This window comes from Melanostigma gelatinosum, assembly GCF_949748355.1.
Source record: "Melanostigma gelatinosum genome assembly, chromosome: 16".
Lineage (NCBI taxonomy): Eukaryota > Metazoa > Chordata > Actinopteri > Perciformes > Zoarcidae > Melanostigma > Melanostigma gelatinosum.
The window spans coordinates 22,073,206-22,211,744 of NC_136649.1; the positions used below are offsets into that span (position 1 = coordinate 22,073,206).

Here is a 138,539-nt window from a genome sequence, read left to right on the forward strand (position 1 = left end):
TGTGTGTGTGTGTGTGTGTGTGTGTGTGTGTGTGTGTGTGTGTGTGTGTGTGTGTGTGTGTGTGTGTGTGTGTGTGTGTGGAAACAGCATCAGGAGACAAACGCTGAATAATCTCTGGAGTTTATCCGGAGGCGTTAGAAAAAAAGTCTTTTGTTTTCCAGCTGTAATGAAGGAGGATTTACAACACGGCCTTTTCAAAGCTTTTTCTTCCAAATATGCATGAGATGAATATGTCATGTTTCACGATGAGGGCAGGCAGGGAGACAGGAGGCTTTGTGTGTCGCTGCAAATGGCTCAATGAGCTTTTTTCCTCTTCCTCCTCTGTCATCGTCTTGAACACGTCCACACCTTCGGCGCTGCTGTCACTTCACCAACACCTCGTCGTCAAATCACCGCGTCGCGCTCTTCTTAGCGTCACAGCCGGCTAGAAAGAGCCGGGAGAGGTCAAAGGTCTCTGTCCGAGATACTGCGTTACATTGAAGAGAGGCAGGAAACAGGAAGGGGATCCACGTCGCGGCGAGCTGAACTGTTCTGGTGTTTGCAGATAGACACGGAGGAAAAAGGAGAGCTGATGGGTTCAGTGTTGCTGATGCAGTTGTTTGCATCTTTTTGAAGTTGCGAGATGAGGTCGGAGGTCATGTCGACGTGAGCGGAGCAGTTTGTCCTTTTTATCTCTTAAGATGTTTTACTGTACAGAGCCAAGCGTCGTTTTCTGTAAAGAAGTCTGGCGTGAGACTCGAGTCTCACGCCAGAGTAAGGACATGAGTAAGGACGTCTCCCACATTCAGGACGTGTCTGAGAGCTGCTGTATGAAAGCCTTATTTTTGTGGATCACAGCACACGTGCACCTGCAGAAGGATTTCATCTATCAGGGGTTTCATTGTGTCACTTAAAGTCATCACAAGCCATAAATATCACGTTCTGAACATTGTCATGTCTGGGCGTTATCTTGCCAGTGTCGTACACTGAGAGCTGAACCTTGCTGATCTGTTCTGCTAATGATTTGAGGGACGAAGTTATTTTTGCTCCACTTAAAGTATCTTAGTGTGCGTCTGTGTCTCCACTATTTCCAACCAGAGCAAAGCAGCTCCCACAGCATCCGACAGTCTTCAACTGAAGTCACGATGCACGATTCAAAGCCCTCTAAAGTGGAGAGAAACATGTTCCGGGGGAAACTGCCGCAGTAAGGCAGCTTTCCTCACTCTTCTCTCACCCAGGAGGTTATCTCAGTCGAGCGGCTTAGAACAGAGCAAAGTCGAGCTCGGCACTGTGACGCTCCAGGGTTTCAAAACGCTGGATTTCCACTCCTCAATTCTGCCTTTTCTGCATCTGTGACACAGTTTGGATCTTTGAAATGTTGCCCAAACAAATGGAAAAAATCCGACTCCATGTGGGTTTCCATATTTAGTCTGCAGTGCCGGAGTACTGGGGCTAAAGTTAGACTTTAATGGCTGCTGCCTGATAAAGTGACTGCAAACGTTATCAGGTTGTTGGAGCAGCACAATTAATGATGTATTCTGGAAAGGTTTTTGTGATTGTACATGGTGTTTCACAATGCATGTTCGCATGAATAAATGCACATGTAGATACAGTTAACGACTGTAAGGAGCTTCTGGTGAACCTGCAGGATTTCATCTGGTTTTACAGATGACGAGCAGAAGAACTATAGAAATAGATAATTCTATCAGTTTGAAATCAAGTGAAAGAGAACATCGACAGCTTCAGATTTTGGGGATTATTCTGACTTCTCTGTGTCCTGCGTCACACAATGTACATATTTTGACCCCTTGGCTTACTGAAACACAAAGTGAGAGTTGTGGGTTGGGTCCTGCGGTGTGAATCCGCCTGCACGGGCTGTCGGCCCGGTGAGCCGCCGCGCTGTCAGAAATCAGCCCTAATTAGAGGAAAGGTAAATCCCCCCCCGTAGAAACGGCTTAAATCAATTAGCCCACACTCTGGACGGCTCAATCCTCGCCGCCTTTCTCACGATCCTGCAGAACTGTGGGAAGCACTGGATCTGAGCCAAGTCTCCCACCGATGGACTGTGTTCCCTCACAACAGCTACATGAAAAGACTTTGTAGAACCTGGAAGGGGAATTGACTTCATTGTGGATTTCCTTTGTTATTTAATCATTCTGTCTTTTGCCAAGTCATTATTACGTGATGAATCTGGGGAAGTTCATCTGGCTCGAGGAGCTGGAACTCTCTCTGAAATCAGAGTCCAGCTTTATGCTTTTTTTCACATATTCTTTGCTCGAAGATGATCAAATCTAAATCCTGTAAATATCCGTACTCATGATCTGTAAGTTGTCTCGTGATGTTATAACAATCTGGCGGTTGGTTTTCTGCAGTTGCCCTCCACTCGGCAGCGGAAACCTCTCCTGGCGCCGGCAACTTTTTCACTTCTTAAATTAGAGATTCAACTTTTCCGATTCCGTGTGGAGGAAGAAGATGTCGCAGCAGCAGAATAACAGGATTCAAGAGAGAAGAAAGTAGAATCTGTGCACACAAATAGAATGTAAAGTGAGCAGACGGAATACAGGCCGGCGGAGGCGTATGTAAGCACCGTCTGCTGAGACTGTCAATATGTTAAGCAGGCTACAGGAGGAATATGCACTGCTAATATTTATGGCTTTACCTGCAGCTACTCAGCTCTACCTGTGAACAATAGAGCCAAAGGGCACGTTGGCAGTTGGTGAGCTCCGTGTTGTCGGTTGTTAGTCGGCCTCTCTACCCTCACGCTGCCCTTGTTAGCACAGATTTTTTAAATGTAAGCCCTCGTTAACCCTTAATTGCGGGAGAGAAAATGAAAGAAACCCATCAACCCCTCCCCAAAAGCTGACTTTAAATAAGAGCAACGGTGACCAGTAAGAGACGAGGAAGCGTGGGAGAGGATAAAGCATGCTGGTTAAAAGAAACAGGAGAAAAAGAGCCGCTCCGAGAATCAATTCAGACTGTTTTTTAGTTTTTTTAAAGGTTTTAGATGAAGATGCATCTCCACTGCATAAAGACTGTAGCTGTGCTGGAGGAATTTAAATTTCGTTCATTGTCGTTCTGCTCGATGTCCAGCAACACGTGTCAATTCCCGCTCCTCCATGCACACAGACGTTTCAAAATAAAGGTCCGTCTACACAGGAAACAACTCGGTTAGATTCAGGCAACAAAACTATTCATTTAGGTTTCATAAAGGATCGCGGTCTGGGTTTAAATACCTCCGGTTCTGACGAGTGAAACCAACGCGGACATGTTTTTAAACTTTGTGGAAATGCTTCAGGGCTACCTTGTGGTCACTGCCTCTACCAGAGCCATATATACAGTGTGTGTATATATATATGTGTGTGTGTGTGTATATATATATATATGTATGTATGTATGTATGTATGTATGTATGTATGTATGTATGTATGTATGTATGTATGTATGTATGTATGTATGTATGTATGTATGTATGTATGTATGTATGTATGTATGTATGTATGTATGTATGTATGTATGTATGTATGTATGTATGTATGTATGTATGTATGTATGTATGTATGTATGTATGTATGTATGTATGTATGTATGTATGTATGTATGTATGTATGTATGTATGTATGTATGTATGTATGTATGTATGTATGTATGTATGTATGTATGTATGTATGTATGTATGTATGTATGTATGTATGTATGTATGTATGTATGTATGTATGTATGTATGTATGTATGTATGTATGTATGTATGTATGTATGTATGTATGTATGTATGTATGTATGTATGTATGTATGTATGTATGTATGTATGTATGTATGTATGTATGTATGTATGTATGTATGTATGTATGTATGTATGTATGTATGTATGTATGTATGTATGTATGTATGTATGTATGTATGTATGTATGTATGTATGTATGTATGTATGTATGTATGTATGTATGTATGTATGTATGTATGTATGTATGTATGTATGTATGTATGTATGTATGTATGTATGTATGTATGTATGTATGTATGTATGTATGTATGTATGTATGTATGTATGTATGTATGTATGTATGTATGTATGTATGTATGTATGTATGTATGTATGTATGTATGTATGTATGTATGTATGTATGTATGTATGTATGTATGTATGTATGTATGTATGTATGTATGTATGTATGTATGTATGTATGTATGTATGTATGTATGTATGTATGTATGTATGTATGTATGTATGTATGTATGTATGTATGTATGTATGTATGTATGTATGTATGTATGTATGTATGTATGTATGTATGTATGTATGTATGTATGTATGTATGTATGTATGTATGTATGTATGTATGTATGTATGTATGTATGTATGTATGTATGTATGTATGTATGTATGTATGTATGTATGTATGTATGTATGTATGTATGTATGTATGTATGTATGTATGTATGTATGTATGTATGTATGTATGTATGTATGTATGTATGTATGTATGTATGTATGTCCACCCACTCTACGTCACTCCTCCGCAGTCCAAAAACTGACTTTCGTTCACTGGTTGCAAAAAGCCAAGATGGCGACGGCTAAATCACCAAACTCGAGTCTTCAAAGCGGCAGTCGACAAACCAACGGGTGACGTCACGATGAATACGTCCTCTTATGGTCTGTGTACGTAACAAATAAATCAACGCTGGGGAGCGAATAGGGATCTGTTTTAACCCGGCAACCTGCCCCGCGACACGTAACATAAATACAAATCGTTTTTGTGGGATATCTACAAATTGCTGCGCTTTAATTTCCATTGGTACAGCTGCAAACGCTGTATGACGACAGCCCGATCAACCTGCGTCCACGGGACAGTGACCTCACTACTGTGGCACGAATACACCAACCGTTACGCAGCTGAGAGGAATACCTAATGTTTACCCTCAAAGAAATAAAATGTGTAGACTGAGAGCGATATGAGCATCAGCTTTCTGAGCATGACGCTCCCGCTGTCTGAGCACAGCCAAAGTGTTTGCTGAAGCGTTGTTGGGGTTGCAGAGTGGTTCCTTCCAGGCATGGCTGTCTGTGTGTGAACCCTCCTGCACTGGAGCTGCTGCTTCAAACACCAGACACACTTGGCACGGAGGATGTTTCCAGACATCCTGGCTGGAAGCTCATTTTCATCCATGGTTCATCATCAAAAAAAAAAGCAGACATGTTTCTGCTATTCTCGTATTTTATGCCACGTCTTGCCAATGTGTGTTTACAACCCCGGGGCAGAAGCACCGAAGCTTCCCTTTCGGCCACACAAACGTGGGGGGGAGCGGGGAGATGTGGGCGTTGGGTTACCAGTCTGGGGGTCCCGTCTGCAGGGAGATAAATAGTTTGCTATTTACTCCTCAGAGCCTCCGGCATGTTCTATCTATGGCAACACACTTGAGAAATCCAGGTTGATCCGCTCTCCTTGGAGGAGGAGGAGGAGGAGGAGGAGGAGGAGGAGGAGGAGGAGGAGGAGGAGGAGGAGGAGGAGGAGGAGGAGGAGGAGGAGGAGGAGGAGGAGGAGGAGGAGGAGGAGGAGGAGGAGGAGGAGGAGGAGGAGGAGGAGGAGGAGGAGGAGGAGGAGGAGGAGGAGGAGGAGGAGGAGGAGGAGGAGGAGGAGGAGGAGGAGGAGGAGGAGGAGGAGGAGGAGGAGGAGGAGGAGGAGGAGGAGGAGGAGGAGGAGGAGGAGGAGGAGGAGGAGGAGGAGGAGGAGGAGGAGGAGGAGGAGGAGGAGGAGGAGGAGGAGGACTGCGTCTCGGCTCTCCATAAATATCAAATATGTGGGCAGCTCGGAGGGATTCATCCAACCTCCAAATATGAAAATATGTATTTTTCTTGAACTCTTAGACCTTCCCACTCTATTGGTCGTCTCATTCAGCTTCTTGCGCTCACTTTACTGCATATCCAAAATATTCAACCCTGTTTTTGCACCATGACATGTTCTGACCAAACTCTCCAGCATCGTGTCGTCGCTGGTTCACTTGTCTGCTTTGACCTTTGACCTTTGGTTTCTGTAACCGGTTAAAAAGCAGGTTTGTCGGCCACATTGTGAACGGACTTGCAGCGGTGCCATTTCTGTTTCAAGGGTTCCGAATGTTGTGGATTATTTACTGAGAAATACAAATATACAGGCCCTTGAGACTCCAGTGAGCTGCCGGTCTCTGCAGCCTGAGCAGCTGTGCACACAGAGAATAACCGGCCAAATCCATCCTGCTCCAGTTAATGAGACTCCAGCTCAGTACCTGTTTGCAGGGATGGACTGCAAACAGCTCAACTGAAGTAATAATAGAATATTCTATGTTTTCATAATACATGCCAATACTGTGCAGCCTACACATTTGATAATAAATTTGAAATTTCTCTGTATGATTTACTAAATTCATAGCAACCCCTTCCTACTGAGAGTATATGAGTTTACATTCTATGCACACGTAAAGCATGCTAATGTCAACACGCTAACACGCTCTCATTGAGGTAAATTATAGCGTAGTTTATGACGGCGTGATGAAACGTGTCGTCATACAACGGTCCTCATGATATCTTACAGAAAATTACTCGTCATTGTTTCTGCGTTTTCCCACTAAATCCAGCAACACGTGTACATTTCCGCTCGTTACATGTTTATCGTCTTTTCAGAATAAACTTCCGTTTAAAGAGTTTCTCAAAGCTCCTCAAAGTTGTCAAGCTGTGTCCTGTTTCATCAGATGTTCTCATTACTGGCTCCAGCTCACTGCTTAACTCTGACTTTAACATATCGCAAGAATAGATATTTTAAAATCTAATACTGTGTGTGGACTCATCTGCGTAGTGAGCTGTGTGTGAGTCGTGCATCGAGCTCCTCTGTAGTCACCGTACGGATAGTGGGAGAGGAAAACACGTGACTGTGATTGTGAACATGTGACAGACTGAGTGACGGATGGAGAGACAGAATAAGGTCGGGGCGGATATAGAGCCGGCGTCGTTCAGAGCACAACAGCAGCTCAAAGGATAAGCGGGTACGCAGGCAGGGTGATGGAGTGAGTTCGTAGAGACTTGAAGAGAACGACGACGATGAGGTGAAGAAGACTTGAAACTAGAGATTGAGACATAAACTCATGTTTACAATGTTTACTGAGGGAATAAATCAAGAAAGAAGTAGAGTCATTTTCTCATAGACTTCTATACAACCAGAGGAGTCGCCCCCTGGTGGACAGCAGAGAGAATGCTTCTCTCGTTAGAACCAGAGGTTGAGGCCTGGTTATGCAAAAAGACGCATTAGCATTTACGCTACAAAAGATGCAGCGTGTGGTCTCGGTCAGTGGTTTGAGTGTTCGGATCACTTGGTGGTCATTTGCGCTCGTCTTTAGCGCCGTCCTCTTGTGATCGGTCGCTCGTGTTGATGCCCGGTGTAACCCTCGTGTGACCAACAGTCAGTTCTTCTCCTGTAACTGGCCGCCAGCAGGTTGATTCTCTTTAACTGTCTCGGTGGGAGAACTCTCGACCTTGTTGGAAAGAAACTGATACATTTTACGACTTGATTAATTCATTCTCGTGTCATTGGGGTTGATGAACGTCCCTATAATGCAGACATATATTCTTATCATTTGGTTTTATCAGGCAGTAAACTTTTATTTTCATTTCCCTGTTTCATGTTTTGTTTATCCGCCGCACACATTTCTCCCTGCAGTCATTTGGTTGTTGGAAGCCGTTTGGTTTTGCCATAATTCAGTGTTGGCGCTCGTGTTCGTATGTTGTTTGATTGTTGCAGGACACTTTTAATTGTATATTACATAAAAATCTAATTGGAAAAAACAAAACAAACCGATTTGATCACAAAATGTCCTGTGTTTGTAATCTCTACAAGCTCAGAAGTCGCGGTTCTCCCTCCCTCTCTCCTCCCGGTCCCTAGTTTCCGTTCATCTCATGTCCTCCCTTTCTTCCCTCCTCTCTCGCTGCCTTCCTCTCGATCTCTTCCAGCCAAGACTGCCAACTCTCCTGCAGATCTGAGCTCGGACAGATGGCAGCCAGCAAAAAGTGTTTACTTGCACACGGCTCCGAACAAAACGAGCAGATGCCGGCGATCGCCGTGATACGGAAACACGGCCGTCAGGAGGAGGCGAGGCGGTTTAGTGCTGAAGAGAGGAACAGTTTCAGCTTTTCAGTCGGTACCAAACTTGACTTCATTTGGTTTCTGCTGCCTTCTCCCCTGAGTCTGTTTGTCATCTTGATTTTCTATCCTCTGAGATGTTTTTATGCCTTTGGGGGTTTTCTGGTTTTCACAATAGTTTCTTTCCTTTTCTCAACTGTCTCACTGTTTTGTTATTTGTTTTCGTCATTATTTGCATGTGCAGAAATACAAAACCAAACCCAGACTTTAGAGAAAAAAAACATCTTTTTTTGTGGATAATCTACATTCAGAGCTCAATTTAAATCTCTGCTCATCAACAAACTCATGAATCACTCAGACATTCACACTGGCCTCCCAGTAGATCAAAAGACGTCTCGATCTCTCGGTTACACTCATTACAACAGAAGATGAAGCCTGGTTCTAATAACTCGGTGTCACAAGAACCCTCATTGGTTACAGCAGCAGCGCAGTTGGATACTACAAGTCAGTCATGTTGGCTCTTTATTTTACTGTTTTACTGCGTAAAATGATGATCAGCAGATGTCGCGAGTGAGCGTTGTTAAGTGAAGTCTGGAGTAATTCGGTTCTTGGTGATACGTGTGTAAAGCGTCGTCTGTTTCCTCTCAGTGTAACATATGAATGTGTGGCAGGTTAGCGTGTCAACATTTAGACACTATCTCAAAGTGCAGCTGAGGCTGATGGAAATGCTGCTGTTAGTGCAACGTTTGACCTTTTGGTGGGATCAGGCGGCGGCGTTCTGCCAAGTGAAGTCAGTGCTTCATGTGTTAAAGCTGCATTCTCTCTAGTGTCCACCAGGGGGCGACTCCTCTGGTTGTATAGAAGTCTATGAGAAAATGACTCTACTTCTCTCTTGATTTATTATCTCAGTAAACATTGTAAACATGAGTTTATGTCTCAATCTCTAGTTTCAAGTCTTCTTCAATACAGCATGATGTTCATTTAGTACATTATGGTCCATTTAGAGTCAATGGCGACGGCCGAATTGTCGAACTCGAGGCTTAAAAAGTCCACAAACCAATGGGTGACATCACGATGACTACGTCCATTTCTCATATACAGTCTATGGGCCGAACTTTATGTTGAAGACGTTACATTTTATGTTCAGTTCTTGTAATGTTCACGTGCTGAGGGGCTCACACAGACACTGCTGTTAAAAGGATGCAGCTTTCGATACAATAGACTCTTAAAGTCTGATAACATTACATCGATGTACAGTGAGAATCGTGGTGAATCACAATCGCATGGTGAAGATTCACACCTCCACACGCTGACGCGCTCTCATGTGGCCGGCTCCCAGCATCCTCTGCTGCGGTGATCCCAACCAGTTCCTTTCTGTAATCATGTTGATTGGCACCCACAGGCAGCGCCTTTGATTGACACTGCACATCCTCATTAGTGGTACAGGAGTTGCATGTTCAAGACGGCAACATTCAAATTCAATCAAGCCCCCCCCCCCCCTCCCCCCCAATTACTCCACTCTGAACGATGGTGTGGTACTTTAATGAACCGCTAAAAATAGATTAATTTTTTGGTTGGCGTGCGGGGATTCATCTGCTCCTGAGAGCAGTGAGGAGGAGTCTTGATCCGGTTTCGTCCTTGAGGAAACGTCCTCAGCCGCAGGTTGATGAAAATGCTTGCGGGGTGAATCGTGCTTGCGGGGTGAATCGAGCTTTATGGATTATTGCGTCTGCTCGTTGCACTGCTGCTGTTACTTTCCCGAGAAGCTTCATCGTGAACGTGAGATCTGTTCGGCATCGACTGACGTGGATTTAGGGATTCTGTCCACGTTTTCTAAGCGTCCGCCAGATGTTTCACTGTGAACTGATCCAGTTTCTCCGTGCAGCTCATTCCTTCATTATGTTATCTGGGGCTGTCGGCATATCAACTCCAGTAAAAACTGTCTTTTACAAAAGCAGAGTTGGTAGATTTGCCCCTCTGGTGCCCTGAGAGAAGCACGCAGTGGCTGTCCGATCCCCTCCGCTCGCTCATTTGCGAAGCAGACTAATGTGCAGAATATTCATTGGCGTCCATAAACATCTTCTTTCTGAATATTCATGATTGCGGGGAAAACAAAGGAAAAACAGACGAGACAAAACACGGCAGACCGAAGTAAACTGTCGAATTCTCCACTGGAACAATAAAGGCTCAGTATGATGCACATGACACACACACACACACACACACACACACACACACACTGACTAATGTTGTGGAGTAAAGCAGAATAACTTTCAATCAACAGAGATGGTACGTAGTGTTTAGGAGACCTCAGACGTAAAAGAAATCAGTTCCCACAGATGTTAGAATTCGGAGAGATAATGTTGATTATGTGGAGTTGGATATTTTCTACATTCACGGTCATTTTATTGTCCGTTTTGCTTCTCTATAGAACCGTTTCCCTTCCTTTTAACTGTAGTTTAATGGAAACTCGATTTTTAGGGAATCTGGATAAACTACGTCTAGTATCTGATGATGATGATGATGATGATATGCAGGATTAATCCATTAGTCGTTGTTTTGTCTTTTAAAACATCTGAAAACAATAAAACATTCATCGTGTAATTTCCCTGGGCCTGAGAATAGTTTTTTTTGTCCAATCAGCAGTGACGACATGAGTCAATCATCAGTTCTGTTTTCTGCCAATGGATTAATCGAGTAAGTTTCATATTATTTATAGAGCAACTTAACACCCGAAGTAGCCGACTGTGACTTCCTGAGTCTCCACCGTCACTGACCGCCTGAACAAACATGAATACATCTGTGATTCATCGTTACAGGAGGAAGAACGATTCTATAGATCCTACGTTTGCTGTGTTTAACCTCCATGTTTGATTTGATTTCTCCGCGTTGCTTCCTGACTAAGCAGAGGCAGCTCTCCTTTAGTGTGATCTGTAAATGTACAGTCAGCAGCAGACTGATGTCTCTGTATCGTTTCTCCACGAGCTGCCGTTGTCAATTAAGCGAGCAGGAAAGTGCTGAGCGCAGGTCTGGAGGAGGGAGATATCAAAACAACAAGCCTGTAATGAGAACCCTCTCCACGGGACCGCCGGCCAATCGGAGAGCTCCCCAGGTGCACATGGAAATGATGTCGACCCGGCCTCGTGTCCACCGAAGGGGGCTGAGCCGCAACCTGATAACGTACCGGTTTCCTGTGACGCAGCGGATCCAGCTGCCTGCATCAGGCCCGTTTCATCACCAACGAGCAGGAACGGAGCGATAGGAAGTCCACGACCAGTGACGAACAATGACTAACAATGACGAACAATGACTGATAGTACACGACACGCTCAGAATGTGTGTGTGTGTGTGTATAAGTGTATGTTGAACTGCTTTTCATGGCAGTGCGTGTCTGTTTTGTGCTGATTGGTAAATGTTGGCACGCTAACAGGCTAAACAAAGGGGATGCCCATGATAAACATCATACCTGCTGAATCAGCTTGTTAGCAATGTCCCTGTTAGCATGACGGTGTTAGCATTTATCTCATAGCACCATGTGGATGTTCAACCTTTTACAGAAAGATGAATTTCGTGCATCGTTCATAAAAATGTCACGTACATCAGCTTTAAAGAAAACAAAAGGCAACAGCGAGTGAATATCCTTCTTCTCGGCTCTGTTTTCTGGATAACGGGACTGTTTTGTCACATCGCCTGTAAGCTGCTGCGGCTTCGTGACTCAACTGTAAACTCCGGTCACCGTGTGCCGTGGAGTGAATGTAGAAACGGTGTTTTCGGGGGATCCTCTGTGTAAGCGAGGGGGGAGTTGCTCTGTCACTTTGTACAATCGTACTGCACTCAAAGCTTGTGCTTCATGACTCATTGCTCGGTAAACAACGTGAATCCAAACGGAGGCAGCTGGGAGTCGAGTGGGCTCATTAGGATGAGCGGCGTCGCCGAACGAGGCGAACAAACACAACCTGTGATTCCTCAAATCAGAAGGCCGGCGCTCCAATCAGAACGGAACCGGACTTCATTTACAGTTTGATGTTTTTAACACGTTTAGTCTCTATATCTATAGATATAGAGCAGAGAGCGCTGTAGCAACCAAACATATGACTGAATTTAAAACGTTAACGTCCATGACCTCTTCAATGAGATCAGCTTTCACGGTTGCAGACCGGTGAGCGGTGGTGAGCGTTCGCCGCTCACCACCGCTCACCACCGCTCACCACTCTAAACTGGAATAGGTTGTCACCATGGAAACAGCTGACACCGTTGATGCTTCCGATTGCTCAGCGATCACGTCTGATGAGCTATTTCCCAGCATGCACGGCGTTCATCGTATTTTTTGCAACAAAGTGTTTTGTCTTTATCGTTTAAATGTGACTGTTGTGGCAACATTAGATGCTGGAATGAAGCACAGTCTGAGAAATGATTTGAGATTGTTGTCATGACGTCTTGGCAACATTGTAAATGCAAAATGTCAGAATTGGGAGAAGCACAAGTAATCGCAGCATCACCGCCTAACAACAAAAACAAAACACCTTGTGTCTGTTCTCAGTCTTCACCGCTGGATTCTACAATACGTACAAACAGCCTGAGAAGGAAAATGACTGTTTTTACTCAATTCTCTCAGCTTGTACAGAACACACACACACACACACACACACACACTCTCTGTAACTCAATGATAACAGCAGTTAACTGCAGCGTACCTTCACTCGTCCAACCTGCTGCGCACTTCAAGCAGAACTCTGAATGGAGATATTCAGGTCATTTGCACATTGAAGGAAAAAAGCATTTACTTTCGCGTCTTTCCACCACATTTGTTCCTCCAACGGTCAAACTCAAATGTGTAATTGCAGTAAAGTGTTTTAAGGGCAACCAAGAATTTCAGTTTTTATAGAACGGTAAGTTTTTGCTTTCATGCCAGCCAACATATTCCAAGTGTAGGCGTCACTGTGGCGCGAGACGCTACAATCCTCCAAAATACAACTGCTCAGCGGAGAGCTGCTGCGCTCCAGTGCACAAAAAACATCATGAAATGTTTCATAGAAAGGGTGAAAATAGCAGTTTGGATTTCAACTCATCTTCCCTTTCAACGCCGCTGCAGTTCTTCGGAGGAGCGTCGACTTGCTAAATTCCCATTGAATTTATGCAAATCCCCCCACAACGGCTGCTGCTGCGAACATGTTGCACAGTGTAACGCAGCGCTCCCTTCAGGTTCCACAGCGCTGCAGCTGCACGGGGTCGCGCGACACCAGGGAGGCGGGAGGGATGAATAATGCAGGAAGGGGGGGGGGGGGGCAGGGACGCACAGAGATGACCGAGCTCGATGCGCCGCTGTACGCTGGCTGGTTTCGTCTGAAAAATACAGACTCGCATGTGGCGTGACGATGCATCAGGCCACGTCCACGATACACACTCACCGCAGGGACACGATGTACACACTCAACTACACGTGTAGCCACCGGCCAGGAATACAATGCACTCGCATGTCCGTTGGCGAGGCCTGGATTAAACAAGACAGATGTAGTGTTTCTGGGTTGTCAGCAGATTCGATGTCCAGTATCATTTGGAGTCTCCCTGCAGAGGGTGCTTGTCAGGCCAAAGAGGTTTTCAGGCGGTTTAGGACTTTGCTGTTGTGACTGCTGACTCCTGCAGTGACGCCGCTCCATTTAAAAGTGCAATGTGTGCGATGTGGCCATGTTTAAATCATCCATCCATAGTGTGGTCACTGTCACCGCTGAAACATATTCCTGTATTAAGGATTTAAGGATGTGTTCAGGGTGCTCACAGATGCTCACTGGTGCATGAGGGTTGTTTGACGAATTAAAAACAAAAACGCTAATATCTTCCATCGCCGCTCTCATTACTGGCTGCTGGGGGAGGTTGGATCCAGAGAATGATGGGAGTTTGACCTGGTGTTTGGATGTAATTCGGCTGGAGGAATGCCAGCACGCAGCAGTGAACCTCGGTGTTTTCTGCTGCTGTTGTCGCTGTGATTCGCTCCGCTGGCTGTTTTCTCTGCGAGTTGTTTTTGTTGTGACTCATCCGTCTTCTGTCAGCAGTGACGGGGAGAGAAATTTCATCTCCGTAAGAAAAAGCCATCCTTCAAAGCTGTCAGCAGAACCGCTCATCAGCACATCTCGTCTTACACTTTGTCCCTGTCCTTCTTCGTGTCCTTTCCTTTTCCTCTTTTCTGTACTTTTCCTTTCCTTTCCATCACGCTTTTTGATTTGTTTCCTTTCTTATTATCTTTACATTCCTTTATTTATTTTCCTACATTTCCTTTTCGTCTCCTGTCCTTATCATATCATTTCCTTTTTCTTTTTAATCACTATTTCCTTTCCTTTCGAACATCACCTTAGTTTCCCCTTTCCTCATTTAATTCCTAATCATTTCCTTTCCTTCGCTTCTATCTTTAAATTCCTTTCCTAGATTTCCTTTACTTTCATTCATTTCTAATCCTTGTATCCGTCCTCTCCTTTAGCTTCATCTTTCTTTCCTTTCCATTAAATTACATAGTTTACTTTACTTTCCTCATCATCTTTCCATTTCCTTTCCTATTTTTCCTTTCCTTTGTCGTTTCCTTTCTTTCACTTCCTTTTGTGTCGGCTTCATCTCCCTTTCATTCCTTTTCTTTCCATGAGTTCACTCGCATTTCTTTTCAAAATGAGATGCATTAATTACAGCATTTCACTCAATTAAGTGAATAATCGCCATGAATGAATGACACAGCGATGGATCACGTCGGCCACTATTTCATGCTCTTTTTTTCAGTTTTTCCCAAAGAGCACAAACATGGGATGTGATTGTTTTGTTCCATCTTTCCTTTCACTCTAAAGCATCAATTGTTGCCAGCAACCTTGGACGGAGCCTTGATGCAGGTTGTTTACAGTATAATCATGACCCTTGTGTGGCGTTTTATTTATTTCTTTAATCAGGCAGTCTCATTGAGATTAAGATGTCTTTTCCAGAGATACCTGAGAACAAACGGAAACAACACGCACACACACACACACACACACACACACACACACACACACACACACACACACACACACACAACAAACAGAAATTAAAAACAGCTACAAAAAACCATGGGATATTGAAGCTGTAAGGTCTCCAAGAGGAACTCTAGTTGAAGGACAGTTTGCAGTTCTGTTCATTTAAAAGGCTCCATTGTACGCAGTAATTCTACGTGCTTCATGATGTAAAGACTATTTTGGCGACGTTCCTTGACAGACAGATGCTAAAATGATATTTATTTACATAAAAGTGTCACAAATTAGGACGGAAATGACACCGAGTGACATGTTTATTTGCCTATCGCAGTGTTGTTCGTGTCATTTTTACAAATGATACATCATACAAACAGAAATAACACATTGAAAGCTCCTCTTCCTGACACGCTGACAGCTGGATGTGCTTCTGATCCTCTTTCCTCCCAGCGTTCTCTTGTCGTCTCAGGTTTCTCCTCGCTGGCTCCTTAATTAGCCGTTCTCCTTTTGAACTCCAGTTAAAGCGAGTCAGTGGCTCTGGGTCAGGGCTTCTCTCAGCTAATTACCACTTAGCTCCAAGTGCCACTCTGTGTTGTGTTTGGCCGGATTTGGGGGGGGGGGGGATAAGTGAGCGTGTGTGTGAGGGTGTGAGTGTGTGTGCTGGTTCTCTAAAAAGTCAAAGTATTTTTCTTTTATGTGTGTTTTCTTTTCTTTGTTCTTCAAATGTGTCATTCACAAAGGCTCGCGATCACACATACGAAGACTTCTCTTTGGGCAGATGAAGGAAAGTGTGTGTGTGTGTGTGTGTGTGTGTGTGTGTGTCGTTGGAAGACCATCAAACGATTAACAAAAACAACAAAGAGACGCAAAATGACAAGGACACACGAAACAACCACAAAGAGATAAAGAAAGACGAAAAAGAGAGAAAAAAACTCCGACAAATAAAAGCAAACCTACGACAAAGACACACAAAACGACCACAAAGTGATATTAAATTACCATCAAAGATCGGCAATAACCACAAAAAGACCACAACACACAGAACTGCAACCAAGACACGCAAAATAGAAACAAAGAAAACAAAGCGGCGACAAAGTGATGCAAACTTTCCACCAGACGACTCGTGTTCAACACCAGGTTGTGGTTTCATTGTAGTGGTTTTGTTGCCTCAACATAAGTTGTTATGTGCGGCACGAAAAAAACACACAATTCGTGTCCCTGTACACGAAACCGATAGATCGCATTTTGTGACTATTTCACTGAAAAAAAACAGAAAACGAAGGAGCTATTCTGCCATTTAGCCAGTTGCTTCTCTTATATTCTGGCCCCTTCTTTTAATATTCACACACACACACACACACACACACACACACACACACACACACAGTGACATTCACTGAGGCACACGTCACACTGTCTTTACAGTAAGTCGTTAGTGAGTTTGCATCACACACGGTTATCATGTGAGAATCCTCCCATCTGCTCCCACTCTGCCTCGTTACCTCCCGTTGATAACAGACTCCTCCTTCTTTTCTCTTTTAAAAAAGACTCCTTCAATTATTCAGTAATTAAGAGGTTTGTGCAGTTGGCTTTATTCTGGAAACCTGCCCCTCCTCCTCCTCCTCCTCCTCCTCCTCCTCCTCCTGTACTGACTGCTGACGGCTCAGCAGGAGGAGACTAGAGTAGCAGAGGAAAGTCCTCACGGAGCAGGAGAGAACCTTTCTTCTTCTCCCTCTTGATCTCTGAGATGGTAATGAGCCGAGAGTTATTGACCTTTTCACTTGCGGAATTTTGTCGACTACAACGGGGGAAATCTCGATTCATATATTGGGAGGTGAACGCGGATATATTGCCCGGGACGTTTTGTCCGTGTAATGATATTACTTCTGCCACAGAAGGTCGTGTTTTTACTCAGCGGAATATATTTAAAAAAGAACTTGTCAACAGATTCTAATGAACTTTGGGAGGTTTGAGCCACGGGCCGAAAATACAAAGTGTTACATTTGTATCGAGGATCCTGATGCGAATGCTACATTCTAGAAGAGTTTCTCGTCTTTCATTACACATCACGAGGAAACTTAAACAGTTCTAGATTCATTCATAGATCAGCCTGATGTTCCTCGTGAGTTCATGTTGGTTGTTTCCAACTTCACGATTCACTTCTAATGTGTAAATGTGTAGCGAAGAAGGCAACTATTTTAAAGTGTTGGTGTTGCACCTAAAACGATCGGTTTCATTGTTTTGTCCAATGTCCATGTTCGTGTCAGACAGTCGAACAGTTTGAATATATCCTCCTTTCTTTCCCTCCCTTGTATTCTCTTTTTCATTTCCCGCTTCTCCTCCTCTCTCCTTTTCTTCTGCTGTGTTCACACCAACTGTGAAGCGGAGTTTTGTACATGTGGTGGAAGTCCCATCGCCGCGGGGAACTAGACGACGACTTCCTGTCTGCGTCCATGACATCATCTGGAGGTGTATTCACTGTCTAGCAAGCCGCACGTTTACTACAGCTGTATGAACCCCAAATAAACAATATTTCTGTCATTTAATTGCAATAAAAAGGAAGCCGAAATAACTACATTATGATGCCGATTTGAAGAAAGTCTGAATTAATGTTTAGTTCGTTCTCTCCGCAATATGACAAGCAAACAACTTTTAAAATACTTGTTTTCTGAATGGAGCTCGAATAGGTCGGTGCTATGCTAAGCTAACATTGTAGCTGCTCCATCAACACTCAACATAACGTCATCTAGGCGTAAATACAGCAGCGTCGTCATCGTTTGTACCGTATGATTCATGCACAAACATTCATGGACGTAGTTCTGTCTGGTCTCTCTGTACGAGGTATCGTAGAACTCTGGGTGAACATCCACGGACACGATGTTGATCCAGCGTTCCTGATCAGGAGGAGAATCTCAACCCCGATGAGCTTCAGCGACACACCGTCACGCTAATTTCTCGCTCATTTGCCGTGCGGTGCCATTTCATATCTTGAGATTATGATTAAATTATCTTAAAGAGCAGAGAGTTCATTTTGCTCCCGATTGATGCCTTAAACCTCTATGCGGCTTTTCAGCGTTTCAGTATTCTTGATTATTTTTGTCATAATCCGGCAGCTCTACATGTATCCAGTTGTGTCCGTCCGCTCAATGTGAAACACTCTCCTCTTACTTGTAGTTTGCTGTGTGCGTGATCCGGCCTCGAGTGTAAATGAATTGCTACTTCCCTCTTCCTCATCCCTCCATCCTTTTCATTTTCTCCCCCCCCCCCCCTGCAGCTGATGATCAGTGTTGACAGTGATATTGTAGTTGGGTTGTGAGGTCTGCGCCCTCATGCTTGGCTGTGTGTGTGTGTGTGTGTGTGTGTGTGTGTTGAGAGTTTAACCCCCGGCGGTGCTGTGTTATTGTAGGTCAGAGTGGGGGCGACCGATACCTCCACTCCCTCTCCACCTCCACCTCTCCATCTTTTAATTTTTTTCCTGCGTTTCCATGTTTCTCCTCTCTCTCTGTTTATCTCCCTCCCTCCCCTTTTCTCTCTCTTCTCTTTTTTCTTATCTTCTCATCTGTTTATTATCTCTCTCTTGCTGTCCATCCTTCTCTTCCATGTCGTTGCTTCCACTCTTCTTTTATTCAACATTCCTATCATCCAACTTTCTTTCCATTCCTTCTCTCTCCACATTTTTATCTTCATGTCTTCTCTTTCTTGCTCTTATTTCCCCCTCACTTCCTTGTCTCCTTTCTTTCTTCTTCTATTCACCATCCTTTACTTTGCTGACCCATTATTCTCCATCTCCCTCTTTCTTGTTTCTCGGTCTCCTCCTTTTACCTGCTAGGTCTTGTGTTCCATCAATGTTTTCAGTTCCTTTCTCTCTCTCCACCTCTTTGTCGTTCTGTCTCCCTCTTGATTCATTATTTTCCTTTCCACTGCTTTATACCTTCCTCCCTTCTCTCTCCATTACTTTCTTCAAATCTCCTCGTTCACTGCCTCCCTCCCTCCATTGCGTCCTTCTCTGTCCTCTCTCTGGTCTAGGTCATCTTTTAGTTGATGATGTGACAGTGATCTGGTGTCTCCTACATCAATAAAAGGAATTTGACAACCAAAAAAACCTTCTGTCCTCTCCTGTTCCCTTTGCATCCTCCATCCTCTCCTTTTCATTTCCTCTCTCTGGTCTAGGTCATGGATGCAGAGCTCCCCAGGGTGCTGTTATGTAAGAGCTTAGTGTGCTGATGTGATGCAAGGGGAAGTGTTTAGGCGGCCGAGCTGCTCAGACCCCCACCGCCACACACACACACACACACACACACACACACACACACACACACTCCTGCAAGCAAGAGCTGCATGCAAGCTGGCATTTCAGCGTGAGCATCTTCTGCTCAGACGTCTTGTGATCTGTGATGTGGAAGCAGAATATCAGAGCAAACTCTCACGCATTACATGAACTATAATACATTAATATCAAAAATCGAATTTATTACCATCATGATGGTTGATTCTAATCCATATTTTGTCAGCCACGTCCACTGCCCAGCACCACATCTCATGACTGCACCTCATATCACACTTCCACTATTACGTGTATCTACTGTATGTGGACAGATGTATGTGGACACCACAACATCTCACCATATGTGGTTCCTGCTGCAGGTGCAGCGTTAGGTGCAGGTGTGTTTTTAAGTCCCAGAGATCCTAACAGGAAATGTCTTCGTCTTTAGTCTTTGCAGTGACAAAGTAACCGTTTCCTCTCAACAGCAGATGCATTTATTTAAATGGCAATATTACAGGTTATTGCTTTCAGTATAGTTATGAATTGAATGATTATAATAGCTTCCACCATAAATTCACCCGCTCTTCAGCTCCGTGGATCCACTGCACTGGTCAAACCGTGCCACACACTCCCTTTTTAAATCACACAAACGAGACACTCCAGCATGTGTGGACGGAAGGAAGCGAAATACTGGAAACCACGGCGGAGGCTGCCTGGTGACCGTACGGCCTCCATCCCTCTCTAATGGACCAATTAGTCACAGAAACAGACTGAGAGTGATTATGAGCAATCAGGCTGTACAGAGAAGGACCACTGAGGGGAGGGAAGGGGGGAGGGCAGGAAAGGGAGACTGGGGGATGAAGAAAGGGGGAGGGAGAGAAAAAGAACAGGAGAGACAGAGGGACGAGTAAAAGAGAGAAATAAGATGTAGAAGACGAGAGGAGGAAGAGCTGAGGGTCCTTTAGCTGCTATTGTCACGCTGCACAAAAAAGTGAATTCAGTCATTCAATTATGAGTTTTTGTTTTTGAACATCGACCAGGATGGACGTTCTTCAGCCTCCCAGCATGCATCAGACAAATCAGATGAAACGGGCAGGATGCTCTCATTCAAAGGAGGACAATAGGTCGCACAGCTAAAGACCCTCATTTGTCAACATCAGCATGGCAGGTCAATATAGATCCATCTTTGACGTGTGTGTGTGTGTGTGTGTTTAACCCACCGCCGCAGATGCAATATGGCGGTGGTCTCCATGGCTACGGCGAACGCAGCTCTGGGGTTGGTTCTAATTGAGGACTTAATTACCTGCTGGGGAAATATTTATCACCTTCGGCTGACGAGGTCGTCGCCGGGAGACGGCTGAGCGGCTGTTCTCACCGTCAAAGAGCGAGACAATATTTAATAAGATCACCTGAATACAATGGCAAAGTGTTCCGGAGGTTCAGAACCACGTGTGATGTGAGAGAGTGATTTTCATGAGCATAAAATGTCAACAACTTTGTATAACATATTTATAGATTAATGTATTGGTTATATATTGAGATTTTTGAAATGTTTACTTGCATTTACAGTGCGTGTTTATTAACACACATTTCTTAATGCATCCGTTCATCCGGGTTCACCAGAATCCGACCCGGTGGCCCCGATGATGAGCATCAAGAATAGCTCTATAGAAACAGACCATCTTCTCTCTGATGGTCTCTTTACTGATGGAGGTCTGATAGAGGACCAGGACTACACTGAGACTGGTTCCTCACAGGAACTTTAACATGCAGACTCATGGAGATCAGATGTGTAATTCTCCTGAACAAACAAGCTGGAACAACAATCACGTTCAGCCCGGTCAGAGTGGGAACACACCGCTGGAACGTGATTCTGTCTTTGTCCTTTCACCTTCCCGGTGCTTCCTGTTGCTAACAGCTCGGTGTTTATTGTGTTGCTCTAACTTTACAGCGCCTCCCTCCCGAGTTGTGCTGCATCGCGGTGAGGCAGCGAACAATCACTGTAAACATGATGACAATAATAATGATAGTAATTGACTCCGCTAGCGCTGCCAGCAGCTCTCCAAAGCCCTGTTTGTCTTCTGATCCCTCTTCACAGGAGTCATTTTGGTCTAATGGTCCGTTTAATCTCCCTCTTTCTCTCTTTCTCCCCCTCCCTCTCTGTCCATCTCTGTTCCCTCCTTCTCTTTGTCTGAACCGGAGCGTGCAACACATTAAATGGAGATAATAGAGGCTCCATTTTGCAGCTAAGAGGGTAATTTGCTAACTCTTTGAAAACATAATTCTCATAACAGCCGATTGTTCCTTTTGTCGTAAGTCTAATTCAGTCTGCCTTTGCTGTTGATTTGACTATTTTAAGGGTTGTTTGCAGTTTAAAAAAGTTCCTCAGTGTGTCTCAAAGCATCTTGAACCATGAACACCTCAAAAGAGTGATGAATTGTGACGTATTTTAGCTTCAGTACACGAGGCTCAGGTGAGCTCCTGATAAATCCTCCTCTGTAATGAACAGGGGAGGTGGTGAAAGATTTGAAAGCCCTGATGATGTTCGTGAATTAAGACTCTCATTCGACGGACGCTTAATTACCTGTGAAGAGCGATGCTGTTTGTTTTACCGTGCTGCTCCACGTAATGCGTCTGATTAGATAATTGATGATCTGCCATTAACAGCAGAGGTGTGACTGACATGTGAACTGACCTTTCATTTATAAATCATAGCTAGAATTAATCCACCAATAACAACCAGGCTCAATATGAATCAGATTCAGACTAAACTAAAGCCGCAGCAGCAGCCCTGTGAGGCCGTAACGATCTTCATCCACCACGAAACAAAACCCTTCGATTGGATTTTAAATGAAAGGACGAGCGTTCCAAAGGTTGATCCGTGAGTAAATGATGTCGAGCGCTTCTTGAGTCTGACTCAAAGTAAACACACATTAGCCTCTGGATTAGCATTTGTTGCTAACGGTGTGGAGTTCTTCTTCTGGGGCAGCTTGTTAGCTCACAAAATAAGATGTATACTGTTTCTATGTGCTTTGTGACACACGGCCTCTTTCCTGTTTACGAGCAGCTCTGTGCGTTGAACACAAAACAACAAACAGCTGGAGTAGAGATGCATGTCCAGAAGAAGACTGTTAAACATCATGAAGGACTTGGATATCAACAGCTTTTTGGATATGAACAAATATCTCAACGCCGACCTTTTAGAGAAGGTGTTTGAAGGAATGAAAGAGGGAGGCGGAGTCCACACGGTCCATCAAGTCCTCCATCGCTGAAACACTTTGAAAGAAACACATTTTGACACAAAGAAGCAAAATGGCACCTTTCCCATATTATCATGTGTTAAACGACATGTTAGGACGTCGACCCGTCAGACGAGATGAGGGATTCACTGCCCCGGTGATGAGGCACGGGGTCGTTTTACGTTCATCTGAATATGCACAGCTGCATGTTAACGGGAATATGAATTGTCATCAGCCATGACAACAACTTATTAGGAATATTATCTTTTTTTGGAATAAGGGGAAAAAGCAGAATATTTGGTGCATGTAAAGATCGTCATTGGTGTAATGAAGCATTTAGACTGGATTTTGTGGAGGTTTGAGTCTGTTCCACAGCGAGGAGGCCAGAGCACGCGTCCGGCTGCTTTGTACAGTCGACACGCTGCAACAATAAATCTACCAAAACTGGTTTACAATTAACAGGAATTTAACTGATGCAAGTACGATTACAGTTACACAATGGAGTAAATTACTCCAAAGAAATATTACAATATTAACCCACTTTGGAAAAAACTACCTCTGGTCCCAGGACACAGTCGTCCCAGGCAACCACACGCTAAAAAGAGGCAGAAAAACACTTTCTATCTCCCGCCCTCATATCCGTTCGCAACTCCTCCCCTTCCGTCTGTCTCAGCTTCTATTGGCTAACTTCCCTGTGCACTTCTGTAAACGCCTGTCTTCATGACTCTCTTTCCCTGAGCTCCTAACACATTCAAAGACTGTCAGTTATTGCTTAATCCCTTCTATGATAATCCTTCAGTATAAACGTTGTCTTTTAGTCTTTTAGCTACTAATCCTAAAACACTTTGTTTATCTTAATGATGCATTCCCAATACACTTATGATTATGACTAATTATGAATTATTAAACACTTTTATTATATCGACTAAACACAGTTCTATGCTCAAATTTCTTACAATTTCAGGAAACATGATTGAACCGCTGAACAAAAGGAAACCACCAAATATGCAAGATCAGTTTGTTTTTAAGTGTCTTTATTGGTCTGTCATCGACCTCCATCACACTGCTCACCCTTTCAGGCCATCCACACACTGACTCTACGTTAACGGAACCGAGACAGCAACTTTGAGGTCGAGGCCCAGTTCTTTTGTAGTCTGCAGACGCACCGCATCATCTCAGAGGCGTTGGAGCGGAGCTACAGGGCGACTGGCAGACTGGCAGGCTGGTTTCTGTTTTTTTCCCCCTCAGGAGGAGACTTGTCCCGAAGTCAAATTAGATCCGCTGACATCCCCTCAGCCCCCCCCCCCCCCCCCCCCCCTCCTCTCGCTGAGGCCTCAGAAGACGAGTCGTGGGAACGGCAGAGCCGAGGAAAGCGTGCCGCGCTCCGTCACAGATGCATCTGAGAGCATCATGCTCTGCTGGGGAAGCGTCAAATTGAATTTGTTGGAGGAAAACAGGTGTGCCGAGTTCGATGCTGTCGTTTTAATGTGGCTTTCTGTCTCTCTCTCTCTCTCACACACACACGCTATCTTATACTCATGTGAGCCTTTTCAATATTTCGTGGCAGTACCACTTGGCATAGGTTTATTGAACCCAAAATCTTCCAAAGCCGATGTTAGCATGCTAACATTACTAGCATTAATATGCTCCAGGCTCAGCTAATGCTTAATTTTTCGCCTCTTAGCTTTTGTCCCCCCGACATCTGAAGAAGACATCGTGATGCATTTGAAAGCAAAGAAAAAAGATGGATTTTTCCCCATCAAACTGCTGTTCTTTTGTTCTGGATCCTCTGCTGCTGCTGACCATGTGCTTTGGTAGAAAGATCTTGTTGTAGCTTGAAAGGAGGCATTGAGCTGGGAAGGTTTTGTCAAACTACTGTTTCTTAATAGCTCACATTTAGGAAAATAATTATAAATACTTTTGCAGCGCCGTCAGTTCGAAGCATAGAAACCAAAGCGGTTCTTCCATTTGAGCCTCGGATGCATCTGTACAGACGAACGTACTCAACCAATTAGGAAAAAGAAACTCATGCAGTGTATCATATGAGAACCTCAAACCTTGTTGGTATTCAGGAGCTCCAGCAGCGGTTCAATACGTGTCAAGATTAGCACGCTCCCGTGAGTCGGCCAATCACAGTTCACGGTACACGGCCTTGCCAAACTGAATCACCCAATCCTGAACGAGAGACGAGCCGGAATGATGAAGGAGTTGGTGCCTCACGTTTGTGTGTGTGTGTGTGTGTGTGTGTGTGTGTGTTTTGCTTCCTGATGTTTTACTTCGCTTAAAATTTGCATTTATTTCCGTTCATTTCTTGTATGCGTTTGAATATTTTGTGTATTCTAGTGTGTATTTCCTGCTTTATTTTTTTGTACATGTGTGTTAACGTGTGACCGCTGTGTGTGTGTGTGTGTGTGTGTGTGTGTGCGCAGCCTTTATCTGTCCCGCTGCCTGCCTACAGATGGGATGTGTCACATGCTGAGCTGACAGGCGTAGTGAGACGGGGGAGGGGATGGTGTGTGTGTGTGTGTGTGTGTGTGTGTGTGTGTGTGTGTGTGTGTGTGTGTGTGTGTGTGTGTGTGTGTGTGTGTGTGTGTGTGTGTGTGTGTGTGTGTGTGTGTGTGTGTGTGTGTGTGTGTGTGTGTGTGTGTGTGTGTGTGTGTGTGTGTGTGTGTGTGTGTGTGTGTGTGTGTGTGTGTGTGTGTGTGTGTGTGTGTACCATACGACTGATGTCCGATGGAGCCGGAGGAGGTCCGCTTCAAAAGGCGTTATGAATATTCAACGTTTCCTCCAACAGGCGATCCAGCGTTCATAAACATACCTTCACAGCCGGGTGGAGTCGTGTGCGACTCTTCTCTCTGTGTGCGTTTCCTGTTTTTGCCAAATGTTCTCATCCTCAGTCAGTGTGAAACATTCCCTGGCAGGGTTAGTGAAGTATTAGGTCATTTACTTCAAGGATAATTCTGGTTTTATGCAAGTTGTGTCGTCTTTTTGTTGTGCTAACCGCTGAGGTCTCATTTGGAGGAAATATTATATAGAAATATTGATTCGTGGCTTTAATGCCTCGGACTTTCGGGGAAAGTACGACTTGGCCGAAAGTATGATTATTGATGCATCTTTTCAAGGATTGAAGGATTATTTATTGTCATCATGCAACACAGCGATGCACAACAAACAAAACAAAAAGAGTTGTACATTCTTCTGCATTTTGAAGTTGCTTCATAAGGAATTCAAACAGCAGCAAACTAAAATACTTCTCCGGCCAGATAATATGGCCGACATCTTCACATTCAAAATTCATCACGAGGGAAACATTGTCCCTCAACTGTGACTGTGTTTGAGCAGCAAGCATCACGATCCACGCATCCACAGTGTAGGCACTTTACTTTTTGTGCACTGTGGTATACAGTGTGCACCCGTTTAAAGTCGCAGGAACGTTTTTTTTTGTAGATAACAGAGAACACTTACTGAATGCTGACACTAATTGTTTCTTCCACTTGTTCTTCTACAATCTACAGGAAGCCAAAGATAAAACATCCCAGCAAGGAGTCTGACTGCAGGGAATGTGCATTAAATATCTTATTACGCTGCCTAAGTCTAAAACTCTGGTAAAATAAGTGAACAGGAGTAAAATATAAGTGTGCGAACTGTCTGCAGGGGTTTATTTGTCTGCAGAATAAGTACATGTGCTTCCAAAAGTACCTGTGTGTGCTGTATTTGCATTCTGTCTGGATGCACCAAGCGCTGCTGCAGCTGATATATTAGCTCAGTAAATCTTTGTTCACACACTGACTAAAAGGAACAGCGGCGCTCTCATCAGTAAACAGCGCAGCAGGAGGTGGAACATGCAGCTGCTGCTATCTTTGGTTGTCCAAGATGAAATAATAACCCCAATTCAAACACAATAATACCTCTCTGTACTCTGAGATAAACAGCCACTGGTTCCCCCTCACCTTTATTTCCAGCCGCACTTCACACCGTACATGCCGGCTGATGAAGGTACATTTCTGCCATTTCTACCAATTCTCAGCCAGTATTTACCTCCAGGCACAGGTAATAGTTCACGCTGTGCTTTTACGTCTCTACATTGAAGACAATTTGTGCAGTGCATCTTGGCGGATGCTTTCAGACGTGTACTCTTCCTCTTATGCGCTGTTCTTCAAGAAGGAGAGCAGATGTGATGTTCAGTCAGTAAAGCCTCGTGTTTTCTCGCCCGAGTGAAACCGGCGAGTGGCGCACGCGCCAGAAAATGACATAATCGCGGCCTGAACGGCCGCATTGGGGATGCGGCGCTTGGCTGTCGTGGCTCTGCGTGAAGCCAATGCTGAAGTGTGTAGAAGTCTGGGGTTCAGAGGGTTAAAGGACTTATAAACAGTTTTTCAGTATGAATTATTTAATAATCAACACACACACACACACAGCGACAGTGAAGCGTCTTTACTTTGATTTCAAATTAAACAGAATTGAGCGTGGAGGCAGCTTTAGTGGACAAACAGGGAGGGAGAAGAATCTGAGTCATGTTCCTGGTCCTGTGTGACGAGAGCTGACGCGACTCTCGGGGCTCATCTGTGTTACACTTTAGGAGGGTGGGTGGTGTGCTGTTTTATTTTTTTCTGCATGCACACATGTGGTCTGAAAGAGTCTGTACAGAGTGTGTGTTTGTAGTGTGTGTGTGTGTGACAGGAGATGAGTGTGTTTCTGTGATGTTTATGTGTCTGTAAATGTGACATGGAAATGAGTCCGTGTCTGAGAATGTGCTTTTTATTACAATGTCTGTGCATCTGTTTTTGTGGCGTGTGTTTTCTTTTTTTTTTTTGTGTGTGTGTGTGTGTGTGTGTGTGTGTGTGTGTGTGTGTGTGTGTGTGTGTGTGTGTGTGTGTGTGTGTGTGTGTGTGTGTGTGAGAGAGACACAGATATGTCCTGACAGCATGCAGAGAGCTGGCACACGGCTGTCCTCTCCTCCACCCACAGTCCTGTCGGACACGGTAAACGTATCCTCACTTTATGTCTGTATTCCCCAATGAGAATCAGGACGAGTGCTCACACACACACACACACACACACACACACACACAGTTCAGATGGTGCAGAGCCAAACGGGGACCCTGCAACGAAGCGACAGAGTGTGGAGTGTAGACTGTCCTGTTCATTTCCCACATCACATCACAGTGAGGGCATTGCTTTAATGGAGACCGGCATCTCTGGTGCAAAAACAAACCCAAATACACAACTCCCAACAGTCCACAAAAGTTCTTCTTGATGTTGGATGGGAGAGAGACGGGTGAGCAGTGTGAATGACAGGCAACCAGTTCCGTTTGAGCTTTCAGGTCACACTGAAGGGCAGTTGGGCTGCTGCGCCGCGTCACAGGTGTCGCGTGCCTGCTGTTGTGAAACGGGTTGATAACCGACTGAAAGACGCCGTGGACTTGAAGTGAAAGGCCGATCTGCAGAGCGCGGTTATGAGCTCTGCTCGCTGCAGCTGCAGCTGCTCGTGTTCGTTTTCCATTTCTTCACAGAAGTGCTGTTCCACTCATGAAGACCGAAGGCCGCTGTGGAATCTATTAAATCCCCTCAATGTATTTTCTGCAGAAACCAGAATGACAAGTCGTAAAAGAAACAGCCCGGTGAATGTTATTCGTGGGGTTTGACTGGATGTGTATTAGGCGATGTATTCCGGTCTGTAAATCCCATTCATTGGTTTATTTGGGGAGCGAAGTCTCACGTGCTTCAAGTCCATTTCTATATCGTGTTAATATTTCCTGGACTGTCCTGCAGCACGTTTTGTCTGCGCTAGCAGAGAACATTGGGATGTGTCGAGTGTGTGTTGGGTAACTGTCTTGTAACGTGTCGGCAATGATTAGCCGAGCGTGTTTCTGCGCGCTGCCTTTGTACTCGCTGATTAAAGCGATTCTTCTGCTGATCAAAGAGGAGAACGATCAGGCAGGAAGAGGTCCTTCCTTTGATCTCCTAAACTTTCACTCTTCAAACTTCCCGTGACATCTGTGGATGCTGAACGATGTGAACGATTATAAAGCTCTTCTGGCTGCAACCACGACACAAATCAACACTTTTGATGAAACAGCATTTGATTAAAACTTTGCTGAGCTGTTGACTGGATTACTCGGATGACGGATGTTATTAGTATCGGCTTAAACGCGAAACGTTGCACATGATTGTGGTTCCCAAAGACTTTATTCCCAAAATGATGAGTTCTATTTCTTGTATTCAACATTCAGCACCTTGTAACTTTAAGGAAATGATCTGAAAAGTATTTATTTCACAATTAGTGCCAATATGCCAAAACTGTCTCCTGCTTTATTGCAACCGCAAATGTCTTGTGAATGAAACCCAGATTGTGTTTTACTTTAATATTGAAATGATAAGGAAACACATTAAGGAGTTTAATTCTCGTAAAGTAACCAATCAGAACTGCAGTTGTGTTTAATTTGCGTTCCTACATTATTCACTCATTTAATCAACTCAAAGCAAATGGTTGAGTTTAAGAATCCCGCTGTTGGTTAAACATCAAACAATAATCAGTGACAAGTTTTCAAGTTTTAAATTGAACCAAAATCATACCTAAAAGTCTTTAAATGGCAGCATATGTTTTTATATGTGCCCTCCAGAAAGACACACAGATGTGTTTTCTGATCTGATGGTTGAGGTTTGGTTAAGTTAAGGGGAAGAGTAAGGCGTGAATTGGATCAATGACTCGGTTCATGTTGTAACGTTGGTCAGGTGAGGGGACCGGTGCTCAGTGTCGTGCATGAAGAAGCTCGTGGTTTAGGCGAACGGAGCGTATCCGCTTGAAGCTAATCAACACAAACGATTTTGTCGTAAACGTGTTTAACGGCACCTTGCATGCCGGCGTAACTCTAAACTGAAACTAATTAAACGCCATAACATCCAAACAGTAAAAAAACAAAAAAACCTGAAGAAATAACACAATGTAGTCCATATTTTGGGACTTTGCACTTTGATAAAAATTGCAAACTCTGAACATGAAATATTTAATTTCAATCTGTGTGAACTGCTCTTGTGAAGTCTGAAATACATCGTGCTGCTGTATAATTACCAAATACCAAATCAAAGAGAGCTGATAAGGGAAAACCAAACACTCTCATCTTTGCTGACAGAGGTAAGAAAGTGTTTATTGTACTTATTTTCATCTTCCGTCAATCACTCCCAGGGATTCCCCGGAGAGAGGCGGGAAATTAACATACCAGCACTGCAGCAGGGAAAGGGAGATGAAGAGTAAAAATGGAGATGAAAGGTTTCTTTAGGACGAGGCGACGTTGAGCGATGAAACATCGCTTGTGTGGTTTCGGCTCACATGACGTTTGCCGACTGAACGTTTTGACAGGCTGCCTGGAAACATCCGCAGAGAAATGGTTTATGGTTATTTCTGACTTCAGATGTGGTTACAGCACTGATGCTCTGCACAGCTGCTGATTAGCTACCGGGAGCTTTGACGGCCCCGGAGTTTACAGCGGAATCAGACCTGCCCGAGGATGACGAGGCTCATTAAAGCAGACCTGGGTTCAGAGGAAGACGTGCACATACAGAGAGAGACGTCACGAACACGCAGATTCACTTTTTGGATCACAAGCCAAAAGGAGCGGCTAGATTATTTTAGTTTTAATAACCCAGATTAGGAGTCATTTAAATATGTGTCCTGATCCAAAGACAAGGCAAACAGAATACATTTCAGGCCTCAGAGTGTCCTCAGGAGTATGTTTGTCTGATAAGGAGAGAGTCACCGTGTGAAAGTCAGTCCTTGTTTATTTTGTCTTTAAACACACACACACACACACACACACACAAACTCATCCTCGACACCCCTCAGACATAACACAATCACCTCAGCACTTGCCTCATCGAGGGAGGGAGAGGAGAAAATGAGAAAGATAAAACAAGTCAGACATTTGAGGACAGAGTCATCAGAGAGGTGTGTGTGCGTGTGTGTGTGTGCGTGTGTGTGTGTGCAGGTCCTCGTCCCTGGTTACTTGCATGATAATCACCTGAGCAGCTCTGTGATTAGACTCACATCAGAGCAGAGCCAATGCCGAGCGACTGGGACTCGTAAAAGCACCAACTCCACACTCTCAAACTGAAATGCACAGATTAGCACACAGTGGACTTTGTATCCTACTCGGCTTCCGTCAGCAAGAACAAACAAGCAGCCACTTTATAGCTATCGAGCTTACTAGCTAGCTTGTGGTGCTGCCTATAATCCGAACAACAAGCCTTCACACCCTTTTTCTCTTGTATTTATTTTTATACAGAACGCAAATATTGCGTCGCAAAAAACATGCTCTCGCACAGCGAATTAAGGCGTCAACATTGTCTGAAACGGATTGCGGCGCACCTTTTATCTATAAAACACACAAAGGTACAGTAGTCGGAACCAAGATGGAGAACTTTATAGCTCTTTTCCACCTTGACTCAGTAGTTCTGGAGTCTGGTATTCGCTGTGTTTTTGCTCTGTTTTTGGTCTCCACCACCTCCCGAGAGGAGCGTATGTCCCTGTAGCTGCTGAATGCTCCACTGTGCTCACCAGCTGGTTGCTCACTTTGTCTCTCGCTTGCGTGACTGCAACGGAGGTTTCTTTCTTCGGTGTTGATGTGCTTGAAAACGTGACATAAAATGCGTTGAAAAGTTATTCGGAATGCACAAACCTCAGGAGACACAGTTGGAGATCATTTCCATCGTCTGTTTTTGCAAAATATTGATCCCATGTCCTCCCGTTTGTTACAAAAACAAACATTTTTACCCCAAAGATATGAATCCAAAGCTGGTTCCCACGAGAACAGAAGCACAAGGCAACACACGCATGGGGAGCAGCTTCTAATGTGCAGTTTAATGAGAAGGGGACGTCCTCTGTGTCCTATTGTGCCTCCGCCCGGTGAAGTTAAACAGAGTCAGAGCCCACAGCATCTGTCTCCTGTGTTTATGGTAAACAAAGGTTACAATGAGCACACACACACACACACACACACACTCTCCCACCTACAGACAGATGTGCTCCGGATGAGTCACACTGAGAGCTAATTCTCTCCTACATTTCCCAGAACTGCTGTGTGTTGTATATTGAAGACACATATCACATTACACTGCTGCTGAGGGGGGGGGGGAGGAACCTCCGTCATCACAGGTGGTTTCCATGAATCATCTGATTTTAAATGATTGACTCATTGACTCAACCTAACGCACTCAGAGGTTGAGAAGGTCGATGTGTTGTGTGTTGCTGTGGTTGTAAAAGAGGTCGAGGAAAACCCGGTGCAGCGCACAGAGAAGTAGAAACACACACTTCAAATATTTAGGATGTGCCGCTCGTTGTCAGAGTAAAATGAGCTTTTACAGCGCGAGTGTCTGTCTTTGATGATGGGAAAATGCTAAACAGATAACTGTGGATGTGATATATTTTTAACGCTAACAAGCATCAAGAGACCGCTAGCTTGTTAGCTGCAGGCCTGAAGCAGCCGCTGGGGGTACCGTGTGTGTGTGTGTGTGTGTGTGTGTGCGTGTGTGTGTGTGTGTGTGTGTGTGTGGTAAAATAAGATGCAATGAGACATGATTAACTTTATTGATCCCTGAAGGAATATTCAGTCGTAGCAGCAGCAGACAGTAGACGAGTAGATTGGACTACTGAGACCAAGAAGGTAATAAGGACTGAAATATAAAACTTAAAATCCCCAAGAATCATGTTCACAATGATGGTGTCTCTGTGATATTATAATACGAATATTAAGCTCCTCCCTAATGAGGAAAATGTGATTTTTTTTATGATTGCAATCAACAGATATTGATCGTCAGGTTGTTCTGGTATCAAACGTCTCTGATAAATCCTACGATGGAAGCTGAACGCTTTGAAGAGTTTTCTCAGGATCAGAAATTGTGCTTTTATGTTGCACACATTTACATTTGAGGTCTTTTCTTCCTTTATTATTTTTTTAAACGATGACTGTGATTTAACTAATCTCAGATCCCTAATGTGACTTCAGATTTGTGGTCATAACTAACAGTGATATCACATTATACTCTCTTAACCTTCCTGCATTATTTAGACAGCGTGGTGTCTTCGGGGATGCCTGAAGTGAAGCGTAATGACAGTGAAACCGATATGGACTGTGATTGTTCTGAGAACATTTCATTGGCGGTCAGGAGAAACAATGTTTCGTCCAATAACTGAATTGATTGACGATCTGAACCAGTGGTGCGTGCTGCTTCGCGGGGGGCAGTTTGTGTGTCTGGGATCGACCGCCGATCTTCTGATTGGAAGACGACCCGCTCTTCCTCTGAGCCACAGCCGCCCCTCATCAGCTGATCGCCGCAGCGCCTTCTGCACGAAGCGGCCGTCTTCAGCGTCTCACGCACTGAATCGGTCCGTCGGCAACCAAACGGGAACGTGTGCACGTCGTCAGCTGTGCGACGTGCGTGGCTATTTTAAAATGGGGTGTTTGTGCGGGATGTCCCGTGTCGTGCTGTTGATAGTTCTTTCTGATCAATCGGTGGTCTGCAGGGTAGCGGTAGTGGTAGTGGTGGTGGTAGTACCAGGTACCATATCCACAGCTTTTGCTGATGAAAACCCCCAAAACAGCGAGTTGACTTGAGTAGGCCCGTGTGTACCATGCAGTGTGAATGTGACATTAATACATTTGTTTTTAAATTTGTCGGGCTGACTGATAGAATTGTGTTTTGTAATCATTTCTACATTTGAAAACGTGACCCGGGTTTTGTAAAAGTCTTCGGCATCAGAAGTCAATTCACCGAAATAGAAATTACATTAAATATTGACGCCGTCCAAATCAGATACTTTGGTTCCGTTCACACTGCACCTCATGTTTCTTTAATACATCGCTGTTGACAGTTTGACCCTCTAATGCTGAGCCCTGTTCCTCGGGGAACATCAGGAGCAGCTCTCTGATTGGCTCAAGGTGACATCAGTGACATAGTCGGGGTGTTTCCATTGAGCCCGCATAAGAAGTGTGTGTGTCTATAGCTGAGGTCAGAGGTCAGGAAGTGACTCTGTCCCCTCCTCCCGCCTCCTTTTTGTCTCCTCGGCCTCTGGTGTTAAACTGACACATCTGTCGTCGCCCCCCCCCCCCCCCCGAGCCGCCTCTTTACTGGAGCAGAAGGCGGGAGAGGAGGAGGAGGAGGAGGAGGAGCAGGAGGAAGAATGGAGCTCGTGCCTTCACACACGACTCCTGACACACACTCCATCTGGCCCGTGCCTCAACAGATGCTTCTGACACAGACCTCTTACGCACACACACACACACACACACACTTTATAGAGACCTCTTACAAACACAAATCAACAGATCCTCATACGACGGTTCGTATGATATCCTACTGTCACTCTATTTTTTCAATTTAGTCTCGTTACATGCTTATGGCCTTTTCAAAATAAACTTCCGTCGTCACAGGATTATTAGAAACTGACAAAAAGGTCGCTGGGCAAAGCCAGCACCTCTTTGCTTTGTCTAGTTTCCTCCACATTCCTGAACACTGTGAATTTTCTCTGACTTTAAACTGACATTTAAAAACAAGATCCAGACGTCTGAACCCTTAAATTCAAATATCTCTTTGCAGATATGAGTTGGATAATTTCACTACAAACTGGACATTTGTTTGGCTTATTTCTCTCTCGCCTCAACTGACATGAATGCTTCTCGTTGTGAGGAGAAAAGATCCCATACAGTGGTGACAGGCCTCTTCTGCAAGATGAATGGACCGCCATCTTTGGAGTTTATTATAAAAAAGTCATTAAACATTTTTTGGATTTTTTCGATGGAGGGTAAAAGTTAAAAGCTGCAAAAAAGGACACTTGTCGAGAGGTATCTATTTTGATTCACGGTGATGATGTGAGGTGTTTTTTTTCCTCAGGGCTTTTACAAATGCATGTTGGAAAAGAATGAAGTGCTTTACACCCGGCGAGTTCACGCAGCCACAGAAATTGCAGTTGAAAGCAGCAATAATGAAACTACGTGTTTTTCTGGCTTGTTGCTGCGGATCATAAAAATGTTGATTGCTCCACTTGTTCCTGCCTTTTACGAAATGTGAGAACACAGAGACATGCATCACGTCACCCGGCAGACATTTATCACCTCGTCAAAGACGTCGCCAACATAGCAGCCACTCCGAGCTCTATTTCAGCCTGATATCGTGAAGCCGCTCAGCTTGTGAAACAGAGGACGGTGACAATGATTTACCGTGCTGATTTGGAGTGCAAACAGGCAACGAAATGTGAATATCGGGCATACAAGCCATTTCAAAATGATCCCGAAGAGTGAGGTCCTGTGTGGTTGTCACCTTAAGAGTTCGACTCCCTCTGTAGCGCTGAGTTCTGTGTTTATGTTGCAAGCATTCGTGCCCCACTTCACTAAAACACATGCGCTGACACCAGGGAAGAGTTGATGTTGTTCAATGTCAGCGTGGGAGAGAAAATGTAACAAAGAAAAGCCCGATTTATAGCAAGAGAGTATCACCGCTGTGGGTTTTATTCTCTCTCCACGTCCAGGCTCAATCAGCATGCTGCAGCAGGGTCAGGGGGAGGCTGCTACACGCTGAGCATCTAAATGTAGGAAACGGAAGCTTTAGAAGTTTTAATGGAGTGAGTGTGTTTGTGAGAGGGAGCTTAGGGAAAGAGGGGGGGGGGGGGCTTGGAGAGATGAGCGATAATGCTGAGTCATATTGTACCGAGTCGCTCTGACCCAGTTCTCACTCGCATCCTATTTGCCATCACAATTTATTCATTCGACACAGCGCCGGTACTTTCTCAGAGATGCGGCTCTCAATAATGCATGTCGACCCAAAGTGGAATTGGGAAAACGGAGCCCACAAAAAGGCTGAGAGGTATTGAAAACGCATCCATTTCCGTATTGTCCTACACTCAATGTGCACTTTTAATGAAATCGCAGAACAGTGCGTCAACCTGGGGAAATGTTTTATTCTGCCACTTAAAATTGGTCACGCTCGCACAGTGGCCGGTGGCATTATGTTTTCAATCGGTCCGTCCGTCCATACAAAGCGGCAACCTCCAGGGCCTAAAGTGGAGGCGCATGCAGTTCATCAAATGTCCACTTGAGCCTCCAACAGTCAGTCAATCCCAAGCGTCTTAAAGTGTCTTAAACCTGCATTCTCTCTAGTGTCCACCAGGGGGCGACTCCTCTGGTTGTATAGAAGTCTATGAGAAAATGACTCTACTTCTCTCTTGATTTATTACCTCAGTAAACATTGTAAACATGAGTTTATGGTCTCAATCTCTAGTTTCACTCTTCTTCAACACAGCATGATGTTCATTTAGTACATTATGGTCCATTTAGAGTCACACAGACCATAAAGCAGGGGATGCTTTAGGGCGGGGCTACACAGTGATTGACAGGCCTCTACCAGAGACGTATACACTGGAGAGAGTGCAGCTTTAACACATGAAGCTTTGACTTCATTTTTCAGAACCGGATGTTGTCGCCTGTATAATACCTGCGAAACTAATTCCCATCAGCCTCAGCTGTATGTTATGTTTGGTGCTAATTAGCAAATGTTAGCATGCTAACATGTATGAAATAGTCGTCGTAATCATTCTACCTAAAATAAAAAGCAAAGGAAATCATCTCTCTGTGTTCTTTGCACAGAAAACAGTCTACCTGAACTTTTGACTTCCAACAATCTTTTTAAACTGCTGAATATTTTGTGATGAAACGGCGAACATTTTCGATCAGTGTCTGCGCTCGAACATCAAAACAATCTGTGGCGGACATGAAGAACATGCTTGAAGTTAAAAGGCTCTGATCTCTACACTTGTCTCTTTGTGTGCATCCATCAGCAGCTCTCCTCAGCTTCACAAAGGCCCTGAAGCAACACTTTGAGTCCCTCACCTGCCTACTTTGGATAACGGCATCAACCAAATGCTTAAAATCTAAATGTGGCTCCAAATTCTTTTTCCTACTCCCACCAGTGTATTTTATATTCATCACCTTCCAGCTGTCTCCTCCAGGCAGGAGGGACGCCTCAGAGGAATCGGCCAAGCACCTCATAGTTTTGGGGCCTTTGGGAACAAGTGATTTGGTTATGACGAAAGGCCTACTGGAGCTTAGATCAATAACATATTCTGCCATCTTAACTTAGTAATGTAGAAGGCGTGCTGTCTACCCACACAACTACGTGTTACAGATATTTTCAAACCGTGAGAAAGCTGTTTAAAGAAGCTCTGGCAGGATTCAGCGGAGTCAAAAATTCCACATTCGTTATATTTAGAGAGTGAGACCAAGAGTCTCAAGTGGGAGTTAACCACAGATAGTGTGTATTTATAAATTCTATCTCTTACAGTGAAAAACAAGACCACAGAGAGAAAAGTGTGACGGCTTGGTGTTCGGAGGGTTAATACCAGGTGTGAATGGGGTCGTAGTGACAATCTGTGAAGCCGTAAATGTTGATTCTGATCCAGGTATTGCTTGAACATTGCTGCTATGCAGATAAGTGTTTTTTAAAAACCTGTACAGCTCTACCTGCCTCTTCTTTAAATAGGTTTTTATGGATTTATTTTTCAGCGCTGCTTTAAGCTCGGTGTGTTATTGTTTTGTGAAGCTCATAACTTCGCCAACCTTTGCAATCAATGTCTGAGTTGAACATTAATCTCCTTCTTTCTTCTTTCCTGGATGACTGTGGGTTTAACCTCTGAAAATCAATGGCGAGTCAGTGGGATTCCCCGGGCAAGAGGCAGGTGTTCTTTGTGTTTTCTGTTCTTAAAGCCGACGCCTTTTATCTGCTCTGCAGCTTTAACGCCTCATCAGACGCCACCTACTTTTTGACTTAATGTCTGTTTTATTTTGGGGTTTTTCTTGTGTTGCAAAACAAATCACAGGACAAAACCTGCCACACAAATACAGTTTGACTGATCGATCATCAAAAGTTGTGGCAGGCGCTCCCCCCCCCCCCCCCCCCCCCCCACCCTTTGGGTTTCAGCCAATTGGCATTCAGCTCTGGATCTGACCTGTCTGCACGCGCTCAGTAGAGGCGTCGGACATTTGATCTGCCTACACGGCCACTGAACATTCAGGCATATTGAAGCGTGTTGGGTGGGTTTGGGATCCTCCTGTGTGCTTTTGTTTGTGTTTGTGTGTGTGTGTGTGTGGGAGTAAGTGCACTGTTGTCCTTCTCACAATGGGTCATAAATTCAGGAGACTCCCCCTCAGGCCCAGCTCATGATGGCACACTTGGTATACACACACACACCAGATGACCTCAGAAAGAAAGAGTTCAGGCTGCAGATGTCTGTTTGCCGGAGGTGGTGAATATGTGTGTTTGTATGTGTGTGTGTGTGTGTGTGTTGCCCCCTGACCCCAGCACACACCCTGCAAACACACACACTTTCGCCTCCCGTAACCCCGACTAACCTCACCGACACACACTCCTCACCCCGGCAAAGCTGCGAGGGCTTTGTGTGCTCGTCTAAGTCCTGTTGGGGTCAGCGGATCCCAACAGGACTGTAGCTGAAGGTTGAACTGTTTTGATTTCACAGCGATGAGTTTAAGTCATTTATTTTTAGACCTCATTTGCCAGTTGCTAATTGAGCATCTGTGATTTTCTTTTTTTACAGTACTATTCGATTTAGTCAAACATTTAGTCAGAATTAGTTTAGGTGCCAAAATTTCCATCATGCGCCAAAATAAAATGCCAGCCTTCCTGTTGAATATAAATTGGCGATATGGTTGCAACAAGTGGTTGGTTCACCACTTTGGTGCAGACTGAAATTTGGTTCAGATATTCATGTTCTCCACAGAACGCATTGTTGTAACTTTGGTGATATTTCGACTTTTCATGTAGCGCCAATCAGGTCAAAGCTTGTTCAATACCTGCAAAACTGAAGACACCGTCCTCAGCTGTACTTTGTGTTCAGTGCTAGTAAGCTAATGTTTGCATGCTAACAGGCTAAACTAAGATGATGTTACATGGTAAAAATGACACCCTCTGAACATGGGCCTGTTAGCAATGTCATCGTGAGCATGTTGGTGACGTTAGCGTTTAGCTTAAAGTGCCTAAACACAGCCTCACAGAGCTGCTAGCATGGCAGTGGACCAGAGACTGTATATAAGAAGTCATGACGTCACCCATTGGTTTGTGGACTGATGTTTTGAAGCTTCGAGTTTGGCTGTCGCCATCTTGGATTTTCTAAAGCATCCCCTGCTTTATGGTCTGTGTGACTCTAAATGGACCATAATGTACTAAATGAACATCATGCTGTATTGAAGAAGACTTGAAACTGGAGATTGAGACATAAACTCATGTTTACAATGTTTACTGAGGTAATAAATCAAGAGAGAAGTAGAGTCATTTTCTCATAGACTTCTATACAACCAGAGGAGTCGCCCCCTGCTGGACATTAGAGAGAATGCAAGTTAAAGACTTCAGCATTGGCTTCACTCATCAGAACAAGATGTTGCCGCCTGCTGCAAGCGCTGTCCATAAATGTTTGATCAGAAGGGAAACATAAATAAATGTATGATATCCAATGTGATGGATTATTGCTTTAAACACGGAATAAAACTACTTCAAGTAAATTCCTCAGGTGAACATTTCAGATATGCAGAGAGGATCTATTTCTCCTGCATGCATGCATACATAACACACTGTATGCTGCACATGTGCATGCCTTTCTTTCTTCTCTCATTATTCTTTTTGTCTCACACACACACACACATGTGAAGAGGTACTCACCTCACACCGAAGAGTACTCATAAATACTACATCAGGAATACCCACGTACACGTGTGGCCTATAAATATGCAGAGCATCGCTGGGGGGGGAATACGCAGGGTCACAGTGCAAGTGATGGTGTGGGTTAGATAAGAGAGAGAGAGAGTGTGTGTGTGTGTGTGTGTGTGTGTGTGTAGTGATACTCATCTTGTGGGATTACCACAAGGCAAAACATCTCTACCACTGTAATCATGACATAAAAACTGCAGATCAGGATCATTGTTTTATTTTCTTGAAATAAACTTCCTGTAAGTGAAACGACAGACAAACATTCTTTTGTAAGAATTAAAAAACAAACTGGTTCACACATACAATGAATTATGTTTTAGATTTCACACACATTAGATGATACAGTAACACTATTTGTAGAACAACGATTCCTCCTTCAGGTTCCCCATCGTTGGTCCATTTAGGGTCAAATAGATCATAAAGCAGGGTATGGTTTAGGGCGGGGCTACTGTGAGTGATTGACAGGTCTCTATCAGAGACGTATCCGGCATCACCACGTCACTCCTCCGCATTCCAAATTTGGTCACTTCCGTTCATCGGTTGCAATAAACCCCAAAATAGGGATGGTCGTAATCCAAGACGGCGACGACGAAATCACTGAACTCGAGGCTTCAAAACATCGGTCCACAAACGTGTGTGATGTCACGATGACCACGTCCACTTCTTACATACAGTCTGTGATATGGAGCGACAACGCCTCTTTGGAACGGCGGTCAGGAGCGATGGATGGGTCAAACAAACAGGGCTTCATGGAGACCGCTGTTCAAGTCCCGCGTGACAACAAAAGTCAACGTTGACTGATTTACTTGTACACTTATTTTAGCCCCAAACGACGATCTTATCCTAAACCTTCATGTGTTAAAGGGACCTGCTGCTGTGTGCCTTCTGTAGTTGTCAAACATGGCGTTGCCGCGTTCATTAGCTTGGTTGCTCGCTGCATACTTCTACACGCTCTGGACGACCGGTCTCGACTGATTATGCGGTTGTGTTCTGAACCGGCGGCGGGTCTGCCTTTGTTAGCCGCCGGCCCTCCGGGGGTTAATGACCTAGAAGCCGTCATCTCCTTATCCTGCTGAGATGAAAAGAGACATTGTTTACACACATCTGCCTTCAAAGGGGACGGCGCCCAAATTAGAAGCAGCAAGTCAAACAGTATGCAGATGAGGCAGCTGAATGGGGTGAATAGACGCCTCCCGACTGGAGGCACGCACGCCTTCACCCTCCTTCGCCACTCGCCTCCTGTGGGTGAAGATAGAGGAGGGAGGGAGCAGAGGCAGGTGCTGTCTCCCCCCTGCAGAGCTCCTCCATTGTGGTTCCTCTTAAAAAAGGACAGCTGTTGTGTCTTGCTCCCCCTCCAGTGTTGGCTGTGTGTGTGTGTGTGTGTGTGTGTGGGTGCTGAGGTGCAGATGTGTTTCTTTCTCAGCTGCTGGTCTGGTTCTCTCACGTGGAATGATTCTAACATTTTCTGTCCGTCTTTAAATGTGTTTTAAGTTGTAAATTCGGTTCATTTAAAACTGTTTCTCAGAGGCAGCGCTGCTTTGGAGCCAGAAGTAATCTCAATGCAGGAGTTGAGCTGCAGTTTTACCATCAGTAATCCTGTGTGACCTAAGTTCGGGCTGGGCAACATGAAGATATCGTATCGGAAACGTGACATGAGACGAGATATCATCTTAGGTTTTTATGTCGTAATTTGACACGAGTCTTTTCATAACAGGTTTGTCACAATAAGCAAGCCATTCTCGCGTTACACATTCTTTTGATCCATTGCTTTTTTTAAAACATATTGACTCGTGTTGCTTAAATAGTCATTGGCTTTGCACAATCTGTGTCTTCCGTCTCGCTCCGCTCTACCCCCCAAAACCACATTCTACTTTCCTCTGTCTGCTTGATTCCATCGCTCCCTCTCTCTTCTCTCATCTCCTCTTTATAAAGCTTTCGGGGTAACAAGCGTGTCCGGGGTTAAGATGAGTCCCCGGTGGGCTGACGGTCCACTTTGCCTCCTCCCAGATCCCATGCCTCCATTCGCCCCTCCGGTGTGTTGGAATGACCACATCGGCATCAGTGGAATGGCACCAGGAATTCTTTTGTGTTTGCCCTGCTTAGCATCCCCCCCCTGCTGGCAGCCACCGTCCTCACCCCTCCACCCCGCTAATTTAATCAGCTCAGGCTGGGAAAACACACGGTATCGGTAAGAACGTCATTGTTTGTCCCAAATGTGAGCAGGCAGCTGATGGGGTGATGGTTGCATGTCTGTGGGAATGTGTCCGGGCTCTGTTTGAGTGACACAAACATTTAGGCTTTGTTTGACTAGAGATCTTTTGAAATGTAATTTTGTTAATTTATTGTATCTGATCAGGCGGCAACCTCCAGTTCTGAAAAATGAAGCCGATACTGAAGTGTGTTAAAGCTGCATTCTCTCTAGTGTCCACCAGGGGGCGACTCCTCTGGTTGTATAGAAGTCTATGAGAAAATGACTCTACTTCTCTCTTGATTTATTACCTCAGTAAACATTGTAAACATGAGTTTATGTCTCAATCTCTAGTTTCAAGTCTTCTTCAATACAGCATGATGTTCATTTAGTACATTATGGTCCATTTAGAGTCACACAGACCATAAAGCAGGGGATGCTTTAGGGGCGGGGCTACACAGTGATTGACAGGTCTCTACCACCTCTGTGTAGTTCTGTAAACTATCAGTAAAAACACAAACTAAAAGAATTGTATTCGGTTTCTGTTTTATTATTAAGCGGGTGCATAACTGTATCGTATCTTAATGACTCAAAATATCGGATGACTAACAATGGCAGCCACATTTTCAGTTTCGGCAAACAAAAGCCGATGCCTGGTTGTCGAGCAGAGAGTCTGAGAATCAGACCTCGCTGTGGTTTTCCTATCGCTTCATTCTGTTAAGATTGAGCTTTCCAAAATAAGCTCCAGTAGATTCACACTGAATGCCGCTGCAACATACTTTATTGAATGAATATTCAACAATGGGGATTTAAAAGCCTTAGTCTTGGTGTACCATGGGGGGGATTTATTACATTAAGTTAATTAAGACAGTAATGGATGTCAATTGCCATTACCGTCATGGTTCATTACATTATTATGACTTTATTACATTAACAGCTGTAACAAAGCTTTACAGTCACTCTGCATGAGAGTGTGAGGCTCTGATGTAGAAGTGCTCACACATGCAGGCAATCATTACATCATATTGTGACACAAGAAACGCTCACATTTACATCTAAATTACAGCATGAAATACCCTGGCAGCACAGCGTCATTGTGTTCAGCGTTGTGTCATTTTGAGGAGTTCATTCTTCATTTGTCAAAAAAAACCATCCGCCTTCCAGCCACGCGACCACGCCAGCCTCCATCCGCCGCCGTCCCTCGCCATCGTCTCTGACAGCCTGGCGGCTGATGCGTCAGCGAGCTTAAAGCCCAACGATGGCTTTAAAACGGCCTCACGTGCAGCCAGACAACAGAACAAACTGAGTAGTGTGTGTCAGGGAGCCAATGGGCTTTTTCTTTTGTTTCTCTCTGTGAATTGATTTTTTTCGCCAGACGTCAGCCGTCACCATGCGAAGTGATGAATGGGTGATTAATGTGGCCGGTGTACGGCGCAAATCAATTTCTGGTGACCCGCCTTGTAGCGGAGACCCAGAAGGCAAAGCGCGTGGGAGTCGTGCACGTGAGGGGGGGGGGAGGCCAGGCACCCACCGGGAGCTGCACCTGCATTATAGCACCATTTACATTTCGTTAACATGTATTGTTTTTATTGATTGGACAGGAGGAGGAGGTTCTGTGTCTGTTATGGTCCCCAAAACACGTCTCTTCTTACACAGTGCAAGGTACGGGATGAGCCATGGAAGCCGTGTTCATTTCCTCCCTCCCACTCTCTCTGGATCGACCTGCCTCTGCCATCGCTGTGTGAAAGTGCACGAATGTTTAGCTCCTGACGTGCAGCCTCTGCCTCTGTATGGATGTGTGTGGGAATTTGTCAGAACACTGAAAAGAGGCAAATACGAACGCAGGTCCATTTACCGCTTGCCTCTGTGCTGTGTTGAGAGGATTGGCTTTTGTGCAGGGCAACACTGAGTTAACTCTTTCATTTGCTTTTCCTCTGAGTCAGCATCCAAACTGCACCAACACGGAGCTTTCTATCCTCGATACTCTTCATGTTTTCTACATTCAGCTTCCCTTTCTTTTCCTTTTTCCCCCGTTTCTTCCGTATTGTTGTTGACTTCCCTGCACAGCTTTGTTTCAGCTGGATAGTAGATCAAGGTCACATGTCACATTGAACAGCATCGATCAATTATGTGTTTTTTCAGGTTGGAAAAGCAGAATTTTAAAGGTTTTCTGTCTGAAAATGCAGACTGAGTCCCACAAAGGGACGCTGGAGCATTTACCTCTCCCCCCCCTTCATTAGCTAGCATCAAGGTGCCCTTCAGCCCCCCCCCCCCCCCCCCCACTGCTGCAGTGCATCTGCTCAGTACTGCACTGTACTGAAGCAGCTTTTAGTCGATGCTTACAGACATTTTACTCTTTGTCTCGTTGGGAGTTTTGTATCAATACGCGAGTTGTTTTCCTCTTTCACCCTCTCTCTCTCTGATTTACCATCTTTCTCATACCTGCATATTTCCACATGTAAATACTTGTTGTTCAACGTATCCTCAGACAACTGCTCTCCTGATATCTTGAGGAAAGTTACTCCTTTTTCTTGCGTTTTCCTACAAAAGCCAGCAACACGTGTCATCTTCCGCTTGTTACGTGCATACATTCTTTTCAAAAGAAACTTCCGTCTTCGCAAAAAACATCTCTGTTCAGGCAACAAAGCTGCTAAGTTAGGGTTGGTACAATATCGTGAAATGCTAAGTTAGGTTTAGGCAAGAAAACTACTGATTAGGCTCAAGAAAGCATTGTTGTTTGGGTAGAACTAGAAGAACTAGAACTAGAAGTGCTGTTACTGAAGTACTGATCTTGTGGGATATCTACGAATCATTTTTTCGTAGGTATAGCTAAAGATGCTGCATGGAACCAGCCCGCGCTGTAGTACTCTGCCTGTCTCCCGTCAAGCCCTGGATTCAACCCTCCTCAGTGTGTCCTCTCTTTCCACTCTGCTGCTCCTGCCGACACAAACCAAGAGGAATCTGCGCCGCGGGAGACGATTAATGGGGTTCAGGTGCCGTTGTCTCCCCTCTTGACTCGCGACCAGAACTCCGCCCTGCCCGATCACCACCACGAGGGAACAACGCGGACACGAGCTGCTTCATCAGCATCACTTTACTTTAGGGTCAGGAAAGGTGAAGCGCATCTCTGCTGCAGCACAAGCCTGTGAATCAAATCACTCCGGCAACTGAAATGAAAATAACATAATGTGAAGTGAGCAGAAATATCTCTGGAACCGCAGAACAGGACGAGTTACCTGGGGACCTCCAGTGATTCTAATCATTGTGGATGTCACCTGTGATCTTAATCCCGTGTGAATCTGCCGTGTCCGTAATTTGTCAGGTAAAAATTCCACTTTTTCTATGCTTTGAAAAAGATGAAAGTTTATTTGTGCTGAAAATAATATCTACATTTCAACGAATTGTGTCTAACATTTTAAGAAAAGTAAATTATAAAATTTGCAGCGGAAAGACCTTCTCTCTTTCCTACTCCTCTTCTTTCCTCTTCTCCTTCCTCCTTGACCTCTACCCCCTAATGCCTTGTTTTAATATCTCTCTATTCACCAGCCAATCTCTCTCCTCCTCCTCCTCCTCCTCCTCCTCCTCCTCCCCCACCCGCTGTCCTCCATCATCAATTCAAGAAGATTAATATTTCATCTGCCACTTCTCTGGCAGCTTTGGGGAGGAAGGGGAGGAAGTGATGTGGGGTACCTCATTGGTCACATGGTGTCCTGTGCAGATCCAATCATCACTCAAGTCTTATGCTTTCAACCAAAGAGACATTCTGACATTTTATTATGCTCCTGAGGATTTTAGAGAGTACACTCTGTATGAAAGGGTTTACTCAATTATTTATTTACACTAGAAATGGACTGATTGTGTTTTCCATTTTCCAATTTGTTGGTTAGAAAGAAAAAGAACATTTAAAATGACCAAAAAAAAAGAGTTGTTTCAATAAAGTTTATTGAATGACACAAACTCTTGCAGCCCTTCTGACTACTGTGGATAAACATGAAGGTAAAACACATACGGCTGAGAAATTAAAGGCGGAATCTGATTAAATGAGTGGAAAATCAAGTGCAGATACTTCAAAGTGTCGTGCATGATACTGTGGCTTGTATAAAGATGCTAAGAAGGCCCAGATGGGAGCCCTGCTGAACACCTTTTGGAGACTTTGGACCGATGATGTTAGGAAAAGAGGCCCCTTTTCCTGTGACGTGTCCCAGTAGGAAAAGCACAGGTGTGAATAAAAACACCCGGTATTGTACACGCTGACTCAAGGGTCAAGTTTCCATCCAAGTTTAGCGCAAATTTGGCAAACAAACAAAATGCACCAACCTCTACTGTTCTGTGAATATTGTGGGTCGTATTAAGAAAAACAGCGGCTGGCGCTAATTCTCCAGTCGGATACAGAACGTAGTCACTGTGACATCACCCATTGGTTTGGTGTTTGGGATTTTACCCCTCGCCAACAACGCCGTGGTAGAGACCTGTCAATCAAAGTAAGCCCCGCCCTAAAGCATACATCTATTTGACTCTAAATGGACCATAATATACTAAATGAACATCATGCTGTGTTGAAGAAGACTTGAAACTAGAGATTGAGACCATAAACTCATGTTTACAATGTTTACTGAGGTAATAAATCAAGAGAGAAGTAGAGTCATTTTCTCATAGACTTCTATACAACCAGAGGAGTCGCCCCCTGGTGGACACTAGAGAGAATGCAAGTTTAAAGCGCTTCAGCATTGACTTCATTTTTCAGATATGTAGCCTGGTCGGACACCATAAATCAACAAAATTACATCTCAAGAGATCTCCAGTCGAACCTCAAATGAAAGAAAACGACGTGGAGAACATATTTGATGTTAATCTGTATCAGTCTGTTAAATAAGCCGTCCTCCGCTTTGGTTCCAGAAATACCTGAACAACTATTGTACAAACATTCATGGTCACCAGAGGATGGATCCTAATAACTTTGGTTGGCACTTGACATTTGTGGTTTTAAGAAACATGCCTCAATAACTGTTTGATGATTGAACCAAAAGAGCCTGAGAAGCTCCCCTGTGGAGCTGTAAGTCATTCAATTAGTTGTTATACTAAAAATATTGACCGGTGGAGCATCGAGAACCCTTCAGTTCATAGAAACACAGCAGGTTACAGAGTGGACTTCCAGTACTTTCTTTTTATTACGGCAGTGGTTTCAGAAGCGCTGCTCACATGTGCGGAGCCGGGAAGCGGCGGATTATTCTGTGTAATTGAGTTAACCTGGAACATGAGAGGGAGGTGCTGAGGTGGAGAGACCAGGAGGAGGAGGAGGAGGAGGAGGAGGAGGGTGTGAAGGGCTACATTCAGGCTTTCTGTATCCCAGAGAATGAATCTCTCCTTTGAGACAACAACAAAGGAGGAAAGAGTCACTTATTTCTTCATTGTGAAGCCGGCGTGTTTCTGACGGAGCGCCCTGCGACGGGCCAAGAGTCAACTCCACTCTGATATTATTTCTCATGATAATGTCGGCCTGTAATTAAATTCTTCGCCCGTCCCGACGTTAAAATCGCATTATGTTTTGGTACCTGTGGAAAGACAGATTCCAGGAGGTGCATTAACTGTTACAGCACAGTATTCATCATTTCTATTCTTTAATGTCTCGTAATTAGCAAGCAGTGATGAACAGCTCACTTCACGGGGTTATGTTTTTATATTTCAGAGGAAGGAACAACAGATTCATTGGAAAAGCATATGTATACATATATATGTGTGTGTATGATTGGATAACAGATTATGGATGGACATAACCTGTTTGAGGAGTATCACTGCAAGGTTTAACTCCTGCTTTAGTATTATAACTATCACAGTACAGCGGTTGTGGTAGTATTCGTAGTACTGGCAGTAGTTGCAGTATAGAGAACTAGGAGGCTGCTCAGTCCCCACAGAACCCTCAAACAAAAGTATAATTACACATTTGACCTCTTTTTGATTTCCTCCGGTCATTATTTAGTCTCAATCCTCTGTTTTTCTACTGGAATCAGCCTGTAAAATACCCACGTGTGCATGTTTTTAATTGTAGAGGACAATTTAACTCGTCTTTTTTTGTTTGTTTGTTTTTTAAATTGACGTTTGAATTACCAGTTTTGGCGAATTCAATCAGCAGAAGCTGAAATGAGCTTGTTACTGGAGACATTTACACAGTTAGGGGTCGTTAGATGAGGGCCGCTGAGGGCCCTAAAGACGCTTTGGATGGGCCTGCAGTAAAAGCAGAAGCAGCAGAGGGAGTAGTAATAGCAGCTGTAGTTGTGTACTTTTGGCAGTGGTACCTGTAGCAGATGTAGCAGTATAAAGGCAGAGGGCTGTCCTGGGTCATTTCTGTCCATGATGCCCTCTTTCACATTCATGAGCCTTTTATAGAATTCAGTTCATGAGACCAACCCCTGAAGACTTGAGGTTTTATGATATGATGTGCAATGGAAACTTTGAATTTCACTGAAACTAAACATCAACACAAAATATTTTCTATTATCAGAACGAACTGTTCAAAGCCGAGCCACACGGAACGATTTTAAACCACTTTGTCCTTCAATAACTGATACACTGGGACAAATTGCTCTGCGATCTAATTCATGATTGATGAACGATAAGTCCTCTGTGCCTCGTGAGTAGATGTGAGGAGCAGCAGGGAGACCGGTGACCTGAGTGACCCTGCTGTCACAGAACAGGGACGCTCATATAGCGCCATCCAGTGGTGGAGATGCAACACGGCACCCTCAGTCAACGTAAACTCATCAGTGCTGTTGATTCAGAGTTTAGATCATCTTTGTCTTTACTTCACCCTCTAACCAATCATTCACCTTACATGACAACAACGTGGTTAACGTGGGAAATATATCACACAATGTATGTTTAAAAACAAGTAGCTGTATCTCATCACTCCAGGTTTGTGTCTCCCGCTTTCCTTCCCCTTTCTTTCCTCACCCCCTCATCTCCTTTTCTTTCTTTATTCTCTTTGTCCCTCACTCCTATTCTTCAGGCTCTTCCTGTTTGTTCCTCTCTGTCCTTACACCCGCCTCCATTTCTGTCCTTTTCCTACTTGACCTTCCCAGCCTCCTCCTTGTCTTTTTCCTCCCCTCTGTGTATATATATATATATATATATATATATATATATATATATATATATATATATATATACACATATATATATATATATAATCTCAAAAGCACTCAAGCACCTCCTCGGGCTAAAGAAAGACCAATTAATTAAAAACACTAATAACCCTTTCTCTACTCTACCCTTTCTCATACATTATTAATATGGCTCTTTATCATCATTTGCAGGTAGAGAGTGTGTGTGTGTGTGTTCCTAGCTTAACAAGCGCTACTTTGAAAGCTGTGTGTGTGTGTGTGTGTGTGTGTGTGTGTGTGTGTGTGTGTGTGTGTGTGTGTGTGTGTGATTTTCACTCCAAGGTGCTCATTAAGAGCTGACCAGCTGAGAGTGAGTGAGACGGTCAATTTGCAACCAGTGCACGGAGTTAGCTTGAGTTAGCATGCTGCGTAGAAATGTAGCTAGAATTTAAAGTTTTGTAGGGAAATCTGAAAATCACTCGACATAAGTGCAGTAAGAATTTGTCGTTCTTGAATAAATAAGTATAAAGAGAAAAGAAACCTGAAGCTAAATGTTAAAATAGGACACACACACAGGTGTTGAAAATACAATAAATGATGACTGAATTATGTTTGACGGCTTGCAGCTCTATTGTTTATATTCTCATAGCTCACTGAGACACATGACGAAAGCGGAGCTCAATACGAAATTCTGAGCAAATCTAAAAGCTCTGATACACACACACACACACACACACACACACAAATACACACACACACACACACACACACACACACACACACACACACACACACACACACACACACACAGGGAGATTGACTCCATGCTCTGCTCAGGTAGATATTACTCCACTATACCTTTACATATCTTGGACGAAATGTATGTTCTATTTAATGCTATAGACCCTCATTTAAAAACAAAGAAGACATAAAAAAGTGAAAAGTCTCCTTAGTGACTACAGGGTGGCTGTACACTTTACTTCCTGTTCGGTGTATTGTATGCCAGAGGTGTGTGGCAATAACCGAGCTGCAGAGGGCAAAAACACGAGTCACCAGTGGAGCTGAAACAAGAGGCGGAGCAACAGCAAGACATTTGAGCTTCAACGTCAGACTCCTGAAAGAAAACTAAAAGTTAGAAAGAGGCGACTGCAGGACTGCAGCTGACGTCTTATTTCTTTTTTAAGAAATATCACAATCAACAAAGTTGACGGGATCCTTTCTAAACTACACAGCCGAGTCTCTGCACGCCGGTGAGTACAGCTGATGATCTCGACTGTGTTCAAACCGCCAACATCAAGACTGAGCTCGAGCTGAGCTCAGAGACGGGGTGTGGCACTTTTGTCTTTTCAGAACAAATCTTCTCAAATGAAACGTTGACGTCTGTGCAAAGCAGCTATAAAACAGAATTGCGTGTTAACTTTGTAATAATCATAGTTTCATATTTTTTAACGAATCAGGAATCTTGTAATTCTAGTTTATCTTTTTCACACTGTCACTTTTGTTTTTATTGTGTAGAGATGTCTGCTGCCGGCAGGTCGCTCTCTGAAGACCAGTTTCTGTGCTCCATCTGTCTGGATGTGTTCACTGATGCAGTCAGCACACCATGTGGACACAACTTCTGCAAAACCTGCATCACTAGACACTGGGATAGTGATGCGCTCTACAAGTGTCCCAACTGTAATAAGATGTTCTACACCAGACCTGAGCTGCAGGTGAATACTTTTGTCTCTGAGATGGTTGCTCACTTTAGACAGTCGGCTCAACAGACAGCCAGCAGCAGCAGCTCAGAGCAACAAGCTGCTGAACCAGGAGACGTTCCCTGTGACGTCTGCACTGGAGCCAAACTGAAGGCCCTGAAGTCCTGCCTGGTGTGTCTGGAATCCTACTGTGAGACTCACCTGGAACCTCACCTGAAAAGATCAGGTCTGAGAAAACATCAGCTGATCGACCCCGCGGAGGATCTGGAAGGCAGGATGTGTACGAAGCACGATAAACCGCTGGAGCTGTTCTGTGAGACCGACCAGATGTGTGTCTGCATGCTCTGCACTGTTTTAGACCACAAGTCACATGATGTTGTTCCTCTGGAAGAAGAATATACAAGAAAGAAGGCCGAGGTTGAGAAGACAGAAGCTGAAATTCAGCAGACGATCCAGGAGAGACGACTTAAGATCCAAGAGTTCAATCGTTCAGTCAAGGTCAGCAGGGAAAATGCAAACAGGGACAAAGAAGACAGAAATTCTGTCTTCTCTAAACTGAAGGAGGCTGTTGAGAGAAACCAGGCCAGAGTCATCAAGAAGATTGAAGAGAACCACAAAGCGACAGAGAAACGGGCTGAAGGCTTCATCAAAGAGCTGAAACAGGAAATCACTGAGCTGAACAAGAGGAGTGCTGAGCTGCAGCAGCTCTCACACTCAGGAGACCACCTTCAGCTCGTCCAGAACTTCAAGACCCCGGGTGCTGCTCCACCCACAAAGAACTGGACTGAAGTCCGAGTCGGTCCACCTCCATATGAGGGGAACGAGAGGAGGACAACTGTAGCTCAGGTACTGGAGATGTTCAAAAATGAGATGAATGCGGTGTTCAGAGAGACCGAGCTGAAGAGGATCCAGCAGTTTGCAGTGGACGTCACATTCGATCCTGATACAGCACATCCCTTGCTCATCCTGTCTGAAGATGGGAAACAAGTACATCGCGGTCTTGTACAGAAGAATCCACCAGATAACACAAAGAGATTTTCACGTCATATCTTTGTTTTAGGAAAGCAGTCTGTTTCTACAGGAAGATCTTACTTTGAGGTTCAGGTTAAAGGGAAGACTAGTTGGGCTGTAGGAGTTGCCAGAGAGTCGGTCAATAGAAAGGGACGAATCAATTTGAGCTCTAAGAGCGGTTACTGGACACTAGGGTTGAGTAATGACAATGTCTACATTGCTCTTACTGAGACCCATGCCCCTCTCTCTGTGGAGTCGAAGCCTGAGAAGGTCGGAGTGTTTGTAGATTATGAGAAGGGTCTGGTCTCATTTTATGACGTTGATGCTGGAAAACTCATCTACGCCTTTACTGGCTGCTCCTTCACTGAAAAACTCCTCCCATTCTTCTGCCCCTTACATAATGAGGATGGTGAAAACTCTGCCCCTCTCATCATCTGTCCTGTTAACCACGCTGAGTAGAATAAATGTTGAATTTGGTTTAGGTGAAGACAGGAATGGCTGTTTTCAAATGTGAAAAGTTGAATTTGATAGTTGAATTTGATAACTGTATCTGATCTTTATTTTGATTTTATGATCACTGTATCCATCACGAGTGGACACGCAGGTTCATAGATACAAGGACGGATGTATTTTGGTAAAACCACTGAAGAAAAGTTCATCTTTCTAAGTGTAGGTCTCATCGTCACAGTTCATTTTTATCCAGCTGAGTTATGTTGTTTGATTAATTTGGTATACAAGTTGATTTGTTGTTGTTTTTTTCATTTTCCTATAAAAGTGTGTATAGGAATTAAAGGAATTAAATAAGAGTTTTGCTTCGTTTATTCTCCATGAGACTGGAGAGTGAAATTATAAAGTAGCAGAAAATATTGCAATTTACCTGAATGTTGTACTCCAGCACATCAAGTTTATTTAATGTTTGTCGTCCTGTGATCTCTCTTTGTGCCGACAGGTGGCACTGGTGTTCAAGCAAACCTCCTCAGGTCACACGGAGCTACTTTATTCAGCCACACACACACACACACATACACACACACACACACACACACACACACACACACACACACACCCCTAGCTTGTTGTCAGGTGTCGGGTGTCAAACTACCAACCACACACACTTGAGGGAGTGTCGCCAAAACACCTGAGCAGCTGAGAAAGCCCCTCAGAGCTCAGAGAGGAGAGCAGGACGGACAATAATTCTGTTTATTTATCAATAAATATTATAATAATGATAATAATGTTGAACCAGAATAAGTAATTATACCAGAGGAGGAGAATCAACAAGGAGACCTTTTAATTTGACCTGATTCAGCTGTTGTTGTCGTTCCTGATTCTTCTTCTGTTGATTGTTTTCTGATCGCTGAACACTTTTTTATAACCTCCCGAAATGCAACGTGACATATTAAATTTGCTTGTTTTGTCCGACAATCCAAATCTATTCCCTTTACTTTAATAGAAGAAACAAAGATTCACACTTTAGTAGCTGAACCAGTTCATTTTGTGGTATTTTAGTTTTTAAAAAATGGTTTAAATCACATACAGATTTTCAGAATTGTTGCCAAATAGTTTCCTGACGATCGAATGATGAATCGTTTCAGCTCTGGTGTTACGACTCTTTGTTCTGTTGTCTTTTTCTTTCTTCTTTTTTTTACTAGAAACCACAAAATTTGCTGCTGTTAAAACAGAGATATTGGAAAGTTGGTTTCCCTCGAATGAAACACGAAGTCAGTTCCAGGAACTATCAAGACAACAATTTAAATGTTTACCTGAAGGTCTGTAGAAGTATGTCAAATGTTTAGGATTTTTCCTGAATGACGTGGAACCAACTCTCTCTAGTTTCCTGTACGTTATTTTGATATTCGTCTGTTATTGATCTGTGTGTGTGTGTGTGTGTGTGTGTGTGTGTGTGTGTGTGTGGGGGGGTGTAGTACACACAGGTGCATGAGAATCCCCGTTGGTATAAATTCCCCTCTGACCAGCACATAAAAAGCTGAATTTCCGTTCCCGTGTGATAAAAGAACAGAAGTTAATCTCAGGCCTACCTGCTGTCGCCGGGCGAACGCCACAGCGAACGTACTGATTGGCTGTCGGCCTCCAGCCCCATTGTTGCAGCCGCGCTTCTGTTGTCTCATACCTCAACAGCTGTAATGAGAGAGGGGAGGCAGGGAGGTGGATGGGGGGAGGCCTCCCCCCCGCCTGTAGGGAAGCTGTTGAGCTTAATGTTTAATAAGCCACTGGACACAGAAGGAAACCTGATCCTCTCTGGAGAGACGGGCGTGTGTGTGTGTGTGTGTGTGTGTGTGTGCGTGTGTGTGTGCGTGCGTGTCCTCTCAGTGCATTTGTTGTGCAAGTATCCAAGCGTGCTGCATTCTTCTCTGGGCGATGTGTGAATCGGATGCTCTGTTGTAATGGACTCTGTGTTCAGCTCCAGGCCGGCTCGTGTTTCTCCTCAGAACACAAGACTCATTTTTCTTTTCAGTGTTTGTATCGACATATAACATCAAATGACAACATGTGAGTTACAGAAGCAGGAAATGATCACCAGCTGAGCTTTTTCTTACAGCTTCCTGAGCTTGTTGTTTTGGTGTTACTGCCCATGTCGACCACCTTCACCTGGTTTTAACACGCAGACTTTATCTGGATTAGAAAAAATGCAAAACATGCGATGAGATCTGTGAATGCAGAAACCGACTCGGGAGGTGAGGCGGGCTGACTCGCGTTGTGATTGGATCTCAGCCCGGTGTAAATGACACGTGTACAGTTTGAGCCGTACACTGTAGTGGACGTAGTCATCGTGACGTCTCGCTTTGGTTTGTGGACTGATGTTATGAAGCCGTCGCCATCTTGGATTACAGCCGTCGCCATGTTGACTTTTTACAACCAGTGAACAGGAAGTGACCATATCTGGACTGAGGAGTGACGTAGAGACGCCGTATACGTCTCTGTTAGAGACCTGTCAATCACCGTGTAGCCCCGCCCCTAAAGCATCCCCTGCTTCGTGGTCTGTGTGACTCTAAATGGACCATAATGTACTAAATGAACATCATGCTGTGTTGAAGAAGACTTGAAACTAGAGATTGAGACATAAACTCATGTTTACAATGTTTACTGAGGGAATAAATCAAGAGAGAAGTATTTTCTCTCTTGTCATTTTCTCATAGACTTCTATACAACCAGACCTGCTTTGACCGCATCCAACGAGTTGAAAGGTTACCCGACTGCTCCTCATTTACACTTCAAGTCATGTCATGCGTCTCGTATGCGGATGAGATTCAATGCTCTTTCATTCACATTTCGTAAATTCACTGATAAAAGCATTTTTAACATCTCTGAGGATTTTACAAAGACGGTCAATTCGTTTTTAAATGCTTTTGAAACAGGAGGTCTGAAAAATCTACATTCGAGTAAACATTCTGCAGCCAAACCAAATAGTTTACAGGATATTCAACCTTCATTCCTTCATCATGCTTTTAATACTTACAGGGTTTGTTCAAAGGCAATGAAGTAGTCCATGAATATGAGACATAAGTTTACAGATAATTACAATCCCTCATCTTCATTGTGGAGGTTTGTGGCATTTTGCCGGTTGCACCTACAGTCGATGAGTTACCCTCGTTATGTAATAGTATACATGAGGCTGTAGTTCCCCTGCGCCCCCTACTGGCCAGAAATGCCTAATTGCAGCTTTAAGGTGACATGTCTTTATATGCAAGAGTCACATTGCTGCTGGCTTGTTTGTAGTAGAACCATCTGTCTTCTAATATTAACATGATTTAATGTTTTGATCAAAATCAGGGATCCTCAGATGTCCAATAGAAACACGTTTATTGTTATCCGCCTGTTATTTCTGTAACAACAGGAAATAAAACAGGAACACAGGACGTCACTCTGCTTAGCGCTGATCTTGTTTATTGGGACTTTATGACTTTTATCCTGTTATGGAATAAGTAGGAAGCACCGCTGCACCTTTTTACTTCACACTTCATTGAAACCTTTTTCAGTGTTTCTTCTTCAACCCTCTGACTCCAGTTGAAAGACATTTCTCCCAAAGGATGAAACCTAATTGTCGTCCTTCTCATATCCCATGAATCATAACCTTTCCATCCTTCCATGCCTATTTGACGTTCATGAGTTTGTTTTGGGTCCAAATATTTGTGTTTCTTATCGATGGTGAACGACAGAAGGCGAGGAGCATGAAGTTCATTCTTGTCCTTTCAGGCTTTCAGTCGCATCTCATGGTCTCCATCAGCGGATTGATTTTGCTCAATTGTCATCACGTGACCTTAATATGGATCTTTAGTCACGTGACAGGCGGCGTCTCTGTTCAAAGTGTCTTTGGTGTCCAGTCTTTGTCCCCATCTGTGGTTGAAACAGCTCCGAACAGAAGCTAGTAAGAGGATCTTGGACGTCACTGACAACAGACACGTCACATTCAGTCTGAACTCGTAGCTCTGAACTCAGCCAGCAGACCTCACACACACACACACACGGCGCTCTGCCTCCACAGCTGTGTGCAGCAGAGCAGCTGGATGCACAACGAGGCTTCGGCCAGTTAAGCGTTTCACATCAACCACATGCTGTTTGACTGGCGGCAACAGTGACGGCTTTTTACTCTTCAGCGGTCGCACTGAATGGCCGCTCTGCTGCCGTCACGTGTCCCCCCGCCGGCCTGCCTCCTGTCCTGGGACTCGGGTAGAGTTACAGGGCGGCTAAAGCCTCTGATGTATTATTCATCTACTCATGTCAGATATTACAGGGCAACGGGGGGACCTGGGGAGGGGAGGGGGGCATGCACTGCTGCACCACGGGGTCAGGAAGTGGACACAAACAGACCGACAAGCAGGCGGTCCAGGCAGGGAGTGTAAGGGTCCCTTACAATGCATCGTCGTCCCTCTTCTACTAACGTCCCATCTGTTACCTCAGTTCAAACTTAAACTAGAGCCCAAATAACCAGAACCTAAACACATCAAATATAGTTGCATTAAACCAAGCTCTTTAAAAGAATGTCGTGTGTAATTACATTTTCAACAGCAGCCCTCCAATAGATAGTTGTTGCTCAAGTCTGTGGCCAAGCCTTTGTTTGCGCCATGTTTTGTGTTAATACACATCATTGGGAGACGACTCCCACAGTAGACCTGAGGAGAGACGGACATCATCACGGTACTGGTGGGTTGGTCACCAACCAGACGTCGTCCCGTGTTCCCAGTGAGACGTGGAGTGAGCAGAGCGCAGGTTGAGATCCGTTACTCTGTACGCGCAACATGTGGTAGAGGGGGAGCAAAAGAAAAAAGACCACCAAAAAAAGAAAACAAAGTTAAAACCTGACCCTGTCCCTGCACACAAAGCCTCGGGGTATGTGGGGGGGGGGGGGGGGGGGGGTGGGGGGGGCAATAATAGCCCTGCCTAAAAATAAAAGGGTCAAAATGACAGTGGAGGATACCGTTACAAAGAGCTCCAGTGGACAAATAGGAGGGCCAGCGCTTTGAAGAGGTTCTCACAAAAGACGGACCACACACTCCCCCCACACACACACACACACACACACCTCCACCGCCCGCTCTGCTCTCCCTCCGATCGGGTTCCCATTATCGGCGAGGAGACGGCAGGAGGGGTTTGAAATGCCCGTCAGAAGCCGCTCGCCCGTGTCCGGCCTCCGTGGCTCATGTGAGGCAGCCGAACCAGCAGCATGGTTAACACCAGCAGCATGGTTAACACCAGCAGCATGGTTAATACCAGCAGCATGGTTAATACCAGCAGCATGGTTAATACCAGCAGCATGGTTAATGCCAGCAGCATGGTTAATGCCAGCAGCATGGTTAATACCAACAGCAGCATGGTTAATACCAACAGCAGCATGGTTAATACCAGCAGCATGGTTAATACCAACAGCAGCATGGTTAATACCAACAGCAGCATGGTTAATACCAGCAGCAGCATGGTTAGTACCAGCAGCAGCATGGTTAATACCAGCAGCAGCATGGTTAATACCAACAGCAGCATGGTTAATACCAGCAGCATGGTTAATACCAGCAGCATGGTTAATACCAGCAGCATGGTTAATACCAGCAGCATGGTTAATACCAGCAGCATGGTTAATACCAGCAGCATGGTTAATACCAGCAGCATGGTTAATACCAGCAGCATGGTTAATACCAGCAGCATGGTTAATACCAGCAGCATGGTTAATACCAACAGCAGCATGGTTAATGCCAACAGCAGCATTGTTAATACCAGCAGCATGGTTAATACCAGCAGCATGGTTAATACCAACAGCAGCATGGTTAATACCAACAGCAGCATTGTTAATACCAGCAGCATGGTTAATACCAGCAGCATGGTTAATACCAACAGCAGCATGGTTAATACCAACAGCAGCATTGTTAATACCAGCAGCATGGTTAATACCAGCAGCATGGTTAATGCCAGCAGCAGCATGGTTAATGCCAGCAGCATGGTTAATACCAACAGCAGCATGGTTAATACCAACAGCAGCATGGTTAATACCAGCAGCATGGTTAATACCAACAGCATGGTTAATGCCAGCAGCAATGGTTAATACCAGCAGCATGGTTAATACCAACAGCAGCATGGTTAATGCCAGCAGCATGGTTAATACCAGCAGCAATGGTTAATACCAGCAGCATGGTTAATACCAGCAGCATGGTTAATGCCAGCAGCATGGTTAATGCCAGCAGCATGGTTAATACCAGCAGCAGCATGGTTAATGCCAGCAGCATGGTTAATGCCAGCAGCATGGTTAATACCAGCAGCATGGTTAATACCAGCAGCATGGTTAATACCAGCAGCAGCATGGTTAATACCAGCAGCATGGTTAATACCAGCAGCATGGTTAATACCAACAGCAGCATGGTTAATGCCAGCAGCATGGTTAATACCAGCAGCAATGGTTAATACCAGCAGCATGGTTAATACCAGCAGCATGGTTAATACCAACAGCAGCATGGTTAATGCCAGCAGCATGGTTAATACCAGCAGCAATGGTTAATACCAGCAGCATGGTTAATACCAACAGCAGCATGGTTAATGCCAGCAGCATGGTTAATGCCAGCAGCATGGTTAATACCAACAGCAGCATGGTTAATGCCAGCAGCATGGTTAATACCAACAGCAGCATGGTTAATACCAGCAGCATGGTTAATACCAACAGCAATGGTTGATGCCAGCAGCGTGGTTAATACCAGCAGCATGGTTAATGCCAGCAGCATGGTTAATGCCAGCAGCATGGTTAATACCAGCAGCAATGGTTGATGCCAGCAGCATGGTTGATACCAGCAGCATGGTTAATGCCAGCAGCATGGTTAATACCAGCAGCATGGTTAATACCAGCAGCATGGTTAATACCAGCAGCAATGGTTGATACCAGCAGCATGGTTAATGCCAGCAGCATGGTTAATACCAGCAGCATGGTTAATACCAGCAGCATGGTTAATGCCAGCAGCATGGTTAATGCCAGCAGCATGGTTAATACCAGCAGCATGGTTAATACCAGCAGCATGGTTAATACCAGCAGCATGGTTAATGCCAGCAGCATGGTTAATGCCAGCAGCATGGTTAATACCAGCAGCATGGTTAATACCAGCAGCATGGTTAATGCCAGCAGCATGGTTAATGCCAGCAGCATGGTTAATGCCAGCAGCATGGTTAATGCCAGCAGCATGGTTAATACCAGCAGCATGGTTAATGCCAGCAGCATGGTTAATACCAGCAGCATGGTTAATACCAGCAGCATGGTTAATGCCAGCAGCATGGTTAATACCAGCAGCAATGGTTGATGCCAGCAGCATGGTTAATACCAGCAGCATGGTTAATACCAGCAGCATGGTTAATACCAGCAGCATGGTTAATGCCAGCAGCATGGTTAATGCCAGCAGCATGGTTAATGCCAGCAGCATGGTTAATGCCAGCAGCATGGTTAATACCAGCAGCATGGTTAATACCAGCAGCATGGTTAATACCAGCAGCAGCATGGTTAATGCCAGCAGCATGGTTAATACCAGCAGCATGGTTAATACCAGCAGCATGGTTAATGCCAGCAGCATGGTTAATGCCAGCAGCATGGTTAATGCCAGCAGCATGGTTAATGCCAGCAGCATGGTTAATACCAGCAGCATGGTTAATGCCAGCAGCATGGTTAATGCCAGCAGCATGGTTAATGCCAGCAGCATGGTTAATGCCAGCAGCATGGTTAATACCAGCAGCATGGTTAATACCAGCAGCATGGTTAATACCAGCAGCATGGTTAATACCAACAGCATGGTTAATACCAGCAGCATGGTTAATACCAGCAGCATGGTTAATACCAGCAGCATGGTTAATACCAGCAGCATGGTTAATACCAGCAGCATGGTTAATACCAGCAGCATGGTTAATACCAGCAGCATGGTTAATACCAGCAGCATGGTTAATACCAGCAGCATGGTTAATACCAGCAGCATGGTTAATGCCAGCAGCATGGTTAATACCAGCAGCATGGTTAATACCAGCAGCATGGTTAATACCAGCAGCATGGTTAATACCAGCAGCATGGTTAATACCAGCAGCAGCATTGTTAATACCAGCAGCATGGTTAATACCAGCAGCATGGTTAATACCAGCAGCATGGTTAATGGATGGCAATGTCCGTTTGATCACTTTGATTGAGACTGAAACAACTGTTGGATGGATTGACACAATTCTGCAGATATTGTCGCTCGCTAGAGTCACAGTTTGTCATCTCAACTGGCCATCTTTGTTGCTGTTTCTGGAGCACGCTCATTACACAAAGCAATGGGCACACGCGAATTGGGGAGATGACGTCATCGCTTTATTGTCTTTTAAAAACCTACACCGTAGAGAACCTCTTCTGAAAATATCTGTTTGCGTGTGGACGAGAGGTCAGAACCCAGAGGAAAATATCTGAGTGTTTCAGGCGAGTTGTCATCTCAGGAAGGTGAACTGAACGAACTGAAACAATATTTTCCTGTGATTGAACACTTCACTGCTCATTGTATTCTGTCATGTGGTAAACCACACCCATGTAGCGACTCTGAAGGATTAAATAAACCATGGAGTGTTTTTCATGCTCGAAGACGGAGCGACCGACTAACTGCAGTGACTGAGGCTCAGTTACAGGTGTGTGTGTGTGTGTGTGTGTGTGTGTGTGTGTGTGTGTGTGTGTCCCGAAAGGGGCCCAAGTGTTAGGCTGGGGCCACATGTCCAGACATGTCTGCCTCTCTCTGTGCCCCACGGTTGGCCTCTGTAATTAGGATCTGAGAGCGTAATGGCCCTGAGCTCCACCGTCCAACACTCACATAACTTCACATGAACAAATAAACATCACAGAAGCATTGTCGATCAGCCTTCAATGTGTTCGAGAAAGGATGCAGTGAGAGTTACAGCTTGTCTCTTTTGTTTTCTGATCTCCTCTTTTCCTCCCTGTTGTCTTCCTCCTGATCTTCAGAGTAACTTCTCACGCACTGCACCTTAAAATGAATCACCCCTGGATCATTTGGCGGTGGGTGACATCATGCTCGCGTCACTCTGGGTGTTAATCAGAGCCGCGGTCGCTCCCTCCTCTCCTCACGGCCTCGTGGCAGGTGCTTATCGGGCCCGCCAGCCGGGCCGCTCCCTCAGCTCGGAACCGGGCCGGCCCGGGGAGAGGATAACGCGGCTCGCTCCCAATTTTCAACGCGGCATTGTTGTGCCTGGCAGATTGATATCTCGCGGGAGAAAGTATCATTTCCTCGAGCTAAACCCACCCGGGAGCGGCGCGCTGCCACCTCCCTAAGAAAGCCCGGGAACGGACATTTCCAGCCCGTCTGTCACTCGGTGCAGCACAAAATGACCGCGTGTTAACAATCGCTGCTGCACCCTCTTGAGATCCTGACCAGCGATAACACACATCCACACACCCATGAACACTTGCAGTCGCATAGCTTTGGCTTTTTGACCTTTTTTGAGCGCCCACGTTTTCTTAAATCCTGACTGCTGCGTCTGTGTTGTGCTGCAGTTGTTCGTTGTTTTGGGGAGTTTCCTGTTGGAGTGTAAGAGACCTGAACACAGGTGGAAGAGAACCAGGTAGATTGTAGAAATAATGTAGAAGAAGAAGAAATGGAGTCAAGCTGAGTGTCGGACATAGAGTGCATTGGTTTGTGTGATTCTTTAAGCCTCAAATTTTGGCATTTTGTTGAGGTTTTGAGGGCGTGAACTCGACTAAAGTTAGTAAAAGTTAGTGAACTTTTACGATTGGAGTGGGAACTTTGCAATATCCGATCTGCACCGTCGCTGTGATCCCAAACAAACTATGCATCCTTTAACACGTTAAAATATCATTTTTTACATGTGAAACACACGACGGGAGGAATAAGAGGAACTTAACAAAACATCAATGCTCAATCAAATTGAAGGTCCTCTTAGTTTCCAGAGTCACAATAGGTTGATAAAGACCTTCATGTGGGGGTCTCCTCCCTCTGAAGAGACATATTAACAGCCTTCTGTGACTAATGGATGTACTGGGATCTCATTTAAAGCAGGCAGGGTATCAAATCCACGCGTGCACAAAGACATTAAAGGAAGTCCTCCGGGAGGCCGCAGTGTTTTGATCCCCGCCGCCCCTCGTGGGACGTCTAGCCGCTCATTATGTTGGTTAAAAAAAGAAGAAAATACAGTATCCTGTGCCTCTAATGTCCCTGTAATTTATCGAACGATACCCAGCGTTTCTAGTCTAGATGGTCATCTCGTATCATGTCGCAGAGGAGAAGTGAAGAGTGTTGTTTCAGAGAGAGGAGAGCTTAATACAAATCCTGTTTCACATAATGGTTTCAGCTTCTTTTCTGGGCACTTATTCATTGTTGCTGGTAATGTGAGAGATTTCCAGCATGTTCTACAGCAGCATCTAAATAACTGTGTACAAGTGTTAGCTCGGGGGCTAATTTCACAAAAACAAGCACTATCCTGCATTGATAGGATATGAACAGATGAAACATAAATATGATTTACCTTTGTTTCAGAAAGCTTCTCAGATGAAAGGCGTTTATCTCGATGCATCTCTCAATACAGAGTATGGCAGACTTTGGGTCCCCGAACTCTGAAAGTTGAAATTGTTTCAACAACCTTTTGCATCTAGTATGAGATTACAGTGATTTGCAGTTACAGTGATACATATTGTGATGAACTCCTGCGGTAACAGCATTCTGGTGCATGCGTTTCTTTGCACGCGAGGGCCTTTTGTTTGGTGATCGGCCGCGCGGTACAGTTAAGACTTTATGGTTTAATTGCTCCTCTGCTGCCACTGTGGACACGCCCAGCTCTTCCCTCTGCAGGAGGATATTGTCACAGGAGGTGGGCACCTGCCTCAGCTTCCTCGCTGATTGTTTCCAGGACGGGGGGCCTCCATGGTCCTGACATTTTTTGCACTGAGGTAACGTTTCCTTGCATTATGGTCGCAGAATAGCTCCCCTTGTCTATTGTGCTGCATGTTAAAGCTCCTCATGGATTCAAGAACAGTGATGGGGGGGGGGGGGGGGTATTCCGGGGAATTCCAGCAGCATTCCTATCAGATTGCCTTCCTTCTTTTTCTTTTTTTCTTTCAGCATAATCAGTGCAACTGTGTGGTGTCAAGGCCGTGTCAGAGCTCCGGGCTTGACTCGTGATATTAACAAGAACTTTTGCAGCTTGATTGGCGTCTAAATAATCTGTGATTGGAAATGAATATGTGAGAAAAATCTTTAACAATTAAGCAAAAATGATTCAAGAACATTTCTAACCTAGTTAAATAAAAAAAAAAGAAGGAAATTATCTCATCAAAGTGGAACATCTTCTTGAATTGGTTTCAAATTAAATCTCATTATTCAGTTAAAGTACCGCCACAGGCACGGCAGGACTGAGAGAACTCCTCAAGGATATCCCAAACACCAAACACTTTCCCTCTCTTTGAGAGAACGGCTGTGAGAGGACCTGCTGCATCGAGTTTCAGAGCGATTAAACCAGGAATCCTCAAACAAAGTGCTCTCAGATAACGCCGCTTCTCTCCGCTGGAGATCCTATCGGCCGAAGAGAACAAAAGGAAAAAGACAAATAAACAAAATCAGCGTTTGAAGCGGCGTCTTATCCGTGTTGACGGTAAACGGAACAGAGAGCGTGCGGTAAGAGAGCAGCAGAGGCGGGAGCTCAGTCCGAGGGCCTGTGATGATGTGTGATGATGGAGCCGCTCTGAGCGGGTCGCTGTGTTTGACCCCAGAGCTGCTTGGTTTCACTCAAAAGCCTCAAAGCCAAATCCTCGTCCCGGTCACTGCTTTCTGAGCAGCCAACCATCCACCGGTTTACCAATTCATCCATCACCACCAGAATGGTGTTCAGTGATAATACCGCAGTTTAACTTCAAGCTTTCAGTCAAAGTATAAGCAGCTAATTGTACGTGTGTCAAAGTTAAGGTACTCATTATCCAGTCTGAGAAGTATGGGTTCCAAATATTTTGCTTCAAAACTATTCACACTCAGGAACGGCGGATTTGTGACAGTTGCAACAGTTTTTCAACAAAAGGTTTGAATAGATTCAGGTAGAGGACCAACTACCAGGATCCTATCGACCCAGAGGCTATGAGTCTATGAGACTATGAGTCTATGAGACTATGAGTCTATGAGTCTATGAGACTATGAGTCTATGAGTCTATGAGACTATGAGTCTATGAGACTATGAGACTATGAGTCTATGAGACTATGAGTCTATGAGTCTATGAGTCTATGAGACTGAGTCTATGAGACTATGAGTCTATGGGACTATGAGTCTATGAGACTATGAGTCTATGAGTCTATGAGACTATGAGTCTATGAGACTATGAGTCTATGAGACTATGAGTCTATGAGACTATGAGTCTATGAGACTATGAGACTATGAGTCTATGAGACTATGAGTCTATGAGACTATGAGACTATGAGTCTATGAGTCTATGAGACTATGAGTCTATGAGTCTATGAGACTATGAGTCTATGAGACTATGATACTATGAGTCTATGAGACTGAGTCTATGAGACTGAGTCTATGAGTCTCTGAGATACCGTCTGAGTCTGAGACTATGAGATACCGTCTATGAGTCTATGAGTCTATGAGATACCGTCTATGAGTCTATGAGTCTCTGAGATACCGTCTATGAGTCTATGAGACTATGAGTCTATGAGACTATGAGTCTATGAGACTATGAGTCTATGAGACTATGAGACTATGAGTCTATGAGTCTATGAGTCTATGAGACTGAGTCTATGAGACTATGAGTCTATGGGACTATGAGTCTATGAGTCTATGAGTCTATGAGACTATGAGTCTATGAGACTATGAGTCTATGATACTGAGTCTATGAGACTATGAGTCTATGAAACTATGAGTCTATGAGACTATGAGTCTATGAGTCTATGAGACTATGAGACTATGAGTCTATGAGACTATGAGTCTATGAGACTATGAGTCTATGAGACTATGAGTCTATGAGACTATGAGTCTATGAGTCTATGAGACTATGAGTCTATGAGACTATGAGTCTATGAGACTATGAGTCTATGAGACTATGAGACTATGAGTCTATGAGACTATGAGACTATGAGTCTATGAGTCTATGAGACTATGAGACTATGAGTCTATGAGACTATGAGTCTATGAGACTATGAGACTATGAGTCTATGAGACTATGAGTCTATGAGACTATGAGTCTATGAGTCTATGAGACTATGAGTCTATGAGTCTATGAGACTATGAGTCTATGAGTCTGAGTCTATGAGACGATGAGATACCGTCTATGAGTCAACAAGAAGTTCACGTGTTGAAATGATTTTCCAAGTTAACTTTCATCGTCTTCAGTCAGTACAGGAAGCGTAAAGCGTCTCTTCATCAGGCCGGATTCATGGAGTTTTAAGCTGTTGAGACATTTCTTGAAGAATCAGCCGAGACTAAGTTTCAACTGAAAGTTCTGGCGTTCTATTGTTAACAACCCGACCTGTCCTGCATGCACAATCACAGATGACATCAGATACCTCCGAGTAAACAACGCAGCCTCCTACACTACCACCTGTCTGCTGGTGGCAGCCTCTGCAGCCTTGCTCTGTGATGTCTTGCTGTACAGTACCCCCCCCCCCTGCACATCTGTATTGTGTGCGTTTGTGTATTTTACGTGTCGACCTGTTTTTCCCACTGCTCCGTGGAGCCGCCGCTCTGTTGTCGCCAGCCCGCAGCCGCGCTGCTCATTGTATTTGTGTCCTGTGTGTCACTTCCTGCGTCAGATTGTGGATTGTTAGCCGAAACAATGGTGTGTTTCGCCTTGAAAGGACACCTCAATCATCTACCACTAGGCAGTAAACGCAGACGTACACGGCGCTGTTGCTCTGGGACAATATGTATTTACCCCCCTGTGCTGTCACTTGAATGCAGCCTGAGCCGACAGTCAACGCAATGAATCATCATTTAGATATGTTGTTTTTTTTCTACAACAGCTAAACACAATGCAACAAACTGGTGTTCCCTATCGAGAAACAGGGCGCCACGTTTCTAAACCCACCCTTCTGTTGATAATAGAAAGCAGAAAGCTGAGAGAGAGAGATCTTCTCAGAGATAACGCACCAAACAATCCACGTCTCCAGTGAAAGGAGAAGATTTACGTCTTCTTCTGATGTTGCAGAAGTTACAAACCGGCCTTATTTCCTGTGAATTCTCCTACTGTACTAAACCAAAGTTATTCATGTGAGGCAAGGCAAACATTCCCACACCTCCACAAATATGCAGTCAAGCACACACTTGTTGTGCTCGTGGTGATGCTGGTGAGAGTGAAGCCTCTCCCGCATCCCCAGCTCGCCTCCCACCGAGGATGGTGTGCAAAGCAAAAAAAAGAAAGGAAATGAATCAACAGCAAAATGGGGAAAACTAACGTGTTTGGACCGCATGGCATTCTTCAGGTCAGGAAGTCTTTCTTTATTGGGTTCCAACATGTTGCTGCACTTCAGCGATGGAAAGTACAGTACACAAGTATTTGTGTTTGAGTGGAGTTTTTTAATGTCAAGGCTGCGTTTAAGGTCACTTTGTAGATTCTGATTTGCACATTTAACATCAATAAAGCTCATAAATGATTGGTATTTTCTTGGCTAGCCTAGGCTATTTGTCATTCTGCTCTGAGGTGGGATCCTGAATTTTGGCATCGAACCCAGATCTCTGCCTGAAGTTTGAAATACCCAAATGCAGCATTTGGTGTGGATTAAACGTAGGATTAGCAAATCTGAATCTTCAGGATCAGGATTCTCTGTATATGCTTTGATTCTGGTGAAAATCTGATTTAAAACAACACCACTAGTGTTGCAATATAAACCATATAATAGGGATTCAATGGAGGACCGTGGTTCGGACCTGGTCTGGACCTGGTCTGGACCTGGTCTGGACCTGGTCTGGACCTGGTCTGGACCTGGTCTGTTCTATCCAGACATCTGATCACGTGTGCAGCTCGTCCATAAAATTCCGAGGTGCACGACTAAACACTGCGACAACTTGTGGAGCCTTCAGGAGCGACGTGATTACGGAGAGTTTAAACCAATGAAGAGCCCGCTTGAGTCTTCTGCCCACTTCTCTCTTCATGTTCCACCTCAGCTCTTTCTGACCTCTGCTCTTCAGAAAACATCCTTTTTTTTACCTTCAAGCTGCAGTGACCAGTGCTGTGGGGACATTAAATCCGTGTGAAAACAACGGGCAATAAAAAACCTGTCGAGTTTATTTAACATCATCAGTTTTCAATAAGACGATTCTTCCTCTCCTTGTGAGGTCACCCACATCCACGCCGACAGCTCCATCGTTTCATCAAAGAATGCAATGCCGTCATTCACACTCGCGCTCCGTCGCAGCGGCTGATATAACACCCAGAGAAAGTGCTGGTTTCTTCCACCGCGATCTGCCGCCACAGCAGCAACACAAAGGCCGTGAGCAGATAAGAGGGAGACACGGACGCGACGAAGACTCGACACCTTCACGCTCCAGACTCGGGTCTTTGTGTTCGGTGCCGCGTCTCCTGACCTGTGGACCCTTTGACCCCCTCACGACACCTCAACCCCTCTTTGAAAAGAGACGCTTCTTTTCCCTCTCTGCTCTTGTTTGTGCTTCTCTTTGTCCTCGGAGTGCTCACGCGGTTATATTCTCATTACGAAGTGCTTGTGAACACAAACATTTGATCCACGCGCTCGCTGCTGTGAATCCTCGGGTGTGCAGGATCTGCACCTTTTAAAAAAGAAAAGAAAAGCTTTCACAGAGTTCACAGAAAACCCCTCGAGCCCACGCAGGTATTCATTTGCAGCGATTACCTGCAGCTTCACAGGACCTGCAGCAGTCTCCTCTTTTGTCCCTTCCTTTTATGGCGGAGGGCTGCCCTCCCTTCAGAGCTTAATGAGATGTTTACACGGAGCTTTCTGTGGGAACCCGGGGTCCATATGCTGCTGTGTGAGATGACAGGGACCTGCTTTGTGTTTGTGGCCTTGTTAAGAGGTTTTAGTGCTGAAATCAGAGCCTCCGGGCCGCCATCGACCTGCAGCGAGGTGAGAGACGCCGGCACATCTGCTGTCAGTCAAAGTGCTAAAGCAGAGTGGAAGTTTGGATCCGGCTTCAAGAAAGTCTCTCTCTTATTTCTTCCTTTTTGAGCTGCAGGTTCTCCTTGAGTTTTTCGATTCCGATATCAAACTGACACTTTTATCAATACTTTGAGCGAAGAAAGCCCTCGTACAATGGAGCCACTCTTCAGTGAGGCATCCTCATCAGATTAGATTCTGATTATTGTACAGGTACTGAGACAACGGACATGTTGTGTAGCACCTAACCAGAAGAGCATCACGGCGTTCATACGCTCTGCGCTGTGCGTTTCAGACAGACAGACTCACAGACAGACAGACAGACAGACTCACAGACAGACTCACAGACAGACTCACAGACAGACTCACAGACAGACTCACAGACAGACAGACAGACAGACAGACTCACAGACCGACAGACTCACAGACAGACAGACAAACTCACAGACAGACAGACTCACAGACAGACTCACAGACAGACAGACAGACAGACAGACAGACAGACTCACAGACAGACTCACAGACAGACAGACTCACAGACAGACAGACTCACAGACAGACAGACTCACAGACAGACAGACAGACAGACAGACAGACAGACAGACAGACAGACAGACAGACAGACTCACAGACAGACAGACAGACAGACAGACAGACAGACAGACTCACAGACAGACAGACAGACAGACAGACAGACAGACGTGTCTAAATGTGTCCCTGCTGCTGATAAAGGCAGTAAAGCGTTCTGACTCCACAGCGTTATCAGACACACTCCTTTGGTTTAGAGCCGCTGCACCTGCTGCTGCTGCTGCTCCGCTCAGAGGGGATGCACACACACCTGTCCCACCTGCCCCTCCCCCCCCCCCCCCGCCCTGCATGGCCGCTTCCCTTTGAGTTTAAATATTTGTGTTTGTCCAGAATTCTGCATAGTGATGTTGTTAACCTGGAAAATCCCCAAAAGCACACTCCACATGTCACACAGACCTGCATTGATTTACGTCCTCACGTTTCTCATTCAAACTTCTCACATTTCAAACCAAACCACGGTTTGGGCAAAAAACCAACTGGGTTCAAAAACGTGTTTAAAACCGCTGATAAAATGTCTCCTGAACTTAATGTAAACTCCTCGAGGCCGAACCGCAACGGGTTCCTGCACAGGTTCTCCGTGGAGAACGTTCCTGCGATCAATAGATTTGCGTTTCATTGGACGTAGCGTCACAGCTGCTCCGACATGCTCCACATGTTCTCTGTTGTCCTGCATTCACATGTTTATCTCGAGATGACAGACTTTGTCTCTTTATCCACTTTAACCTGCGGTCTGAATGTCACCTGATACCAAACTGTGGATCAAAAAACTCAAACAAAGACACATAATCCTGATATATTGCAATGTGAGGAATGTTTCCACAGGCTGCATAAATATGTGTGTGGGTGTGTGTGTGTGACTCAAACACACACACGAGAGGAAGGTTAAGGCGGTGAATAATGCTGCACGAGGAACGCTCCAGCAGTCCACTCATACGGTGGAGGTCAGTGCGTGGTCGGTATGTTCCCGCCTGTCAGCGAGCCGTCAGGTGATCAAGCGGCGTTTCCTCTGAAGGTGTGAGCCGTTAGCAGAGCAGAGAGGAGGTCGAATGAAACCTCTTTACCTTTGTCTACCTGCAGGAGGTCACGTCACTCTGAGCTCCAGCCGTCCGTAACCGAGGAAAGTGATGACGTCGTCACCTCGTGCTCAGCGCTTCCTCCTTCTTTCACCGCTGACCTTTCAAAGCACGTCTTGACTTTGGATCTTAATTAAACGCCGTGTATCTATGTTACAATCATATTACGGACATGTCATGTGGATAACAGAGGCTTCCTTTACACAGAAAGTGAGTAATTACCAGCAGGTGTATTTGTTATCATAAATAGTTCACTGTTAAAAGCACTTTTTACATTTCTAGGGATTAAACATAGAAGGCCAATTCACCTTTAGATGCTTTAGAAACAGGAGGTCTTAAAAATCGATGAATAACTGTAATAAATAATATCGTCCGCCGTTTGTCTCGAGCCCCGATCGCCGGAAAAACTCATATTTCCAGGATTTTGGCATCGACTTGGAGCCGAAGTATCGCGTTTTGTGACTTCCCTACATTTCAGCAGGCACACGCGTACGTAACATTCTCTAAAGCATCAACAGAATATACTTTGTTTTATCAAATAGGGCCTCGTGCTCCGTCAAATGCTGCTGAAGACTCAGCGTCACAGTGGATGCACGTTTTCCCTCGTGCATCTTTTAAACCAGTGGACTCACAAACACTTTACGTTGTCATGTCAAGCTGCTCGTTTGCTGTCCTAGTTGTCCTAGATGACTGGAGCTTTGCTTCCAGACGCTGATCCACATCAGAGTGTGACGTCTCAGACCGCCTGATAGCTCACCTGATAGCTCGCCTGACACAACCTGAGCCGCTACGTCTCTGCAGACCTTCACCCCCGGTGAGCAACGGGGATCCGGGAATGAAAGCATCACGCGTTTGAATCCCTGCTGGGAAGCGGAGAGTGAGTCAGAAGCGACAGCACTGAGCGTGTTAGTCCTCCCCGAGCTGCTCACCTAAACAAGAATGCATTTCCATCCAAGCTGCTGGGTTATTCAAGGATCAGAAAACTAAGACGATGTGAGAAGGCGATCGTCCGATGTTGTCGTCAAAAGACCACCCAGGCAAGCCGCGACAGGACTGTCTAAAGTCGACTCTTCTGTCAGATAAGAGCTCTGCGCAGGTCTGTTTGCATTCTTCAGGACGGGACACGTAAACGTCTCCATGGCAGCTCGCTCAGCCCTCGGCCTCTTTGTGAGCCGTTGTGAAGCACACAGAAGCTCTGGGTGGAGGTGAAAGCCATTGTGCTTTTTGGGGCATATTTCATCCTGAAAACACATAAATCCTCAGATGAGAGTAGCTCCTGAGTCCTAACGGAAGAAAGAGATGGAAGTCAGAAAAGGGAAGTCAGGGACGCCAAATAAGAAAAGCTAAATATCGCCGCTTCACATGCAGACGGTGTACGTTTGGAGAAGACGGCTGTAGTTCGAGCAGAGTGAATCGGTGCTTCGTGAGCTGAAATCGGATCAACTGAACGGTGGAACACAAAGTGAAAGGGAGGGCAGGTAGGCACACGTTGCCCTCACCGGCGGAGCTGACTCAGGACTTCTAACGATGACACAGCGAGTCTGAATATTTCATGTCCGCTCGGATTGTGACACACAGTCACCAGAGGCTCGCTTACTTTAATCACCGGCGTGGGATTAATGTGCAGGTATTTGTATCAGTGGGGTGGGTGCAGAGACAGACCTGAGCTTGTAAAGTAGAGCAGGACACACGCGTCATGGAAAGAAATCAGTTCACAGAGCATCTGACCCTATAAAGACAACAAACTGTGGCTGCATTATAATAACATGTTGCACATCTAAAGTCCTCGACTGGCACATTTACAGTCTGGGACCTTCTTCTCCATCATGAATGCACCTCAAACACTTTACCTTCTCATGTTTTGGGTGGTGCAGTGTGTGAAGCATCGTATCTGCAGCATCTCCACTCATCCATCAACTCATCCATCAACTCATCCATCAACTCATCCATCAACTCATCCATCTCCAAAGAAAGAGTCAACATGTACAGAAGACCTACACAAACTCTACTTTACAGTTTGATCATTCGAAAGCCAATTTTTGTTTGATGTTTTGGTCCAGACTGAAATATCTCAGTGACTGTGTGTACGGCCATTCATGGTCCCCAGAGGATACATCAAGTGATCATTTGACTTTTCCTCCAGAGCCACCACAACGTTGACATTTGTGTTTTGTTCGTGAAATATCTCAACATTTACTGCATTGGTTGAACATTTGGTCCAGACATTCATGATCCCCAGAGGATGAAACCCTCTTCATTTGCTAACTATTCCAAAAGTGTCACCATGAGTTTGATTTTTGTGGTTTTGAGTGAAATACCTCAACTTTGACTGAAGTTAGCGTTTAGTACATTTAGTCCGACCCGATAGGCGATAGCATGACAGTGGACAATCTGTCTAGTTTAGATTTACACTTGTTGATACATTTAATATCATTATGAAATCTGTTTTCCTTCATCTTAAGCTTCCAAATACCCTCGGCTGCTGTTTAATGCAGCTAATTCAACGTATTACTTCCCCAGTTCATCTGTCCGAGGATTGTTTCCCATGCTTCCTTATCGCTGCTGATAAGAGCCGTCATAAAGAGATGAACACAAGAAGTGTGTGTGTCTGTTTGCAGGCGTGTGAATGAGTCATATGTACACAAGTATGTGCAAAGTGTGTGTGTGTGTGTGTGTGTGTCGGTCTGCACCTGCTTCCCTGGGAGGAAACATCTGCTGCAGGGTGTCAGAGGCCACCTGTCTGCCTCCGTCCTGACTGACCAGCCTGCAGAACTGATCTCTTGTCTGTGCAGGCTGAAGCTGCAGCCGGATGATGTGTGTGGAGAGAAACAGCTGTCTCGTTGGACCGTCCACGTGGCCCGCCATCCGAGACGTCCACTCAATGTGGAAGCAACAGGACATCTTGTCTGCGTGCTGGAAGTAACAGACTGAGGGCTTTTAAAGCATGTTGGAATTCTTAAATGTAACTTTCCGATCAGGAAATGGTCTGAAACGAGACAGGATTACCCCAAAAATATCCCCAAAAGCACAACTGACTTTACATTCATATTAACAGCAGCTCATTTGAACGTTCATCTCTTTTTTTAGTGGCTACCACTACTTTGGTCCAGACTGAAACATCTCAACATCCTCCAGATGTTTTGGAACCAAATCGTTCACACGTGTTCATGGCTCCCAGAGGATGGACCCGACTGACTCTTGTGATGCCCTCACTTTTCCTCCAGCGCCACCATCTGGTTAACATTTGTGGTTTTGAGTGAAATGGTCTCGATGTGAATTGTAATAACTTTGTCCGGCTGGTTACCTGCTGAAGGAATGACATCATCATCAGCCTCTGCTGTATGTTCATTAGCATGCTAACGGCAGCTGCCTTACGATGTGGCGAAATACATCACGTTAAATACGACTAAATGTGAGTTAGGTTTGGTGTTTTTTACATGTTCTAGTCCGACGAGGAGTACCGACCATAAGAAATGGTGCCCAGCTGGTCGACGGGATTAACGGCCAGCACTTTAAGAGCTGAGGCCATCAAGACGCCTCAGGCAGTTTGGTACTTTTAAATTTGCTGCAAAACAATTACAGTGAACCGGCTGTAACTGAAGCCGACCTCCAGAGAGATTTCTTTTCAGAGGCCGGCTTTCAAGCCTGCAGGTGTTTGATAGTAAACACGGGATTTGGGGGAACTAGTCCTTTAAGTTTAGAGAGAGGTGGTCATTGCTGATTTGAGAAGAGGCACACATTGTGTGAAGCATCAGATAGTTGACCAACACGTCGCCATCTTCCTACGTAACGCCACATTTATTGGTGCTGACTGCTGGGCTTGTGTCCAAATCATCTTTTCATCATTTGGACATGGATCCTTGGGAGATTTGGCAGGATAGTTATGATTGTGACTTTGTTGTAAAATGTTACAACCTTTAAACATATTACAACAGAACCCCAAAGTATGGGCCAACAGGGCGCCATCGCTGCGAGCAGCTTTTCCTGATTTTCATCCGGAATTTCCAGGAAGCTGTCGTACTTCATGTTTCCCAATGCGGCACCGATTCCAAAAATATAACTTCATGGACGAGCGAAAGAGTTCAGGCTCTTATTTCAACAGGGATTCACAAACGTTTGCTCTCAGCTCGTCTGTTCAAAAACAAAGAATGGAAATACACAAGTTCACCTGAAAACCTGCAGTGTGTGATTAAATGCAGTGGACCGCTTCACAGTGTGTGTGTGTGTGTGTGTGTGTGTGTGTGCGTGTGTAGCTGAGTGGTCGGTAGAGGGCGCTAACAACCGTGTTTCCTCTGCTCACAGCTCAGTTGTGTGTGTGTGTGTCTTCACGCTTTGTTCGTGGGTCTCTTTCACATTCATATTCAGTTGATTTGAATCCTCTGAATTACAATTCTGCTTAAAAACCTGCAACAGAAACATATTTTATAACTTGGATTTATTGTTTCTTTCCCGAATAAGTCCAAGTTATAACATATTTATTTAATATATTCCACTTATTGCAGCACACAGAGAAATACGGTGTGAGTGTAATAGAAACACAAATACAAGCTCCTGTGTGAGACACAGTCCTCCCCTTCTCCCAGCCCCTCCTCTCGATTGGCTCTCAGCGGACAAACGGTCCACCCAGACGGCCTGTGATTGGCCCACGCTGCTGTCCCTCATAATTGGGGGGGCGCGCCCCTTCTTTGGCTTTTTGGCAACAGAGACGCGCCGCTGCTCTCCTTCTCTGCTGTTTAGTGCGTCGAGCGTTGGAGGGAAGTGGAGTTCGCGCGTCTCGTAGTGCGTCCGTGCGTCTCGTAGTGCGTCCGTGGACCAAAGAGCAGCAGCGGTGCGCTCTTCCTCTTCCAGAGCCGCAGGCATCCCGGGGAGCAGCCCGCACCGTGCACGCCTCGGACACCGGGAGGAGGGATACTGCTCTTCTTCTGCATTCTTATTTTCTAACGGATTTGAAACATACATGTTCTTTTCATTTCCCCGATGGTAACCAAGCCCGCGCAGCCGGAGACATGTGGAATAATCCGGGGACAGTGCGCCGCGGCTCTCTAGTGTGTCTGCTCCTGACGCTGTGGGCTGAGGTGAGAACTTTAATCTCAGAGGGGCTGAGGAGGTTATCGATGGTGCGTTCACGTATCAATCGACTGCAAGTTTTTCCGCGTTTTTTTTGGAGGGGGTTTAAATTCCAGCTTTAATTGCATTGCCTGCTCGGGTCGTTGAATGATGTTATCTCAGATTTCTAAAGCGCTTCCTTCTGGGAGACGAATGAAGTAGAAAGCATCTGCTGCGTGATGCAGTGTCGGTGTTACAGACATCAGCTGCTGCTCAGCGATGCAAACCGTGGAGTTCTGAAGACACGGCTGGTGAAAGTTCTGTGTTTTTAAAGTTACATCTCCAAAATGAAGTGCGTTTCACGCAGATTGTAAACAGCCTGAAGACGCAAATGATTTGAAGGAAACAGTGTTTGCAGCGCAGCTTCACCTGCATGTTCATGTTCTAACAGGCTGCAGAAGTCGGGTCCTAAATAGTTCAGCTCTTTGGCGGATGTGTTTGTCTCTCTGTCACAAGTCTCCACTGAGACTCGGGCTGCAGCGGGTCTCGTTAAGGTGCTCGGCCTGATATGCAGAGTGAGCTAAATTGGAGTGTATGTCTCGTTACGCAGCCCCTGAAGTTCCGCTGTGCCAGAATGTACAGTAGCGCGGGGCTGCAGAGTGACTGCTCGCCCCATTTCCCCTTCCATCTTAATCAAGTGGCATTTTGCTTGAACATTTAACCCAAAGCCGTCAAGTCCCTTAAAAAGCAGCGTGAGACTCTAACAGAAAGGAATAACTTCTAGGTGGAAGAACATGTCACTTTAGAAGAACATCTGAATGGACACCGCAGTGTAAACACCCTTTCAGTGCGTCTCACTTATCCTGTCTTCCCCACAGGTGTCTCGGTCCACCGGCTACTTTGAGCTGCAGCTGATTTCGGTGGGGAACCCTGAAGGGCAGCTCCTGAACGGCGACTGCTGCGACGCGGAGAGGAGCGCGGCGGAGGGCCACTGCGGCGCGGACGAGTGCGACACCTACTTCAAAGTGTGTTTAAAGGAATACCAAACGGAGGTCACGACCAACGGACCGTGCACCTACGGCTCGGAAACTACGAAGGTTATCGGTGGGAATACTTTTCAGTTCAAGGGTGGCCAGAAAACCGGCCAGAACCGGAACAATGACGCTGGGAAGATCACCATCCCCTTCCAGTTCGCTTGGCCGGTAAGTGGATCTTAGTGGCGCGTGAACAGGTGGAGTTTCACCAGTTTCATGTAAAATATGTTTTCATGTTCATCATCTTCCACGATGCGTTTTAAAATGTCGAATTATCTGACGGAGTGTGGTTGTTAGTATTTTGGCACATTTTTGGCACCTTTTGGCGCAGTTGTCAGTCTGAGTCTCTGCGTGCTACTCATTCTTCCTTCCGCGTGGCAGCTTCTTTTTTGGCGTCTCTACGTGATCAAACGCCGCGCGAGGGATATCGCATTCCTCTCATGGAGCTTTTTTGAGTGAATGTCTGTGTGTTTCTGAGCAAAAGCCCATGAGCGCGCGTGACGCATGGCTTTTACGCACAGCAGCAGCGCAGTTTGATGAGTTACTAAACAAGCTGCTGTTTGTTACAGTGTGTGTGAGAGGGGGGGGGGGGGGGGGGGGGGGGGTGTGGATTAAGCAGTGGCAGGTAATTTATTATCTAATCCAAACAAACAGCGGAGCCAATCAGAAGCTGCGCCAGCGTGGGAAACGGGAACAGTCGTGACAGTCAGAGCTTTATGAGAGCTGCTGTTCCTCTCAGAGATCTGTATCAGCGAGCTGTAATGGTGGGGGTGACGTGCTAACGGAGGAAACGTCACAGGTTTGATTCCCACAACAGCTGAGCGAGCTGTCAAAATAAGAGTCCTGCTGGAAAAGAGCAGCAGAGATGAAGATGATGTGGTTATTACAGCTCATCAATCAAGAGAAACGTTTATGACTCTTTAGATAATCATTTACTAAAGCTTGTTACACTGCAACAGTTTCCATCTCACGAGTCATTCTGTAGCGTTTACTGAGTTAAAGTCATATTTTCTTCAAACATGTGAGATCTGAATATTTTACAGAAGCTTGTTTGAAGTATTTTCTTGAATGATGTGAAGCAATCTGTCTAAACGTGTTGTTTCCACATACTGACTCGTTCTTATTGGAAAAAGGTTGAAATAAGAACAAACTAAGGCGCCTTTCGGCCTCAATGTCAGTCAAACATGACATTGGAGACTTTCTGAGTGAAGAACAAACACTGAATAACTCCTGCTAGCGTCTCCAGTTTAAGGATCGGCTCGTTTTATCTGCTTCACATGAATGTGAATAGAATATTCCAAGTTTTTTCGATCAGATGAAATCAGCAGTTTGAAGACTTGAACTTCTGGGAATGGATGTTTGTTTCCTGCAGCAGCAAAGCAGGCGACTGCTTGTGACTGAAGATCAGTGCACTTACAGATATGGAATCATTCACCGCTGATAACGGACGGTGTCGGCGTGGAGACGTCGTATCGGCTGCTTTGTGCTCGGCTGGCTGGCCTGACCCCTCCATTCATCACTCCTCATGGTCAGCTGTCAGCGGAGGGGAAGATGGAAGTCGTAAGTCGGGGCCCTGCGGGCGGATTGGGTTACCACTAAGTTGTGTGTGACACAGGCGGCGGGCATCGGTGTCACCAACTACTCAAACAAGTGAAGATCCTCGGTCAACCTGGGCCGGGGGGTGCCTTTACCTCTCAGGTTCACGCTCTATCCGTTATTGGGTCATTGTCTCGCTCGGCGTGTGTGGGGGTCAGGACGTGCACTATGTGTGTGTGTGTGTGTGTGTGTGTGTGTGTGTGTGTGTGTGTGTGTGTGTGTGTGTGTGTGTGTGTGTGTGTGTGTGTGTGTGTGTGTGTGTGTGTGTGTGTGTGTGTGTGTGTGTGTGTGTGTGGGGCACAAAGGAAGGAGCGTATCGGTGTTCAGCTTCTCCTGATGAGGTTGAAGCAGCTGAAGAAATGTCATCACACCTCGCGCTTTTAAATCAGTTCTCTAGACGCCTGGTAAGGTTTTCACTGCTGGTTAAATATCTGGTGTGTGACCCTCTCTGTGCACCGCCACCACTGCATTATTATTATAATAATTCACTTCATCAGTGCAGCACAAAGGGCAGTGAGGGAAGATGGACGTAGAACGAACACAAAAACAACCCTCAGTGACTTATTGAAGGTAAACTCTGAAAGTTTGACGTCTTGTGCACATTTTATCTTCAGTACCTAGAAGCAGTCCTCTGTTCACACAGCAGGTCCTCTACATAGAGGGACGTCTCGTCCTCTGGTCACACAGCAGGTCCTCTACATAGAGGGACGTCTCGTCCTCTGGTCACACAGCAGGTCCTCTACATAGAGGGACGTCTCGTCCTCTGGTCACACAGCAGGTCCTCTACATAGAGGGACGTCTCGTCCTCTGGTCACACAGCAGGGCCTCTACATAGAGGGACGTCTCGTCCTCTGTTCACACAGCAGGGCCTCTACATAGAGGGACGTCTCGTCCTCTGGTCACACAGCAGGTCCTCTACATAGAGGGACGTCTCGTCCTCTGGTCACACAGCAGGTCCTCTACATAGAGGGACGTCTCGTCCTCTGGTCACACAGCAGGTCCTTTACATAGAGGGACGTCTCGTCCTCTGGTCACACAGCAGGTCCTCTACATAGAGGAACGTCTCGTCCTCTGGTCACACAGCAGGTCCTCTACATAGAGGGACGTCTCGTCCTCTGGTCACACAGCAGGTCCTCTACATAGAGGGACGTCTCGTCCTCTGGTCACACAGCAGGTCCTCTACATAGAGGGACGTCTCGTCCTCTGGTCACACATCGATCAGACGGTTGTGAAAGAAGACGGACGTCTCACTCTCCTCATACATTACGAGGCCAAACCCAGACCTCCTCCTGCCACAGACAGCGCTGACAGTCACTAACAAAGTGTGTGTGTGTGTGTGTGAGTGTGTGTGTGTGTGTGTGTGTGTGAGTGTGTGTGTGTGAGTGTGTGGCCTGTAGCCTCTGGTGCTGCCATAGTAGACTCCTTCGGTCGGCCCCAGTAATCTGGGCCACTGGTCCTGACATGAATTAGCTGCATAGAAGGCGGCCATTGTTCCGCCCTCTGCTCCGCCGATCATTTCCCTTCATGTTCAGCCCTCTGGCTGTTTGGGTCTGCAGCGACATCTTTTTTTTTTTCATTGGAGGGGGGGGGGGGGGGGGGGGGGGTTGACCGATGGAGCGAGGGATGATGGGGAGGAGAGAGAGAAATCAGCCCCCTTTCCAAAATAAAAAAACCTCCACCCGGCTTCCTTGTGAGGGTTCTGTCACGAAGGAAGAGTATTTTGGGACGCAGGAGTTTTTTTTTTTGACAGCAAAAAAACAATCATTTACTTCTTCTCCTCTTCCTCCCCCCCCCCCCCCCATCTCACCCAAACCTTACCCTCTCCCCCTCTCTCCTTAAGGGGTATTTTTAGAGCTGCTGTCCTCTCCTCACCCCTCTTGTAAGTAAATCAAGGATCAAGGGAGTGCACTCCTTCAGTTTCATGGCCCGTTTCTTTACTAACCCTCTGCCAGCATTCCCCCTCGGCCTGGCAGATCTGAGAGGACAGAGGTGGAACAGCTGTTGTATGGCTGTATGACCCCCTCCTCCTCCCCCTCCTCCCCCTCCTCCCCCTCCTCCTCCTCCTCCTCCTGTAATAAATGTTTTAGTGAAACAACATTAGGAGAACAGGCTATGATTACAGCGTTGACGAAGCAAAAGATCAGCTCACCCGGAGGAGTATCGGTGAGCAATCACAAAGTGCAATGTTGGATGTCTCCGTCTCCTTCCGTTGTTTCCTCCATGCCGTCACTGCCGGTCGGCTCATTTGCCGAGTGCGTCTTTGGCGCTCGCTCCTCCATCAGGAGCTCCTCTCGGTTTGGCGACTGATTTTAATGGTCGATTAGTTTTGGGGGGGAAGAGGACGAGAGCGTTGGGCTGTGTGTTGGGTGATGATGTGGTATGTTCGAGTCCAGTGATGACGCTGCAAAATGAAGAAAGACCCCAAAAATGTCCTGTTTTTAAGGCCGACACATGTCAACCAGTTGTGCAACAACAGAACCAGATGCTGCAACTAAGTGAGACCATGATATCCAGTTCAATGAAGACCGCTCAGCATTGTGTCCTCCCCATCGGCCTGATGTGTGCAGACGTTAGCGACGTGGCTACATGGCGGGTAGACGCGGACTGAATGAAGTAGAATCAGTCGACTCCCCTTTCTCGTGATCAGGAATAATATCTCATCAGACTGGGAGTGCAAATTAAAGTGAAGATATGATCTCTACTGTAACAGCTACCTTCTGACTGTTTTGTGTGCGCGTTGCAGTGACTTATCCTCGAGTCTGAACAGACTTTATTGGCAGAGCTTCAAAGCTTTGCTCTCATGAAGCAGGTCGGTTGACCTGGAACACGTGTCTCTCGGCAAAACAACAGATTCACTCCTGTCTCTCTGCTCCGTGTGTCTTCATTAAGCCTGAGAAGCCTGCAGCAGGCCTCAGCAGGGCGCTGTGTGTGTGTGTGTGTGTGTGTGTGTGTGTGTGGCGGTTAACTGCGGTCGGGACGAGTCTGCTCGTCTTTCCCACGCTGTCGCTGGATTCCGCGTCAGCTGACCTGGTTCTGAGGCGTGTACAATGTGCGATTAGCTCCTCGTCTGTGCGAGCTGATCGATTGCTGAGGCTGGTGGTGGTTTTGTGTGTGTGTGTGTGTGTGTGTGTGTGTGTGTGAGGTCAGCTTTTTATCCTCGTGTCGGGACATAAATATGTTCTCACAGTTACATTATGAGGCACAAAAAGCAGGTCCACACAAGATAAACCACACGAGTTAAAGCTTCAGGTTTAAGTTTCCAGATAATGAATGTGAGTCAGTGTCCTCACATTAAAAAGAGTGTGTGTGTGTGTGTGTGTGTGTGTGTGTAGGTGTGTGTGTGTGTGTGTGTGTGTGTGTGTGTGTGTGGAAGCTGTACATATGCATCATGTTGATGCTGATTATATGATATTTACTAGCAGTCAGTTGAATTACCGTAATCTTCATCCCAACAAGTCAAAATCTGGTATTTCAGCAAATCGGATTGTGACACATTCTGATTTAAAAAAAAAAGAAGCTCATTCTTGACCTCAGAAGTCGTCGTTTCACAAATCTAAAGGTCCACTTACGAGTTTCTCTCCTGATCTTAAAGTGTAAGCCGACACAGAAGAGAAGTCCAAAAGTGCTCTGAAGAATTGCAACATCTTTCATGTGATATGGATGAAACCCGTAGAAAAGCCACGATATCTCAATATGGGAATATTGCCAATATGTGTCCACAGAGAAATGATCAGAGACGGAGTCCACAGACTTACTTCCGTCAGACTCAGGGGAGGTGGTTGCCATGGATATGTATCTTTTTTCATCACAGGCCGGCGAAACTTTGATTTCATTATTTGTCTTTTAATTTGCATTATTTGTATGTTGCCATTGTATATTGTGCAACCACTGAGATGTTGTCCAGTGTCAGTCGGATGACTTGTATGTATGAGGTGGAGGTGTGTTGCTTGGTGTGGCGATGGCGTTGCTCCACTTCCTTCGGTTCCTGAACAGCTCTGCAAAGAGGTTTCACCCGTAACCTCTCTGGCGTCAAGACCATCAGATGGTGAGTGAACGGCAGTGACGCGTTAACGAGTAATCCCGGCAATGCAAAGGACCTCGACCTCATAGCTCTTTTACATCGACCGTGAATAAGAAGTGGACGTAGCCATCGTGACGTCGCCCATTGCTTTGTAGACTGATGTTTTGAAGCCTCTAATTAAACTTTCTGGCCGTCGCCATCTTGTTTTTTCGCAACCGGAAGTGACACTAGAGGGACCAAAATGTTACAATTAACTTCATGAAGTGAAAACACAGACCACCCTCAGAACGGACACCTCTGTGGTAGAGACCTGTCAATCACAAGGTAGTCCCGCCCTAAAGCATTCCTTTACGACACACGTAATACCTCTTTACTGAAGCATCAGTATCCCTGCTGCTCCTGTTCATCCTACACTGAGCACTGATTTAGAACCGGAGGTTAAACCTGCACTATGTTTGAGATGTCCTCATATACAGTTTCAATGGACACCTGCCAGCCAATCAGGGACGAGTATTTTTCCGTAGCCGTGGTGTATTATTGAATGATCGCCAAGCTCCCCGTGTGCAGTATGTACAGATCGGTTTCATGTGTGTCAGTCTGCACATGGACATGTGCTCTATGACCTTTATTACAGCTGTTATTATCAGAAGCGTGCCGCCGTCTCCGCTCCGTCCACGTTGGGATTTTGCATCCAGCTTGTTTCGCTGCATTTGTTTCTTAAGAATATGGCCGAACTCTGCAGACGTCCTTTAACACCCGCTGAGATCCACCTCCAGATCCGGTTTAAATTAGTTCTGCGTGCGTTTACACCTTGTTTCTCCTCGTGCAGATCACAGATCCACTTCCAGATTGCAGGTGTGAATGTGTGTATCGTCGCGATGTGTGTGAGTGTTTAGGTCGTGAGCACTGAGGTGATTAAAGCAGCTTCATTTCCCACTTGACTCCCAGTAGTTGCTCACCGGGCTGATGGAGCTCAGCTGGACCTCACAGAGAGGGAGGGAGGAGTGCATGATGGGAAATAAAAACAGAGCTCCATTGTTGATTGTCTTTATCTACTTATATCTTCACGGGTCTCTTGTTTGTCTTCGTCCAGCTTCTCTCTCTCGGAGCACCCGCTGGGAGGAAAACCCTGTAGCTGCATATTTCCTGCGTTACAGATCATTTGGCTGCTGCGTTTTGTTCGTTAGCTTGTTTTGCTAGCTTTGAGCGTGCGATCGCACCGGCAGTTTGCTTTTCTTTGGTCTGAAACAGAGCGGGAGAAGATCTTCTGTGTTGTATTTGGTCATTTCTCTCCTCTGGTGTTGATCACAGTAGAGAGCACACGAAGTAGCTGGAAATGAACAATCTTCTCACGGACAAAAAAACGAATTAAAGCAGTAAATGCTCCTGTGTTCAATCAACACACCCTAACTCATCATTTGGCCTTGTTGTTGTTGTTGTTGTTGTTGTTGTTGTTGTTGTTGTTGCTGCTACGTGGACGTCGTGCAGCCTTTCCTAACCGGCCTCTCCAGAGGGATGGGGTGAGGGTTCAGCAGCGTTTCTCAACACATCTGGGGCCAACATCTGTCAGTGACCTCAGTTACCCAACCGCCCACTTCATGGAGAAACGTCTGAAATCAAATCCACGCCGCTCATTGGATGTGTTGTGTTTGTGTAATGGGATGAAGTGGACGCTCTGGGTTGATCGCGTTCGTAGTTTTACTGATGTATTATAAGCTGCTTAGAGCTAGATTTAGGAAGTTAGATTTATTATATGTTGCTGTGAAAACATCTCCTTCAAACATCTGTATTTATTCAAGTTTTTTGCCAAAAACTACATTTTACAAGATGGCATTTGAACACATCATGACAACTTTTATAATTCACCCAAAACTCATTTTTACTGAACGAGCACGAGCAGTGCTGCTGCTGTCGTTACGAGTTCTCCTCCTTTGAGTTAAGATTGTTTTTGTCAATTCATCCTTCGCTAAGCCCCGCCCCTCGGAAACGCAGACGAGCCAACCACATCGGCCGGCTCCGGCTAGGGTTCGACGTCCATCCGTCTCCGCTCTGTGGACTCTCATCGATGGCCTCAGATGTTCTTCATGTTCAGGCTGTAGTCTGGAGCTCGTCGTGGTTAAACGTTGTGTAAAAGTGATGCTCGTTACCGGAGAGGTTGAAGGAGAGACTCGTTGATGTTGCATCCAGCAAACTGGTCTCTCCGCCTCCACCTCGTCTCCACATGAAAGACTTGTATTTGCTGTCGGGTGCAGGAGGGGCCGCTCGGTCGGGGGTTTTCCCACGGCGTGGATATCGCTTTCCCGGCGGCGCTGTGGAAACGAGGGCCGCCTTAACCTCTTTGTCACCGCACCTTTGAGGGGGAACAATGACTTTATACCTCGGCCTTTGTGCCCAGATATTGAGTTATCAAGACGAGTGGGGGAGGGGGGGCGGAGAGAGATGGAGAGAGCAGTCAGGAGAGGATTAGAGAGCGTTTTGCAGACGGCCTCTCTGCGGAGCAGCGTGCTGGATCTGCTGTTCACACCTGCTTCAGGTGTTCTCGCTTCACGTGGAGCTCTGAATTTACAGTTGTTCTCAGACGAGGATCAATATTCATGATCCATCAGCTGGTGGTTTTCTTGAGAGACCCCCATCTACCCGATGTGTAGATATGTCAGAAGCTAGAGCAGTCTTAGAGAATCCAGAGGAACATAAAGTAATAGAGTGAAGTAGAGATACAGAGCTGAGGATATCATCTAAATATCTGTTTTGTGCTGAGGTTCCCTCTTCCTGCTGATGCTTCCTCGTGCTGCAGGTCATTTGCATTAAAAATAACAAACACAAAAGTGGTCGTTTGGCAGCGAAGTCCAAAACAACCTTCATGACTAAATGTTTCCAAGAAGGACTTTAAACCTGCAAACGATCTTTCTTTGTGGCCAGATCCAGAAAAGTCTTTTTGCCGCTTTGCACGCGTGATCCTGGTTTTGTGGAGCAGGTTTCTGTTCTCAAAGACTTGCAAACATTTGTCGCTTCATGTCTGAATGCACATTTACTCAAAAGCCACCACGCTTCCACCTCAAAGGTTCAGAAAACCCGCTTCCCTCAGTGGATCGCTGAGGTGTTTCCACGCTCATCTCTCTGACCTTTTCTCTTCTTCACTGTTTATCCAATCAGCAGCTCCAGCGAAGCGTTTGAGCTGGTTCCAAACACATTCATATGCTATTCTTCATGGTCCTCCTTTGCTGACTGTCCCTCGTTATAAAGCACCGATCAGAAGCGTGAAAGCACGCCACCTATTGTGACCGCGTGCACCTCCAAGGAGTCGCTGCCCCATAAACCAGCGTGAGATCCCGAGTTCGGAGATGAGCGATGAGTGATAGTGACGCCAGGTTTAAAGTAGTGAAGCGATATGAAGACCAAACAGAAAAACTCCCTCCAACAGTTGAAGAACATCACCGTACTGTATATTTGTAAGCCTATCGCTGGATCAGAGGACTCACTAATGGATTTAAGGCGGTATTTTCTTCCCACTGCTTCCCTTCACGCACTTTTCTTTAAAAGACGAATCCTCAGAAGTCCTCGCCGTCGTAACCTGGAGCGACACAAATAGATTTTCACGCGTTCGGTGTGGGAAGAAGTGAATTGGGTCGTTTTCCCATTCTGCAGCTCGGTGTAAAGACCTGATTGGATTAGCTTTGATTAGATTTGCCTCTGAGCGAGGCCTCCTGTGGGGGGGGGGGGGGGGGGCTCCTTAGAGAGAGGAGGTGGTGGCGGTGGGGGGGCGGTGGGCTCGTTCTGTTATAATGTGCTAAATGAACCATCCCCAGCTCCTCTCTGCCGGGAGCGACATCTTTTATTCATGTCAATAGGCTAACAGGTGTGACCTGACAGGTGTTGCCGCTGCTTTTTATCCTTCATCTTCCTCTGATCACAACTCGAGAAAAGTTGTTAATTGGGTTCTTTCTCCTCCCTGCTGCTGTGAAATTTCAATTAAAGGAACATCCTCCTCTATTTTAATCCACCGTAAGGTGTGAAGCTCCTGTAAAGTGATGATACTTGTGATATTACGCACACATCGGGGTGTTTGTGACTCTTGTCAATCACGCAGTGGGTTTAATTCTGGAACATCTGATGTTGGGGACAGGAAGTGGAACAGTTTTCAGAATAAACTTCAGCCACAAATCGTTGATCCGTGTCGTTCGTTACTGGACTTTTAACGGTCTGTAGAGCACAGCACAACAAGGTAAGAACATGAACATGAACGCTTTTCACACGCATTTTTATATTTAGTTCATCCTTTTTATCTCCAACAGTCCCGTCCAGTCGCCTCTTCATGAACACCGCGCCCAACGCGGCGTCCACCACCGGTACTATAACATCAAAGTATAAACACACACACTGATATAACGAGGTTAAACCAGCAGCAGGAGATTAAATCTTATCAGCATGTATAGAAAGCATCGGGTACGGTGAATCCTCAGCAGAGCTGCGCGGTGCCGGCGGCTGTTGAAGCCGTAATTTATTCATTGAACAGGTGAAGGCGGCGAGGGAGGGGGCCGCTTCTCCTCGCCTAATGAAAACTCAAATCCCTCCGACTCCTGTTAATTGGTTCGGAGGTGTCAAGTGTCACACTAACCCCCCCCCCCCCCCCCCCCCCCCATACCACATAGAGTCGACTGCTAAAGTCGTCCCACTGCAGACAGAAAGGACGTGACACTTTGATCCTGCAGCTCCTGTCCTTCAAGGACACACACACACACACACACACACACACACACACACACACTGCTCTGAGGCCGTGGGACAGCCCCATCTGTCTGAGCCAGTGGCTGTGACATTTAAAATTGATTACAAAGGGAAAGATTGATTATGATAATGTCCACTTATTTTCACTCGTCACAGAGTTATGTGCCGCTCGCTGGGCTCATAAATCACGGCCGGGTCATCTGGAGCCGATGGCGTCCTCGGGCTGATGTCATGGTTTTTTTGGGGGGGGCGGTTATTCGGGATTGGAACTATAATTTGAAGTCACATAAACTCCGGAGATTGTTTCCCAGGAGAAGTTTGGTTTTAGTCGAGGGATGACGGGTTAACCCCCTGCTTTATGGTCTGTGTGACTCTAAATGGACCATAATGTACTAAATGAACATCATGCTGTATTGAAGAAGACTTGAAACTAGAGATTGAGACATAAACTCATGTTTACAATGTTTACTGAGGTAATAAATCAAGAGAGAAGTAGAGTCATTTTCTATAGACTTCTATACAACCAGAGGAGTCGCCCCCTGGTGGCCACTAGAGAGAATGCAGCTTTAACACATGAAGCATCGGCTTCACTCTTCAGAACCGGAGGTTGCCGCCTGGTTAGATAGCCGGTTCTTGGTCATAAACAACCAAGCTTCTTGCCGTTCCTTGAAGCTCTCTGGTGGTTTTGACGTCGGCCCTCAGCGACAGAAGTTCCCGAATCTCGCCTTCTCTCCAGTTAGACTTTCTGTCGGCGTCTTCGCATTCAAGACTCTTCTTCTTCCTCTTCTTCACCCTCGGATGTTTGTTGTCTCCCGGTTTTGCGCCGGCAGCATGAAAGAAACGTCACCAACACACTCGCTCGCTGTGAATTCTATGAACAACGAGCGCCTCTGTTCACACATGAGCTCAACGGGACATTACACAGCCGGCAGGGTGAAGCCTGTTGAATGTCCGAATGATTCGGACATATGTGTTCTCACGTACAGCTCCTCTGATTCACGTCGAGATAAGTTCAGCGTGGTGTTTCATGCTTGAGATTCTGTTCCACATCTTATCTGTGATCTGGCAGTGAGGACTAAACATTCTCGACTGATACGTGAGCCACGTTTCCAGCTCACATGGCATACTATCAAATATTTTCTTTTGCAAAATAGCTTCCCACAATTTCTCGTACAGCCCTGCTGCTGCATGTTTTAGTTTCATAAAATGATTCCAGAATGCAGAAATGTCAGCAGACTAAACATTGTGCCGTGGAACGAAGTTAGCCAACACCAGTTATTGTTTTTATTCATGACAGTTTGCAAACGTTCCTTATCTCAGAGACAAATGGATGTTTCCTCTTTTTGTTCACAAGTTGTTTTGTCCGAACACAGTTCAGTCTTTTGATTACCTGTAGACACTGATGATTCAGTTACCTGCAGACTCAGATCGACTTAAGCAACAAGAGACAACGCAGACAAAAACAGTGTTCAATAAATATTAATGGAGGTTTAGCAAATTTAGTTCAATTCATTAAATTGTTGTACTTAATATCCGTTCTTATTTTGATGTACTTATTGATGAGATACCAGCATCAGAAGTGCCTCTGAGATGTTGGATCGATCTGATGTCACGTTATCATTCATCAGCTCATTCACGCTACAAAGGAACAACACTTGTCACTCGCTGTCACATCCCTACATCTTGCTGATCGCTGCCCACCCCATGACACCGTTTATTTAACGTATCATTTGACATATTAACTCAAGATCCTGATGGACATTTTAGTAAAACACAAATAATCCATAGTTGCCGCTCTTGTGACGTTGATTCTTGTAGCTGAGTAGTTTTCTGGTGCTTAGAATGGGATTTTCCCCAATTGCTGCCTAAACGGCTCCAAACCTGCATGTTGTGAACACACCCGACGACATCAACATTACTTGTAACAACTTGGTTTCATATCTGTGGATTGAGTCTCTCCTGCATCTCCTCTCTGTCTCCAAACTATGACCTGTCCCCTTAAATCCGAGCGCCGTAGAACGAGCTTCATGGTGGCGTTCTGTCTTCTCTCCGTCTCTAATCTCCACTCTGTGAGCTCCCCTGTAATCTCCCCTGCAGCTCTCGGCCCCCCCGAGTCACACTTGGGTCATGGGAACTCACAGCTGCTCGTCCGGCCCCATGCAGGCGACGGACGGCGAGCTCCGTTTGGGTTTGTTTGCTGTTGCCCGTGCACCTGAAACAATCCAGAGTTTGAGTTTGTTGCTGTGGGCTGGAGGAGTCTGTCTCCTCTGCAGAGTAGGAAAGTAGGGCATAGTGTGCAGGCATGCTGCGCCTTCACACGCAGAAACACGTCTCATGGTTCAATAGCGAGGAAGAAGGCATGTAAAGCCGGCTTTATTTAACACAATACGATGCTATAAACTCCAATGTGTTCAGTTCCGTCTGGTGCACTTTAACGTCAGCTCTATAAGTCGAACTGGTGACAATCAAACGCTCTTTGCTTGTGCTTCAAGCAGCTATCAAACCGAAATATTAATGTGGCAACCCAGCCGTCAGAAGAAATGTTGTCGTTGTACGTTTCAGCAAACCTCAGATACGTTTCATATTAACCTCGTATCACGCCTGCAGAAAGGCAGAATAACACGTGGTTAACGTTGGGAAGCGATTGGTTGTGTTTAGGCAACACGTCTACCTGGTTACGGTCAGAAAAAAACATCAAGGTTTGTGTTTCAATAAAAATGTAACACGGTAAATGAATAGCGACCGCCCTGATGGACTTTCTTACGTAACGAGTGTAAAGTCAATGTTGACTTTTGGTTTCACACGAGACACAAACATCGGTCTCCTGGGTGAAAGTCCTGTGCTTGTTTGACCCGTCCTCCATCAGTGGGCTTTCTTGCTTGTTGCACTCACAACTTTAGACTGCAGCTCGTTGTACTGCGTCACTAGCTGTGACCGAATGAAAAGACACGGCCGTTCGACGTATTGGTGGTTTGCAGAAATGTACGATGGCAACGTTTCTTGCTGGCGATTAAATACCAAAAAGTGTCTGAAAAGTTGGTCAGATTTGTAGTTTTGTGGTTTGATTCTTGCAGCTTTGACGCGTCGTAAATGTGACGACTGTTCAACACTTTCAAAATGTCGTGTTGTTTTCATTCACTCATATCTACATTATGCTTTTTCTACAGTAGCCCAGAACGGACAAACCAAACCGCTAGTTACTAGCGCTTCATGCTACCAAATCCTGCACACGGTTCCTGTAATGTAAGATACATTTTTAGATTAAATAGATGAAAACAAAACCCCGAAACAAGAACCCCTGAACGCTCTTGATTCCATCATTCCAAGTGTCTCCTCCTCTGCCGCTTAAATGAAGAGGCACACTGAGTCCAGAAGTTCCCCCTGTTGGAAATCAATGCATTACCACATTAAGCAGCCTCGGGGCAGACGGGAGCGAATCAGTGACAGCAGCGTGGGAACGGGACCGACTCTCCCGCCGTTCTTCACCTTTTTTTGCAAAATACGTGTGTGAAAGTTCTGCCGTCTGTGTACGAGCGACGGGGCCTCGTATATCTTGAGTTTATGTGTAGACTCTACATCACGTGCACGTCTGCGTCAAGAAGTTGGCATATCTGAGTCTCTGTATCGGTGTGCACTGTGATAACCTCTGCCCCCCCCCCCCCTGTGTTTCAGCGAGCGTACACAGTGATAGTGGAGGCGTGGGACAGAGACAACGGCACACACAGCAATGGTAAGGATCACCAACACTGGCTTTTGTTCTGCTCTCCATGCTGAATCATTCTGTTCTCTGTTATTCATGTTTTAATAAATGCACGGCTTGCTCTTGCAGTGCTCTTACTTTCCAAAGTGTTCGTGCGTCACAGTTTCTGATTCGCAGAGTGCACAGAGCACCACGCTGTTGGGTCTCCGGCTGAAGTTCTTCCACACAGGAACGGGGGCGAGGTTTTAAAAAGAATCTGCAGCTAGTTCTCCGGAGAAGGCACGCGTTGACCTGGTCTTTGCTGGTTCTGCAGATCAGCGTCGGTATTCGTACTGGGTGACGTAGATCGCCCCGGGCCCTCAGTCACACCGCCGAGGCATTAACGAGACCTAGCTGGCCTCTGCTGCCGCAAGCAGAATGAGAAACGCTGGAGAGAGAGAGAGCCGACCAGCCGACCTGACTCATGATATGAAACACCTGCAATGAGTTGAGTGAAATGAAAGGAATGGTAGGTGTGTGCCATGTTTTGGGTTATTGCTCTGTGCGAGCGTGTGAAGCTCATACTTGACATCTTAGAAGGCCGAGGCTCGACTTCCCCCTTCTTCTGATTGACAGGTCGCTTATTTGCTCTCCCTACTCCAGCTTCTCACCCTCTTCGTGGTCGACTGTTCTTCCCGCTATTTTAAGCTTGTGAGAGCATTGCATCGTTAAGCCGTTAATTGCGGGCCCCGTCCCCTTCCTCTGTCCTCTGATGTCTGCGTGCTAAGTAGCGGCCCCCGACAGCTGTCCGGCTGCCGCACGGCACTTCATCGTCCCCGCACAGCGAGACCGGCTGGCATCCAGACTGCCGTGCCTCGGCCTGGACGGACAGCTCTGGACGCTCTGCGTGCTCGAACCACCGGCGGCCAGAGGGATGCTTTATTCATCCTCACGGAGGGGGAAGGGCGAGGTTGGGAGAGGCGCTGACGTCTCGGCCCGCCGTGTCCCGTCTTGTAGACTTGGACTGAGTGTTTTCTCATTGCGTGATCGACGAGTTTGATTCCCGAGTCTGTCGGCGGCCAAGTTTCCCTTCAAAGTGAAACATTACCTGCTTCTTGTTCAACTCACCCTGGACAAGCTAAAAATACACAATACGCAACATCATAATAAGCTAAATCCCTCCGTGGGTGTTTGTCTGTGACGGTCAGCAGATTCACTTCGGCAGGTTAAATGTTATTTACTTCTTTGTGTCTGCTTTCGATCCCCTGTTCCTGCCTCACTTTGGGATTTCCTACACTTTCGACCAACGTCAGCGAGCAGGCATGAACCTGTTGCATCCAGCATGAGTGAAGCTGGGGCATAATTAGAGAGAGAGAGAGAGAGAGAGTTGGCGTCTGTTATACGGGCCAGGTGTGCACTGGAAAGAGAAGCTGGCGACGTCCCTATCGGGGTTTGTTTTGCCCTAAAGTCTGTTCCCAGTGCTCTGGTTGTCGGCCAACACAAGTCCTCTGAACACTGAACTGCATTTTCATACGTAACACAGCCGCACGTTTCATCTGAAAATTATTTTGATGACAATACTGCCAATGAATTAACTGTTCAAGTCATTGGCTGAAGAAAAAGTGCTGATGTCATGATTCCACCTTCTCGAATTCTGAGAAATTGCTGCTTTTCTCAGTTCTGCTTTTTCGCTGTTAAAAATGATCTGAAATGTCAGCAAAACTTGTCTCAAGCTCCTAAAACCCAAATTTGCATATTCAAATGACTTGTTTATACGACACAATTGGTCAAAAACCTAAAGATATTTCATAGAGGACTAAACAAACATTTGAGAGGCTGCAAAACACCGTAAACATTTACTCAATCAACTAATCAATGAATAAACTGATCGACTGAGCTGCACTCAGATTCATCTTCTCATTGGGACTCTCATATTTTGGGGCTTTGGACTAACAAGCAGTCTGAAGACATCACCTCAGACTGTGGACACGACGGTTCATAAACTAATTGGAAAATGAATCGAACAAGTAATCAGGTGCAGCAGAGAAATGATGCGTCAGCATAAAGATGATATCTGTAACTGTTAGTTTGAGTGTGTGAACAGGTCTGGGCAGCAGGTCGGAGAGTCTCTGTGCTTCAGGAAGCACAAACAGAAAGGGCCGGAGCAAAGGGAAACAAGGGGTTAAAGGAGAATTCTCGTGATGCGGCCTCATGCTGTACATCTTCTTCTTCTTCTGCTCTGTTAAAAACACATCGATGAGCCTCACTGTAGTTCCTTCATCACCATGAACAAACACTGTAGTTTGCTCTGACTCAGCCCCACAAACGCCGTCCTGCTGCCACAAATACGCTCTAGAGCGCCAAGCCTGGATTCATCCGCCGCTGAAAGTAGTCCCCAGAAAATGCACTGTTTCCTCCTGTTTGAATGTTTGTTAAAAACTACGGTGCCCAGCTGTTTGAGGACACTATGAAGCAATAGATTTACAGCCCAGTCGCTCTGAAATTATTTCATGTTGAAGGCATTTTTGCGTTGGTTCACGGTGACGTAGCTCAACGAGTGAGCGTGATTGAGAGTTACGTGGTACAAAAACGAGGATAACAAGCGAGAAAGTCCACTGATGGACTGGATCGGTCCGACAAACACAGGACTTTGACTCAAGAGACCGTTGTTCGTGTCCAAATGTCAACATTTACTAACGTTGTTACGATTGTTACGTTGTAGCGTTCATAAGGAAGTCGGCTGAGGACGGTTGGTATCGGCTTTATCCTTTACTGATGCACTGAGAGCTTGCTGCAGTATATTTTATCAAATGAACACAACTATCATATCAGGTAAGGTACAGAACATCTGTTGTTATTCTCAAGACAACTGCACATAAGCAGCCTTGTGTCAGATACTGATTCATGTCTCCTGACCACAAACGAACAACTTCCAATCTGTTGGGAACAGTAGAGCGGTACCCTGCTCGTAAAATGATGGAGACTGATGCGAGCCATGGAAGTGATCATCATTCACATGTCTGAAGAAGTGGCAGCGTGTGCCGAGCTGAGTGCAGCGATTAAAAAGCTTCATTATAAAGATCTGCCAATCACAGGACAGCGTTTAAATACCACGTGTCTCATGCCTCATCATTTGAATTCCACTGAGCTGAATCAGGTTAAAACAAACCCACAGAGAGAAGAGAGCACTCGTTGGCCACGTCAGCCTCTCGTATCTATTCCTTTAAACGTTCAGTAATGAAACATGGCTGTTGCTTGCAACCGGCTGTGAAAGTGTGTCGGTGCAGCGCTGAACCACCTGGAGGAGGACGCCTCCCAAAACTCAACAACAGCCTGACCCCCAGGCCGTCAACGCCGAGTCAGCGGCGACGTGAGAGCGATGTTCTGGCACCGTCTCTCATTCCAGCTGTGCTTTCACAATCATTGCATCCCTCCGTCTGTTATCTATCACCAAGATGAAGGTAAATGAAAGAGCTGTGCTTCATCCTCACATGAGGATGTTCAGGGGTAGCTTTCAGCTGCTCGCTTTAAGTTCTGACTCTGTCGTATGATGGACATTTGACATTTTTGTCATTTTAAAGATCGAGTGATGATTACTGGATTCACTGGTAGATTAAAAAAATGTTCTTTACCGGGAATTAAAAGTTTCTTTACGTACAGTATGTGGTGATTTGAGTGTGAAAGGTGTTGAAGTCACTCGTGTGACAGTAAAGACACAAATATTCAAATGTTGACCTTTTTATAGATCGATGTTGTCCAGATGGGATCGAGAAGGGAAACCATGAGAGTATGTTAACCGGCGGTGCCTTCAGCTCAGAGGTCCCCACTGGGCAGTACAGAGGTCAAAGGTCAAATCAAAAGGTGCTTCAGCGTCTGTGTGTGTGAAGCGGAGCGTCTCTTCACACCCGACCGTCGCGTCGCTCTGGATCAGCTGCTCGGATCCGGAGCCGCTGGTTGTTTATGTAAGCCGGTTTTAAATGGCTCTGCTGCTCTCCCTAGTAACAGCAGCCTCTCCTCCGGGGACACACGCGGCTCGTGATTGGTCTATATTTTTACATGTAATTGCTGGAGATGAGCAGCAGTGAGTGAGCGTTTCAGGTGGTGGGTGCAGGGACACAGATCCGCGGCAGTAAATGGATCCTTCTCTTCTACAGTCTAACTCCAGCAGTGAATTAAGAATATACAAAGGAATGTGAGTTACATTGGGAAAATTATAAATGTTTTAAAAAGGATCCGAACTCAGAAGAAAACTAATCCAGAGGGAGAAAAAGAGACTTTTAAAAGAAGAGAATACGCATTCGCCCTTCAAAGTTAATCTCCTCCATTCATCCTCCGCCTCCATCTCAGACTGAGCCGGCTCTGTGCCGGTCATATTTAACACGCATGTGCCGATGGTAAACGTCCAAGCGGCAAAAACTGCAGTCCATCAAACGTCCATTCGTGGCCGGCTCCAAAAGAGAGTCACTCCCAGCTTTACAGCAGAAATAAACATCTTTATTTTATTCTGTTCAGACCCTCTCAGCGAATTTAGATCTAAAAAGCGTAACATTTAGCGACTTCTAAAAGTGAGGAATATAATGTTGTGTAATTCAGTCCCATGCAGTCTGCTCGGAGTCATCGCAGTGACCGCCTCTCCTCTGCATCTCCTCTGCATCTCCTCTCTCTGCATCTCCTCTGCATCTCCTCTGCATCTCCTCTGCATCTCCTCTGCATCTCCTCTGCATCTCCTCTGCATCTCCTCTGCATCTCCTCTGCATCTCCTCTGCATCTCCTCTGCAGCTCCTCTGCATCTCCTCTGCATCTCCTCTGCATCTCCTCTGCCTCTCCTCTGCATCTCCTCTGCCTCTCCTCTGCATCTCCTCTGCATCTCCTCTGCATCTCCTCTGCATCTCCTCTGCATCTCCTCTGGGAGTTGATGTGAAACGACACACTCGTCTTTACACTTCTTCTGTTCCTTGAGAACAAGCTAAAGGGTCCTTTCCTATGTCGCCCTTCCTCGTCTGTTCCTCGGCTCTTATTATTTCCGGCCTGGCTCCGATGTAGTCGGCGCTGGATATCCTGAGAGAGAGGAGGGGGGGGGGGGGGGGGGCGGGCGAGCAGGAAAAGTGAAAAAGCCTTTTGGGTTATCAAGCCCTCGCAGACCTCGCTCCAACTCCCGCTGTTTGTGCCATGTTCCCATTCTTTCCCTTGTTCCTCCTCTTTTTGTTCTCTTCTTCCACATTCCTGGTGGAGGTCACACCTTCCCCTCTGATGTGCACTAACAACGGGCATTCTTCGGAGCCTCACGGTCCGTCTTATCTCACCAAACACCGGCTTGTTGGGTCGAACCCCCAATAACCGAAACCAGCCCAGCTCCTTGGAATGTCATTCAGAATTCCTTGTTGTTTAAGACCGACGCGAGCACTTGACCGGAGTGTTCTCTCTCTGTTTGTTCATGAACCCCTCTGAGTAAACACTGTGTTTGTGTCCGGTCCAGATGATGAGCTGCTGATTGAGCGCAGCATCTACAAAGGGATGATCAACCCGGGCGAGGAGAAGCAGCCGGTGGAGTATAAAAGCCTGGTCGCCAGTCTGGAGTACACCATCCGCGTGCGCTGCGACGAAAACTACTACGGCGTCAAGTGCAACAAGGTGTGCCGTCCCCGCGACGACTACTTCGGCCACTACGTGTGCGACCAGTTGGGGAACCGAGGCTGCATGGAGGGCTGGACGGGGCCCGACTGCAAAACAGGTACGGGGAGGATGTGCAGCAGCAACACGGCGGTCCTCACGCTCCTCACGCCCCTCACTTCAGCACTGATTCACACTGAATGACAACAGATTCAACACATCCAGCAGATGTGTTATGAGTGTTGTTCATTTGACTCTTCTCCTTCTCTTTCAAAAGCTCAAACAGGACCAACAGCAGGCAATTAAAAAGGAAAAATCATTTTTAATGAAATATTATCATGGCCTCGCATTGCATGCTACAGAAAACATCTTAGTTTGGTATAGATGCCCACACATATCACACCATTATCGTTTTGATATCTCTTTTCATAAAAATATTCTGAAAATAATATCGCCACGAGTGAAAAATCATGGCAATTAGAATTTTTGTTCGAAAAAGCGTTGCCCTCACTGAGAACACTCGGTCCTCACGACACGGATTCAGAAAATGCTTCTAAAAGTAAAAACAATTCAGCAAGAAATCTTTTTGTATGAAGCGGGAACGCAACAGATGGTTCAACTCTGGAGCGCGTCTGCTGCAAATCGCATTTAAAAAATCTGAATCTCACTCAGAAATGTTATTTCTCACCATAAGTGAGTCTGTGATCACATGCATGGAGTTCATGGAAGTCGACGTTGCTTTGCAAGAATTGAAAGAATGTTTGGAGACCGTGGACTCGCCGTCGCACGACGACTCGGCCACTTTCACCAACACGATGAAACTAACAGAAGCTTCTCTCTCCTGTGAAAGCCATCTGCAAGCAGGGATGCAGCCTGGAGCACGGCCGGTGCAGCGTGCCGGGGGAATGCAGGTGAGCCCCCCCCCCCCCCCCCCCCCTTTATTGGTTGTGTTTGTTTGTTCCTCTTTGTTCAGCATCACATCAAGTGTTGTTTGAATGGAAAACCCCGTAAGAGTTTAATGAGGTTAACAGAGGTGTGGAGAGGAGTGGATTGGGGGGGGGGGGGGGGGGGGGTTGTTGATAACATACCAAGCAGTCCCTCCACCTCCATCCCTCTGCTCCGCTCTGATCTAGAAGCCATTGTTCTGCTTCCTGTTCTAAAGCTGGACACACACACACACACACACACACACACACACACACACACACACACACACACACACACACACACAGGCCTGTTTTTCTTCTATATGTCCGTCCCCCCCCATGTCTGCAGCCCACATCACCACCCTCCTATCCTGGGCCTTGTTATGGCTGCAGGGGGGGATGCAGACTCTGGGGGGGGGGGGTCTGGTGAGTGACAGAGAGAAATGTGGCAGTTATGCAGTTTTTGTTGACTCTCGTTGCAAAGAAGTAATTGATAATGGACGGGATGGACACAGGACTGTACAGTAAACATGGCTGCTGAGTGTTTCTGAGAAAAAGGCTGAGCGGGCGTTTGTTGCAGCAGTTCTGTGAAGAGGAGAGGAGGCACATTTAGACACAGTGGAGCACGAGAGCCTTAAAAAGACAAACTGCACACACACACACACACACACACACACACACACACACACACACACACTGTGGCAAGTACATGGAGAGGGGAGGGGAGGGGGGGGGGGGGTTACACTGATTGCAGGTTTGATTTAGTTAAATTCTCGTAAAAGGACAAAAGAAATGAAGCTGACATTTTTCATTGGAAATGGCCGGAGGATTGGAAGAGAGAGGAACACCCTGGAATGTGCCTCAACATGTGATTTTGGAGCTTCAACGCAATCAGTGACACACACACACACACACACACACACACACACTGCTACGGAACAGGAAGACAAAGCATCCAGCGAGAGGATGAATGTGAATGTGAAGCTGTTAGCATAGAAGCTAGTAAAAAATTATATTATCAAACAACTCGACTTCTTTCGAATCAAATATAAAAGTCAGAGCTTCAAAAATAAGAGAGAGAGAGAGAGAGAGAGACACAGAGCGACAGTGAGAGAGAGAGAGAGAGAGAGAGAGACACAGAGCGACAGAGAGAGAGAGAGAGACACACAGAGAGAGAGAGAGAGAGAGACGGCAGAGCAAAACTAAAAATGTGTGTTTGGTATCTTGTTTCTTACACACAACCTACGCTCCCTCATGTGACACTACTAAACATGTAGCTAGGCAACAGCCGGCTAAGTCCGTCCGCTGGATTTGGGCGCGAGACTCTACTGTAAATAATACACACACACACACACACACACACACACACAGCCCCTCTACCTCTGCCCCGGCCCACCGTCCCGTCCTCTGGGTGTGGTCTGTCTGAGGGGACAGCAGCAGCACCGGAGCAGGGGTCTGTGGTCAGCCGGGGTATTTTTGGGCCCGCCCCCTTCACGGGCCCCTTTCCATTGATGGGACGGCAGCAGCCGACGGGGCTTGTGGGTAATGCCACCCTTTGGCCTGTGGCTGCTCGAAACCATTTCCCCCGCTCTCTCCCACACTGCAGCCAGACAGACTGTCCACGCTGCCACCGCAGTCGCACGGCTGACAGTGTGCAGGCCACCGCCGGCCGACCGCAGTGCCGGACAACACCACGTACTGGAGTAAACAATACGCAGCACTGGCACACACACACACACTGACACACGCACACACGCACACACACGCAGACACACACACGCACACACACGCACACACGCACACAGATACACACACGCACACAGACACACACACTGACACATGCACACACACACGCACACACACACACACACGCACACAGACACACACACACACACGCACACAGACACACACACTGGCACACACACACACACACGCACACAGACACACACACGCACACAGACACACACACACACACTGACACACGCACACATGCACACACACACAGACACACGCACACACACGCACGCGCACACACAGACACACACACAGACACACACACAGACACACGCACACACACACGCACAGACACACGCACGCGCACACACAGACACACACACAGACACACGCACACACACGCACGCGCACACACAGACACTCACACACGCACACACACAGACACACACACACGCACACACACACACACACACACTGACACACGCACACATGCACACACACACAGACACACGCACAGACACACGCACGCGCACACACAGACACACACACAGACACACGCACACACACGCACGCGCACACACAGACACTCACACACACACACACGCACACACACAGACACACACACACGCACACACACACACACACACAGACACACACACACACACACGCACGCACACACACACACACACACACACACACGCACACACACACATAGCAGAGCAGATTGAAGTTGTTGTGCTCGTGCTTCCGTGCGTGCTTTCAACCAAACCAGATCTTGGTCCGAGCAGCATTTTTATTTTGTCAATCTTTCCCATGAAACCATAAATATCAGCACAGATGGAAAACTGTCATTTGGACACCAGCGTCCTACAGCAGTGTAGCAGTGTGTGGGTAGAAGCCATTTAGAAGTGTTTGTGAGTTGCCGTGGAAGAGGGGATTGGGGGAGGGGGAGGGGGGAGGGAGGGGGTTGCTCCCTAAAATAGCCCCGACTGAGAAATGACAGGACAGGTGGGGCAAGGTTACCGCTGGCCTTGGAATAACAGAGTGCTGCCATAAACCAACAGATTAGCGAACCCTCCGCCGGCCTCCCGGTCCAGACGACTCGCCCTCGCTCACTAAACCCGCCGCTCATTCCAGGTCTGACCTCCGCGCAGCTCCTTCGACAATCAGGTCTCCTCATCCTCCGTCTTACTTCCTGAACACAAGTCGTGTGTTACAATACTGCCGATGTGTCCATGTAGCTTTTAAGTAACTTGTTAAACAAAAAAGCCAAACTTTCTATGGTTTCAGCTTCTCCAAGGTGAGGATTTGCTGCTTCGTAATTGTTTTGCTGTCATTGGATCATCGTCTGTAGAAGAGAAGATGAATGAAGCTATCAGAGGTTGATGAATGATGATGAAAGGATTCATCATTCGCTGCAGCTCGTGTTGAGTGTTTCCATAAACATCTTACTTACTAGATTTAAATCTAAATACAAAACTTTATTTAAAAAATAGGTTATGGGTTCAATTAACGCCAAAAGTTAATTGATGAGAGTTTTTTTTTTGCAAAGTTACTCACAGCAACACTAAAAAAACCGTGTTGCTGTGACCCAATCAGTGTCTGTCCTCTTTCTCATCCATATGTCCTGCACGAAGAAGTCTTTGTGTGTGTGTGTGTGTGTGTGTGTGTGTGTGTGTGTGTGTGTGTGTGTGTGTGTGTGTGTGTGTGTGTGTGTGTGTATGTATATAAAACGTTTGGCACGTACAGCGGCCTCCGTGTTGGGACGTGTAACTGGCATCGAGCGCTCCTCTGTGTCTTCACACATTTAAACATATTCATCACTTGCTTGTTGTCGCGACCTGACTATCGCTGCTCCTTTGGTCACGGCCAGCTGCCTCTGCGGTGAGTGCATCTGTGTGGTGTTCCCCGAGGCCGTGGCTGTGAACAGGAACACCTTGTCAGTGTGCTTGTGCAATAAGACGCTCTTATTTTAGTCACAAAAAGAATCCACTCAGCCACCGCTGCAGCCGCTGAACTCTGTGGACTGTTTTCACTCAACATCAGCATATTTGAGTGAAATGGACTCGTTGGGTAGATACTCCCTCCTTTCTCTAGTTTGGGGGTTCAGATCACTTCAGGAAGGAAGCACATGAGACGGGGAAGAAGGAATGGAGGTGGAAGAATGAAACTGTGAGCCGTGTGTTGCAGGTGTAACTACGGCTGGCAGGGGCCGCTCTGTGACGAGTGCCTGCCGTATCCCGGCTGTGTTCACAGCACCTGCAACGAGCCCTGGCAGTGCACCTGTGAGAAGAACTGGGGCGGGCTGCTCTGTGACAAAGGTCAGATCTCACAATGTTCACGTAATGCCATCGTCTGCATATCTGCAAGTCCTAAGAGTCAACAGGAGCGGAGTCTCAGAGCATTCCGATGTCTTTACAAGCTGAACCTGACATTGTGATGATGTAGAAATTCAGATTTCTGTCTTCTCCTTTGTTTCGATGGCTTTCCATGCGTTCTTAAAATCACTGAGCAGAAACTGGCTTGAGTCGTGTTGATGTCATGTTATCTCAGAACGATAGCTATCGTCGTGTTTCCACTCACTCATTTCCACGCGCGTTGTGAAGTAGAGTGAAGCAGCGTCGGTCACATCGGTGTTCTTCGCTGTGCAGATCTGAACTACTGCGGCACCAACCGTCCCTGCAAGAACGGAGGGACGTGCATGAACACGGAGCCGGACGAGTATAACTGCGCCTGTCCAGACGGCTACTCCGGCAAGAACTGTGAGATCGGTGAGTCTGTCAATCAAACAAACCGCGGCCGAACAATCCCGTCGTGTTGTTCTGTGCCGCGTCACGTTCAGAGTGACGTTCTGAGGAGCCGGATGAAATGTGACGAAAGCTTTCTGAGCGTTCCTGCGTTTCTCTGATTTATTTCTCTCCAGCGGAGCACGCCTGTGTTTCCAACCCCTGTGCCAACGGCGGCACCTGCCATGAAGTGCCGTCAGGCTTTGAGTGTCACTGTCCAGCAGGCTGGTCCGGGCCGACCTGTGCTAAAGGTGAGGGGTCTACGACCCGTTGATTATAACTACTGTTATCCATTTATGCAGTTTTCTCTTCTTTTTTTGGTTTGTGTTTCTCTAATGTTCTTATGTGAACACATCAGAGATTGACATTAAGCACTTCTGGTGATCGTAAGAAAGAAAATGTACGATTATTTGGACAATTATTATTATTTATTCACATGCAAAACACATAATATGTTGGAAGCTTGAGTTTTTGAAGTGAACAACCGTCTGGTTTCTGTTTTCAGACACGGATGAATGTGCCTCCAGCCCCTGTGCTCAGGGTGGAACCTGCATGGACATGGAGAACGGCTTCGAGTGCCTCTGTCCTCCTCAGTGGACGGGCAAGACCTGCCAGATCGGTACGTCTCATTCATGTGTCTCAATCACTGCTGCACGGTGGGTGATGTTCTGCTGTGATGAAGCCGGCGTGTGTGTGAGTGTGTTGCACCGACAGTGAATGCCAATGCGTCCGAATTCCTTTTCCAGGAATCCCCATTTGCTTGCAGAGTTCCAGCATCTCTGTGTGTTTGTTTATCCCGCCCCGTCGTTTAACCAGTAGTATTACTGCAGGATCGTTTCAAATGAGAGAGAGTGTGTGTGTGTGTGTGTGTGTGTGTGTGTGTGTGTGTGTGTGTGTGTGTGTGTGTGTGTGTGTGTGTGTGTGTGTGTGTGTGTGTGTGTGTGTGTGTGTGTGTGTGTGTATATGCACGCCCAACGGAGACGCTCGCTGGGTTTCATCTGCAACTCGAGCCAGGTGACTTGAGTAAAGCTAAAAATAACCCGCCTGGCAACTGCTAGCCTTGGGACAACATACAGTCCAGCGGGGGGGTTATCTTTGGCTGCGGACTGGGCGTAGCTGGTTGCATGTACGCTACGGTGAGGCGACGCAGCGGAGCCCTCACCCCCTTCGACCTCAGCCAGGAAACACTTCATAAGCTGTAAACAAGCGGGGAGCCACCGAAACGCTTCGGTTTGCGTTACAGATTCGCAGAGCGCTCAGCCTTTCCGGGAACGAGGTGGCACCTGAGAGGGGAGAGGGGGGGGGGAGGGGAGAGGGGGGAGGGGAGTAGTGGTAGTGGGGGAGGTTGGGTTTTTGGGAATGGGTTGGGGTGTTTGGTTTCAGCTCCCAGCAGGTGCCGCTCACCTCCTGGGAGTAGTATTAATGCACTGTGTCGGTTTATAGTGAGCGCGGCGGGCGCCCTCTGAAACTGACCACTTGGAATGCCGCAGGTTGGCCTTCAGGGAATGCCATAGAGAGACATTAACCCCCGAGGGAGGGGGACGGGGGGGAATGAGCAGCGATGGAAAGCATGAAACCCTGTCAGACATGAACTTCACTCTGTAAATGTTCTGGCTGTCTGACAATGTTTGAGTTGTTTACCCGTAAAAGTCACGACAGTAATCTGACTACATGGTACCAAGTTACAACTGAATATGAATATTCGAGACTTTAAATGTGCCACACTGTAATAAACGTCTCCCTTTAACATCATATCGACATATGCACGAAGACATAAAGTCAAGTTAACATGAATACTGTGAATGAGACAGTTTGAATTCGTACATGTGTTCATAAAAGATGATTTTTTTTCCTCATGAGAAGAAATGAAAGCCATTAAAAAAAACAATCATTGAGCTGCAAAATAAGATGTCAATTCCTCGACTGATGCACCTTTTAAAACTTCCTTCAGAGCGACAGAAGTCTAATATTGTGCGAGCGTTGCAGCTCTTTCCAAAACATTTCTGTAACAGAGTCCTACGCTTGAAAGACCAAAAGGCATTTTTGTAGCTGAAGCCAGCAATGTCGCAGGTTAAATGCCTTGAAGGCGCATCAACAGAGTTGGAAGTCAAGAGTTCAGAGGAGTCCTCCGGCCTTCAACCATGATTCCAGTGTGTTCTCGACACATGAAGCTGCGCTTGGTGACGGGGCTCCTGAGCAGCTTCTCAGCTCTCTCATGCATTCTCTCTTGTGTCTCTCGTCTTTGCAGACGTTAATGAGTGTGCGGGGAAGCCTTGCCTCAATGCTTACCCTTGCAAAAACTTGATTGGGGGATATCACTGTGCCTGCTTTCGTGGATGGGTTGGCAAGAACTGTGACATCAGTTAGTATCAATCCAGCAAATCATTGGTCCTCAGCCTCTTTGAACCTGCTGCACCGACAGACCCGAGGCTGTCCTCTCCGCTGGCTAGCTTCTGTTCTGCTGGCTAGCTTCTGTTCCGCTGGCTAGCTTCCTCTCCGCTGGCTAGCTTCTGTTCCGCTGGCTAGCTTCTGTTCCGCTGGCTAGCTTCCTCTCCGCTGGCTAGCTTCCTCTCCGCTGGCTAGCTTCTGTTCCGCTGGCTTCTTCTCACTTTTCTTTCTGAAAGGCCAAAACATGTTTCAGTGGTTTTCTGTTATTATGGAGACATTAGTATTTACTGTTATACTGGACAGTAAAATGTGAACACATGACTTCTACCAAGAGAAACAATCCTTGCCAGGAAATCAACGTATCTAATAATCTCTAATGGGCAAAATAAGCAGTGCTTTCATGCTTTAAATGGAAAGTTCTTTGAGTTTTCTAGAATGACAAAATCTTAGAATAACGATTTAACGCCAGACGCAACAGCTCCTATTTGATAGCATACAAGTGGCTCAGACCAGGAGCGTTTCTATGTTCCTAACCTCCTGTGTCCCTAGGGTTCTATGTTCACAAGGTTCTATGTCCCTAGGGTTCTATGTTCACAAGGTCCTGTGTTCACAAGGTCCTATGTCCCTAGGGTTCTATGTTCACAAGGTTCTATGTCCCTAGGGTTCTATGTTCACAAGGTCCTTTGTTTCCGATTTCAATTTTATGTTACACAAAGTAAACTTTTCAAAAGGTTTTATTTGTCAGGGACTTTTTTTCCATGTTTGTTCTATGTTTAACTCGATGCTATGTTCCCTTTGACGAGTTCCCACAACAGCGTATGTCCTTTTCAGTGACAGGAGCTGGGGAACCAGCCTGTTCTCGGTCCCAGGTTGTCAAGAACGTACTTATTTTAACCCAAACCACAAACCTTTCCCAAACCAAACCAAGTAGTTTTGTTGCCTAAACCTAAATGACTCCAAAAGGTTCCTGACCAAGAGTCCGTATGTGACAAGTTGTGAATACGAGCGGGTGCGGGGGAGGACCCTAGGTACATTGACCGCTGGGAACAAAGGACCCTTTGTCATGGTCCTATTATGTGCCATATAAATCTGGGGAACAAAGGACCCTAGAACCGTAGGAAGGACCCCCTAAGATCCTCGACATGCTGGATGCTCAAAACTAATTCTAGCTTTTTGTTGCTGGATCACAAGTTGTTTCACAAATCTCCTCCAGCGGTGAATGCTGATTCATCTCCCAGCTCTCATGACGTACGCTGTACGATAGTGGGTCAGACCACGGAGATGTTTTGCTGTTGAGCTTGCAAGATAATCGTAGCTTTTTCTTGTTGAAATATTACTGGAAGCTAAAGTTGTATGTGCTCATTAGTCTCACAATATGGACGCAGAAACCCGTTTTACCACACGCCCCATGAGGCGTTGGCAGCGTGCTAATGTTCGAGACTTTTGTATTGTGCAATGCTAGCAACAGAAATGTGGGCTCCTCGATGGATACGCATTCATCTGGATAGAAAACAACAGCAACATGTTTGGGCTTTTCCGATTGAGCGATGACGGAAGTTAAAGAAGCCGGTGGAACGTTCATTCTCCTCTCCCGCCTCTTAGATGGCTGTTTACACCTGCCGCTCCCTGACCTAACTCCTCTAAGCTACATGACTTGTGTTTTTCCTGACGGTTGTAAATCCTTCAGAGGAAATCTTGAGGGGCAGTTTGGTTTCATTGCATGTTCTCACTGCACCTCTGAATCTGCATCCCAGGCATGGATCTCTTTGCTTTGATTGCATCGAACCACTTCTCTGTAGCAGCTGCATGTTCCCCGCACCAATGCATGTTCCCCTTCCCGGTTTGTCAAACTCAAATCTCATATTTTCTCTCGATTTTGTTTTTTATTCTCAGATCTGAGCAGCTGTCACGGTCAGTGTCAGAACGGGGGGACCTGCAAGGTGAGAATCACAGATGTCAAGAGTTCCTATAGCTTTCATTAACATCGACGTGTTAAAGGTGCTGAGCTGATCGACTCATTAGCGTAACATGATGAGGTAATTGAGTTGGAACAAGATTATAGATCTTCAAAGTACCTCAGAAGATCTGCTGGAGGATATCATGGTTCTGAAACATTGGTTGCTAACTTGTACTGCCTGAAGCTTTTCTTGTTCCCAACAGAAACACAAAGCCAGATATAAACGACGTAGTTCGGTTTAAAAACTTGTTTTTTACTGAGCCGTGTCCTATATTGACATATATTGTTGGGAAACTTCACCCAAGCCCAGGTTTTCAACTTTCAACTACATGTTGCCATTTCATTAAATATAATACCCTTGATGTTGTTATAATTCCCAATATTCCCAAATCTCTGTCTCGCTCACTTTTGAAGTTCTGACTTGTGTGTCCTGTTGAGTGCTTGTTTTCTTTAACGATAAATGAACGCCTCACCTTTTATTGGGCAAAAAAAACCCTATAAGTTGGAAGCTCTGCCACTTTGATCATCTGCATTTGAGTGGAATATGACGGCAGGCTTTCTGTTCCAGAAGGGAGCCAGAGGCTGCGTTTGCCAGGCGGGATTCGTGGGTCGGCACTGCGAGCTTCAGAGGAACCGCTGTGCCAGCGGTCCCTGTAGGAACGGTGGGCGCTGCCACGCCCTGCTGGACGGCTTCATGTGTGAATGCCCGCAGGGCTTCGCTGGTACAACTTGTGAGGTGAGGACTAGATCCAGCGAGTAAACAACAACAACAAGCACTCAGCTCCATTTCATTGTTTGTGAGAACACACCTCTACCTCCCTGTTTTCCATCTGCAGGTGCAGAACGACCCCTGCAGCCCGAACCCATGTCACAACAAGGCCCAGTGCCACAGCCTAATGGGCAACTTCTACTGCAGCTGCCCCGACGATTACGAGGGCAGAACCTGTTCGGAGCTCAAGGACCACTGCAAGACCAACCAGTGTCAAGGTAGCACGGCACCCGGGGAGCCCTGGTGTCTTAGATCTCAAGAACGATTTCAATCAACCAGCCGGCAGTAAGACGTATCATCTCTCTTCCAACGTTCTGATCCTCTCTTTCTGTCCCCACTTCTGTATCCCCAAGTGATTGACAGTTGCACCGTAGCCGTGGCAACCAATGACACCCAAAAGCGGGTGTGGCACATCTCATCCAATGTGTGCGGTCCCCACGGCCGCTGCATCAGCCTGCCTGCCGGGAACTTCAGCTGCTCCTGTGAGCCGGGATTCACTGGCACCTACTGCCACGAGAGTGAGTCATTGTTAGCCCCACACACACACACACACACACACACACACACACACACACACACACACACACACACACACACACACACACACACACACACAAACACAAATACATGTAACACACAGACTATATTTACCATCACTGGGAACCACATGACTCTTACGGTAATACAGACTCCAGTTTCACTCCTCGTCTCTCTTAGTTTAGTTTCATCACAAAAGGAAACATCAGCAGGAAAATACTGATACATGATTTTGCCTGTTATGAGGTTTTTTGTTTTGTTCGCTCACAGGATGCTTTGAATTCTTTCCAACAGACTCACCCATTGTCTCTCGTTGATGATAGTAACATGATAGACATTTGTTTACCTCTGAAATGTAAAAAAGATAAAAACATGGTGATTGTAATTTGATATATTCCCACTTTATACACAAAGCTGATGCTCATACAGCAAGTGGGCAAAACTATTTGTTCATCAGTTTAACAAGAACAAAAAACTGACGCGCAGCCTGAACTCAATTTGTATCCGTGCACAGAAGAAAAATAGGCAAAAATTTAAAAATATTTTGGTATATATTTTAAATTCTTTGGATTTTATCCGTTTTATTTTTTTTTAATTCAGGGAATTAAGGGAGGGAGTCCTGGTTTCACACATAAAAGAAACAATTGACAGACTTTCAAACATAACAGCAAAACATTGAAAACAACATGAAAACCTCCCATAAAAGACACAAATAACAGACTTAAAACAAACGAATAACTTAATAACTCAGTAAAAAAAGAACCTAACATCGGTAAATGTCTCTCCTCTCTCTGCCTGCAGACATCAATGACTGTGCGTCATCCCCCTGTAAGAACGGAGGCACTTGCATCGATGGGATCAACTCCTTCCAGTGTTTCTGCCCAGACGGCTGGGAGGGCAGTCTATGTGATGTTGGTGAGTATGTGTGTGTACCTGTGTGTGTGTGTGTCGGAGAGAACTGGGTGTTTGGGGTTCGACGTGAGCAGCAGGCTGAGACTAAACAATGGAGGATGTGTTGTGCAGATGAAAACAAGCAGAGCCATGTGGTCACGTTACCAGCTGACTGATTCTAAATCTGTTCTGAAGTTCTAAGTCGGTCAGTGTGCACATTTGTAGATGACACTGTTCTTTATGTTCGTGTTTTGAGATGATCTCCGTCTCTCTCTCATGACAACAGGGCCCATCTATTCAATCATATTCTATGTTTAAATACTAGATACATCAGACACTGAAACTTTAATTATTTTTACCAATTTGTTGCTGCATTAAAATGATTTACATATGAATTGTAATTCATGCTAATTTTAGAGATTTGTTTTGCAGGTATAATATTTATTATTATTATTATTATTATTATTATTATTATTATTATTATTATTATAGCTAGGTATAGGCCCATACCCAAAGCCATGGTTTTTGGGACTGAAAAAGGGGGATCTGTGTGTCCCCAATGAAGACTCTACTGAACAAACATCAATATAACATAATAATAGTTCAATAATTTGAAGATAAATACAAATCAATGTAGAATCAATGACTTAAACAACTGGCTTTGTTCCAGATGTGAACGAGTGCAACAGGAGCCCGTGTCAGAACGGAGGCCGATGTGTCGACCTGCTCAACGACTTCTACTGCAACTGTGTGGACAACTGGAAGGGGAAGACCTGCCACTCACGTAAGTGTGGGACCGTGAGCACCAACCATCGGTAGTAGGTGGTGAATCCAACTTTACATACTAGTTATTGACTGATCATAATGATAATTGTGTTTATTGATTTTTAGTATGTTTGTAAAACATCCATAAGCATTATTTCATATAACTCCCATAGTTCATCAACACTATGATGCATTGATTAAATGATATCTTTTTGACTTCACTTGATAAACAATGATTATATTATATTATAACTATTCGTATGATTATCAGGCATTACAGACTTAGGCGTCATAGAAAATGGTGTGATCAAGTTGCAATAGTTTATGAAAACTAGTTTTTTATTGTCATAGTGCGTCTTAATCTTTCCTCTGGGCCGCGGTGCAGACTTGTCCTCCCCTCTGAACACGTACTTCAAAGCTACTCACCAACGGCACAGAGTCCAATGAAACCTCTTACAACCCTCTTCCTCCCAATGCTGCCTCCTCTGCAGGTGAGAGCCAGTGCGACTCCTCCACCTGCAGCAACGGAGGGACGTGCTACGACCACGGAGACTCCTTCCTGTGCAGCTGCCCGTCGGGCTGGGGCGGCAGCACCTGCAACACAGGTCAGAGACTCACCCGGCTGCTGACCCACAACGCCGGCGCCATCACGGCCCAGAGAGCAGCTCTCCCGCCGCGCGCTGGTCTGAACAACAACATTGTCGTTAAAAGGGAATCTCTGGTTTTTGTTTTTTTTAGCCAAGAACAGCACATGTGACTCGGGTCCGTGTGAGAACGGCGGGACGTGTGTCGGAGGGGGCGACGCCTTCACCTGCATCTGCAAGGACGGCTGGGAGGGATCCAGCTGTGCACAGAGTACGTCTCCGTTAGAGGCCGCGGGGATGAGATCCATATTCACCTTAAAAATACTGTGAATAAATGATCACTTTAAAGTTTGAACCACCGCGAGCTGGAGCTCAGCTGCTTATTATTCAGCACCAAGTTACAAAATGACTGTAAAGTAACATCAGTCAGTGGTGATTTGTGAAACTCTGAAATGACTTCAGTGTTTAAGCTTCTGCTTTGTTGACCGTCTGTTGCAGCTGAAGTTGAATCAAAGTTCCTCGTCCTCACTCAGGGGTTGTGGCAGGAATTTCAATTCTAAACTTACTGATTGATATTTTCTTTTTTCTCTCTTGCAGATGTCGACGACTGCAATCCACATCCCTGGTGAGACGGATTCATTTTCATAATCATCTCAAATGTTTTTTTCCAGCAGAAATGCAATGTGTTGCTGCTGGTTGTGGCTTTACGTTCAGTTAACGTGTGTTGAAGGCTGACGGCTGCAGCTTAAATGCATCTCTGTCTGTTGGATTCTTGAACTGGTACAGACAGAAGAAGCTCACCTGTAGAAACCTGTTTCTACAGGTTCCTCTCTCTCCATTGGCACACTGTTGTCTGTGTTGGTGTAAATATGACGTCTGTGACCTGGTATGAACTTCACCTCACTTGCTCTTTGGGAGCTGATTCAGCCCTGAACTCCAGCAGCTCTTTACCTCTGCCGGGTGCAGCCACCCTTCATCTTCTCCTCTCGCTCGTCTTCATGTCGAAACATCAGCTCGGCTGACGCTTGCGGCTGGCCGGGTTTCCCACAGACTCTCACACTTTGCTCTCATTCTGCAAATCTGATTTCATGCTGCCGATCTTCCCGTTAAAGGTTTTGGATGAAAACGGGATTTTTCCTTCTGTGATGTGAGGATTTCTGCTTTTGTATGATTTCTGATTCATATCATTGTTGTTAATTCATCATATTTGGGGTGTTGGACTGAACAAAACAAGACGTTTTTGACATTTGTATTGACGATATTAAAGCAGAAACCAGTGACCCCCCCCCCCCCCTCCCTTCCTCTCCTCCTCACCCGCCTCTTCAATGACTGACAGGTGGATTAGTGGTGGTTTTTCGGAGGAGGGGGTTCAGGGAGGGGGGGCAGGAGGGTGTGAAGAGCTGAGGTGTTGGGGGAGGCTGCTCAGTATGTGGTCTGCAGGGATTTACAGATGAAGTCTGGACATTGATCAGGGATCAGCTTCAGCCTGCGACACTCAGAGTCTCTGCAAGCGCTGGGGAAATAGAAACAGTCCGATAGTTTGAAGCCCAGAGTCAAACCTCAGCGGGTCCATACGGCCCTCCAGCCTCTGGTGGAGGTGGAGCTTCATCTGAGGGGAGTTCTCGTTCGGTCTGAAGACGAGGAGCCAAGAGGAGAAGTTTCTGTGACAACCGGTGGAAATATTTTTGCTCCAAACTGGTCCCTTCTGCAGACGTTGTGTTGAGAGGATGTAATGATGCACGGGTGAAGGGTGGTTTGTGGTCTCGGCATGAAACCTCCTTGGAAATGTCCAGCGCCGTGTGAACGAGCTTAAGCTGTTGAGCTGACGTCACGCGGCTCAGCGGGCAGGTTGAGGCAACGTTGATCTTCTGCAGTACTTTTGGTTTAAAGCGTGCAATAAACAGCAGATATCAGTCTGAACATCTCTGCTCCGGTATTCCTGTCAGAGACGCACAATCACTTCTCACAAATCAGACGTATCAGCGACCAGAGGGAAGGGTTGAGACGCAGGGCATTGATTTATAGCGTTTTAAAAGCTCGCCTGCAAAGAGAAGCAGAAGCTGTTCCCCCCTCGGGGAGGAGATTTAGGAAAGAGCCAAGAATGAATTCTCTTTTTCCATCTCTGTTTGATAAGCTATACTTTGAATGTCCCCGTAGGGAAGAGAAAACCCTCAGACAGCTTCGCTGTAACGGCACGGACACACACATCCTACGACTGTGACACGAGACTCTCAATGCACAAAGGCAGGAGTGGATGTTTAACAGCGTTCAGCGTGTTTGGAACTGTTGTCTCTGCCTGTCTGATGTCCACAGATTGTTTGGAGGGACAGTGACGTCACACCTTGTCTCTGTTTCCTTTCCGCAGCTACAACGGCGGCATCTGCGTCGACGGCGTCAACTGGTTCCGCTGTGAATGCGCCCCGGGATTCGCCGGACCGGACTGCCGCATCAGTGAGTCCCTGGGAACCGGAGGGGGGGGGCGTGTGTGGAGGGGGTCAAAGGTGAAAGGCCGCGGCCGGGGGGGGGGGGGCAGCGCGAGCCGATTGTTTCGGGTCGACAGATTAGGAAGCCTTTTAGGAAGGCGGTCTTAACCTCTCCCCTCCGCGCTGAGCCGAGGTCAGTGCTGACGGGCCGGTGCGCTCTCCCGCGGCCCTCTGGGAGAAATCGCTTCAGAAAAGCCCTTTTCACAAGCAGAGTGTTCTCCAATTGAAGCGTTTCAAACCAAACTGCTATGAAACGGCATTGTGTGAAGAAAAGATCCCTCTGAGTTCCATCAGTCATTGAAGACGTTTGAATTCAACGTTCAAATCTCCCAAAGCTCCGTTTTCTCTCCTCTAAAGTTGAGCAACAGGCTGAACTTCCACTGAAACGCTTCTGCAGCTCCTGTTTTGCCTCTTTCGTCTGTCGATGAGGTATTTTATGACTCCTGTGAAAGTCACTGCGTGTGTGTTCAGCTCCGTGTTGTGTTCACAGACATAGATGAGTGTCAGTCGTCTCCTTGTGCCGATGGTTCGACCTGCGTGGATGAAATCAACGGCTACCGCTGCGTCTGTCCTCTGGGACACGCCGGACCTCGCTGTCAGAAGTGTGAGTACCGTAGAACCTCAATCGCAGCGTTTCCTGCAGTGCGATCGGTGAAGGGAAGAAGAATACTCACAACCTCCTTTCGTCCCTGCAGTCATCGGGCTCGGGAAGCCGTGCCGTCACTCCGGCTTGCAGTTTCCTCACGGCAGCCGGTGGGAGGAGGAGTGCAACGCCTGCCAGTGTGCCAACGGCTACGTCCGCTGCTCGAAGGTCAGGCCTTCGACCACTTCTAATCAGTTTGGCCAGTTTTTGTGAGCGACGCGACCGGATGGTCACTGAGGTGTCGTGTTCTTCCAGGTGAGGTGCGGTCGGCGGCCCTGCCTCCTCCCGAAGGCTCCGCCCGCCCCGGACGCGAACCCCCCGTCTTGCCCCGGAGGCCACGAGTGCGTGGAGCATCAGTTCCTCACCTGCTTCTCGCCGCCGTGCCACCAGTGGGGCGTGTGTTCGACGCCCGACCCGCCGACGCCCGTGCACACCAAGTGCGAGCCCAACAGCGGTTACCTCGACAACAGCTGCGCTCGCATCACGCTCATCTTCAAGAAGGACAAAGTGCCGCAGGTGAGAGACTTCCTGTCCGTCTTTAACGCTTATTCAACCATTTATCTCCGACTGGAGCTCTCTTTCTGAAGGCTTAAGCTTCTCAGGACCCAGACGTGTTCTAGTATTAATCCTCTCTTTCTATTGGCTGTGAGTGGAAGAGAGAGAAATGGTAAAAAAAAAAAGTTCTATTTAACAACAGAATATCTTCTTTGTTGTTGAAAAATGAAATCTTTTGTATGTGGTGGGGAAAAGGCTGACTCTGCATGAACCTGCATTCACAGTGTCCTCTCTTCTTGTTTACTACTGGATCATGATACCTCCGCTGGCGCCCTGCGGCAGGTCTGGATAGAGTTTTATGAATGGAAACGAGTCCGGTCCTCTGACAAGATACTGATCTGAGATCTGAGACACAGTCGTCGTCCCCCCCCCCCCCCCCCGCTGGGCTCTGATTGGCTGCAACTGAAACGGACTTAGGGGGAATTAGAAGCTGATTGTTGCTCGCCAGCAGTGCAGATACTAATCTGTGTGTGTGTGTGTGTGCGTGTGCGTGTGCGTGTGTGTGTGTGTGTGTGTGTGTGTGTGTGTGCGCGTGCGCGTGTGCGTGTGCGTGCGTGTGCGTGTGCGTGTGCGTGTGCGTGTGCGTGTGTGTGTGTGTGTGTGCGCGCGTCGCAGGGCACCACTGTAGAGAACATCTGCTCCGAGCTCAGGTACCTCCCCGTAACTCAGACGCTGGCCGAGGAGCGAGCGCTGCTCATCCTCTGTGACCTGTCCTACTCCAACAGTGACGCCGTGGAGGTCGCCATGGTGAATATTACACACACACACACACACACACACACACTGATATGTGTTATTGACCCAATCATGAGACTGTCTATTGATCCACAATTGGATACAACAGAAAGTTAAAATACTCATTATTATTAATAACTAATGAATTAGTTGCCTTTGAAGAAGGCTTTGTTACTTTCTGTCAGACGCAGCTCTGATCTCTGAACACAGTGAGAGGACTAACGGCTCTCTGGTGTCTCTGAAGCCTTAAATTCAATTGTGAATGAATTCAAATCACTTTCATTTGGTGAACATTAATACAAAGAAAACAATGTGAATGTGTGTGCTGATGAAGGTTTGCTTCAGAAGGACTCTGGCTGAGATTGCTCCTCGCGGTAACTCAAACATCAGCCCCCTCTTTGTCTTATTAAAAGGTAATTGTGGTCTCAAAACGTTGGTCTTATTTTCATATTCTCGTCCCTTCTTTCCATCACTTCCGACGACATTAAGAACGCTGCAACGAAGTTGAGCAGCACGAGAAACGAGCAGTTCAACCAGATTATGTAGACCACTTCATACCGTGAGTTTGATCTGTAAATACATGAGGTCATCGGCTCATGCAGGTATATAAGTAACACACCTACAGCTTCAGACTCTCACTTTCCCTCTTTTCTTCCCCCACTTTATGAAATCACACTCAATTTGTGACTGCAAATCGTTTCCAGAGGAGTCCAGAGAAATCGTAACTTTTGTATTCATGGCTCTTCCCTCTTTGTTAAAAAAAGAGAAAGAGAAAAGGAACAGATAGAAGAGGGAGAGGCCTTTGAAGCTTTTGACAACATCTGGATGAGATTTAGGTTTCTGTTGGGACACCTTGCTGATCTCTGCTCTGCTTCTCTTTCTCCTCCTTTTTCTCTTTCTGCGTCTTTGTTGCTGTCTTTTCTTCCCTCTCTCCCTCTCTCTCTTCCCTCTCTCTTCCCTCTCTCTCTCTCTCTCTCTCTCTCTCTCTCTTCCCTCTCTCTTCCCTCTCTCTCTCTCTCTCTCTCTCTCTCTTCCCTCTCTTCCCTCTCTCTCTCTCTCTCTCTTCCCTCTCTCTCTCTCTCTCTCTCTCTCTCTCTTCCCTCTCTCTCTTCCCTCTCTCTTCCCTCTCTCTCTCTCTTCCCTCTCTCTCGCTCGCTCTCTCGCTCGCTCTCTCTCTTCCCTCTCTCCCTCTCTCTCTGTCTTCCCTCTCTCTTCCCTCTCTCCCTCTCTCTCTCTCTTCCCTCTCTCTTCCCTCTCTCTCTCTCTCTCTCTCTTCCCTCTCTCTTCCCTCTCTCTCTCTCTCTCTCTCTCTCTCTCTCTCTCTTCCCTCTCTTCCCTCTCTCTCTCTCTCTCTTCCCTCTCTCTCTCTCTCTCTCTCTCTCTTCCCTCTCTCTCTTCCCTCTCTCTTCCCTCTCTCTCTCTCTTCCCTCTCTCTCTCTCTCTTCCCTCTCTCTTCCCTCTCTCTCTCCCCTGCTTCTTCCTCTCTCGGCCACCCAGACTCGAGGGGCTCTAAGCTGTTAATGGAGGGGATTAGTTCTTGCTCCTCTGATGTTTGCAGGCCTGTTTTGAGCGACAGATACAGGAAAAGGAGTGGCGAACCGGACATCCACCCAAACTCCACAACCTAAAAAAATAAAACCTCACTCCCACTCTGGCGACTCGTGTTGCAGCGAAATGTCAGCGCTCATTTCCAAGTGTGGGTGAAATCTCTATAATCCCGGCGAGCCTCGGGGAGTCGATTTATTCTCTTCTCCAACGGCTCTCGGTGTGTTTGTAAAACCCCTGAAACGCTCCGCTGAGAGGCCTCCGACCTGAGCGGGGAACAAGTGCTTCAGTGTGTGTGTGTGTGTGTGTGTGTGAGAGAGAGAAAGATGAGCGCTGGGTTTGTCTTCCTCCCGGAGAGTGAAGCGTCCTCTGCTTTATCTGACCATGTTGAGGCTGCGTGCAGTGTGTTGGACGGAAGCTTTCGTTAAATGTTTGGAAGCAACGTTCAGCCACGGGAGCTCAGTCAGATATTTATTTATTTTTCGTCTGCATCCAATAAACTAGAGTCGTCTGACCGTCTGACCGTAGAAATGTTTATAAAACCCACTAACACCCACGAACATCTGGCTTCGGTCTCCAGCGGGAGAGGCTACAAATCGGGATTCATCGCCGGGACGAAGGGCTCTGCGGTGTTCTCGGTAATTGAACTGCTCCTGCTCTGATTGGAGGTGATGGAAACACGTTGAAGTGGATCGATAAGAAATAAAATCAGCACTCCTCAAAGCCGCAGGACTCCATTGACAGAAACCATAACTTTACCTCGCTGATCGTCAAAACACACGTCATTCAAACTCGTCTGAAACAAAGTGAAACTCACCAGAACCGTCTTTGTTTGTCTTTCCACTGTTCCAACAATCACCAGCTCTGGTTTGGTTGAATTAAACCCTTAAATCACAGAGTTAGACGTGACAAGAAACGGTTAAATGAGCTCCTCAAAGACACCAGCCTCCGTTGACAGAAGCAGTAATGTAACCTCCCCGTCATTCAAACTCGACAGAAACAAAACGGATCATCGAATAACCCTTAAATAACCCTCATGCCTTTCAACACTTATGTCTCAACATGTTTTTTAATGCTTCACTGTCACTTCAAGTATCTAAATAAGGCAAAAAATGCCCCCAAAAATAATGATGAAGTGAAGTAAACGACGACTCTGGCAAGCATTCGATCCCAACTCTCAGTAGTTGATCATTGCGGTCACAGTCGGCGTTGCCGTGACGCGGCCTGTCCGTCACGGCGGGGGGGCGGGGCTAGAGGTGTGTGAATGAGCTGCTGATTGTCTCAGGAGAAGAAAAGAGGAGTGTTTGTCCCGAGCGGGGAGCACAGCTGGCCTGTTCTCTATTGTTTGTCCTAATTGAACTGCGCAGCACACAGCTAATCCCCCCCCCCCCTCCCCCCAGCCTTTGCTCTCACCCTCAGCACCTTATTAGGCAATTAACTCCACCCTCTGTGGTCTCAGCGGGGGGGTGTCTGAGGCCTGCCAGATGTTAGGATGAGAATCTCTTTTATTCTGACGGGTGAATGTGTGTTTTTCTCCTTCTCTTGTTTTCTTGTCCTGCATAGCCTCCAGCCACACTGACCATGTGGCAAATGAGCTTCGTTTTCTTTCTCTACTGTTCTGATTGAATCACTGAACCACAAAACCAGTTTACAAAGTAGATCCGGAGCTTTCTGAGTGAATTCACTCAGAACTTCCTTAAAAACAAGCCATGCAGTTGAGAGCTGGGACTCGACTGTCAAAAACAAATTCACCCCGAATCTCAAATGTGGCCTCAAGCTGCTCCCCTTTGTCTTTCTTTGTAACATGTGGAATTCAGTGTAAATGCACAACGAATTGATTCCTGTCCTCCATGTGTGTCTCAGTCCTTTGAGCAGGACGGGCGGTCGAAGGACGGTGATCGAGGACAGATCCAGAAGGCGGCCAGCGCCATCATCGGTGCCCTCTCCAAACGCCACAACAGCACCGTCATGCTGGCCGTGGTGGAGGTCAAAGTGGAGACGCTGGTGGACCCGCCGCCTGTTGGTGAGTCACATGTCTCTCGTTCTTTGCTGTCATGAAACGTGGAGAACTGGGAATGAAATGAAAAGTCTGTCCTCTGGAACTAAAAACATGGGTTGGGGGGTCCTGGATGTAAATTCATCTTTATCGCCACCAGGCATCAGCCTGTAGGGAGATCGTGTGTTTATTCCCAGAGAAATGTCCCTCTAACATCTCCCCCCGACGTCCTCCTTCAGGTTACCTGGTCCCGGTACTGTGCGTCGTCTTCAGCGTCCTCTGGATCTTCTGCATCGTCGTTTGCGTCTGGTGGACCCGCAAGAGGAAGAAAGAGCGCGAGAGAGCGGCCCGATCCGAGGACACGGCGGTCAACAACCAGCTGGTGCTGAGGCCGAGCAACGCCCTCAAGGACAACCGCGACAAAGACATTCAGTACGAATGCAAGAAACTGATGGCCCCCACCGACAGGACGTGCGACGGGGCCGAGGGCGAGGAGGAAGGGGAGCAGGAGGAGGGGGAGCAGGAGGAAGACGAGGAGAGGGCGCCGGGCATGGGGGAGAAGTGTCCGCCGCAGAGGTGCTCCACGGCGGGGGCGCAGGACAGGGGGGTGACGGGCAGGGGAGGGGTCATCTGCACGTCACGCAGCGGCCCGGTCAAGGCGCCGCACCGGACGGCGTACAGCCCCAAAGACAACCGGTGTAAAAACCTGAACGCCGCCAAGCTCAGCGAGGACGTTAAAGACCACTATGTATGAACACACGGGGGCGGAGCGAAAGAAAGGAAAGAACTGCGATGTCTTCAACGTCACTGACTTCTCGACTCTGAACAAGTGAAGATTACAAATGCTTTAATTTTCTATTTTGACCTTATTTAACGACTTTGTCTGCAGCACGGAGGCTTGTTTTTACCAAAAGCCAATTCGCAAATAAAAAAGACAGAAAAATTAACAAAAAAAAAGACAGAAAAATCACGGCTTCTGGATCTTCTCGTCATTCTTCTGCAATCAAGAAGAATCTTCTCTTTTTCACCGCTCCAGATTATTTTTCGTACTTTCCCGCTTTGCCTCATCCGAGCTGGCGCTTCCCTTTCTTTGGACTGATGGTCATCGGCCCATTGGTGCGTCCGGCTCCTGTCTGCCTTAGCCCCAAACCGGCGGTCCTTTTCTACACTTCACATCATGTCTTTTCATGAAACAAAAAAACAAAAAAAGATTTTATATACATTTAAGTCCTTGCAAGTTGGCACAGAGAATCCACTGTATGATACCTGGCATGAGCATTTTTTGTTGTTTACATTCATAAACATCTTTTCCATTTTGTGTTGAGGCTTAAAGTTACGTATATCCTTTAAAATAATGATGTCACTGCTTCCTGCGAGTCCACATGATGATTCTTCAGTATTTGCTTCGGTAGAAAAGTGCCTTCAGCCCTTATTGTTATTATTATTTTTATTATTATTATTATTATTTTTATTTTTATTCTTATTCTTTTCCTCCTTTAGAGTTTATGCAGAATTTAACGACGTATAAAGGGAAAGATGTCCGAGCAACGACTCTTCATACCACACACAGGTTATTGTCTTTGCGATGTACATATGTAAATATGAAGAAATGGCTGTGTATATTTGAATTTAGTAACTTAAGTGATGCTTTGTGTCATAGTTATTCTAAAGACTGTTTTCGTGCTTGTTGTTTTTTTTATTTTAAATGATGTCATTCCGTTCATTAGTGTCTGTCGACATTATAACAGACGTTCAGAATCAGGAGCGCCGGTTTGAAAAGAAAACGCATCGTTCTTCGTTACGTGTTGTGATTGTTTGTTACAGAAACACTGAGAATGTCGATCTGTTTGTTTGGGATGTTAATCTTCGTGAGAGGTTATTGTTTTTAACCGACAGGCCGGTTCATTTTGAAGACTTTAGTTGAAAATTAAGTTGTAAGTTTCTGAGAGTTCAAATTATTTCAGAAAGGTTTTTCTACACCTACAAATGTTGATGTCTCATGGGCCATCCTTGCAAAAACCACCCAAATACAGCCATTTATTTTTTAACAAATGTATCCCAGTGTGCAAACTTAGAGCCGTTCCACACCCGCAAATTCAAATCATGGGCCAACCCTCCAAAAATAATCCCAAATGTCCCATTTCAATGCTCTGTGTTTCAGGAAGACAGCTTCTGGATGATGCTTTAGTCCACTGACGATTCTTCTGAAATTGTCTTTTCAGCTTTTTCCACATTTCACAGTTTCACGTCCGACAGGCTTCTCTGTACATACAGGTACATACAGGTTGTACTGCAGCAGCCGTCAGGCCAGCTTCCATGTTTTCCTTTTTGTGTGACGATATTTGAAAATGGAGAAAGCTTCAAGGTCTCTCAACCAAAGTCTGAAGAAATGAGACGTCAAACGTTCGTTCAGCCCGAACCAGTCGTCATCCTCGGTTCACTGTTACCGTCAATGCTGCAGGTTGGAAGTTGCAGGAATTAAAGGAACTGAAATGGTGTTTTGCTGCACTTCTTTTGTCCATTATTATAATGGCAGATACAACCCTAACCCTTCAGATATACAGCTGTTGAGTTTGGGATGTGATTTCACAGCTTCCGGTTTTGTTTCATCATATCTTAATCCCTTCAGTCAAAAGATCTGAGGACCCTCAACATACAGTAAAGTAGCCCCGTGCTGCATCGGGGAGTCGGGTCTTACACCAGCGCTGATGCGTCTGACTTCTATTTTCAGGGCAGTGTCCAAGACACCGAATCCCCTTCTAGACGAACCGAAAGGTGTGAGGTTTGAATGGGAATCGAGTGCGAGTCCTAAATGTTTAGCCCCGCCTCTCCTCCGTGTATCTATTCTGGTCTAATGAAGGGAACAGCTTGTTGTGGTTGTTGTCCAGTGTTTTGTAAAGTCTGTTTCTGCACTAAGAACACAAACGTTTCGCATCACATTAAAAAAACAAAAGTCTAATATTGTCGCTGTTTGTGGATGAACATTTCACTGTTTTTGTTAATTAACAATGCAAATCATTTTGAACCCAAATTCATATTCTGCCAGTAAATCCTACGTTGTGAGTCCCACAGGAGGGCCTGAATGTGCAGAACATATTTTGTACAAAAATTTGGTAAAAGTCTTGGTTTGTTAGTGGAATTTTTTTTTGTTTGTTCTTAGAACAATCTTATTATTTATTAAAGTATTTTATACCAAAGTTTATTGTGTTTTGTCTCCTTTTAAAAACAAAGAAGCTTTTCAAGGTGACTGCCTGTCGAGCTCATTGATGCGGTTCACAGTAACGCTTTCTGATTCATCAAAGTAACTTCCGATCATTTTCATACGATGGCTCCTTTATTATCCAGACAGTTAAACAAAAGCAGCTTACCGCTATAAACCGCAATAAAAAAAAGCCGTGGTATAATAACGAGTACAATGAGCAAGAAAATCATCGAAGGGAGGAGTCAAACAAACACAGGACTTTCACCCCGGAGTCCAGTGTTTCTGTCCCGCGTGAAACCAAAAGTAAACGTTGACTTTACGCTAATTACGTGACGAACAACGTCACGTAATTAGCGTAATTGACGTTACGAGGTTGTTTGATTTACGGTAGCTGTGTTGTCTGGTTACGATGTTCTTACGTTATTTGAACACAAACATGATCTTTTCTGTAACCTCAACCACGTAGTTCAGTTGCCCAAAACTCACCAATCGTTCCACAACGTTAACCACATGCCGTTGTGTGTTCCTGCAACCGTCATACGAGGCTGATATGAAACGTATTTACGGTTCAGAAACATTAAATACGCGAAACACGTATTTCTGCAGGTGAGCTCGCCGCATTTGTCGGATGTGGTCAGTAGGCGGTACATTTAAACATGTTTAATTAGAGAAATGTTAGTTGGTAAAATCATTAATTGGCTTTTGATTCAAAATGAGATGTCCAGCTTTTGTAAAAAAAAAAGTTGCATGTCCTTAAAAAAATGTAGAAAATGTTCTGTTTTTGTTGTTCTTTCTAAGATCATCAGTTTGAAAATATTTTACCACCTCGTACAGTCTCCAGGTAGCCAATCGGCCACCTCGCTGCCTCCCGCTTCATTCAGCGCCAGACCAATGAGGTGAGTCCTCCGCGTGCCTCCATCTGCCCCTCTAATGACACTGTGGGAAATGATTAACACCCCCCAGCTCTGCATGAAAGCCTTCCAGCAGCTGTGCTGGATATCCACACATGCTCGGTGGGACGTTATGTGCCGTGCCGTGTGTTCATTAACCCGGCAGTTGTTTGCGAAGAAGAATGGGAAACGTGTCTGGAATCCTGGATGGCGCGGCGCTCGGGTCACGCGCACAACGCGGCGCACCGCCGCTGACCCAGTTGGAGAGAAGCACAATGGAAGAGAGGACAGGAGATGATGACGAGATCGCGTGTCAACCTACAATGCAGCCTGTAAGCCGAGACCAGATTCCTGCAGGAGCTGGTTATAGTGAAGGCCGCTGGTCCATACTGGTGCACACTGGTTACTTGTTGGGCTTCATGGTGCTTGGTTCAAGGATTTGGGGACATCGAGCGGTGCGGTTGCAGATAAAAATCAACTGAACGTAAAAATGTGAAAGTCTCTCTAGAGCCAGTGTTTGGTTTGTCCGTTCTGGGCTACCGTAGAAACATGGCGGAGCAACATGGCAGACGGAAATACAACAACTCTTAGTTTCAGGAGATTACACACTAATGAAAACACAATTATTATTATCATATTTCATTTCTGCTAATAGATCCCCTGACCTTCTACACACTGGCCCTTTAAGACAGACTTAAAAATGTGAACCGCTCCTCAAAGTCCAGTGCTGTCTGCCGATTTGTGTCCCTTTAAATTGTGTTTACTGGCCAACAGATGTAGTTCTTATGACTTTGTAAGTGGAACATTTATTTTGACCCATTTGTTGTTCTATGATTCCTAAAAGTGTCATTGGAATGCAAAACCCCCCAAACCTTCTTTTACAAAGAACGTTGCCTTTTCACCAGAAAACTCACAATCTAAGCCATGCAAGACAGTCAGAAATACGACCTCATTCAGCTCATCATTCATTGGCTGCCTTAGTTGTCACTCACTCATGTGTGGTCGTTCATTGGCTGTCCTCAGGCCCCATGGCATCAGGTTAGCCAATGAGCAGCAGAACTCTCAAAGAAGAGAGGACTTCAGGAAGTGGCTGATATTTGTGATATTTTAGCAAAAATAAACGTGTGCGGAAGGTATCTGAGTGTCCCAGTGAATACCTGAGCGTGGAGGAGGCCGTGGTTGTACTTTTGGTGAGTTTTTGGTGTGGTTTTATTTTCACTTTTTGGGTTGTTTTTAAATGGCTGCCACATTTGGAAACTTCTTTCTGTGTGAAGAATTGAAGTAGTAAAAGTTGTCCACCTTGTGTCTCGGATGAGTGTAGCTCTAGTTTTGGGGTGAAGTGTTAAGTTCGTTTGGCCAACCTTGTATTCTGCAAAATATCCAAGTATGATTCTGTTTGCGTGGTTGATCTCACCAATTGATAGGTTTCACTAGTTTGATGGACACGGTTTAAGCACCTGTAAAACAGCCGTGCAATCACACGCATACCGTCATGTTTATTGTGTCTTCCTTATGTGCAACCCTGGACCCAAACTACACCGATTTTAGCTTCAAATACTTCAGCAAATGAGTTTATTGATAATTGACTGCTGTATTCTTTATCATTTATAATTAAGGATTACTTGACTGTCATTTCCCTCTTGTAGTATTGCTCAAAAAACCATGAATTTCAAGATATTTAGCGTTAGGCGTCTGTCCTGTTCGCCCGGATGGCAAACCGTCCTAAATCCCCCAGCATGCCTGGACAACGCCGAAGCTTCCTCACGGTTTCACGGCCCATTTGACGCTCGTCCTCTCGGCTCGTTCGAACGACCAACACAACGCGGTCTCCACGGTGACGGGGTGAACGCTTCAGCTTGATGTTTAACTGAAAGTCTCGCACATGTTCCTCATCCACGCAGACGACTGACTCACTGGGGCAGATAATCTGCTGAGGAGATGGACGGCTTCCGCCGCCGCCGCTGCCGCCGCCGCCGCCGGAGGAGCAGTGGAGCCACCTGGTTCCAGGTAAGAGGAGCAAAGACACTGTAGTGGATCTGAGGATTGAGGTTCCTCTTCAAGTCCCAAACCTTTCTTTAAAGGCCCCGTATTTTAGATTTAGAGTGAGATTACCGTGTCTTTTTTTAAAGTAACAAAGTCGGTCTGGGTGCTATTTAAATACTATCGAAATGCTAAATCCATGTAGAAACACACACAACCCGTATTCAGACGCTGATGAGCAGCCATGATTTCCATAGTTCTGCTGTAAAGACAGCAAAGCACAGACGTGGACAAACAGAGCCAACTGTTCTTAAAGAGACAGGCTCTAAAACTGAGCGTTTCAGACACAAGGAAAATACAAATATACTCAGACGGACGGCGTGAGAAGAATAAAGTGTTTTATGAACATCAAAGCATGTGAACATGTTCTAGTAGGAACCCAGAATACGAGTGTGAACCCGAAAAGTAGCACGATACGTCTTTAAGGTCCACCTTCTGGTTTCTGCACATAAAATATCACATTATTTATTTGCATATATCGACAAAAATTCAGAATGAAGAGTTATTGACTGAAACGCATGTAGTCTGTGTTGGTGGAGTCCGGTGGGACGAGTCGGGCTCGATGCTCAAACAGAGTCCAAGTGGATGAGGAGATGTCGGCCATATTGCCCAGAGAGTTGTTTTGTTGTTCTGCTGTTTACATTCCTCCTGACGCAAAAAAAAAGCACAAAGGGAATGCACTTCTGTTTCTGTTTTGTTTGCTTTCTTTTCTTGTGCAGCAAATGGGCTCCAGCTGCATTTTGGTTTTCAACCCATATGTCTCATAATGACAATAAATGATCCTTAAAATCCTCTCAGTTCCATGTAGGACAGAGACGTTTCTCTGATTAAATCTTTTCTTTGTTGCATCTCAGTTTGAGACAAAGCTGGAAGTTAACGGGTGAATCAAAAATAGTTATTTTTCGGTGGAAAATACACAAAGGTTAATAGACTTTGCACCTAAATATGAGGAGAGTTTAAGTTGACTGTGTGCAGCTACAGTAATAGTTCTTCTTTTCTATTTTGATGATGAGTTTTAGTCAAATTAAGTCAAAATTCACATTTCCTTGGTGTAGAATGCACCCAGAAGCCTCAGTTGGTTCACACACAGCTGAACCAGAGGGGGAGTCGAGGGCTTGACCCCTCGGATGTGACATAGTGGGTCCTGTAGCTTACAGCGATGACACTGAGCTCATGTTTTTAATATTTTACTGCCGGTAATTGCTCCAGTAATTCAATTTAACTCTCTTTGGCTCAGCAACTACCGTACTTTTCGGACTATAAGTCGCTACAATATGGCGAGATGGTAAGAGGTAGGTCAAAGGTACAAACGCACCCTTGAAAGGATTTTAAGCTTTGAACAAAGTTATTGTAATAACTTGTTTGATATTTGTCTTTGATATTTTCTTTAATAATTTGATCTTTGATAGAGTAATGTGGGTTTCTTAACCCTAAATTAAAAGGAGTTAAGTTGTAACAGAAATGTGCTTAAATATACGTTTACATTTATATAACTGCATGTACAATATTTTTACACTTGAATAAACAATAATCAAATGCAGAGACAGTTATTTACCAACATGTTAGGAGTAGTTACATTTACACAGTCTTACATTTACAACCGGCCCTTTGAGGGCGACCGCGATGCTGATGTGGGCCGGCGTGAAGATGAGTTTGAGACCTCTGCTTTAAAGGATGTGTCCCGGAGCTCAAAAACAGGTTAAAAAGATGAAGATGGAAGCAACAGTGACACAGAGTAACAGTGAACCACCACATCACACATCAACAGCACTAATCACTACTTTTTCCACTGGCGTTCTGAACAGTCCACCTGATACCTGCCGGGCTCCGTGCAGCGCCTCACATCTATCGACTCGCCGTTCAAACACGCTCATCTTGAGTCACCCTGCAGGAGCCGCTCACCCCGAGAGAACTGAATCTGCTCAGGTTTCTGAAGTTGGAAGATGATTTGCAACCCTGACAGGGATTCATTTCGAGATATCGGTTTCCAGTGTGGTGCGCTTGGATCAGTCGGAGGAGGTGAGGGAAATGTTGCACGTGGATAGGGAGACGAGGGGGGGGGTGGGCAGGAATGCTCGGCGGAGCTCCTGAGGACAGCAGGAGAGCCGGATTCCTCCTCGGGGCGGAACGCCTCGGCCTCTCAGCTGGCGGCGAGCCGTCCGACTCCTCCCAGGGTTAGGGCCGAGTCCACATGTTCAAACGGAGATGAAAGGCCCCCGGTAGGAAGGTTGCCGGTGCCAATACCAACCGCCTGCCAAGCGAGCCCTGCTTAGCGGCGCTCTCCCAGATGTTCCCGACGCTGAATATTCGGCTCTTTGGCCCCCCCCCCTCGAGGAGGGAGCCTCCGCTTGACCCCTTCACTTCAAAGTGTTGAGGACTCAAAACAATGAGGAGAGAGAGAGAGAGAATCAATGATTCCGGAGGGTAAGAAGTGGGTTGGGCTCCTCATCAGAATGTCTGACGGTGATGCGTCAGTCTGTATTCAGAGAGCATGGAATAGGCCGAGGCCTGCATACTTCAGCCGCTTCATTCACACTGGACTGTATCTGTAAATCAAATCCACTCTTGTTGTCACACATGCATGCACGCTGCACAGCACACAGAGAATATAACATATTATATTAGTAATATATTCGGAGCAGAGGGCAGCTGCTACTGTTCAGCGCCCGAGGAGCAGTTTCAGGGGTCCGGTGTCAAGGGGACCTCAGGAGGGCCCAGGAGGTGAACTGGCACCGTATCCAGCTGCCCGTCACACTGTATATTCTGTGTATGTATATACTGTATACTGTACTGTATGTAAATTTTCCACCAGCCGCCACTGGTTGAAGCAAACCGGATGATCTCACCTTGATGACCGCCTCCTGTGCTTCATACAGCAGGAGGCTGAAACGTGTGTCTCAGTGAGCAGTGAGGGGAGAAGAAGTAAAACACGGGGTGTTCAGTCAGAGCACTGGATAGTTTGAGTCATTTCATTGCCTTTTGAAATCGAAAAGAGATTTGATGCAGCACGCCTGTCTTCCGTGCACACCACCCAAGGCTCCACATTTTATAGACAAGCCTGGACTGAAAGAGCCATAACTGCGAACATTCATCACAGCCAATGGGCTGCATCTGTTTCATGTCAGCGTTTTACGACTCTCACGTACTGGGAGCTGTGGAGATTATTGTTTCTGTGAGACGCATCATGTTGATACGCTTACATAGTTGTGCGTGACGCACGCCTTTAATTTGTCAAACGATGCTACGGTTGGCGGTCATAGTAACACGCACAGACGGCAATATTCAAAGCTTTACGTAAATACGCTCAATTACACAGAACTATGTGAAACACAAGTATAATTATATATATACACCATTATATTCAGGGGTAATATTCTAATTAACTATTTGGAATAAATAGTATTCCTTAATTTTGATTAAAGAAAATAGACACAAGTACGAATGACGATCCTTAAGATATACAATAATCTAAATTCTATTTATGTAGAAAATATACAAAATAGTATGTTTAAAATAGAAAATTCTAAAGAGACAGAATACATGCACATACAAACTGAAACAAAGTAATATATTTTGAGTATATGTTAACATTATATTATGCAAATTAAAATACATATTTAATTCAAAATGTTAAAGTTCATTATATTATTAATTTAGACTTTATATACCACTTCATAATATATATAATTTATATTCTTAAGGTCTATGAATATATAAATATATGTTACAAAAGAGATGCACATATTACATGAAAATAAATGCTGTTACTAATAATATTAGCCAAAATGTCTGAGTATATTAATGTTTATGTAGTACAGAAAATATATACATTTTATGGATATATGTGGACGTACATACTAATATCTTTCATCTTGACTTCGATAGAACTATTTAAAAACTTGAAATACACTTCAAACTATTTTACAGCAAGGATTTTATCACATTTGTGTATATATATATATATATATATATATATATATGACTCTTTATATTATAAATACAAAAAACATTGAAATTATAGAAATAAAAGAGGACACACACGAGTAAATACCAGGCTAGTGATGGTGAGCGCAGTGTGATCCAGATCTACAGACTGACTTTCTGACCCTTCACTCCCCTCTCTCTCACACACACACACACACACACACTCACACAGACACACACACACACACACACACACATACACACAGAGAGAGACATGGCACGGGGCGAGCCGGACCTTGCGTAATGCCATGAGGCCGCTGTGAGGTGGAGCCCCGGGGCGTTGGGGCTGAGGCAGCGTGATGGACGGACCTCTGTGTCATCAGTTGGCCGGAGGTGCAACAATAAGGCTTAATGCGTGATTAAGTCCCAAATCAGCTCTCATCACGAGTGAGCACGTCAAAGCGCGGCTCCCTTTCAGAAAGCTGAACTCTGCGTCCAAATCTGCCCCCCCCCCCCTCTCTGAGCTCGTACTGTGGCTCCACCAGTTTCTGCTGTTTCAGCCTCTTTGCATCTTTCACTTAGTCGTCATTAGCCGGCGCCTCTCTGCTTCTGATACTGTATTTAAAGCGGCAACATGCAGGCTTTCGGCGTGAGTCAGCATACATTGCTGCTTCTGCCTTCAAGTTCTCGCTCCAGCGCCTGTCGCTCGTCTTGATGAGATGTCTTAATCCTGTAACCTGAGGTAAAGAATCCTCAAGCATACCGAGATCGTAAACGTGCCAAACCCCCATCAACAAATGCTGCAGGCCCAGAATGAACAACAAGTGGAAAACACGTCTGATACACTTCAGTCTAGACGGTTGTATTCATTCAATCAAACAATACAGCCGTGGTTGTTGCAGACACACCGGCTGGAGATCTGAACTCTACTGAGTTAACCTTTCATATGAAGATCATTCTGATCATGGATGATCAGATGGATTTTCATTTTAAAAAAATCTCAGAGTGCCACAGAGCCAGTACATAGTTAAAACATAGTTAAAAAAAAGAAACTATAATAAAATAAAAACCAGTGAATGAACAGAAACACAAAAGAAATAACTGACAGTGATTTAGGTCACTGAATAGAAAGGTTTTTAGGCCGGTCTTAAAGAGACCAGGGTCTGTGTTGCCCTTAGATGGTCAGGGATCTGGTCCATAGGCGTGGAGCTGCCGAGCCAAAGGCCCGGTCGCCCGTGGTGCGGAGCTTGGTGCTGGGGACCCGGAGGAGCGAGCTGTTTGATGATCTGAGGGTGCGGGGGGAGATTTAGGGAGTGATGAGGTCTTGTAGGTAGGGAGGTGCATGTCCATTTATGCATTTATGTGTGAGTAGTAGGACTTTCTAGTCAATCCGGAATGAGACGGGGAGCCAGTGTAGTGAGTGCAGGATGGGTGTTATGTGCTCATACTTCCGGACTCTCATCAGGATCCTGGCAGCGCTGTTTTGGATGTATTGCAGCTTCTGGATGTTCTTGGCAGTGATCCCAGTGAAGAGTGAGTTACAGTAGTCCAGTCTTGAGGATATAAAGGACGAGCTTCTCTGCATCTGACGGGTTAAAGTGGGCGGAGTTTGGAGATGTTTTTGAGATGATAAAACGAGGTTTTGCACAGGTGTTTTATATGGTCATTAAAGGACAGGTGTGGGTCAAACCTAACTCCCAGATTAGTGACTGTGGAGGCGAGGGGGATGACCTGACCGTCGAAGGTGAGATGAGTTATGGAGGATGACTGAACCTGGTGTGGAGTGCCAACAAGGAGGGCTTCGGTTTTGCTACTGTTTAACTGGAGAAAGTTGTTGCTCATCCACGCCTTCATCTCCCCAAGACGGGAGGTGAGACATGACATGGCTGCAGAGGGGCTTGGGGCAGTTTTGATGTAGAGCTGTGTATCATCAGCATACCAGTGGAAAGACATCCTGTGTCTGCTGATGACACGACCGAGGGGGAGCATGTAAATAATGAAGAGGATGGGGCCGAGGACCGACCCTTGCGGAACACCACAGGAGACAGGGAGCAGTCTGGACTTGTATCTTCCCAGTGACACATATTCAGTTCTGCCTGAAAGGTAGGACTGAAACCACTTGAGTGCAGAGTCTGATAGTCCAATGGTGGTGTGGAGGCGCTGTAGGAGGATAGTGTGATCCACTGTGTCAAATGCAGCAGTCAGGTCCAGGAGGATGAGGAGTGAGGGTGATCCTGCATCGGCTGTCATCAGCAGGTCATTCGTCACTCTGAGCAAAGCTGTTTCAGTGCTGTGGGCTGAACGAAATCCTGACTGAAATCTTTCAAACAAGTTGTTGTGTTTGAGGTGGTCCTGAAGTTGAGAAGCAACTACCTTCTCTAATACTTTGGACAGGAAGGCGAGGTTGGAGATAGGCCTGTAGTAGGCTAGAACCTCCGGGTCCAGGGTGGGCTTCTTGAGAAGGGGACGGATGACAGCAACCTTGAGTGCAGGTGGGACACAGCCAGACTGAAGGGAAAGGTTAACAACTTTGGTGCTCAAAGGACTGAGAGTGGGGATATGTGATTTGAGCAGAGCAGTAGGAATGGGGTCCAGGGTACAGGTACAGGGTTTCATTCTTCTGAGGATTTCCTCAACATGGCTCTCCTGAACCTCAGCAAGATGTAGAGGAGACAGCACACTCGCAGATATGGTGTTGGTATCAGAGATGGAGAGCTGGACATCAGAGAGCGAATGTTGTTGACCTTGGATCTGAAAGAGTCAATGAAGCTGTTGCATTGCGCCTCTGTAGCCTCAGTTGAAGAGGATGGTTGTGGTTTCAGGAGATGGTTTATGGTTGAAAAAAGCTGTTTAGAGTTGCCAGGGTTTTTATTGATTAAGCTGGAATAGTACTGTGAGCGAGCATCTTTAAGGGATTTGGAGTAGGCCCTTTGATGCTCACGGAAAGCCTGTTTGTGGACAGTGAGCCCAGAGTGTCTGCAGCGTCGTTCCAGAACACGCCCAACTGTTTTTATTTTCCGCAGCTCATGTGTGAACCATGGAGCGCAGCGTGAGAAAATTACCTCACGTGACTTGACAGGGGCATGGAGATCAAAAACACTGCTCAGGCATGTATTATAGTGTTCCACTAATTCATCCATTGATGCAGAGGCTGGGCAGGTCTCCTTCCACAACAAACGTCCAGAATGTAGTCTGTGCACCTCTGTCACATGAGACCTGCCCTGCTTAACTTCATCCTCAGTGAAGGAGAGCGTTGTCTTGGACTGTACGTCTCTGCTCTCGCCTCCCTGGGCTCGTTTCACTCAAAGCACTTTGTGCTGGCTGTCTGTCAGGGCTGCACCACAGGCGTTCGTGGCAGCACCACTTACGACGTGATCAAAGGCCGATGGACTGATCAATCAAGCTCTTTGTATTTGTTTTAATCATTAGAAACATCCTCTGCTACCCTCAGGATTCTGGAGGAGCTGAATTGGCATTTACAATCAAACAAGTTGAGATCTGCCGGTTTGCGAGTGCAGAGAGAAATGAAGTTACCTTTCACAGCTGCTGTGGGAGGAGCGCCGCTGGAATGATGTTTAGCGTGCTTCTGCTTGAATTGAAGAATGAATTGTTTGTCTTCGGGATGAACTAGTTTTACGACCCTTGGGCTGATGAAGTCCTTTGAATGACCGTTTCTCAATTCCAGAGCTTCATGGCTGTCAATTCAAAAGCAGATTTTTTTTCCGAATTCACAAAGACAGAAAGAGGGCTTTCACCCAACATCAGGGCAACACTTGAGACCGCAGATATAGATATCGTGTCTTCATCCACCAGCGCAGATCCTGCCCAGATTTCTGTAAGAGGCCTCCTCTGATCACCAGCACATGCGTGTTCCTTTTCAGTGTCGTAACAAAGGCCAACTCTATATTCATGCATGATGTGACTTTTCTGCACACGTACAAAACATGCAGAAACATTCACGGTGATGATAAACATGAGCTTTCTGATGGTGGACATGTGAGACGCCGTCTGTGTCCCTCTGGTGTCCATCTGTGACACGCTGCAAACAGACGGATCTGCCCGTGCACAAACTGTGCCTCACAAGTACATACAGTACAGTATAGTACTGCAGTATAGTACAGTACTGCAGTACAGTGCTGCAAAATATATTCATACCTCATGTTGGGATAGTTTCACGTAGGCTACTGAATGTGCATGCCGTCCTCTTTCTACAGGTGCATTTCTACAGTTTCTTTTTTAAGAGGCCACATCTGTAGCGATGCCTTCTATACTAGCTCCACCTTTACCTGCTGCAACATCAGTGCATCAACATCATATTCCCACAATATGATATTATAGTATATTATTCCGAAATGGACCATGCATGGATCAACCTGATGGGGGAACACAACCAGCGTATAAATCTGCTCTCGGTTCCTCGGCTTTGATGTCCGACAACAGAACAGACCTGTGTTCTTCCACCCTGCAAGTGAAACCAAAGACCTGAGCGGGTTTTGGGGAGGTGGTCGAGGACTCGTTTCTGCTGAGCTCGGCTTAAAGCGAAAGCCTTTGAACTGAACACCTCTTAGCATTGGCTTGTTGTGCTGGTCCTGGATGGATGGATGACTTCTCTGGTAAAGAGAGGTTCACCGCTCTTCAGAGGCAGCTGAGCTGAGACGACAGCAGCAATGCTAAGTGGCTGCTGGGAGGAGGCGTCCAGACGGAGGTTAATGGGCCACTTCACCTCTGAGTGTCCAGGTCAGATCTCAAGACAGACATCAAGTCTGTGACACAGATGAACCGCAAGACACCCGACCACCCTCAGCTCAGACGGGGGAGGAAGATACTGTTCTCCTACAGATGGGAAGGTTAACTCCTCTCGTATGAAACCTTCCTCTTTACACATTTAACCAGCAATACTGTGACAGTGGGTGTTTTCTGTAAATCTAATCATTGACATCATTGGATCTGATGCAGTTTAGTTATTAAATAGTATTTTATCAAATCATGACCTAAAATTTCAAGTGTATCAAACATCCAGTGAGAATATAAAACTAAAAAATCAAATTATAATTGCTATGTTACGACTACTATAATACTGTATATTATTTATTTAAAACCTTTTAGTGTTGGCGCTCCCTGTGGACTAAAGTGTCTCTGAGCACCAGACTCTTTAGAAAACCTCTCGTGTTACAGCTCTCCTCCTTCCTCCGGAGCTCCGACTGCAGGTCTAAGGCTGCAGGTGAAGCCGGGTCTAGGTCTGGGTCTTCATCTGGTTTCACCAGAATCCGACCCGGTGGCACCGATGACGAGCATCAAGAACAAATATAAAAATCTTCTCTTCTTCATCTTCTCTCTGATGGTCTCGTTGGTCATATGGAGGATTGCATTCTGAATAATCACAGTCCAACATAAATCCATAGCAGTGCTGAATCTGATTTTATTTACATGCACGAACAATGTAACACCACAAGTGTTGCAGAACTGTTTTGTGTTTGGAAGCAGGTGGAACATTCAGATCTCTCCGTGTATTTGCATGTGTTTCCACACTCTTTACTGCTTCTTTGGCACATAAATAACTGATGCAAATTCCAACTGCAATGGAATTTGAATGCGTCCATGTGACATAAATCATCATACCGTAGCGCTACAACATGGGAACATGTGGACCCTGAACGTCACCGTTTTCACCGTGCAGAGGAGTTGAAGTCTGTGTTACAGAACCTGGGCAGAGAGAGAGGGAGAAACCCACATCAGTGGATGTAAATCAGGGCATATTTCTGCACTTCCTGTGTGATCTCCACCCCCCTGCAGCCATCCCACGCCTCAGCCTGGCCAGTGCAGGCAGGTTGGTGCTTTGGCTCGCACTTCAAAGCTTCAACTTTGCTTTTTAAACAAAGTCTGACAGCGAGAGAGAGCGAGAGAGAGAGTCCCAGATTCAATTTCAATTTATTTTTGTGTAGCCCAAAATCACAAATTACAAATTAGCCTCAGAGGGCTTTACAATATGTACACATTTGACATCCTCTTGTCCCGGAACCCTCACATCAGAACAGGAAAAACTCCCCAAAAAACCCCTTTAACGGGGAGGAAACAGGAAGAAACCTGTGGGAGAGCAACAGAGGAGGGATCCCTCTCCCCGGATGGACAGAAGTGCAATGATGTCATGTGTAGAACAGGACAGTGAATTACAACACATTCAATGTAATTACAGCACATTCAATGTATGACACAACCACGACAGGAGGCTTCTTGTAGAAGTCCAGCAGAGTGCCAGAGGATCTGAATAACTGACAGACGGAGAGACAAGACCGTCCGCAGATCCTGGATGTCGCTCCGGTGTCTCCAAGCAGCTCGACACTCTTCTCACCTCCGTGAAACACAACTCTTGTTTGAACACCATGATCGACATGTAGCTCGTAACACGAGGAGGAAACGCTCACTGCAGAGGTATGCAGATGGGAAACTTGGCCTCAACATTTCACTTTTTTGGTACCGATTGTTTCCAAAGTTCTGATAATTGCAGGTAACCATGGCAACGACACTGATGCTACGATCACACTACGAGCGCCATTGCTCCAAAACGGTCCAAGCGTGCCTACATTGACACCGAGTCACCGTTGGAGGAGTGCTCAAGTGCTCGTTGACGTAGTTATGTAGGGTGTTGGATAACGGCAAGAAAAATGACTGAACAGACGAGCAATTGATCCTTTGCTCTCGTCACTGTCAACTCACATTTCAGGCAGCACTGATTTTATGATTTGCAAAACTACAAATGTAATAACTATAATAACTGTAATAACTAAGTTAGCTGTCAGAACTTGCCAAATTCTTTCCCCTGACAGGTCTGAGGCGCGGCGGCACAGGCGGCGATATTGATGAGTATTTTAAAACCACTGTACAGTGTTTTGGCATCTGACGAGCCTGCATTCTCACGGCTCTGCTATCGACCTTCCCGAATTGTATTTCATCTTCTCGCCGGTACCTGAAACAACATGCCCCCACAACTGTGCATTGTTTAAACGCAGGGTACGTGTAATCTGAACGCCCACTCCTGCATTTTTTTCTAAATACTGGAACACCTACTGGAGCGGTGCGTTGTCGGTGACATAGCAGCCCTCATCTTCAGACCTTCAAGATATTTCGACCCTAAAATAGCCCCCTGCGCTTTTTTTCCCCTCCTAAATGTTTGTTTTCTCCACCAGTAGAGAGTCGAGGTTTCGGTTGCAGATAGGTGTTAAGCTGTGGAGCAGCATACCTGTAAGGAAGAACCTTTGCATGTTGTTGAGGGTGCGTAATCATGAGTACAATGTAATGCATTGTATTTACCCAGAAACCCTTCAACATTTCATCTTGTCACTGTTAAGGTGGTGTTGCTGGGTAGCTTGGGTTTGGTGTCCAGGATGATTAGCGCCTTTATGACGCCGCCTTCCCTACTTTCAGCGACATCTCCGGCAAACCAAGAAAACCCGTCGAGCACCATCTGATACGAGCACATTGTTCAGCTGCAGCTCAGGTTTCCACACTGTCACCTTCCACACACAGCTGGACACCAGGTCTGCACTATTTTTACCAAGCGAACACACACCTGCTTCTGATTCTCTCTCTCTCACACACACACACACACACACACACACACACACACACACACACACACACACACACACACACTCTGCATCAGCGATGATCACTGGCAGGTCGGTTTGCTCATCCTCCCGGAGAAACCTCCACAACAGAGGAAGCCTGGATCCACTCATGAGGGAGGGAAAGAAGAAGGCTTTATTTCAAAGCCCCGATCCGTTTCCAGGGATTCATCAGTCAAAAGCTTCAAAGATGCAGATGACCGAAGGGCAGCTCTCGTGAGGTTAATGCGGAGCGGGAAGAGCAGCTTTCGTGAGACTTCACTGTAAAATGTGGGCCATAAAACCAAAACAATGATTTGAAAGACGCTAAAACGGCAGGTGGCTTCATCACGCCGAGCGCCGCCTGACACATACCTGACCCATCGTTAGTACAACTGGAATCACCGTCAGTTTACATCCATGATAAAATGGTTTTGATGATTTTAAGATGATCTTTTGTGGATGAAATCGTCGGACTGACCGACAGACGGACCAGCTGACATTGCATCCTGAAGTCCTGCTTGTGTACCAAAAGCATAATAACAAAAACCGATGAATAGAGATGTCAGTCTTTTGTCGTTTGCTAGCCTACTGTTAAAAAAATACCTTTTTTTATTTTAAGAATATTATAGTTTGTGAGATCAAGACTGAAATGTCCTTTTTTGCTTGGATTTGGTTGTGAGCACGAACTCTTTGCCTGCACCCCGTTCAGAGAGCGCTGACCTCAGTGACACACAGACTTTAACTTCTTTTTATTGTTGCATGTGTGAATCAAACAGGAAATAGCTACCAGACCCATGCGGCGAGGAGCGCAACCATTACAAGCCGTGTTGGCCAAGCGTTAGCATCAGGCGTCATCATCTGTCTTTTTCCTTTTCACGTCATTTAATGTGGCCAACTTTGACCTCACCGTTTTCTGAGCTGACCTTTCAGCTCCACGGCAGCTGATTTCAGCAGATTCAGAGAGTTACCGTCCTTTTGTCAGCGTACGCTCGTCACGTCTACATAAGCAGTTTGAGCCTCTCTGCTGTTGGGTGGCTTACAATAAGAGTCTGGTACAACGAGGTCAAAGCTCATTTTCAGGATTTGCAGCAATGTGGGGAAAGTGTCGAGTTATTCCTGGCGGGAGGGACCCTGGTTTAAAACCTGGGCAGAGAGGTCTATTACTCTGAAGATCCTCAAGATCCTCTTTTTGAACATCGATTCTAGGGTCAATAGGATCGATGCAACGGATCAGTTTCAATCTTCTACACACATTCTTATCGAGTCAGAGATAATCTTTGCTTCTCACTGCTGTTGTTGTGTTGTGTGTATTCAAACATGTGACGTATCGTCATTGTGACATCACCCATTGGTTTGTGAACTGCGTTATGAAGCCTCGAGTTCGACAATTTTGTGTAAAATCACTGCTTTTTAGTTCATCTTTTTTGACCATTTGTACGCGTAAGCACGACACTCGCATGGATACCAGGAAAAGAAGACACTGTGTGTGTGTGTGTGTGTGTGTGTGTGTGACATACCATGTCTGATTATTCATGCTGTTGACTTGAGGTCTGCAGCAGCTGTTCTTTGTGCGTGTGTGTGTGTCATCTTAAGTACCTTATTGATCGTCTGACTGACTGACACTGACTAGACACAACTCACCAGCTCATCACACACGTCTCCTGAAGGGTCAACGTTTTTATGTCGTGCAAACAAACAAAGTATGAATGAGTTTATGATGCTTTTTATTTAAGAACAATGTGCTGAGAAGTGAAACTCTCTTGCAAGAAGTTTAAGTGAAGTCTGAGTTGTGTATGTTAAAGCTGGTGTTGTATTCGGCCGACCACAGAGCATTGGAGACGCATCTCTTCATAGAAAAAGAATGATCTGAATGTGGTTGGTTCTGCGGTCGGACAAACGAATCGCATCGTCATCATGGATATAAATTGCAATTAAAAAGTGAACTGGAGTGTAAATCGGCTGTACTGTAACGTGTGATGTTTCCTTGGTGTTGTGACCTTTTGTACACCGAACGGTAAACGAAGACTTCTGGTCAAAAGAGCCGCTGCATCACCACTAATCCCACCTCACATCACACCCAGAGACAGCGGATCAAACCTGCTCTGTGTGGATCTGTAGCCTGGAAACATGTCAGAGCTGAACTCCACTGACTGACAGTCGTCTTTAGAAAGTTGTAAACTGAGACGTCAATGAATCCGATGCAGCGGCACGTCTTTTGTTTTGTTCTACATGTAGGTCATCAATGCTACGACTTTAAAAAAAGAACTTCATTCGTACAAAACAGGTCTGATGTTTGTAAACCAACATTTAAAGGTGCTAAGTTCAAAATTGAAAGCATATAAATAGCAGCCAATAACTATTGTCTATGTAAAGATAAAGTGGAGTAATGTGACTAAGTGGAGAGCAGGGCCGTCGGTTCCATCCCCGGATCCTTGAGCAAGACGCTTTACCCCAAAATTGCTCTCGCAGATGTGCCTACGTGTATGGATGTGATAGAATCTGAATTGTGAGTCGCTTTGGATAAAAGCGTCTTATGCTAAATGAAGAATGAAAAGGCACTCTCCCTGTGTGTGTGTGTGTGTGTGTGTGTGTGTGTGTGTGTGTGTGTGTGTGTGTGTGTGTGTGTGTGTGTGTGTGTGTGTGTGTGTGTGTGTGTGTGTGTGTGTGTGTGTGTGTGTGTGTGTGTGTGTGTGTGTGTGTGTGCGCGTCGTTGAGAGATGATTAACTGTCAACACATTTCTCTTCATCTATTTCTGACCGTTTCTTCTATTTTTCTGTATTTTCCGTGAGATGTATTTGACTTTCAGGCCTTTATCAAATGAAACTGTGTGACACCGCTTTGAAGGAGAAGAGCGTGTAACCTGTGACAAAGGGTTGCAAGTAAACACTGGTTCATATCAAGGAGTCACGAGTCAGAACGGGACGAAACCACGTTTCAAAAAGCACATTCGTATTTGCATTGTGAAGTTCTGGTTTATCTTGGGAAATAAGTTCCCTTTGTCGGTCACTGTTCTCACAAGTATTTGTCTCCGTATTACTCATGAGTCTGGTCTCAACAGACCTGCATCATGATGCATCAAACCTCAGTGGCGATCGACTGTGTGGGAAGCAGCTTCTAGTCTTTATTCCACACGGAGAAAACAGTCATTTAGAGTTTGCTGTGGTGAATCTGGTGAAACAACAACAAGGAATTCACCAAAATCACATCATCGCCTTTCCTGATTGTTCGGGAGACAAAACCTGATTTGTCATGTTTTAAGATTTGTTTGCAAATGGTTCTTTACATCCAGCAATTATTCTCTCTTCACAAACGGCCTCAGACCGGAACATCAACAGCTCAAATACGCGGAGATGATCCACTGCGTGGGAGACGTATTTTAGTATCTTGCCATGGATTCCCTCTCCTGATCTGATGATTACCCGTTCGCAGGCTGGTGGACTGCCAACACGAACCTGAGAGTTTGGTTTAACTCATCGCTGATCCTCTGGAACAGCGAGACGAACGCTTCCGTCTCTGCCGTGTTTCAGTTTGTCGGCAGGAGACGGCGTGTCACGTGATCTGTTTCTTATGCTCGGGAACTTTTCTCGGGATGGAGCCTGGTCAGGAACGTCCACAGCTTTGGTAGAAACATATGAATGTGATTGGATGTCACGAGTCAGCTGGTCGCCAATCAGCTGATGCAACCGTGATTTCAGTGCTCTGCCTCAAGTATCAGTGCAGCCGTAGTGACTTCTTTTTTTCTTATAGGAACGGAACAGACAAATCCCAACGCATGCTGTTTGCTGTGGTGTCTCACAGTAAACATCATGCCTGAAATGATTCATCACGATGCGCAGCATCTTCTTTTTGTGTGTTATTAATAAGAGATCATGTTGGGTATCTGCAATCATTGGGATTTGTGTTGTCTTATTGTTATTTGGATTAATTTGATGGGAAGACAAGTTAACAAAACTCTGTTGAACTGAGATGCTTCTGGGCGCCTGTGATGTAACTGAACCCAACAAATGAAACGAAGTTCCAAAACTAAACGAAATGGACAGCGAGTGCGAGTCTGAGAGAATGAACCCGGCTGTCAGTGGGGCTTGAAGAAGTTTGGAAATCTACCAGTCGCATATCTTCGGTCGGTGCCCATAGAGCAGAATCTCAACAACCGGAGCGCGCGTGGGAGACGCAGCATATTTTAATATTTCTATGGAGTCTGTATTAATCCGGGGATTACCTTCATGACCGCTGCAGCCAATGGGCTCGAATTGAAAAGCACTTTTTCTCTTGGCTGCCGATCCTCATGTGAGAGGAGGACTCAGAGTGACA

At 45.9% G+C, this 138,539-nt stretch overlaps 2 protein-coding genes across 3 annotated transcripts; both read left to right on the forward strand.

The window, feature by feature from the left end:
* Positions 1-49,724: 49,724 nt before the first annotated feature.
* On the forward strand, positions 49,725-52,019 carry LOC306790118 (E3 ubiquitin-protein ligase TRIM21-like). The gene is made up of 2 exons (XM_079286235.1): positions 49,725-49,863; positions 50,129-52,019. Exon 2 carries the CDS (start codon positions 50,131-50,133, stop codon positions 51,778-51,780), a length of 1,650 nt encoding a protein of 549 aa, XP_079142361.1. The 5' UTR covers positions 49,725-49,863; positions 50,129-50,130; the 3' UTR covers positions 51,781-52,019.
* A 22,293-nt stretch (positions 52,020-74,312) lies between these two features.
* LOC306790456 (protein jagged-2-like) lies at positions 74,313-119,767 on the forward strand. 2 transcript variants are annotated; one of them, XM_079286721.1, is made up of 26 exons: positions 74,313-74,637; positions 75,487-75,810; positions 89,657-89,714; positions 95,140-95,394; positions 96,124-96,184; positions 100,124-100,254; positions 100,585-100,704; positions 100,857-100,970; positions 101,225-101,338; positions 102,968-103,081; positions 105,001-105,047; positions 105,633-105,800; positions 105,901-106,051; positions 106,187-106,351; positions 107,172-107,285; positions 107,932-108,045; positions 108,518-108,631; positions 108,765-108,881; positions 109,208-109,235; positions 110,976-111,061; positions 111,584-111,697; positions 111,789-111,904; positions 111,992-112,252; positions 112,907-113,038; positions 116,435-116,594; positions 116,807-119,767. In XM_079286721.1, exons 1-26 carry the CDS (start codon positions 74,569-74,571, stop codon positions 117,319-117,321), a joined length of 3,762 nt encoding a protein of 1,253 aa, XP_079142847.1. In that variant the 5' UTR covers positions 74,313-74,568; the 3' UTR covers positions 117,322-119,767. The 2 variants fall into 2 exon arrangements, with proteins under 2 accessions (XP_079142847.1, XP_079142848.1); XM_079286722.1 differs by lacking the exon at positions 102,968-103,081.
* The last annotated feature ends 18,772 nt before the right edge of the window (positions 119,768-138,539 follow it).

Bases quoted from the DNA above. Each gene is read 5' to 3' on its own strand.
- LOC306790118 (XM_079286235.1), top strand. From the start codon at position 50,131: ATGTCTGCTGCCGGCAGGTCGCTCTCTGAAGACCAGTTTCTGTGCTCC.
- LOC306790456 (XM_079286721.1), top strand. From the start codon at position 74,569: ATGTGGAATAATCCGGGGACAGTGCGCCGCGGCTCTCTAGTGTGTCTG. The intron at 108,882-109,207 runs GTACGTCTCCGT...TCTCTCTTGCAG, and splicing joins GGGATCCAGCTGTGCACAGA to ATGTCGACGACTGCAATCCA. The intron at 111,905-111,991 runs GTCAGGCCTTCG...GTGTTCTTCCAG, and splicing joins GCTACGTCCGCTGCTCGAAG to GTGAGGTGCGGTCGGCGGCC.